Raw genomic sequence first — 144179 nt, forward strand, 5'->3', positions numbered from 1 at the left:
TGACTGAGAGAATGTTAACAGTTACAGACCTATATGCCTGCATATATAGTATGTGTGTATATAAATATATATATAATCACACATATGTGTGTATATAAACATTTTATGAGAATCACTTATACACAGACTGAGGACATATTCAATTACAATATGATAGGGAACAAGTAGACTTTTGTGGTTTTTAAAAAATAATTAATTATTTTTAGTTTTCAACATTCACTTCCATAAGATTTTGAGTTTTAAATTTTCTCCCCCTCCTCCTCTTCTCCCCTCCCCCCAAAGGCATGCCATCAGATATAGGCTTTATTTATACATTCATATTAAGCATATTTTCCCATTAGTTGTGATGTAAAGAAGAATTAGAACTAATGGGAGGAACTGTGAAAATGAAGCAAAAAACCAAAACAATAAAAGAAAAGGGGAGCAAATTGTATGCTTCCATCTGCATTTAAACTCCATAGTTCTTTCTCTGGATGTGGATATCATTTGTCCACCCTGAGTCTTCTGGAGTTGTCTTAGATCTTTGCATTGCTGAGAAGAGCCAAGTAGACTTTTGAAAAGAATATTTCACAACAGACTATATCTTTGCCATCTCACAATCGGCTGAGAGATATAGAGAATATATGATACTATTGTATTTATTGTTGATTTTAAAAAAATCATTCCATTTGGAAAAACCAAATGCCACCTTATAGACTCATTTATAACAAGGTATCTTTCATCCACGTATTAAGATTATTCAGAAGATATAACTACCAAACAAACCCTGTTCCATGACCCTTAGATAGTAGACTTTAGGTGATGAATAAAGCAGGGAGATGATGGGAATAGTGTGGCAGGCCTGTCTGAGAGGCTAAAGCTGGCCCTTGGCAGTTCTGAGCTGTAAGAAGTTAAGCTGGTCAAGTGCCTGCTCTAAGCTCAGCATTAGTACGGACTAGGAGGACCACCATATTGACTAAGGAAAGGGGAACTTTTCCAGTTTGGAAAACAGAGCAGGTCAATGGTCCCATGCTGACTAGAGCAGGCCATGGCCCGTGAGCAGCTGCTGAACTTCCAGCCTATACCCAACAGAGAGAGCCAGCTTTTTGCTTTTGTTTTTAGAAAGGGGGTGGAACTGATGGAGTCTGAATGCAGATTGGAGTGTATTTTTTTTTTACTTTATTTTTCTTGTTGGGATTTTTTTTTTTTTGGTCCGTGTTTTCTTTCACAACATGGCTAATATGGAAAAAAAGCTTTGCATGACTGCACATCATGTCTGATCTATATCAAATTGCTTGCCTTCTCAGAGAGGGTGGAGGGATGGGAAGATAATTTTCTCTAGTTTTAAACTCTTTGTTAAGGTAAGAGTCTGCTTCCAATGTGGAGAATGTACTGTCCCAAGCTTCAGGGGTTTGTACAGCTGTTTTCAGAGATCCTTGTAGGGACCTGTAAATTTTCAGTTCTTCCAAGATGGTATGATAAGGGGTGAGGAGTTTACTCCTTTCCTGGCCTGTGCACTGGTCTATTAGTGACCACAAGCATGCCTTTCTGTCCTGGAACTGTGAGGAGGGTTTCCTCTCTTCTGCCACTACAAGCTCCACCACACCAGTGCTTCTCCTTGTCCCAGGACTGCCACCCAGAACTGTGACCCAGATCCAAGCATGAACAAAGCAAGAGATTCCTGCATCAGAACTGGCAAAGAGATCCCTGCAATCCCCCTCTGATCAGTCACTGGATTCCCCCTCAGTCTGTGGGCTGGAAGCTCAGGAGGCAGCCCCAGTCCCAGCCACGCTTAGGGAATGGAGCTGAGACCCTGTGCCTTTCTCTCAGCACCGCAGAGACAGACTTTTCCCCACTAACCTTCAAAGTTGTCTTTGGTGTTCCTGGGTTGAGAGGTGTGGAATCTGCCACAGCTGCCCGAGATTCAGTCCTCTGAGGCCTGCTCCAGGTTTGCTGCAGTCTGGGCGCCCATGACAAACTGCACTCCTCTACCAACCTAGCACGATATACCTTTCCAATCAATCATCCAGGTTGTCTTAGTCTGGAAATTTGCTTCACTCTGTCTTTTTGTGGGTTCTGCTGCTTTAGAATTTGTTTAGAGCCATTTTTTACAGGTATTTGGAGGGGTTTGGGGGAGAGCTCAAGCAAGTCACTGCTTTCACTTCGCCATCTTTGGAGATAATTTTCTTTAAAAATTTTTATTCATTTTGAACTTAAATACAACAGGACAAAAAGACAAACATTTCCATGCATATATAATATAAAAGATGGTTCAATATAAAACCATGAATTTCCATTTCACTCTTTACTTTTGAAAAACTATGTAATAAATGCCACACATCATTTTCAAAGCTACCCTGCTTTTCTGTGCTTCCTTCTAAGTTTTCTTTTATTCAAAGTAATTACCCCATAACAGGAAAGATTTTTTAGGCAGGCTTTTAAAAGTCTGAGAGGTGGAAGATTTTGTGTCAAATTTAGGAAACAATCTAGTATGCCAGTTTGACTAGAATATGGTATTCTATACTCATCTAGCAGAGTAATGTGAAATATTTGGAAAGGTAGATGTGAGCCTTCTTAGTAAGTTCAGCCTTCTGATTTACAGAGTGCCAGCAGCAGCTACTTCAGTAACAGTAGCAATGTGGTGCTAATGCCAGGAACTCCTTTCATCTCTCTTGGTGAAGATTCCAAAGAGGAACTCCATCCTCTCCCAAATGAGTGGCTAGCTTCTATCCCCCTGCTCCCACCAGAAATATATCTCCACTCTACTTCTAGGATAAATAGAGTGAGCTTGTGTTTTCAAGCTCCCGGGAGCTTGTTGGAAACTTTATATACACCAACAGACACAGATCTGGAATGTAATGCCTAGCTACATTCACTCCTGGCGTCAGGAATTTTTCAGTTCCTTGCAAAATCAGAGGGGACACATGTGACATCTGGAATTATAAATTGGAGCATCAGAATAAATATCAGTACCTAACAGAATAAAGATGATTAATCCAGTGTTCCAGGCAATTGCCTCTCAAGGTCCTATTGACAGCTAATATACACCAGAAACACATGCACTAGACATCGGACAATGTATGAAAACCGCTTCAAGGAAAACAGATCTAAATTACAGGCAAGACATATCAAATGCATGTGTCATTGCTGTAGTGTAATCTGTGCATATCCCAAGAACATGAGCAAATATGCATGAGTAGAACAAAAGTAAAGCCCTAATAATATCAGTAGGCCTAATACATAATATAACATGCTAAATAGCAGCATATTTGGAAATAAACAAGTAACAAAATCTGCATAGTTAGCAGACTAATGTTACTACAACATATGCATGATATTGACATAAAGGGAAATATCACAAACAAGAAAATAAAACAAAAACATACTTAATCATACAATAATTACATGCCTTAGTGAACGTATGCAATTATATGCAAAGCACACCTCATATGGGCAAACAGTAGGGTTGACTGGTTACATCTGTGATAATTTTTCCAGTTTCTCCCACAATTTCCCAAGTTGGCCTGACCATTGATCAAGAAGATTTGGCTCTGATGACCTATCTATAGCTGAGCTGGCTGATTGAATGTGCTCCCCCTTCCTCACTATGCTATTGACAAATTGTTCTTTTTTCTGTCCCTCACACATGATCCTCTCTCTCCAGCCTTTGCAGAGGAATGCACTTCTTCCTTATTCTGCCTCAGAGGATCCCTTTCTTTCTTTAAGATGCAGCTCAATCATGGTAGGAAGATGGCAGAGAAATAACAAGCTGGGTCCAGATAAATATGGCGAATGCTTACCAATCAGAAGCCCAGAGGTCTAGGTTAATGAGAACTGAGAAAAGGACATTTTTATTTATCATTTAAGAAACTGTTGATGAACCTTGAGGACAGTAGTTATAGTGGAAACCCTGGGTTTGGGAGCCAGATTACAACGGATTAAGGAGTGAGAGCTAAGGAAATGGAGGCAGTGAATGTAGATGACCTTTTCTAATAGTTTCACTTGTAGAAGGGTGATCAATCAAACAAGCATTTATTAAGCACCTTTTATGACCCAGGCACTACCACGTGCCAATCACTGGGAATACAAAGACAAAAATAAAACAGTCCTTGCTCTCAAGAAGCTTACATTCGTTTTGAATATACATACACACACACACACACACACACACACATATACATATACATATTTAACAAATATTTATTTTCTCTCTTTCCCACCTCCCCTCTTTACCTTCATTAAAAAAGAACGACCAACAAAACTCTGTAAAAAATATGCACAGTCAAGCAAAAACAAATTCCCAAATTGTTCACGTCCAAAAACGTATGTCTTTTCCTACATCTTCCCATCATTTCTCTGTGAGGAAGAGGGGTATCGTCCTTGACCATTGATCATCTGGAGTCATCACTACATTGATCAGAGCTCTTAAGTTGTTAGGTTGTTGTCTTTACAATGTTGTTATTACATAAATTGTTTTCCTGGCTTTGCTCACTTCACTCTGTGTAAGTTCACACAAGTCTTCTCAGGTTTCTCTGAAACGATTCTTTTCATCATTCCTTATGGCCACAATAATATTCCATTATATTAATATACCATAATTTGTTCAGCCAGTTCCCGATTGATGGATATCCCTTTAGTTTCCAATTCTTTGCTATTACAAAAAGAGCAACTTATAAATACTTTTAAACATGTGAGAAAGAGCTTACATTTTATCAATTGATCAACACACATCTATTACCTCTTACTATGTGCCAGGCACTGTACTAAGCACTGGAGATACAAAGAAAGGCAAAAACACCATCCCTGACCTCAAGGAGCTTACTGTCTAATGAGGAAGACAACATGAAAACAACTGCGTCTATATAAGCTATACACAGTGTAAATGGCATGTAATCTTAGAGGGGAAGAACTAGAAAATGGGGTGGGGAGGAGAGAGAGAGAGAGAGAGAGAGAGAGAGAGAGAGAGAGAGAGAGAGAGAGAGAGAGAGAGAGAGAGAGAGAGAGAGAGAGAGAGAGAGAATAGGACCAAGAAAGGCCTCTTACAAAAGGTAAGATTTGAGCTAAGGCTTGAAGGAAGCCAGGTGACAGGTGAAGAAAGAGGGTTTCATTCATGGGGGATAGCCACTGAAGAGGAACACTTGGATGGGGACACAACATGTATCTACACATATATTTATAGACACATATATACACACATGTACACACACATATATAGGTATATATACATATATATATATATATATATATATATATATATATATAGTCAATTCTGCTTATAACACTTGCTTTGAAAATGTGAATTTGCTCTATTAGAGAACGATTTCCCTATTCTATTTTGACTGCAAGAAACCTCAAAAATGCAAAGAATGGCATCATTTCATAATAACTCGAAAGCTGCAACCCTTCTACCACCTACTTCCACAAGGAGACTTCAGGTCTTTGTCAAGGTAAAATGCCATATTTACTGCATATGTTTCAGCGTGGTAGGAGCTGAGGGTCTGCTCTTACTGTCCAACCACCTTCTATCCCTGATTCTGGCTCCCTTTCCTGGAGATTCCACCTGTCCAACTTTCAAGAGTTTGACTAGCCTTCCTGTGGGAACTGGGATACAGGTCCAGCAGTAGCCAGAGGTTGTGGACACCAATGTTGCTGCTATTTATTGTAGTATTTGTGTATTTCTTAGGCATTAACATGAATAAAACATGTGAAAACATGTAAACAAACATTTTGACTACATTCCAGTCCTTTTTTTTTTTTGGCGCTGCTTAAGTTTTTAAGCATTGCGCCCGTTACACTATTTTCTCCATAAGCCTTGTGGTTTTTATTGCTTGATTTTGCATAGCCTAGTGATGTTTAAGAATTAATAAGTAAAATTTACAGCAAAACTGGTTGTAGGAGACACATTAAAAACAAAATGCAAGGTAACCCCGGGGGGATGGGGGTGGGATTTTTAGGATGATTACTCTAGGGGAGGGCAGGGTTGAGGAAAGGTTTTTTTTTTTTTTTAGGAGAGTGGGACATGTTTGTAGGCAGCAGGAAAGGAGTAAATGGATAAGGAAAGACTGAAGAAGAAAGAAAGAGAATGACTGAGAAGGCAAGTCCTGGGCGATAGAGGAGGGTTATCAAAGGCATAAACGGGCGAGGCGGCGTTAGCGTTGGTAAGGGAGGAGGGTCAACTCTTCCTTAGAGGTCGAATAAAAATATAGATCGATAGGTTTTTACATGTGGAAGAAGGGAAAAGGAAATATTTAATCCTCATAAACCAGTGGTGTAGGTTCTATCATTAGCCCGTTTCACAGCTGAAGAAACTAAGGCAGGCAGAGGTTGTGTGACTTGTCACACTGCTAGTACGCTATATTAGGAGGCTATTAAGTGTCTGAGGCTGGCTCTGAACACAGGTCTTTCTAACTCTAGGTCTAGCGCTCTATCCACTACACCTGGCTGTATTCTACTACATCACGTAGTTGTCTCTGTTTTCTTAGTAAAGTAGGGCTTGAAGTACTTTTTGGATAGAGAGGGGAAGGAGGGTGATTGTAGGGGACTTGAGAATAGAAGAGGTTTGGAACATCTACTATGGGGAGCATAACAGAGGCTCAGTCAGAACCAAGCATTGCTGTGGGGCATCGTTGAGTACAACTGAGATTAGCTAACATCCCTTTGTACCCCAGTTAGCTTAGTTGTATTACTTTCTCCAGCGCAGTTCAGCAGCCTGAAGAGCTGAGAAGCAGGCTAATCATACTTGCTTGCACCACCTACCTTGGAATATTATTCTTGAAAACCCCATAGCAATATGTAACTGAGTTATTATTAATTTGTTTGGCCCCCAATTTCTTCATTTATAAAATGGGGGGGTAATAATATCCGGCTTTCCTTAGACGATTGCGTGATGATGAAATAAAATCACGTACTGGCAATTACTTTGTTAAACTGTCAAGCATTTGACATTAGAGAGGAGATATTGTAAAAAATGATCTTTTTTAGGGGCAAAGAGTAATTATAAGCCTCTCCTACCTAGCGCAATTTATTCAAAATGTTACTAAAGGGCCTTCCCCCCACCCAAGTAAGTTATCATCTAAGAGGAACCCACGCACTCCTAGTGATCAAAGAGCCTGCCTACTCCCTTTCAGTGATCCCGGAGATGCCAATCACAGGCCCATAAGCAATGAGTAGAGTAGAGCAGTTCTATACAGGAGGGAAGCTAGGGATTAGTATAACTAGCACCTCGACAACACTCTAGCATTCATGATCTTTCCTTTCATACCTAAAGTGTGGGGTGGGCTAGAGGACTCAATTCCAATTCCAGAGGGATGGTCCAAGTAAATTCCTATGCTCTCTCCTTCTCCCTCTCCTCAGTCTCTTTCCTCTCTGTCTCTTTATCTCTCTCTCCCCTTTCCCTCTGCCTATCTCTCCCTCTCCCCCTACTTCCCTGAAAAGTTCTGCAAAGGATTTAGAATTCAAGGAGCAATGACATGAGTGCAAATGAATGATTCTAGGTGGATTGGGGATGTGAGATGTGAGATGGTGTGGAAGCTCTAATGAAGAAGTTAGAAAGAAGTGTGTAGACAGGCCAATGAAAAAAAAAAAGCAGTCTCTCGTCTAAGGACTTGGATGCCTACACTGGCCTCCATGCTCTCCCTCACACAAAACACTCCATCTCCAAACTAGGCATTTTCACCGACTGCTCCGCACGCCTGGAATACTCTTCTTTCTCATCTCTACTCCCCAATTCTCTGGTTTCCCTAAGTTCCAGCCAGATTCCCCCCAACTGCTAGAAGCCTTTTCTGATGTTCCTTAATGCTAGTGCCTTCCCTCTACTGATTATCTCCGACTTACCCTGTACCTGGTTTGTTTCGATATAGCTGTTTGCATGCTATCTCTCCCGTTAGGCAGGGATCTCCTTAAGATCTAGGACTTTTTTTTTTTCCCGTTGTTTGCATTCCCTAGCACTAAGCAGAGTGCTTGGCACACAGCAGGTGCTTAATACGGAATGACTATGACTGAGTGGTGGTCCCCATTAGCCTCTGATATCCTTCTATAGTGGACCCTTGGTTCCTCCTCTTCCCCAGTTGTTTTTTATACCTAAGAATTACCTATCTTCTAGTGAAATTCAGTCCCATCGAAAAAGATGTGGGGAAAATTCTGTAAAAATGTCATTTAACCTCAGTTTCCTCAACAGAAAAAATGGTGATAATAACAGCACCTACTTCCTAGAGTTGTGGCCATCAAATGAGGTAATATTTGTAAAGCATTGGGCACACAGCAGACTTTTAACAAATGCTTATTCGCCCTTCCTCTTTATTCCCCTATATAAGGTATTCTTTGGGTCTCAGTTTAAGATTTTTTGCTTTGCTTTGATAAATTCTAAATTTCTTAAAGCTTTGTAATAGTTGAGAACTATGTAAATGAAGAGAAAAGGAGTCCCCTACCCCAAAGAAGGGAAGTTGCTCCAGGCCCGTCTTTGCCTTGGAAAATTAGAGGCTAATTCTGTATCATTAGAGAATCCGGGCTTAACACTCCCCCACCCCTTGGGTTTTCGTTTCAGCCAACCCCCTGCCCAGAGGGGAGTCGTTAGAGCTCCCCAAAAGGCGCAGACAGGTCGGCGCTTCTAACGCAGGTGAATTACCAGCAGCTCCCCTCAAACTCTGCAGCGTGCAGGTGCAAAAATGTGAAGGCGAGTGCGCCCTCCACCCCGAGTATGGGGGGGCGTGAACTTCTGCAGGCCCCAGCTCCTTTTTTGAAAGAGCAAAGCGCAGGTCAGTCATTTCAGGGTTTCTGGAACGCTCTGCGGAGAGAGCACGAGCTCGGCCGCCCATCCAGACGCCTTCCTCTCTCCTCCCCCACCCCCGCGCTCCGGAGCTTCAGGCTGTTGACCTTCTGCACCCACCTGCTGGCCCCTCCGTAACCTCTACCCCACGCTCGGGGGCAGGGCGGCGTATCCTTTAAGGGTATCCTGCAGCGGGTGGGGTAGGAGGTGCCAGCCTTTGGGTGGGGTCTTCCCAGTCTCCCTGGGGGAGGGGACGCGAGGCTGCGGAGGGCGTCGGGGGCGCGGGGCGCGCGCAGTGCCGCGTCGAGGGTGGACGGCACTTGCGGGCTGGTGCCCGAGCCTGGGGAAACAGGTGTCCCGCGTTGGTTCTGCGGACGGGGGAGGACGCAGGGGGCGGGGGCACGGCCGCTACTTCGGGCTTCATAAGCCGTCCGGTGGGCGGTGCCACGGCTGGTTGCAAAAATAGTGCCTCGGAGGTGGCCCGTGGCAGTGCGGCTGAGCGCGCCCATCCAGGCCGGGCACCGTGGGCCCGGGCCGTCCCATGGCGTTCTCACTGGTAAGAGGCCGGGCTGGGGAGGGTGGGCTGGAGGGAGCGCTAGCCCGGCGCGTGCCGCGCCTCGCTCTCGCCGCCGCGGGCGGTCTCTGCTGGGCCGGGAGCCACGCGCCTCGGGCGGGCGGGCGCGTGGGCGGGCAGGTGGCACTTCGCCCAGGGCGCTGCAGGCGCATTCCCTGCGAGTTCCGCGCCCCCGGTCTTGAGCGCTGCTCTCCTCCGTGGGGCGGCGGCCGTGCCCTGAGGGGTAGTGAGGCCCGTTTCCCGGGGACCGGGTGCGGGGGGTGGGTGTGTGTGTGGGTGTGTGTGGGTGTGTGTGTGTGTGTGTGTGTGTGTGTGTGTGTGTGTGTGTGGAGGATGGCACGGGGGAAGGGGAAGAGGCGGGGCGCGAGTCACATGTCCGCGAGCGTGGAACCTCGTGTGTTTGTTTGAGGGAAGGGACACGCGCTTCTCGTGATTCTGTTGCCTTTTCATTTTAAAGGAGCCGGGGTCCTCCGGGGTATCCCGCGGGGGTCGGTCACGGAGCTCTCCCCGGGCCTCCCACCTTGTAAAGCGCATTTTACTGGGGTGAAGGCCGCCGCGGGTGCAGGTGTGGGTGGCCTGGAGTTCAAGGGGGGGGCACAAGGGCCTCGAGGAGGAGACCCGACCAGGCGGGATGGGAGGTGAGACGGGTGGCAGGCTCGGCCGGCTGCCCCCTCCCCACTAGGGTGGGTGTCCCAGTTGCGGTTCCGGGTGACCGGCGCTCCTGCTGGTAGTAGTAGTTGCGGATGTTGGTGCTGAGTTACGCAAAAGGCCCGGAGGCAGAGGCATCACGAGCAGCCACGGGAGTTCGCGGGAGGGAAAGGGTCCCTGGAGAAGTCTGGAAGCGCCACGTGGGGCGGCCCCCTGCAGGCTCTGACGCCCCCGTGTTGTGTCTGTTCGGAAGCGCCCTGCTTCTCACCCCAACCCAGCATAGCCCCGGGGGCTGTGAGAAAGCGAGAGCTGCCGACTGCCCCTGGGCGGTGCGTCCCCTTTAAGGGCGGTTCGGCTTCGCCGCTGCCTCTCCCTCGGGCCGCCGCGCGCTCCCCCCTCAGGCCCCGGCGGGGGGGAGGGGTGAGGAGGAGGGAGGGTCACGTGGTTCACACGTTCGGCGCCGGGAGCGCGGAGTCAGGGGCCGCCCGGAGTCGCCGCCGCCGCCGCCGCCGCGCCTCCTCGGTTCGGAGGGGCCCGACCTTCCTGGGGCAGGCACCATCCCAGAGTAACGGGCTGAGACCGGCCCAGAGTGACTGTCTCTGCCGCCGCCGCCGCCGCCCAGGTAGGGTGGGGCCGGGGCGCAGCCACGTCAACCCGGGCCAGCCGGGCTGGGCTAGTTGGGCCGGGTCGGGCGGGATAGGGCCCGGCGCCGCGGAGACCTGGGGGGCGGGGGGAGAGAGGTGTGGGGGAGCTGGCGGGCGCGAGGCGTCCACGTGCGAGTGTAGACTCTCGGGGTTCTCCCCGGGCCGCGGAGCTCGGGGGACGGAAGAAGGAGGGAGGGGCCCGGCTGGGCAGGGCCGATCCCGAGGCCCGGTGCGGGCTCGGAGCCGCAGCTGGGGGCCCTCCCCCGAGGTAAGCCGGGGTGGGGCAGCTAGACTCGAGCTCCTCGGGGAGAGGAGGAGGAGGATGCTCGGAGGTCGAGGGCTCGATGCCGGGTGTTCCGGCGTTCGGGGCCGGGCAGGGTGGGCGCCCCCGGGCCGGGGCAGCGAGCGTGCGTAACGGGAGTGGGGTGGGCTGCTGTCTAGAGGTGCATTTCACCCGAGGTCTGTGACCCTTTCCCCTGGTGTTTTTGCCCTGGGTGAATTCACCTCGAGTGTAGGCTGCGGTACAACCAGCCTTATCCAGCTTCTCATAATAGCTCTTCTATTTTCAGACAAACCCACCCCTGTAGAGTTTTTACAAAGTAAGGTCAAAATCCAACTTCTGGCCATGCTCTCTCTACAGATCTCTTAACTTTTTAGTGTCTGATGGTGAGATCTTAATACCGGCTATTTTGTTTCTGGCCACCCCAGAGTGTTGGGGGGGGAGACCCCAAATTCCCCTAACTGCACTTTGGCATCTACTTCTTGTTTGTTGGTGAGCTAGCCAAGAGAAGGGGAATATTTAATCTGTTAACTTGTTTTAATCCTCAAAGGTAGCTCAGCTTTTCCCTGGTTACTGGTAATCTACTTTGCTAGTGAAGTTTCGATGTTGGAGTAACCATTTTTTCCCCCCAGTGGGAACATGCCAAATACTGTTAATGGAGGGTTGAAGAATTCCAAAATGGGGGTTGGGGGGGAAAGAAGGTTAACATCACTTAAAATCTCAATGAGGGGTCCACCAAAAGTTAGGTACCTTTCTTCTTTGCTTTAAAGACTTAAGTTAACTCAGTTTCTAGGATATGAATTTCTTTGAAAGGATGTCTTTCTTTTCATATTTTATTTTGTGGCAGGAGAGTTATTCTCCATTGGAGGACAACAAATTGACACAGGGCTACCAAATGTGATTGTGTGTGTGTGTGTGTGTGTGTGTGTGTGTGTATGTATGTATGTAAAAACAAACCAAAACACTATTGTGGAATAATAGTCCCCCAAACAGGAGGATGGGTAGTTACAAAGTGTTAGGTGTGCTCTCTGCATGCTTACAGAGGATGTGATGGAAGATCCCAGTTAAATGGAGTCTCCTTAATGTAGCTTTCTTTGGCAAGGAATTCCTTTCTAGCCACAGGCCGCCTTAAATTTACATGCTTTTATGAAGTTCCAGCTATTTCGTAGCACCTTCATTTTAAAAGGACATGACTTTTATAGTTATAATAAGGAGAAGTTTCTTCACAATATTAACAAGTAGGTTGATAACTGCTGGAAAAATAGTGGCTGTGAAGACCATCTGCCTTTAAGTTCCCTGCAGTGTCTGGGGAAAGAGGCATTAAAAAAAAAAGACCGTACAATGCGCTTAAAACAATTAAATTGTTTATATCCTTGATTATGTGTCAGGTAGAAGTTGCCCAGAGGAGGAAGCACTAAAGTGCACAGAACTTGTACCATTTCTGGAGCTCAGATAAAAGGGCACTTAGTTGTAACTGTCCCCTAAGAAAAACAATGTTAAAGCAGAACATTGAGGTTTTTATCAGGCCTTTTAGCTTTTTCAGCCAGCTGAACTTGGAATACATTGTACGGAGCACGTTTTCTGGATATGAAGTATAATTTAGACCAGTTGATCTAATGTATGGATGAAGACCTGTAAATTAAGGAAACTTTTGATTGTCTAGTGTGGTTCATATCAAGTTTAAACATAATTTTTTTTCTTTTTAGGAATTTAAACATAGAATATTTTTTTTTTTTAGCAATCTCTCAAATCCAGGAACCTAGACCAAATCTATCTCGGGAGAATTTATACCAGCTAAGGTTCACTGAAGAGGGAAGCAAATTTAACAGCTAAAGAAGAATGGTCAAGTTGTGGTGGGGAGGCTTCCTACAAAATCTTGTTCTGGAACTCTGAAGAACTTTTGGTTTGCAGGGGGAGGGAGTGAAAATGATACAAAAAGGGTTTGTCTACTGCTTAATAGATAGCAATGAATAACAAGGCAAACCTGCTCCATTTTCCCTGAATCTTTGATCCTTCTGATGACAAAAATCATATGCTGTGCTTTAAAACCAAATTTTATGTGATTGCAGACTGTATATGCAGTAGGAGAGTGAGCTTTACAAGTGTGATTACCACCAAAACAGGGTTTAAGTATGAAAATTCTTGGTTTACTGTTTTCTCAGTGAGTTATACCAATAAGACATTTGGTGAGTGGAGTTGTAACTGTATAAAAAGGGAGTGACATTTTTAGACTCCAGACTTCAAGATATGGAAAGAAAAGGATGAACACAGCAGAGAACACAGCATAGAATTAAACTTTATATACATCTGTACTTTGTGGTGAGAGAATTGGGCTAGGCTGATTATTTAATGTAAATAACTTAATAGGACAATTTTTAGTTGCCTGTGTCCTACTGGTTGCAGTTCTGATAAGCCTCTTTTTTTGAGGAAAAACTTTTTAGGAGCTGCTGAAGCCAGCATGGTTGTTCTGAACCACTGGCACAGCAATACTGCTATTAGCAGGAATGTGCTTGCATTTACCATTCCTTTTGTGTGGAGGCAGAGTTAGCTATCTAATAGTGTCTGGAGTTTCAGGAAAGGTAGGTAAAGTTTAGTGTTGAAAGGGAGACCTGCCTCCTTTAGTGGGCAGGTTGGATATTAATTAAAATTACCAGAATGTTTTCCTACTGGAACTGGATTAATCTTAAATTTTAAAACAACTTTAAGGGACAAGAAAGGTAGATTGGATCTTAATAAATGTAGAATTTACCTTTGACTATAATTCCCATACCAACTTGAATTTCCAGAGAGGATTAATAAAAATTTCAGCACTACAGAGTAGGCTCTTTTGGGAACAACTCATAGTTCAGGGTTCCTCCAGGAATAGTCTGGGACTTTTTTTAAAGTCTGCATTAGCAGAACAAACTCAAGTTTGCTAGTAGAGTGTATGATGAGCTTTGCTGATCTGATTTTGCTAGTGAAATACACAGAGCTTTCTCGATCAAAAGCTGTAAAATCAGTAATTGGTACAGCATTGGAACTGATCCCTATATCTCCAGCTGCCTTTTCTCATCCAAGTTGTCAATCACTAACTTGAAACTAGGTTAAGAATTCAATCTTGATTTATTTAGTAAACTAAAATAGTTACGCAAAAGTCTGTTAAGTTATAATATTAATGTCAATGCCAATAAAATATTTCAGTTATCTCTTTTCATTTCCCTTCTGTTAAATGACCATTTGCCACAGTACTTTGTACTTGTTTAAAGAGGAGGAATTTACCTCAACAAACATTAAGCTCTATCAGGTGAAATGAATTAATTACTGTAGTACTTTTCCATTGAAATCAGCAGACCTGCTATTAATGTTTGGGTTATTGTCTTTAGTAGTTTAGATTTGAAGAAGAAAGAATTATGATGGAAAGTGGCAAATAATCTAACACGGAGGTTCTTGAAGTACATTGATGAAGTGCAATCAGATAGATTGCTGGGGGAAGGGGGGGTGTCTGTAAACTTGGATGGGAAAAAATTTGCATTTTTATTTTCACTTCTAACTGAAATTGAGCATTTCCTTCAATTATGAATAAAAAATACCCATTCTAATAAAGTCCACAAGCTTGGCCAGGCTGCCAGAGGGGTCCATGACACAAAAAGGATCAAAAACCACATTTTCATATCAATCCTGTTCTGCCCTATACCTGGACACATCAGTCAAAAAGGTTTTATTGAGCACCTACTATATGCTACTAGGCACTGTCTGTACACTGGGGATACAAAGAAAGGTAAAAGCAGTCCTTGCTCTCAAGGAGTGACCAGTTTAATGGAGGAGACTACATGCAGACAATTATGTACATGCAAGGCACATAAATGGCAAATAATTTCAGAAGGTACTAGCAGTGGGGAGAATGGGAAAAGGCTTGGTTTTTAGATCATAGATCTGCTTTTCTATGCAGTGTCTGATCCTCCTTTGTCTTAAGGATGAGCCAGGATTTTTTGTCTAGTAAAGGGGCAGGCTTCTGCTGAGAGGATTTTACTTTTTTCCTTGGTTTGGCACAAAACAGTAGTAATTAGCATCCTTTTTGGACTTAAAAATTAACTTAGTTCAGGGATCACCTGTATCCTGATTGGAGTGGCAGTTTTAGTGTAATAGATTTGTTTAATTTTAATCCAGAGGAAGTTAATTTTTATGATACCTGGATTTAATTGAGACATGGTACCATACACGTTTGACTTATAATTCTAGCTTCAAAGTTAATACCTTCGATGACTTTCTGGGTCAGCTATATGTATTAGTTGTTTCTGGGGAGTGACACAGCTAATGTTAACTTTTCTTCAGTCTTGGCAAAAGGCCAGAAACTATGGTGTTGGTAAGATGTGTGACGGGGTTTTATAAGGGAGTCTAGAGGTACAGGTGTTAAAGACAAGTTAATTGAAGACTTGATAAGGTTTTAATCTAATGTCTCAACTAAATCTCCCTTTACCACCTACAGACAAATCAGCCTCCTTCAGTCTTGCTTTTTCCTCATTACTATATCAAAATCTCCTTTAAGGTCACCACTGACATCCTGATGACTATATCAATAGATTTTCTCATTCATAGAATTAGACAGGATCTGTTTCAACCCCAGCATTCAGTAGTTGAGGTGAGGAAACAAAGAGTTTGTGACTCGCTTCAGATCATGTATCAGTTAAACTAAGACTAGTGTTATTTTTATTTGATTACATTGATCACCCTCTTCCATTTGCAACCGTGAAGATGATCCACCTTTTTTAAACCTCCACTCCAATTTTGTTTTCATTGCAGTTTCTCCCCATTCCTGATCCTCACATATAGGTCTGCTTGAAGCTGTCTTTAGCCTTCTGCTTTTCTCAGCTTAAAAGTATTCACCTACTGCAGATGACTCCGCAATCTATTTCCAGCCCTGACTTTTTTTCTGGACTTAAGTCTCGCGACTCTATCTACTTGCTAGACATATCCACATGGAACTTAAAACATCCATCCCTTTTTCCTCCCCCTCATAAAGAAAGAAATCTTGAGCAATGACTTCAATTTTCTGCATTTTTTGTCTGGTTCACCCCCAGTAGGTCTTTTTCTAATTAGACTTAAATGGTAAGCTCCCCACCCCCAAGACTGATCTCTGCATTACCTGTACCTCTAGTTTCCAATAAAAATTTGATAGAGTACCCTTCTTCCTGTCTCCTGTGGTTCAGCATCCCAGTCATCTTTGTGTACTTTTCTGTCTTCCCCTCAGCCAGTAAGTAGCTGGTATTATTACAGTATCTGAGGTGGAACAGTTCAAACGTCCTATCTCTAAATAACTCTGAGAGGTGGTCATCCACCCTTTCTTTGAAGACCACTAATGAGGTGGAGTGGGGGAACAGAAGCTAATTAGCCTTTTAAAGCCTTCCACATTTTCTTTAATGTAAATAATTTGCAAAGTGAGAACATTCAGTGACTGGTAGATGTTGGCTCATGGTTGTGAATGAAGAGACGCTGATAGACACTCTTGTAGGAGAAATTATCCTATACAAATTCTTAAGAGAATTAGAGTTTTTGCTTCAAATAAATGTGTATTGCACAAATTCGATTCCTGTAGACAGCAGGACCTGTGCTGGTCCCTGGCTTCTGCTCCCTGCAGGCCTCCGGGGCAGCACTCATTCAGACTTGAGGGGCCATGGCCTTGTGGAGCCTCACTAGGAGAGAGGGGGAGGTCTGTGGAACATGTCATTTACTTTAAGTGGGAACTCTGTATGGTACCACTTACTTGAATTCAGGATCCATGTTTCTACCTTACTTGCTTTTGCTCATGGAATTTCTTCTACTTTGATATTCCTTCCCTTGCCAATTCTACTCAACTAAATCCTGAATGTCCCTACTGCTATTACTATGCCCCTACCACCTTTTTGCACTGTCATATTGGTTTGACGACTTTATAACGCTGTGCAGTATGTTTTTGCATTGATTAATAAACCATGTTTTTTGAGGGCACAAACCATATTTTCTAACAATTTTATATCCTCTTTAGTACCTTAACACTGTCTTCTGTACATACAAAAGTGTTCCAGTGAATAATTGCTTATATGTATATATTATTAGTTGGAGAGGCAATGTGGTAGATAATTGGTCTTGGAGACAGGAAACCTGGGTTCAAATGATGTTTGACACACGTTGGCTTTATGACCTTGGATGAGTCAATTTAACCTTACAGTGGACCAGGCAACTCCCTGAGGCTATAAATTATAGACTGTGCTGACATGAATTGATAAAGGTTTCATCAGATTCCCTGTTTCAATGAAATCCTAGGTCTTCTCCCTATCCCATCCCACTTGATATTTCCAAAGCATTTTCGCAGATCTTTATTTGATTCTTTCAAAAAGACCTGTGAGTTGAAAGCTGCTCCAGTGGATGAGAAAATAACAGGCCACTGAGTAAGGACCATTATTGATTTTAACTTGATAATGTAGGGTTTGAACAAATGAATTTGGGCTAAAAGAATCTTTTTTTTTTGGTCATACTAGAAAGAAGACGCAGGGAGGATCAAAGACTGCTGGGATAGCCTTGAAGCCCCTGCACTTTCAACTTGTAGCAATGCTGATATTTTTCGTAGAATAAACGCCATGTTGGACAACTCTCTGGATTTCAGTCGAGTCTGCACAACACCTATTACAAAAGGAAGGCATGATCACTTGTCAGGTGACTTTGGTGTTCAGCTGAAAGCAGGGATGGACTGGGTTGTTACAGGTGCAGCTAACTAAGAAATTTGTAGTTATAAGGTGTAGGGTGGATCACTATACTATATGTTGGCTACTTAGTTAATTTTAATTTTTTTAAAGATTTAACATGAGTATCTAGAAGTACCATACCTGTTGATTGTTAATGATACTATTAATTAGGGTTTGTATTTCTATTTATAATACTCAAGAATTTCTGTTTTGGGATGCAAATGGGGAGAGTGGAGACATTTATCAATTGATATTATGCTGAAGCTTAAATGTTCTAGAAGACTCTAAAGTAGAGTATTTTTAAAAGCACTGAAAAAATTTTAGGTAATATCTACTGTATCTGGATACTTCAGGGTTTGCAGAAGCTTTTCTCCTAATGTATTAAGTAGGAAAACCCCCTTTTTTTGGAAGTTTTAATTGCCTTTTTCATACTAATGAATTGAGGACTGGAGTAATATATTCACTAGGTATCGAAGTTGGGTAGAAGCTTCCTATAAAATTTCCTGTTTATGTTGAGGCAACTACTTGCTGAAGGCTAATGGTACTTGGTATAGCAGTAATGTATAATACCTACTCTTTATAGAGTTGTAACATGTAAAGAATGCTTTTATAGATACGGATATATTGGTATGTGGGGGTTTTAGATGAAAGTGGTTTTTTGGTGGAGAATTTTATAATGGGCCTCGATTATTGAAGACTCTGGGGTGTGTACAGCTGGATTTGGAAATCACTGATGTATAAGATGTCTGTGGAGATTTTGGGTTTCAAAATCACACCATGAAGGTTTACTATCTTTATTTTAATTTTTAAAATTATTCTTATTTTGTTAAATATTTCCCAGTTACATGTAAAATTATTTTTAACAATCTCTTTAAAAATTTTTGAGTTCCAGATTATCTTCCTCCCAACCCTGCTTTCTCCTTAAGAAGTTAAACAATTGGATATTGATTATACATATAACCACTATCTTTAAAACAAAAGATTACTATTTTTGGCTTTATCTAATAAAAAGTTTTTTACCTATTGTGAAGTGGAACAAACCATAAAACTTGTATTTCTCTGCCTGCCCCCAAGTCTTGATGTCTCAGTAGTATTATTAAAACCTAAGTAAGCCTAAAATCTAGAGTCGGAAATGGGTGATGTTAACCTGTTAAGAGTTGGTTACTTTTTCATATCGCTGATCTCTTAATTTAGAATGTTAAGAATTGTGTTTTTGTGTTCAGTGATCTCTGAACAGAGGTATTTAAAAACACATTTGGTCCTAAAGATCTCAGAGTGTGTCCCTGTATTTTCAGATGTTAGAAACAAAAAGGAGGGCTTTTTGAAAGGTGGTTATAGGTGCTTTTCTATCACTAGCTGCATTTTTCAGTCTATAAATAAATAACTAAAAACTACCTCGGGCAGAATAGTTTGATTTGTTAATACATGTTTTTTGGATATCCTAGGAAACATTTCCTTAGACCACATCCACATTGGAAAATACTCTGCTCGTACTGCCTAGAAAAACGAACTTCCTAAAGATATTTTGGATACCTTTGGTTATTGTTGGCAGCTTCAAAATTCACTTTTGTTTATTTTATCGTACAGGTGTTATGGGCCAAAGATAAGTAAGAAGAGATTGAAAGTATGGAACCACTTCAGACAGGCAACTGTGATGATCCTTTGGAGTACTAATAACTAAATTTTGCTATCTAGCCATTGAATTTTGTAATCTGTGCAGAGCTCCCACCTATGAATGAAAAATTAAGTCAAATTTCATCAAGTTGTGAAAAAGCTTAAAACTATGTGCCAGACATTGTTAAGCACTGGAGATACAAAGGCAAACAGTCCCTCCTTTCAAGGAGAGCGCTCTTGAATGGGGCAGATAACATGCACATAACTACATAGAAATTGGAGAGGCACACAGTCAATTGAGCATAGTCACTGAGCAAAGATCAGTGGAACCTGGAGAAAAGGGTTCATGCAGGAGGTGGGACTTTGGGTGAGGCTTGAAGGAAGACAGGAGGCACAGGCATGGGGAGAGTGGTCAGAGGCAGGAGATGGAACAGCCAGGAGGTCAGTGGCCCTGGTGGGGTGTGTGTGTGAGGTGGATGTGGAGGGAAGGGTCCATGCTTTAAAAGTCAAACGAGATTGGGGTAGCTAAGTGGTGCAGTGGATAGAGCATGGGCCCTGATGTCAGGAGGACCCGAGTTCAAATCTGGACTCAGACCAAACATTTGACACTTACTAGCTGTGTGACCCTGGGCAAGTCACTTAACCTCAATTGCCGAAAAGAGAAAAAAAGAAAAACAAAATTTTATGTTTGATACTCTTGGTAATGGGAGAGCCACTGGAATTTATTGAATTAGGGGCATGGTCAGAGCTGAACTCATGAAGTTTTATCACTTTGACAGCTGAGTACAGAGTGACTGGAATGGGGAGAGTCTTGAGAAAGGGAGACCGACCAGCAGACTCTTGAACCAAGGATAGTGGTTGAGTCAGAAGAGAAATATTAACACAGGTAGAATGGATAGGATTAACTTGAGTGATTGGACATGGTGCATGAGAAATAGTGAGGTGTCGAAGATGACACCTAGGTTTCAGGCTTGTGTGATTGAGAGGGTGGTGGCCCAGTAATAGGGAAGTTAGGGAACAGAGAGGAGGGGGGGATAAAGAGCTTCTTCAAAACAATTTTTAAAAAGTCAAATGAATACATGGTGAGAAAACATAAGTCATAGCTGCTGTAAATGTTGAAATGCAACTTTCTTCTCTTGCTAAATATCAAAGAAGCAGAAATCTAAATTTTTTTTAAAAATTCTCAAATTTTTACATCAAGCAGTAGGAATTTTTAAAATGCCTCAACCTTTTTCCTTAAAAAATTTGGATTAGTTATTTTTTTGGGGGATATTCTTATAGATTGGTTTGCTGAAAAAGACCTTACAGGTCCAGTACCTTTATTTTTTAAGATAATGAAACTGAAGCCCAGAGAGTAATTTACTGAGAGTCATAGAAATCAAATATTGACCCCCCCCCCCCACTGTCTTGATAGCCATTTTGGAGTCTGGTCAGTTCTGCTGTAACTTGTACATTTGCCAAAAGCAGTGAGCTGTGCAATTTGGTGTAGTGAAAACCACAGGGCTTGTGGGGAGAGTGGGGTCAGTGACATCTTAAAAAAAAAGGTAGGAGTCTAATAAAAAGGGTAGCACAGTTTGATATGTGTTAAATGTTAAGAAATATTTAAATGCTCAAATAAATAGTGGCAGCATCTGAAGCCTTGGGCTGTTCATGGCCCTGCTTCTTGAGCTGCAACAAGTTTGGCTGTAATGGTTGGGGGTGTGGTGGGGAGTCCTTAGCAGTGACTGAAGGGGACAGGGGAGATTCAAATCACCCCTTCTCAGCTCACAACTACTACAGTATGGGAAGATAAACAATAAATTAGCCACTTGACAAAGACCTGAAGTATTTTTGGAGAAGTGCTTGTTGGAAGGTGCAGTTTTCCGCATTCTTGACGTTTCTCAAGGAAGAAATCGAACAGAAGCAAACTTGAAATTGTCTTTATGCTCAAAATGTATCCTAATATATCAATTGCAGTGGAACAAATTTGAGTTTTTGAAAAGTGAATTATAGCAGAACTGATTATACTGAGATATTTCCCACTTAGTTGATGGTGCTATGTTTACGGTTGAGGTTACAAGAAATATGCCATATTTAGATAAATGATATATTATAATTAGAAGTTATAATCCCAGTTTTGTGTTGCTGAGATAGTGGTTTAAATTAGAGTTACTTTGGGCTAAACTTTTTAAAAAATGATTTATCTTAAACTCATTTCTTTTTCCCCACTCTCCCAGAAAAAGGCTAGTAAAAAATGTCTTTTTTTTTTTTTTAAGGCAATTGGGGTTAAGTGACTTACCCAGGGTCACACAGCAAGTGTCAAGTATTTGGTCTGAGGCCGGATTTGAACTCAGGTCCTCCTGACTTCAGAGTTGGTGCTCTATCCACTGTGCCACCTAGCTGTCCCCAAAATTGTCTCATTTATATTTTCATCTATACACTTTCATCTATACTCTGAGTCCATCACTTCTCTTTCTGGAGGTGTAGATAGTGTGTTTCATCTTGAGTCCTTTGGAATCATGATACCCTGTATATTCTAATTGTCTCACTGAATAAGTCTCCCCAGTTTCTTTATATTAATACTTTTTATGGCACAATAATCATTCATGTTGGTATACTATATTTCTGGCATTTCCTAATCTTTGGATGCTTGGGTTGTTTCTCATTTTTGGCTGTCTGTTCAGTTTTTGCATGTTATTACCACAATTAGGTTGTGAGCTCCTTGAAGATACTTTGTGGGCTTTTTTTTTTTGTATCTCTGGTGCTTAGCTCGGTGCCTGGCACATAATGGGCATTTAATAAATTATCATTAACTTGATATGGGTATTATTGTCCATATAAGTCATAGGAATTTTTGCTCAGAGCAGGGATTTGGGGTCAGGAGTGATATTCCTAAATTCATAGTTTACTCTTGTATATCCTTATGGTATATAGTCCAGAGGTGTCTGAACACATGATTTGTAGACTGTGGCCCAGAACGTGCCTGAATGTGGCCTGAATCAGATTAAAATGTAATTGGGGAATATTGAACAAAATAAATAAGGACAATAAAACATAGATAATGTTAACATGTGGTTTTTTAATGCAGCATTTAGAGAAAGCCTTATATATGATTTAATGGCACTGTTTTTGTTGGAGTTTGATGTCACTGGTGTAGTCCAAGTAGGGAGATTAGTGAATGAAAGGGAATGACTACTTTGTAGCTCATACTACATATCACTGAACTGCTTTTCAGAGAGATTATACTTTCAATTTTGCCAACAGTTGCTTTCTCCATAGTCTTGCTAGCCTTGATTTAGACAAGTTAAACTTGAAATACCTATGTATAAAGCACGTTGTATTCTGAGGATACAAAGACAAATGGTACTGTCTAGCATTTATATAGCACTTTAAGTCTTGCAAAGCCTCACAAACAGTCCTGTGAGGTAAGTAGTGTTATCCCAATCTTACAAATGAGGAAAATGAGGCTGAGAGAAGTGAAGTGGTTTGCCCCTTGGTCACATAGCAAGTGTCTGAGGTGGGATTTGAACTTTGATTTTCTTGAATTCCTTTGGTTAAGGAGCTTACATTTCTCGGGGTAGAGACCAACAAGTATACGAATAAGTAGCTATGAGATAATTTAAGGAGGGAGAAAACGTTAATAACAAGGAATTGGGGAAGGCTCTAAGCTGAGCCTTGAAAGAAAATAAAAATTTTGAGAGGCAGAGGTTAATAATGGAATGCAATCTAGGTATTGGGAAGCTGCTTGGGCAAATGCATGGAAATGGGACACGGAATGTTGAGTACAAAACGTAGCCAGGATCCTTATTGCGAACATTGTGTAAAAAGAATAGAAAGATGAAATAAGGCTGGAAAGAGGGGTTAGAGCCAAATTATGATGGTCTTTAAATGCCAGGCTGGGATGGTAGTATATAACCAACCAAGAGGCAGTGTTATTGTTCAGTTGCTTTTTAGTCATGTTCAACTCTTTGTGATCCATTTAGAGTTTTTTGGCAAAAAATACTGGAGTGGCTTGCAATTTCCTTCTCCAGCTCATTTTACAGATGAGGAAACTGAGGGGGTAAAGTATTTTGCTCAGCATCACACAGCTAGTAAATGTCTGAGGCCTATTAGGACTCTAGAAGATGAATTTTCCTGACTCCAGGCCCAGTGCTCTATCCATTGTGCTACCTAGCTGCCCAAGAGGCAGTAGGGTGTCGTTGCAAGCTTTTGAATGGCATTTTCAGACTTTGTCTGAATATTTGGCAGCTGGATGGAAGTTGGAAAAGGGAAACTGGAAGCAGGGAAATTATTCTAAACAGTTTAGGCAAGAGGTAAGGAGTGTCTCAACTAAGGTGGTTAAACATATTAGTGGAGAGAAGGGTGTAGCTCTCTAGCTTGCTTTAAAGCCCAGCTCAGATAACATCTTTCATATAGTTTCTTCTCCCTTGTGAATTTGTGTTTGTTTTATATGTATTTTACTGTGTACATGTTTTCCCCTGGTAGACTTTGAACTCCAAGAAGGCAGAGACTGTTTTCATTTGCTTGTGTACCCCTAGTACTTGTTACATAGGAAATACTTAAAAGATATTTATTTATAGGCATATGCAAAAGATGTTGTGGAGGTAGAACTAACAAGATTTGATCATTGATTGGGTGTGTGGAGGGTGAGATGTTAAAAGAATGACTGAGGTCACAAATCTAGGTGAATGGGAAAGATAGCCTTCAATAGAAATGGAGGTAGAGGAGGACAGGTTTAAGTTCATTTGGAGAGATGAGTTTGTGGTTCTGAGGGCATATCCAGGTAAAGATGTTTAGCAGGCAAATTGGAGATGTAGGAATGGAAGTTAAGACAAATGAATAGATACATGTATTTGAAAATTGATTGCACTGAAATAATTCGAACCATGGTTGCTGGTGAGAACCCCAAAGGAGAGTAGTTGAGAGGTGGCCCTAGGATAGCCTTGGGACACCCATGAGCATAAGATGGATAATTCAACAGACAAAACTGAGGAATGACCAGATAGGTAGGAAGAGAATTGAGCGAGAGCAGTGCCATAGAAACCAGTGGAGAAATAAAATTATCTTACAGCAGAGGGTGGTCATCAATAATGTAAACAGCTACAAGAGAGGTCAGAGGCCATTGGATTCAACAGATCTTGGGTAACTTTAGATGGCATTTTCCACAGTAGAATCAGAAGCCAGATTGTAAGAAGTTAATGGGTGTTAAACGGCTACTAGAGTTTTTAATTTATAGTTTTCACCAGAATTGAAGCAGTTTTTCAGGTGAGGCTATTGGTAATTTTCCTTTGACCAATTCATTAGAGAATGGAACTAATTCCTCAAAATCTATAAGGAATTGGCTATATTTATCTTATTTTTGTTAATGCTTATGGCAACAATCCCCAGCTTTCTTTTTTATTCTGCATTCATTTCTTTTTGTTGTGCAAAATCATCCTTTTGTTACTTAGAAATTGTTTTTGTTGAATAGATGAGAAAGTTGAGATCATTCCATTTTCTTATTTTTAAAAAGATGTTTTCTATGTTTGTCATTAATTTTTCTTGAAATTATTGTATATAGTGTGAAATGGGACCTCAATAGTTTTTATTGAGTGATACCCTACTTTGATGTTTTGTAATCTGACTTTATCAAAACTATAACAGCTGACAATTTCTATATCTAGGGCTTTAAAATTTGACAAGTGCTGAGGTATGGTATCTCATTTGAAGGCTCACAGCCACCCTGTGAAGTAAATAATTAAGGATACTTATTTCTGCATTTTCCAAATAAGGAAACCAAGATACAGAAGTCATAATTTGCTTATTTTCCCATCAATAAATGTTAGAGGATTTGAACCCATCTTTTGCCTTACAAGTCTTTGTTTTATATATTCGTGTTGGGGGGGGGCTTTGCTTTTGGTTTGGGGTTCTTTAGCCTTATTTGTTCTTCATTCACTCTATCCTTCCTTGATTTTACAAGTTACTTCTTTTTTTTGGCCTCACTTTTCCGTCTTAGTCCAGGGTGAGCCAAGTTAGTTTTCTGCTGTCCTGTGTACTCTTAGATATAATAGGACTTTATTTCCTCATCTATAAAAGAGGGAGTTGGACTAAATGACCTTTGACACCCTTTGCCAAATAGCCTTGAAGTAGCCTCTCCCTCCTGCCCTCCCCATGTCCCCTTCTTTGCATTGGCTCCTCTGCTGTTGAATTTCTTGGATGAAGTCACATTTTGCCTGATCCCAGCTGGGCTTTTGTGGCTGCCCTACTGTTCTTTGACTCCTATGACAGATATTCTCTCAAATCTCCACAATCTATTCCAAACCTTCATCGGAGGATCTTTCCTCTTATTTTAACAAGAAAATTGAGGCCACCATGAACCCCTTCAGCCTCTCCTTATTCTCTGTTCCCTTTCTCTCCTGTTTGGTGCCAGTCTAAGAAGAGGTGAATCTTCTGGTGAGGCTGACAGCTTTCCTTGTTCCCAGGATCCCTTCTTTTCCTGAACTTGCCCCTTTGCACAACTTCTTCTTATGATCTCCAGTCTTTATTCACTGGTTCACCTGCCTTAAAAATATACCCAAATCTGTTTTTAAAACCTTCCTTTGACCTTGCCCCTTAAGCTATCGTCTTGTACCTCTCTCTCTTTTCACAGCCAAACTCCTAGAAAAAGCAGCCTGCACTCATTGTTTGTACTTCCTTAGCTGCCACTCATTTTTCAATGCCTTACAGTCTGGTTTCCAACCCCACCACTCCACTGAAATGGCTTTTTCCAAGGTTACCGAAGATCTGTTTATTGATCCATGCAGTGGCCTTCCTCTTCCTCCTTGGCAGGCAGGCTGAGCTCTATTAAGGATGAATGTTGCATACGTTGTCTGATGTGTTGTCACCATATTGGTGGTTTTTGCCTGTTTTTTTGGATCGTGATTGTAAAGGTGGGCTCCATTCTGAGGAGTATGTGTGGCTGATATCCAGGAATGACTGCAGGAAAAGCAGAAGGCATCAGTGGGAATACCTTGTAAGTACACCTTCCCCCTCTGCCTGGGCTAGTACAATTGCAGATTTTCTGTTTTCAGCTGCTAAGCTGGGTTCAAGTGCTGGATTCAGACTGTGCAAGACCTGAGTTCAGAGTGCCCTTCAGTTGCTTCTAGCGCAGTGACCTTGGGCAAGTCACGTCAGCTCTGTTTGCCTCAGTTTCCTCAGCTGTAAAATGGTGTAATAACAGCACCTACCTCTTATGGGTGTTGTGAGGATCAAATGAGATATTTGTAAAGTCCTTAGCACAGTGCCTGCCTGGCACGTAGTAGGTGGTATATTGACTGTTTTCACATTCTTCCTTTTTGTGCCCTGTATTTTCAGTCCATATCGACCTTGTTGACTCTTCCCTATCTTACCTCAGTGTAGTCTGTACATCATGTTTGGTACGCTTTTCTCCTTTCCTGAAGTCCCTATTCCCTCCTGGGTTGTATTTTATCTCCTCTACCTCAAATTACTTTCTGAACTCTTCAAGGGCCCAGGGCTCCTTCATTTTTTTGTGTTGGTATCCATCCCTAGTGTCTAGCATGGCACACAACTTGCCAATGCTTTTGATATTAAAACTATTTTGTTGGGTCCAATTTTTTGTTTTTTAGTCTAATACTAGATATTTTAATAATTACCACCATCAAAACATTGTTGCTGGTTCCCAGTTAACATCCTCAGCACCTTCACTTCACCTCTGACTCATGCAAGGGTGTTCATACCCTTGATTTCTCATCACCAGGTTTTTCATCTCCACAATTGGATATCCCTCTTAAACTTCCTGTTCTGACCTTGCCACAACTTGTAGTTCCTCTATATCCTTCTCCTTTTTTCGCTGGCCTCATTTTTCTTTTTATCAACATGTTAGCCCTTAGTTTAGCAGTTCAAGTTTACGCACGCGTTGACTCTTGAGTTCCTTCTCCCTTTGTCACGTTGTGGCTTACCCCCTTTTTAATTCCTAGCCCTATCTTTGCAGAAATACTCAGTCTGTGCCGCCAAGTGCCTGTGCTGCTGCTCCTTGTGAGCTACTGAACATTGCAGGAGAGTCACACAACTGAATTCAGTGATCCATGACAAATGTGTTATTCAACCTCAGGCATCTACTGCTACACATCAGTCATTTTACTCTTCTCTGATTGTCCTGTCACATTCTTTGTAGTAGTTGTTCAAAGCATTCTCTTTTCAAGCCACTTAATACCATGGCCTTTTCCTTCCTCTGAGCAGAGTACCTTGTGCCCTATTTTGCTGGAAAAAGAGGCTGTCTCTTGTGAGCTCCCTCTTCTTTCCAGTTCCATGCCTTGAATCACCTCCCCTTTGTCGTAGTCTCAGGATAATGGTCACCAACCTATTTGTGTCATTGGTTCTAACCCCTCTTCTCTTTTGAGCTTTTTCTTTCTCCCTAACTTATACTACCATGTTTTGTGCTAGGCTCTCTCCTTTACTTTCTACATACTTTCCAAGTAATCTCATTGACTCTCATGGGTTCAACTACTATTTCTCTACGTCCCTCAAATCCTTCCTAAGCTCTGAGTTCTAGTCTTGTGTTCAGCTCTTGTCTAGAAATTCCCACCTGGGTATCCAGTAGGCATCTCCATTTCTACATATTCAAAATAAACTCATTATCCTTGCACCCCCCCCCACCCTTGCCTCTATTGAGGTAACTACCATTTTTCCACTTCTCCACATTCACCGTATGTAGGAATCTTGTTCAGTTTTTTACTCTCACCAGCCCCTTATCCAGTCATTTTAATAAATCATGTTTATGTTACCTCACCATTTCTCACATCATCCCCTTTTCTTCACTCATGGCTATCACCTTATTTCAGCCCTTCGTACGTCTTGCCTGGGATGTTGCCATAATCTTATTGGTATCCTTGCTTCCAGTCTCCTTTTTCTACTCCCATCTTGCTCACAGAAATAAAATTAATAATCCTAGAGGTCAGGTCGGATCATATCACTCCACTCTCAAGAAGCTTCTGTGGCTCCCTTTTGCTTTGGGCAAGTTGTTGTTTTTGTTGGTTTCTATATGTTTTGTGCCTAATATCTCCCTCTGATCCACGCTCTATTTATAAAATAGTATTAAATCAGTTTTGATGATAGAGAGTTTACATTCTAATGGTAAAGAGATCAAAATAATGTATACAGGATTTAGGAAATGGAAGATAACCTGCATTCTTGGTATGAATCCAACCTAGTCATACTGTAGAATTTTTTAATATGTTGTAGCTTCTTGGCTAATATTTTATACAGTATTTTTTCATGTATGCTTGGAGATATCAGTCTGTAGTTTTTCTCTGCTTTTTCTTTTGTTATCAGGACCATATTTATCTCACAGAATTTGTTACAATTTTTGTTTTTATGTGTAATTTATGTTATGTTGGAATTAATTGTTCTTTGATAGAATTCACAGGTAAATATCTGGTGTTATAATTTTTTTGGCGGGAGGGATTCTTTATGACTTGTTCAATTTCTTTTTCTGAGATTGAGTTATTTAAATTCTCTACTTCTAATTTGGGTACTTTACATTTATGTAAATATTCATCCATTTCATTTGTTATCGATTTTGTTGGCAATAACTGGGCAAAGTGAGTTGCTAATTTTTTTTATTTCTTCATTTTGAGTGCTCCCTTTTCATTTTTGGTATTGACATTTTGGTTTTTCTTTTTAAAAATTGATTAGCTAATGCTTCATTTTAGTTTTTTCCCCTAAATTTCTGAATTTTACTTACTAATTCAGCTTTTATTTTAAAATCTTATTTTCTTTTTGGTTTTGTTGCTTTTTAAAGACCTGCATGCCCAAATAATTTATTCTTTTTCTACCTTTTTTTTTCTTTTTTGGCTGGGCAGTGGGGTTAAGTGACTTGCCCAGGGTCACATAGCTAGTAAGTAGTATGTGTCAGAGGCCGGATTTGAACTCGGGACCTCCTGACTTCAGGGCCAGTGCTCTATCCATTGTGCCACCTAGCTGCCCCCCCCCCTTTTTAATTTTAATGAAAATATTTAGCAATATAAACTTTCTCCTAAGGACTACTTTGGTTGAATCCCAAAAGTTTTGGTATGGTGTAATAAAATTATATAGTCTTATATGATTTATTCTTTGACCCACCAATTATTTAGACTCCAAGTTTAAAGCCTTTCTACAAAGGCCCTCTCAGAATAGGAATTAACCTATGATTTTTCTGGTGAAAAATTTTCTCTACTAGCTTAGGCAGAACACTTAGGCAACTTTTATATGATCTTAGAAAAACTGTCTATAGTTTGACAGGCTGTGACTTGCCTGGGTTACCTAGCCAGCATGTCAAATGTGAGAGACCCAAACCTGCAGGTTTAGGCTTCAAGGCTAGCTCTCTAGCCATTAAATAGAATCCTTCCTACCATGGCTCTTTATTATAATTTTGATTATGTATTGATAGATATTATGTATAATAAATGTTATGGTTATGTTTTTGTTAGTAAAGGATGTTTTTCATAGTTATTTCTGCATTTGCTTACAGTCTTTATGCTATAACATGGTCATTTTTTGTAAAGTCATATTTAGCTAAAAAATGTTTATTCTTTTCTACTCTCATTAATCACTAGAGCTGTATCCTTTCTAAATTTTCTTTCTATATTTTTTTTGTCAAATATTATTTTTTATAAGATTTTGAGTTCTACTTTTTTTTCCTCCCTCCATCCCATCCTCATTCTCAAGATGGCAAACAATCTGATACAGGTTATACATGTGTAATCATGTAAGGATATTTCCATATTAGTCATGTTGTGAAAGAAGAAACAGAATAAAAAGGAAAAGCCATGGGAAAAAAAATGAAAATAGTGTGCTTTGATCTGCATTCAGACTCCATAGTTCTTCTCTGGACGTGGATAACATTTTCTGTCTTGAGTCTTTTGGAATTGTCTTCGATAATTGTATTGCTGAGAAGAGCTAAGTCTGTCATAATTGATTGTCCCACAGTGTTGCTGTTACTGTATACAATATTCTCCTGGTTCTGCTCATTTCACTTAGCATCAGTTCACGTAAGTCTTTTCCAGGTTTTTCTGAAATTTGCTCATTTCTTCTGGCATAATAGTATTCCATTACATTCATATACTACAACTTGTTCAGCCATTCCCCAGTTAAAAGGTCTTCCCTCAGTTTCCAATTCTTTGCCACCACCAAAGAGCTGCTGTAAATATTTGTACATCTTGCTCTTTTTCCCTTTTTTATAGTCTCTTTAAGATATAGACCTAATAGTGGTATTGCTGGGTCAGAGGGTATGTACAGTTTGATTGCCTTTTGGGCATAGTTCCAAATTGCTCTCCAGAATGGTTGGATCAGTTTACAACTTCACCAAAAATGCATTAGTGTCCCAGTTTTCCCACATTTTCTCCAACGTTTTATCATTTTCCTTTTCTGTCATATTAGCCAACCTGATAGGTGTGAGGTGTTGCCTCGGTTTTTTTAATTTGCATTTCTCTAATCAGTAGTGATTTAGAGCACTTCTTCATATGCCTATAGATAACTTTAATTTCTTCATCTGAAAACTGCCTGTTCATATTCTTTGGCCATTTATCATTGGAGAATGACTTGTGTTTTTAAAAATTTGAGTTGGTTCTCTCTATATACTTGATGGTTTTTAAAAAAAATTTTTAGGCAGTTGGGGTTAAGTGACTTGCCCAGAGTCACACAGCTAAATATATGTCAAGCGTTTGGTCTGAGGGCAGATTTGAACTCGGGTCTTCCTAACTTCAGGGCCAGTGCTCTATCAATTGCACCGCCTAGCTGCCCTCTTCTCTATATATTTGAGAGATGAGGCCTTTATCAGAAACACTGGCTGTAAAAATTTCCCATCTTTCTGCTTTCTTTTTAATCTTGGTTGCATTGGTTTTGTTTGTACAAAACCTTTTAAATTTAATGTAATCAAAATTATCCATTTTGCATTCCATAATGTTCTCTGTCTTATTTGGTCATGCATTCTTCCCTTCTCCATAGATCTGACAGGTAAACTATTCCTTGCTCTCCTACTTATGGTATCACCCTTATGTATAAATCATGTACCCACATTGACCTTATCTTTGTATATGATGTGACATGTTGGTATGTGCCTAGTTTCTGCCATACTAGTTTCCAGTTTTTGTCAAATAGTGAGTTCTTATCCCAGAAGCTGGAGTCTTTGGGTTTATCAAATAGTAGATTACTATAGTAGTTTACTTGGGTACCTAATCTGTTCCACTGATCCACCACTGTATTTCCTAGCCTGTACCAAATAGTTTTGATGATTTATAATACAGTTTTAGATCAGGTATGGCTAGGCTACCTTCCTTTACATTTTTTTCCCACTAATTCCCTTGAATTTTTGTTCTTCCAGATGAATTTTATTACTATTTTTTTCTAGCTCTATAAAATAATTTTTGATAGTTTGATGGGTATGCCACTGAACAAATAAATTAGTTTAGGGAGAATTGTTATTTTTATTATATTAGCTTGGTCTACCCATGAGGAATTGATATTTTTCAGATTGTTTAGATGTGGCCTTATTTTTATGAAAAGTGTTTTGTAATTGTGTTCATGTAGTTACTGGGCTTGTCTTGGCAGGTGGACTCCAAAATACTTCATATTGTCTGCAGTTATTTTAAATCAAATTTCTCTATCTCTTGCTGCTGGGCTTTGTTGGTAATCTATAGAAAAGCTGGTGATTATGTGGGTTTATTTTATATCTCGCAACTTTGCCTAACGTTAATTATTTCAAGTAGTTGTTTAGTTGATTCTCTAGGTACACCATCATATCATCTGCAAAGAGCAATGCTTTTGTTTCCTCATTGCCTAGTCTAATGCCTTCAATTTCTTTTTCTTCTCTTATTGATAACACTAACATTTCTAACATAATATTGAAAATAATAGTGGTGATAATGGGCATCGTTGATTCACCACTGATCTCATTGGAAAGACTTCTAGCTTATCCCCATTATAGATAATAATACTTGTTGATAGTTTTAGTTAGATACTGCTTATCATTTATTCCTATGTTCTCTAGTGTTTTTAATAGTAATGGAAGCTGTATTTCGTCAGAAGCTTTTTTTCTGCATCTATTGAGATAATCGTATGATTTTATTGGCTTTGTTATTTATATGGTCAATTATGTTAATAGTTTTCCTAATATTGAACCAGCCTTGCATTCCTGATGTTAAGTCCTATCTGGTCATAGTGTATTATCCTGGCGGTAAATTGGTAATCCCTTTGCTCATATTCTATTTAAATGTTTTTCATTAATATTCATTAGGAAAATTATCGGTCTATAATTTCTTTCTCCGTTTTGGCTCTTCCTAGTTTAGGTATCAGCACCATGTTTGTGTAATAAACGGAATTTGGTAGGACTCCTTTGCTTGTTTTCCAAATAGTTTATATAGTACATCTGGCCCTGGAGATTTTTTCTTAGGGCATTCATTGATGGCTTGTTCAATTTCTTTCTCTAAACTGGGGTTAAATATTTTATTTTCTCTTCATCTGGGTGATTTACATTTTAGTAAATATTCATCTATTTCACTTTGACAGATTTGTTGGCATACAGTTGGGCAAAACAGTTCCTAATTATTGTTTTGATTTCCCCTTCATTGGTGGTGAATTCACCCCTTTAATTTTTGATATTGGTAATTTGATTTTCTTTTTTAAATCAAATTAACTGAAGGTTTATCTAGTTTGCTTTTTTCCCAGTAGTTTTTTTTCTGTTTTAATCTCTCCTTTGATTTTCAGAATTTCTAATTTGGTGTTGTTAATTAGGGATTTTTAATTTGTTCTTCTGGCTTTTTAAAATGCATGCCCAATTCAGTGATCTTTCTCTATTTTATTCATGTAAGCATTTAGAGATATATAAAAATTTCCCATAAATATGGCTTTGGCAGCATCCCATAAATTTTGGTAAATTGTCTCATTATTGTCATTCTTTTTGAAATTGATTGTTTCCGTGATTTGTTGTTTGACCCATTCATTCTTTAGGATTAGATCATTTAGTTTCCAATTAATTTTTAATCTATCTTTCCATGGCCCTTTATTTCATGTAATTTTTATTGCATCATGATCTGAAAAGGATGTATTTAATATTACTCCCTTTCTGCATTTGTTTGTGAGGTTTTTATGCCCTAATACATAGTCAATTTTTGTGTAGTTGCCAAGTACTTACGAGAAAAAAGTATGCTACATTCTATCTCCATTCAGTTTTCTCTGGAGGTCTGTCATATCTAGCTTTTCTAAAATTCTATTCCTCTCCTTAACTTCTTTTTTGTTTATTTTGTGGTTAGATTTATTGAGTTCTGAGAGGAGGAGGTTGAGGTCCTCCACTAGTATAGTTTTGCTGTCTATTTCTTCCTGTAACTCACTTAACTTCTCAGAGAATTTGGATTATATACCACTTGGTGTATGTATGTTTATTATTTATATTATTTTATTGTCCATGGTACTTTTTATCCAGATGTAGTTTCTTTCCTTGTCTCAATTAGATCTGTCTTTACTTTTGCTTTGTCTGAGATCAAGATCACTAGCCCTACTTTTTTTTTTTTAATTTAACTTTGGGTGAAGCACAATAGATTCTGCTCCAGCCTTTTTACCTTTGCTCTGTGTGTGTTTCTTGTAAATAACATATTGTAGGATTCTGTTTTTTAATCCACTCTGCTATCCATTCCAATTTGATGGGAGAATTCTTCCCATTCACATTCAGTTATGATTATTAACTGTGTATTTCCCTTCATCCTATTTTTCCTATTTATATTTTTCTCTCTCTCCCCTTTCACCCTGTCCCTCCTCACCAGTGTTTTGCTTCTGACTACCACCTCCCTCAATCTGTCTTGTCTTCTGTCATCTCCCCCCTCCCTTTTCTTTTCCCCTTCCTCTCCTACATCACTATAGGGTGAGATAGATTTCTTTACCCAACTGATTGTGTATGTTATTCCCTCTTTGAGCCGATTCTGATGATTCACTGCCCCTTTCACCTTTCCTATCTTCCCCTTTGCTGTAAAAAGCTTTTTCTTATCTCTTTTATGTGAGATAATTTACCCCATTCTACTTCTACATTTCCCTTTCTCCCAGTACATTCCTGCAACACTCCTTAATTTTCTTTTTTTAGATATCCCTTGGTATTCAACTCATACCTTTGCCCTCTGTCTGTATTCCTTCTAACAGCCCTAAGAATGAGGAAGTTCTTAGGAGTTACAAGTATCTTCTTCACGTGTAGGAATGTAAACAGTTTAACCTTAAGTTCTTTTTGACTTCCCTTTTCTGTTTACTTTTCATGCTGCTTTTCATTCTTGTATTTGAAAGTCAAATTTTCTATTTAGCACTGCTCTTTTCATCAAGAATGCTTGAAAATGCTCTCATTGAATCTATTGAATTTCCATTTTTCCCCTAAAGAGTTTTGCTGGGTTAGGTGATTCTTGGTTGTAATCCTAGTTCCTTTGCCCTCTGGAATATCATATTCTGAGCCCTCTGAATCTTTAATGTATAAGCTGCTAAATCTTGTGTTATCCTGATTATGGATCCACGATATTTGAATTTTTTTTTCTGACTGCTTGCAATATTTTCTCCTTGACCTAGGAGCTCTGGAATTTGTCTGTAATATTCCTAGAGTTTTCATTTTAGGATCTCTTTCAGGAAGTAATCAGTGGATTCTTTCCATTTCACCTTCTGATTCTAGAACATCAGGACAGTTTTCCTTGATAATTTCTTGAAAGATGCCTGGGCTTTTTCTTTTATTATGGCTTTCAGGTAGTCCAATAATTTTAAAATTATCTCTCCTGGATCTGTTTTCCAGGTCAGTTGTTTTTCAAGTGAGCTCTTTTACATTTCTTCTATTTTTTCATTCTTTTGGTTTTATTTTAATGTTTCTTGATTTCTCATAAAGTCATTAGCTTCCACTTGCTCTCAAATCTAATTTTTAAGGAATTATTTTCTTCAGTGGTCTTTTGTAGTTCTTTTTCCTTTTTTTTTTTTTTTAAAGGCAATTGGGGTTAAGTGACTTACCCAGGGTCACACAGCTAGTAAGTGTTAAGTGTTTGGTCTGAGGCCGGATTTGAACTCAGGTACTCCTGACTTCAGGGCTGGTGCTCTACCCGCTGTGCCACCTAGCTGCATCCAGTAGTTCTTTTTGCATTTGGCCAGTTCTGCTTTTTTAAGACATTCTCCTCCTCATTGGGTGGTTTTTTTTTTTTTACCTCTTTCAGCGTTTGGCCTAATCTGTTTTTAAGGTGTTATTTTCTTCAGGTTTTTTTTGTCTCTTTTACCAATCTGACTCTTTTCATGATTTTCTTATATCACATTTCTCTTCCCAATTTTTTCTCTACCCTCTCTTACTTGATTTTCAAAATCCTTTTTGAGCTCTTCCATGCCTTGAGACCAGTTCATATTTTTCTTGGAGGCTTTGGATGTAGGAATTTTCACTTTGCTATCTTCTTCTGAGTGTGTGTTTTGGTCTTCCTTGTCACCATAGTAACTTTCTTTGGTCAGAATTTTTTTCTGTATTTACTCATTTTCCGAGCCTATCACTTTGACTGAACTCTTTGTCAAAGTAGGGCTCTGCTTCTGGGGTGGAGAGCACACGGTCCCAAGCTTCAGGGATTTTGTGCAGCTCTTTTCAGAGATACTTCCTAGGGACCTGTAAGTTTTCAGTTCTTCCAGTGTAGTATGATCTAAGAAGAGATGTATACTACTCTCCTGGCCTATGCGTTGTTCTGTGAGTGACCACAAGCACTCTTCTGCCCTGGAACTATGAGGAGTCCCTGCTCACTGTGGCCACAAGCTCTGTTGTGCTAGTGCTTCTTTTTTCCCTGGGACTGCCACCTGGAACTGTGTCCCTGATCCAGGTGTGGACAAAGCAACAACATTCTGCCTCAGTGCTAGCAAAGAGACCACTGTTACCTCCTTCTGACCAGTTGTTGGACCTCTGTCTGGGCTGAGAGCTCTGAAAGTAGCCACTATTGCTGCTGATTCAATGGCTCCCAAGGATTTATCTATGATTGCTGGGGTTTGGTCTGTGCTGGCGTGTCCTGCATTGGACTGTTACTCCTCTCTCACCTTGGTGCAACAGGCCTTTCCTGCTAACCTTCCAGGTTGTCTTGGGCTGGAAAAAAATTTCACTCCATCTTTTTGTGGGTTCTGGTGCTCTAGAATTTGTTTAGATTCATTATTTAAAGGTATTTGGAGGGGTTTGGGGGAAAGCTTTTGACATTGTTCTCTTCTGATTTTGTTTTGATTTTTCCTGTCGCCATAGTAGCTTTCTGTGGTTAGGACTCTTTTTTGCTCATTTTTAAAAGTTGAGGTCTGCTCTTGGGGTACAGGGAGCATCATCCCAAGCTTCTTGCATTGGGGGCTAGTGGCCTGATCAGTGGCTTTTTGTGCTGGGGTGTCTGGGACTGACGGCTTGCCCACTGTGGTAGGGTGACCTGGCGTCGTTGAACCCGTGGTATCCTGGGTTCTGTGCTGGGGCTGGAGGCCTCACAGCTGCTCTGCTATGCCACTCGCCTGGTGGGCCAGGATGGACAGGCCTCAGTTGCCGATCTGTCCCGTAGCTAAGAGCCTCCCAATGGCTTGCCCAGACACTGGCAGCACTGGGCTCCTCTCTCCCTTTACCAAAGTGAGACTGATGTTTCCTGAAGTCTTAAGTCATCTTGGGCTGGAAAATTGTTTGACTCCATCTTTTTGTGGATTCTGTCAGTCCAGAATTCTTTTAGAGGCTTCATTCAACATTGTGAGAGAAACTGGGGGAAGCTCCTGGCTTCTCTCTGCCATCTTGGCTCTGCTCCCTAAATTTTCTAAAAGTGTCTTCAAGTATTTAACTTTTATGTTGTCTAGTTCTGAAAAGGCCACAATGAGGTCTTTCACTACAATTTTTCTATTTCTCTCTTTAATTTGGGTAACTTTTCCTTTAAGTATTTAGATGCTATTTTATATCGTGCATACATATTAGATTATTTCATTGCCTTTGGTGCCCTTAAATATAATAGTTTTTCAGCACTTTTGATCATGTCTTTTTTTTTTTAAACTGTTGCTTTGTTTGAGATTGATTGCTGCAATCCTTCTTTCCTTGATTTTTACCTGAGGTATAATAAATTCTGCTCTAACACTACATCTTAGCTTGGCAAATCTTTGTTTCACGTTTCCTTTAAACAAAATATCATTAGGTTCTGCTATCTAATTTATTTTGCTGCCTCATCCAGTTTCACAAATGAGCTTATCCCATTCACATACCTGGCTCTAGTCGTTAATTGTGTAATACCTTTCATCTTGTCATGTTTTCCTACTTTGTCCCTCCTTTCTACCTTTTCAAAGGAGGTGATAAAAGAAGGAATTTATTTGATCACCATTAGTAATCTATACTTGAAGTGGTCTGTTCCTACTCTTCTGCTGCTTCTCACTTCAGCTCAGACTTGATCTGTGGTTCTTTTACTTGATTATTTTATCCTCCTTTATGGTTTAACCTCCAAAGTCAGTAATAGTTTTTGTGTGACTGTTTTGTCCTGGATCTGCCCTTACTCTTAAATTCCACCTCTCTCCTTTTCTTATCCCTCCTTATTTCCTTTTTGGATTGCATGCATTTTTCTGCAAGGGGTGCATGTGTGTATTCACATGCAAGCGCATGCACTCAGGCGTTTGCATGTGTAGAGTGTTCATGTTCACACCTCCTTTCATGAAGAGTGAGGATCACAAAATTACTACTTTCCATGCTCCTTCCTCTTTGCATATTGGCTCTTATTTTCTTGAACTCCAGTAATGTTCTTTCCCATTTCTTGCCTCTCCAGAGGCAGCTGGGTGTCACAGTGGATAGAATGTTAGGCATAGAGTGAAGAAGATTTGAGTTAGGGCTCAGATATTAGTTTTGTAACCCTGGGCAAGCCCCTTTGCCTCTGCCTCAATTTCCTCAGCTGTAAGATGAGAATCATAATAGCACCTATCTCACAGAGTTGTTGTGAGGACCAAGTGAGATAAAATTTGTCAAGTGCTTAGCAAAATTCTCAGCACATAGTAGGTGCTTAATAATTGTTTATTCCCTTTCCTTCTCTTCACTGGTGTATTCCTTTACTCCTTTTCCCCATTTTTTCTTTCCTCCCTTAACTACAATCAGTAGAAAAGAACAAAACTCCTACCTCTTTCCTGTGTTTGTATGTTACTTTGCTTCTCTTGTGACTCTTCTAGAATGGGATTCTGAAGGGACTCTTACCTCTTCTTTTCCTATCAGATTGTAAAGCACTTCATTTTTTAGCCTTTACCAATTGCTTATATGCTATTTACCTGCTTATGTTGGTCTTGATTCCAGTGTTTGCATTTCAGAATTTCCATTCAGTACTGCTTTTTTCATCAGAAATGCTAGAAAATACTCTGTTCCTTTAAAGGCCCCATCCTCCTCCCCCATCCCCACAGGATGATCAGTTTTTCAAGGGAAGGTATTCTTGGTTGTAAGCCTTTATCTTTTACTTTTTGGAATATCATATACCATGATTTGCTGTCCTTGATGGTGTTTTCTGACACATCTTGTAGGACTGTGGTTCCTTGGTATTTGATCTCTTGGTTCTTAAAATAGCTGTATTTGTTTTCCAAGTTAGTTGGTTTTGGTTGTAGGTACCCTGTATTTTCTTACTTTTCTTGCCTAATGGAGTCTGTGATTACTGCATTTTATTTTCTGTGGAGCTCTTTATTTAAGTAAATTTTTCCACCTTCTGTTCTGAAGTATTTTTCCTTCAAGAGCTCTTATTTAAATTCTGATTTCATTTATCACTTGCTACTCTTCTATTTTAATAGTCTTTGTGGACAAGTTATTTTTGACTGAGGAACTGCTTATACTTGTGGAGGTTACTCTACTGGAATTATGTTTTAGATTTCTCTTAACTCATTGTATTGTTTTTTTTTTTAAATTATCCTTAGCCATTTTACATGTTTCATCTGTATGTTTGGAAAATTTGACACGAGCAGTAATTCTCCTTTTTTATGACAACAGTAGTAATATTTAACACAACTCTGATTTATCCTCATTATTGTAGCATATAATATCCTACAACTCCCAGGTACCCAGAACCCATCTTGGCTGAGTGCTCATATAGTGTGGGTGAAATAAGAATCAACTTTAAATATTTCCAGTGAGACAGAAAACTGTTAGGTCACCTATCTGCCCCGTGCCCTCAGAACCAAATATTCTTTTGCATTATTTCCTAATGTCATTTCTCCTGGAGAGCAGAGATTGTTTTGCTTTTTACATTTGTATCTCCAGGGTTTAACAGCTTTTGGCATATACTAAGTGCTTAATAAATACTTTCTCATTCATTCATTTTACAGTTGAGTACACTGAGGCTGAGAGAAATTAAGTGATATACCTAGAGTTCCCTAGCTAGGAAGGATTTGAGGCACTAAGACTAGAGTCTTTCTGACTCTAGATCCAGCACTTTTATGCCACCCATTTCTGTGACTTCTGTTATCTTTTTTAGTAACTTTGTGATAAATTTCTTCTTGGGTGAATCTCCTCTCCTCTTATTTGAGTATTCCCATGATGTGAAGTCTTCTGTTCTTTTCTATCTAAATTCCTTTTGAGATAGCACCTTTCTTTTATAATGGTTTTATGATTGTATTCTCTTCATCCCCAACCTCTGGTCTGAATTCAGTTCGGCTCTCTAACCAGTCTATAAGACAATATGTACCTTTAGGCTTGATACTTCTGGTGTTTTGACTCTTGCTTTTCTCACTCCACATATAGATCTTAATGATTTCCAAGTAGCAAGTTCACTGTTTAGATTATGTCAGCTCTCCATTATAGTAGAAAAAGTTCTAGCTCTGAATTACTGCAAATCTTCTCTTACTGGGGAGCCCCTTTCCCCATTCTGGCTAATTCCTCTTCCCATTCTGGTGCATATACTACTACCAAATTATATATTATTACCAAATTAATCTTAATAAAGCATCACTTTCACTTTAGCAATCCCTAGCTTGAGACTTCTTGCTTAATTCAACAAGCATATTTATGTGCCAAGGATTATGCTAAGTGCTGGAATTTCAAAGCTAAAAAACCCATTGCCCTCAGGTGGCTTAAATTCTCCTGGAAGACCCTACAGATTGGTTTCTCTCTGAGCAAGTCCAAACCCTCAAGTCTCTCGAGGCTCACTAATAGTCTGGTCTCACAAAATCTTCAGTTAAAAAACAACAACAAAAAAACCCCAAACCTATTTAATTGAGGGCAGATGAATTGAGATAAGTTGATGAAACAGAATTACTGAAGAATTTTAAAGATGCTGTAAAGAGAGAACAGTAGAAGCAAAATATTTTTATTTATTTTATTAACTTATTTTGATTTATCAACAATCACTTCCATAAGCTTTTGAGTTTTAAATTTTCTCCACTTCTCTCCCCTCTTCCCTTCCCAAGATGGCACTCACTCTGATATAGTCTATACATATACGTTCCTATTAGACATATTTTCACATTAGTGATATTGTAAGGAAGAATGAGAACCAATAGGAGGAACCACCAGAAAGAAGAAACAAAACAAAACAGAAGAAAAAAAGAGCAATTAATATGCTTCCATCTGCATTCAAGCTCCATAGTTCTTTCTTTGGATGTGGATAGCATTTTTCATCATGAGACCTTTGGAGATGTCTTAGATCCTTGCACTGCTGAGAGGGGCTAAGTCTGTCAATGTTAGTCGTCTCACAACATGGCTGTTACTATGTACAACATTCTCCTGGTGCTGCTCACTTCACTCAACACCAGTCCGTACAAGTCTTTCCAGGTTTTTCCGAAGTCTGCCTGCTCATCATTTCTTACAGCAAGATAGCATTCCATCACATTAATATACCACAACTTGTTCAGCCATTTCCCAGTTGATGGGCATTCCCTCAATTTCCATTTTTTTGCCACCGAAAAAAGAACTGCTATAAATATTTTTGTACATGTGAGTCCTTTTCCCATTTGTATGATCTCTTTGGGATACAGCCCTAGAAGTGAGAAGCAAAATATTTTAAGCCACAGAATGTTTCCTAAAGGTGAGGGGTACATTGGAATGAGGTCCCAAGAAATTTGTGATGGTGTAGCAGTAGAGAGAATCTTATCTAGCCTGTTAGAAAAAACATGCGAGAAAGGTTTATTTTAAAGATGCTCTATTTCTGAGTAAAGGTGTATTTGTGTACATAATGCATCACAGGATGAGGAGTGTTTTTCTGCAGTCATGGGGAGTTGCTTGCAGCAGCTAAGATGACATGGTTGCATCAGCCTTTAAATATCTTGGAAGGAACTCCTTTGGTACAGTGGAAGAAATCTGATTTTGAGTCAGGACCTGCATTTGCAGCTTGCCTCTGATGCTTCTAGCCTTGTCATCTTGTACAAGTCACTTGAACATCTCTGGGTCTTAGCTTCCACATCTGTAAAATGAGAAAGTTACACTAGATGAACTAAGATCCCTTCCAGCTTTAAACCCATGGGGATTTTAAATCCCAAATAAATCTACCTCAGTCAGCCACAAAGATTCTTCTTTCTCTCCATTCCATTAGCTTGGGCACCTATACAGGGAGTGCTGCAGGAGGCGTGGTGCCAGCTGCTTCTGCAGGAGATGAACTGTTCTTGCCTTTTTCATTTTCTCTCCCCTCTTTCCCTGCCAGCACAATAGAATTCATGATGCTGTTTATATGCTGGTTGCTTCTCCCCACTGTAGGTTACATAGGGAGATCTCCTGTGACATTTGTTCCATCTAGCTGCCTCAGAACCATCTGTCCTTGACCTACGCTTTATGTGGCTAGCGGTCTTGGGTGGGCTTGTATTCTATCAGTACATCTTTTCTATAGGAAAAACGGTGTTAAAAAAATAGTTAGTGGAGGATCAGTGTCATAGGCCAGTATCTTCAGAGAGAAGGGGAGATAGTTAGGCAGTTATTTTTCATGGAAGATAAATACCTGGTTCAGTATTTTATCTAATTGTATAGGGGACTGACCGTGCCTGTCAGCATATACATAATGGAGGACTATACCTCTTGACTGGCAACCTCACTAGATTAGAAGTAGACTGTGCACTACAAAGAGTGTTGGGAGCAGGGTGGGGCAGTGAAGGTTAAGTATAAAGAGATGAGTGGGGCATTGAGGAAGAACAAGGGCTTTCTTTGGTTCCATTTAAAAGTAGTGATAGCTCCCCTGTTGTGCTTCCTGACCCTCACAATAAGGAGTGATTGCTGCTGTACTAAGCTAGGAATAGCCATAGAGTACTCAAGGCTCACCTTTGGATTAAGAAGAGAAGACGTGATGAGAAGTTTTGATTTCTTCTGCTTTCTAGACAGCTTAGTTAGCAGGTATCTTTTTAGTGATTCAGACTTGTCTATGGAATGTTTGTTGTGGGATTTAACAACCTGCAGCGTCTGTCATTTCAGATCCTAAACACATAATATTTTCTTAGTCTTGATGCATGTGTATCCTTCCTAGGAGTCACAAAAGAGAGGAAACCTCCCTTGTGGATATGTGGCTATTCAGTGAGAGTGTATACCCTACTTGGGGCAAGAAGGAGATTGGTTGTATAAGGAGGGGCTCTTCTAGACAGGGTTTCTCTTGCCGCCTAAGTTATAGGGAAATGTCATATGAAATATGGCAGTGATCTACAGCTAGCATGCACCCTTCTTAAGAAGGGGTACCAGTTACCCTGACCACCTTTCTTGGCTTAAGATTAGCCCTACAGCATTAGGTGCTTAAGGTCTGGGGCTTGCATTTTGGTTTTCTGAAGGTTATCCACATTATTCAGTGGTAAGCAGTGCAGTCAGGGAGGTACTGGGGCCAAACTGAAGCAAATAGATTATGCTAGCAGAATTGTGAAGCTTTGCATTGGGCTGCTAAATCAGGGCTCAAGCCGGCAGCTGGAGAGTGTCCAGGACTAAAGTGTTTTTGGTTTTCAGGGAGGGGAGGGGACTAGAGTAGAGCAGCAGCAAACAAGCATTGGGTTCAGTCTTTGTCGGGGTGCTCTTGTTACCGTGGTCAAAGGATTTTAAGCCAGTGGCTGCCAGCAGCAGCTCTGCTATACCTCACGGGCCTGTTTGTGCTGCCTTTCTGGCTTGGCTGAGACAAACTGCACCTTTTTTCTTCCTGTCTGCTGTGCTGTCTTGTCTCTGGAAGGGAAGTCTCCTCCTTGCTGCTTTTCCTCCCCTCCCCATCCCTCTAGTTCTAGGAGATGATGCCGCTCTATTGCATGCCTTGCTGATGTCACTGGCAGCGGGGTACGCATCAGCAGCCTGATCACATGCTGGCCCAGTCAGTAATGCAGACGGGATAGGTGTATGTGGGGTGGGGGTGGGAGGTTGTATGGCAACGTCTCTAGACCTGACGCCCTAAAAGTGCTGGGACAGTGGCTGCAGTACCCTGACAGCCTGGATTGGAAGCCTGCACCTTGAGGAAACTCTTTTTAATATATATAATATAGACAGCTAAACACATATAATATATGTAAAATACACACACACACACACACACACACACACACACACACACACATTTTTTTTTTAAACAGCATCCTTAACTCTTGGGCTCTTGTCTGTTCTATCTAAAACAGACTTCCCAGACTCTGAAGGAACAGTTACAAGCAGGATGCTTTTCCCCACCTCTGCGCAAGAATCTTCCCGGGGCCTCCCGGATGCAAATGATCTGTGCCTTGGCCTGCAGTCCCTCAGCTTGACAGGGTGGGACAGACCATGGAGTACCCAGGACTCTGATGCTGCAGCACAGAGGAGCCCACAATCGGGTGAGTGAATTGGGGCCTGGAAGGTGGGGGGTGGGGGTGTGTGTGCAGCTGATATCTTCAGCAACAGTTGTCGGATTTTCTCTTTCCCTGTCTTCATCCTCTGTTATCATGGAGTTGTTTTGCAGAGATGAGAATGTGAGAAAAACAGCTTGTGTTTGTAGAGAGAGCCTTTTTTTCTTTCAATATTACTAATGCCCAAAGTTGTTATACTTCGGAGGGTCTATGGGCAAGTGATAGGAAGGCAACTAATGTTTGTCTTTTTTTTCTAGAAATTATTAAAGTAACCCACAAGTGCCTAGTTCCATCTTGGAGATGATGTAGCAAAACACTTTTAGGTGGGGGGAGGGGAAGGAGGGAGGGAGTTGAGCATTTGATGTCACTCTAATTTTTTATTTAAGTAATATGTAAAGTGTGGGGGGGGGGAGAGAGGGAGATGGGGGGGGGAAGAATGGTCTCAGAATATCAGCACGGGACGATTTTAACTTGCTGATCTTGCAGCTATGCTGCATTTAGCATTCATTTGTTAGTGGGAGATGGAGACTTGACCTTTAGAGTTGATGGTTTGGGGGCAGGTATAGAAGGAAATTCTAACTTGGGGCCCCACCCCTTATCCCAAAGGTCCCAGTTGTATACAATTGATGGGCAAGCACATCTTCTTTCCCCTTTTACTCTTTTCTCATGTTACTTTCAATGAAGGATCATTGACTAAACCCAGTTTAGACTAAGTAACAGGAACTTAAGAACTTTGAAAATGTCTTGGGGGGGGCGCACAGCTGGGGGTGGGATAGAAAACGACCTTTAAGCCTTTGTGGCTTTAGTGGAGGAGATGCTTCTTATTATACCCATTAGTGCGCAACCCCCCCCCCCCCCCCGCATGTGGCAGTGTTGTTTTGGCCTCTTTTTTTGGAGGGAGGGGAAGAGACAGGCCTACCTTTAGCTGCTAATTGCAAGTCTTTTCAAGTGCTTTACAAAGCTTTATGGATTTGTATGTCTTTGCATTTTAGTGTCCAATCAGTAGTTTCGATTAAAAAAGGCGGGTGGGGTAGAGTTTTGAAAAAGAGGCTTTAAAATTTGGGTGAAGAAGAGGATATACTCTGATTATTTGACCTCTTCCCTCTGTTCCTTCCTAGGTAGCGTTGGGTTTCATTGAGTAGTCAATCTGCAGTACCCAGCCTTTTTGGGAGGACTGGCAACTTTATCATACTTCTTTTGGGATCAAATCATTGATGATGGGTAGAATCTTTAGGCCTAAGGTTCTTATGGCCCTTCCTTAGTGTTTAGATATGAAAGATGATGTTGTAAACCCATGTCTTTCTTTTGTTCTAGCTTCACTTAAAAGTGTCACAGAAGGTGCTAGCTTTAAGCTTACTTGCTAGATGGTGAAGGCCTCTCTGCTCTAGAATTGGGCAGTGGAATGTGCTCTTCTGTCTTCTCCTTCTTACCTCAGTGGCATAGTTGCTTTGGTTTAAGCTATTTTAATAGTAGTAGAGTCCTAATTTATGCTTCCTACCCAGACAGTCTTATGATCAGTAGCACATAACTGTACTAGTAAGAGCTATAGCCTGTGGCTGTGAAACAGTGAGCAGCCCCACATGGACATTATGCCCTTATAATGGGACATTTTAATTTGTCATAGACAAGATAGCATTTATTGCTGAAACCACCATTCCTTGTTCTTAGAGCTTGGGAATTGGTGGCAGCTCCTTCTTTTCTGTCTCTGTACTATGTACCTTCTTTGTAGCCCTCCAATGAGTATACTGCCTCCTTGGATTAGGATGTAAAACTCCTACCACCCAGCTGTGTTACCAGATCTTTTTCTCACCAACAAAGTGAGAACATTCAGCCCACGTTTTTTGCCCACACTGCTTCCCTAGCCCTAGGACTAGATGGACTCCTTTAGAGAGAGAGAGTAGGAGTTCTGATAGGTCAGTAACCATCCTCCTTCAGAATGAGATGGTTGGAGAAAAAAGTGTATGGGACATGTGGTTGTTACTGGACGTGTGATGCTATCTGATATGAGAGTATACTTGGGTAGTACACTCTTCAAGCAAATTGAGTCTCAGTTGTGTGCCTAAATGGATTCCAAAATCTCACGATTGTTTAGTTAGTCTGTATTCAGTGATATGAAGCTTTGTCCTCCAAGAGAAACTTGCTGCTGTGGTAAGTTTAACCATCTTCTGTAACCCCCAAGTATTCAGACATTTTGGGGATAAAGGGGTTAGAATACAGCAGAATTTTTTAAAAAGTTCATTACAGTATTAGACTCTTAGCTCTAGAAGGGATTTTAGACATTTTGTCTAATCTCCTGTCTCCCCTCACATTCCCTCAAACCTTCCAAGGATTTTTTTTTGTATGACAATCCCTGATTTGTTTAAAACTCAGGAGAATCAAAAATTGCCCTTTGAAGCAATTCTACATCAAAGATAAGACTCTTCCAGCTGTGGGGTTTTGTTTTGAATACCTCAAATCTATGTTAAGAGATAACTTCCTGTTATTAGCTGCTATAGGATTTCTGGTCACCTTTACCAAGTCAGTACTGATTTGGGTTTGTCCATGTGAACTCCCCTTCACCTATGTCCATCTTGTTTCTTATGTACTAAGTACTTTGCCATCTAAATCCTGGGGTGGGGTGGATTGAGTACAATTTTCTTGTTCATTGCATCCCTGTGGAGATTGGCTTATTTTGGGTAGATCTTGAGGCTCTGAGCAACCCCAGTAAGAAGATTAAGTCTAGGAGCAATTTTTTGGGGGGGAGGAGTGGGGTTAATGGACAGCCTATTTGAATATACTAAGTTACCTTACATGTAAATGTAACAGATGTCATCTACAGCCTTGCTCAGGGCACTAATATTTAGGAAGCTGGTCACAATCATTGAATAAATGATAGTATACTTTTTCTGCCCACCTAAGTAAACTTGTCCAGTTTCACATAAAAGTAATTAATTTAAAGGCTCATATTATGAGCAAACCTCTGTAAAGAGGTTAGCCCTTTGGCAAGCACCTTCTTTTGGCTCATTATATTTCAGAGTTGGAATAAACACTCTGCTAAGGAAGTGAGGCTTCCTGGAGGCCTTGGGAGATTGCTTCTCCTGTTAGGGCTGTTCTGTTCATCCTTGCTCAAATCAGTAAGTACAGAAACTGAAGATTCAGCCTAGTCTTTTCTCTTTCAGTAGCATTAGCTTTATAAAGGAGCATTCACCAACAGAACTGTCATATCTGGGGAATTGACATTTGGACAGATTGCCTCACTTCCTGGTATAGAAATAGCTAGTAAACTTGATTCAAAATTCTCAGGTCAAGGAGCCTTTGATGTTAAAGGAGACCACATATCTCCTCAAAGAGTGTCTTGTAAGATCCTAAAAATGAATCTCATTAGTTCTGCTACCTGCCTCAACTTCTGATTAGTCAATCCCTTAGTGCTCCCATCACCAGGCTTGCCCAGTGTCTGCCATGTGGTACTGACTAGGGAAAGGGGTGAGTTGTCAGCACTCTTGGTTGGGGCTACAGCTCTGTTTTCCTCTAAGTATCCTTTCACGTGAAACCTGTTAAAATGAAGCCTATATCAGTATTTGCTTCAGTATCTTGGATTCCAGGCCTTTAGATAATGTCACTGTTGCTATAGGTGAGCTTTCCTGTAAATCTGAGGTGTGTGTGTGTTTTGATGTACTTACTCATTTCAAGGTCTGAGGAAGAAATAACCAACATGTAATGTGTATGTGTTGCTTATATCAACATAACTAACTTATCTGGACTATCATGGTCATCACTGCCTATTTGATTGCTATATTGCAAAGCCAGACTGATTAAAACCATGTCAGGTTAACTGGATGGAAAATTCCCTTTGTGTATCACTGGGTTAGCATAGCTTATGGTAGGGGGAAGCATTTTCTGTGTGTAGAAATGTTAAGTGTAGCCCAGGACGCTAATGTTGCTCTCGAATCAATTGGCAGGAGTATGTCCAGTCCCTGGGACTAGAATAGTGGCCATTATGGGAGGACCTAAAGCAGAGTTTGGCAAACTATGGCCTAAAGGTCAAATCTGCTTTGGTAGGGTCTAAGAATGATTTTTACATTTTTAAATACAATAAAACTTTGTTTAACAACTTAAAAACCATTCTTTGTCTAAAGGAATCGTGATAGAAAGATCACTGCCATGTAAGTGGGGAGATCTGAGTTCTAGTCCTGACTCCTCCATCATCTGTGACCTTAGGCAAAGTACAATGCCATAACCTTATGTTCCTAGTTTGTAAGAGTTTGAATTAGGTGACTCCATAATGTGGGGTCTGTGCTTTTTTTTTTTTAATTTTTGATAACTGTCTTTAAATATAATCAGTTTTTTTGTAACCCTATATATTTTATCTTAGGCATTTAAAAACATTATTCTGAGAAGGGGTTCATAGGCTTCCCCAGACTGCCAAAGTAGGTTGTGACTCTAAGGTTAAAAGCCCCTCATATAGAAGTATAACATTCTGCTTTAGCCATCAGAGGGCTGCAAGTAGGATGAATTGGTGGGATTTAGAGGCCTATTGTAGTAGTCAGCATTCAGGAGTGCAGTGTATGCTGCCTTGGTAGAGTTGGGAGTGAATTCCCCATCCCGGGATATCTTCAAGGAAAGGTGAGGGGAGTTATTGGAGATGGTATAGATGGGACAGAATTCACACTGTAGGTTCTCATCTGTGTTTCTGTGATAGCTAAGGTTGCTTATACTTCTATTATTTTAATAATACAACAATTCTTTAGAGTATTTGGGATTAGGGCAGTGTCTGTTCTTGAAAAGGGAAATTGCTATAATGACCATAAGGCTTCAAGCTTTGGTTATACTTAGAAGAAAAAATGAGCCATTGTTGTAAGAAGATAATTGGGGGCTCTGGGGGATGATTTTAGTAGGTGTGAGATGGGTTATTGTGGTAGAAGATAGGAAGTACAGATTTATAACATCTGGAATTTAGAAGCATTACTTTTGAAATTAGATGGGACCAGACATTAGCAGAAAGAAGAAATCAAGCTGGGCTGGGGAAGAGTGGGGCAGAAATGGAATTATATATTCAGGGAAATCTTGGAGGAAATTAGTTACTGCTGGAACAGTGGCAAAGCTCAGTATTGGAAATCAAGGCTTATATGAATTTTGTACTGGGGAAAGAAACCATATTGTTTATGTATTTAGGTTGGTTTTAATACTGTGTGACAGAGTTAGCCATGTGGCACTTACATTCATCTAATTTTTTAAAAAAAGCTGCTGTCTGACATGTATTGGGTATCACCTTTTTTAGATAATGGGATAAAATTGAGCCCACAGGTTATACTCTCATTACTTTATTAGACCTTTCTCTTAATAGTAAGGAAAACTGTATGTTCTTGTTCCTTTGCCTACATTACTACATAAATAACTTTCTGGTGATGTGCCCACTTGAGGCCTGGAATCACTGTTAATGATTTAAACCCCTCAGTTCTGTACCAGAATATTCCCCTTCTAGGACACTCACCTAGATTTAGAATAAGCATCCTGACCTGAGGAATTGACGTGATGAAGAATGTTGTTTAGCAGAGGTGTTGGGGGAAGGGAATGGACTAGATTAGTGGTAAGAGAGTCCTATTCAGTGGTGTTCATTTTAAATCAGATTCCCATCATCTATCTACATGAGCTTTGGGCTGGTGTGGTATTGGGGCATGTTGGATGACTGACGTGTAGATGTGGGCTTTTAAAAAGCTTGAGCATTTGTTGTTTCTCTGACCCTGATCCTGCCACTCCCTACACTAGTGGCTTTGTGCTGCTGGGGAATGCATTAGAAAGTTCCGGTGGTGACTCAGCTGTAAAATCCACAGGAGCTGGCAAAGGAGGATGAAAGTAGAGAAAGTTAACAATTAGTCTAAAAATATTATTGCTGATTTGGTCTCCCACAGCTTCTGTGCTATTGTATTAATGAGCTACAATCCAGTTCTAGGCACTTAGCTCACCACGACTTGCTTGAGATGTATCTGCAGCCCCTGCCAGGCACAGGCTGGATGTGAACAGGGACAGTAGTTCCTCGGCTACAGTGACAGTGTCTCCTTTTCATCAGTTGCATCAGGCAGACGTTGAGCTGTTTTAGTTGTTAAAACTAGATTTAAGTTGTGGTTTTAAAGCAAACTTTTCTAGCATGGTAAGTTTTCTTTCAGTTGAGATGGAATTATAGGACTTGAGAACCTGAAACATAAGAGAGTAGCTTTTGCAATTAATGTGGATTCTAAAATGTAGTGACTTTTCTATGGTGCTTTATAATTGTAATGGTAACAAGTGGCATTGAGACTTTTTGGGTACATTATCAGTTGTATTATTTACCAACTCCTCCAACTAACATTGATTCCTTAGGATCTTGGCAGGTTGCTTAAGGGAAGGATAAGAGTAGTAGCTGTGACATCTATCAGTGGTAGAATTTCCCTGCATCTCTTGCAGTGGCAAGAGAGCCCTTCTAATTTCACTGATTGTAATTTGTCTGGCATGGAATATTCCACATCCAGAAACTGGGTCAGGGAGACCTTGGAAATATGGCTCTTTTCCTCAGAAGTTGAGCATTCCCTGTGCCTTTCTGTAAGTGATGAGGAGGAAGGGTCAGAGAGTGAAGAAGTTTTGTTGTTGGTGTTAAGTGCAACATCCGAACCATCCAGCATGGCCCTGACTCTGTGCAATGATCTTTATAAGCCAGGATCATGAAGGGCTTCACCCACAGAGGGAAAAAATTCAAAAGGCCCTTTTCCTTTTACTCCTGTAGAAGTCTAAACCTAATATGAATCAGAATGTGCCTAATACCTAATCCTAACAAAAAATCTTAGGACAGGAGTAGAATCCTTGTTGCCACTTGTTTGAATATAAATGCTGGTTAAGTTTTTAAAAATAATTTCTTTTTAGTTTTCAGCATTCCCCTCCATAAGCTTTTGAGTTTTTAATTTTCTCTCCCTCCCCAAGATGGGTATATTGCTGGTTAACTTTGCAGGAGTTAACATTGATCATGTTATGAAGCCTTATACTTCATTAAGCTGGTGCCCAGAGGCTTGGCTTCCATGGGCATTTTGACCATGAATCAATGGGGTCAAAGTGGAATGACCTCTTTTAAAAAAAAATGCCAAGTTGCCTTTACTTTTGGCTAGAAAAATCTTGCTTCACTTATATTTTTCTGTCTTCATATTGTCAATTCTGTTCTATTAGAGGACATTTCCATTGTTTGTGGGAAACTGAGACACAGAGGTGAGGACTTGTCCTAGAGGCTTTGGTCTAATGCAGAACTAGAATTAGAACCTAGATATCCTGGTGAATGTTGCAGAGCTCACATGGATCTCTAATGTCATTAATGGTGTTTATACCCCACAGCAGTATGAATTGAAACACATTCACAATTCTTCGTTGCGTTTACTTTGATCCGTGTCTTTCCATAGATTTGCTGCTGGGGCCTTGCTCAGATTCTCTTGACATCCTACGGATACTAATGAAATGTCAGGGTACCTGTTGGCTATCCCTCTTATTACATGACCCACTTACTTTTTTTTCTTATCACACACTTCTTGGGCTTTCACTCTGTTTTTACTGAGTAGTTCTTTGTAATGTGTACAGCCTGCTTGCCACCACTGTATACTTTTCTTTGCTAATTGGTGATCCTCAGCTTCAGTTCTTTGAATACTAAGTATTTTGATATATATTATACAAGGTAACAAGATTTCCCAAAAGCAATATATCCTGTCCTGGGCCCAAGTCAGTTTACCTAGAAGCTCTACGGGTTGACCCTCCAGTGTCATATAGTATCTGAATAGCAGCCATCCTTCATCTCTCTGGTCTTTCTTACATGCTTAGTTAGGCTGAACCCCTGAGTAATTGGGAATTTCGAAAGCTAATTCAGTTAAATGTTGCTGGATTCCACTTGGTTCTACCTGGTTCTTTCCATTGCCTACCATAGTAACGTATGCCACATTGCTTTGTCATGTATCTTTGTACCACATCAAATAAGCCGTCATTTCCAGAGGGAGTAGTTCAGAGCCCTGTGTTGGGCGTCAGTTGTATCTAAACCATACAGTGATGTTGATCTACAATAACTAGATAATTTACAATAGAAAAGGGTATAGACTTTGGGCCTCTTCTGACTACCTGCTAGAAGCATTTTAATGCAGTCGTACAATCATTCCATTAATGTGTCAGTGTCTCCTATTCACTGGGCTCCGTGCTAAGCATCCTACAAAGATGACCAAAATCTGATCTGTGGTCTCAAGTCGCTTATTAATTAATACATAACAACATAAAGCAAAAAAGTGAGAAATACAAGTTAATAGTAACAACAGCTGATTTTTATATAGTGATTTTACATAATTCTCCTTTGATGCCCAATATAGCTTTATTCCTTCCCTCTCCAGTGTCTAAAAATGTGCTTAGACCTCCATATCCATTAATCTTGGAAAAGATTCTGGTAGTTTGACAGCATAGCCAGATTTTTAAGGTTGAGTTGATCTTGAAGTAGAAACATTGAGTTCAAGAACTTGGCCATGAAAGGAAGCCTATTGCTTGGGTACATAAGGTTAAGGGCAGGCTTTCTTTTTCTTTCTTTTTTATGTGGAAGTCTAAGTATGTTTTTAGACCTTGGAAATGGAAGGAATAAAGGTGTACTCAATCAGTAAGTATTTCAAGTGCATACTGTGTGCTCTGTGTTGTGCTAGACATTGGGGATACAAATTCAAAGAATAATCCCTGCTCTCAATGAGCTTATGTTCTATCTGGCAGCGACACGTAAGGTAGACTGGAATGGTGAGATGTCTGAGACAGGACACCAGTTTCTAGGTAAGAGGTGATGTGATGGCTGAAGGCTTGACCTAAAGTGGTAGCTATGTGAGTAGGGAGAATAGGGCAGGTGGGAGAAAGGGCAAGACTTTGCAACTCATTGAACATATGGGGTGAGGGAAAAGAAAGTTGAGAATAATGCTGAAATTGGAAATTTGGGACACTGGAAGGATTATGGTACCTTTGGAAATAATGAAGTTTGGAAAATGGAAGGGTTTGGGGAAAAATTCAGTCTCTTAACACATGTTGAGTTTAAGATATCTCTGCAGTATCTAGAATGAAATGTCCAGTAGGCAATTGGAAATCTGGGACTGGAGGTTGAGAGAGTGGCTGAACTTGGATATGTCATTTGGTAGTTATCTGCATAGAGATGATCATTAAACTCTTGGGAGCTGACTCATCAGTTCCAAATTACTTAGAGGGTATAAAAGCAGATAATTGTAGAGTGGAGCCCTGAAAGAGATTGAGGGGGGAGGTGCTTTGCACATATGTGCTAAGTTGTCTGATGAGACGAGAGAGGAATATGGAGAAAGATGCAGAGAAAATTGGAGAAGGGAAATTAAAGGGAGCTTATGTTAGATGATCTTTAGAGTTAGGGGAAAGGGATTCATGGAAAAGGGAGGGTTGTGGTTTGGCTGGTTTTAGGGCTTTGAGGTATTTGTGGCATATTGAACATATAAAAATGAACATGGAGGCAGGAAACCTGTGTTCAGTAGTTTGACATTTCTTGTATGATCATGGACATATTATCTTCTGAGAGCCTAAATGTATGTATCTGCAAAGTGGAGGTGATGCTTGTTCTACATACCTTCAAGATTGTGATTTGGAAGTACTTAAGACTGTGATTTGAAAGTATTTTTCAAACTTTACAGCATTGTACAAATGAGCTATATGTAAGAGGTTTTAAACAGTTGCTGTGGGAAGTAGGATATAGTCAAGTGAAGAATAAAAAGATGGTTGCCATAAAGGTCAAGGACTCATTCCATATTGTCATTTTGTGACTTTGGCAGCTTTAAGTATTCTGGGATTGGACCAAGTACAGAATGAGTTACTTGGCTCTGATTAGCAAGGTCATGCAGCAAGGGTTTCTGGGGTGTCAGCAAGAACATCATTGAAAAATTCTTGCTACATGTGAAGTGTTGATGGCACCTTACAACCTTCTGATAAAGGAGAGAATTGGTATTGTCAGGTAGGGTCCTAGAGCAACAACTTCCATGTCAGTGTCCTGATGGTGCAAATCTTAAAAACATTGTTTGGGGGTGGGCAGTGGGCAGCTGGGTGGAAGGCTTAAGTAATAACTACTAGGAAAGCTGTGTCATGGAGCAGAGAATCCTATGGTGAAATAAGAGTGCAGCTGAGATAGGATTAGCGTTTTACAACACTGGGATGGGCAGATGAGTCCTGGAGTGATAGAATGTAGGACTTGGGCCAGTGAAGTATAAGCCTCTTGGGGGCAGAGATACTGTCATTTCTGCCTTTGTATCCCTAGGACAGTGTCTGGCCACAGTTCTTAATAAATGCTTGGGGATTAAGTTGGGAAAAACTTCAGTCTGGTTCCCCCTGCCCCCACCCTTTACTTCTGAAACAGGAATAGTATTGTGGCCTCAGAAAAATTGGCAAAGCTAAGTGCTTGTGCAAGAAGCAGTCATTGTCTAGCAATGATCATTGCTGTTATTAACAATAGTTAATGTTTACATAGCATATAAAACCTTTCCAGCATTCTAGGCACTAGTTTAGGCCCTAAGGATACAAAAGTAAAGTGGGCCTCTGAGCTCAAAAAGCTTAGCTTGTATCATAGGAAGGAAGATGTACACATATAACAACATGCAAAGCATATACAAGATAGTACTAGCCTCCCTGCTGAACTATCAACCTCAGATCATATAGTTGGGTAGCATCCAAGCTGAGCTTTGCAGGAAATTAGGGATTGATTCTAAGAGGTAGAAGTAAAGAGGGTGTGCATTCTAGGCTTAGGGGACGTGTTGTGCAAAGAAATAGGATAGAGATTGGACCTGTGATTTTATTGACTAAAAAGAAAATCCCCAAATGAGAATTTTATTTTGCCATCTGTGCAACCTAGTCTTTGTGATTGCTTAGAGCTAAAAAGTTAAATGACCTAATTTTTAAAGGTTATAAAACCAAGATGTGTCAGATGTAGGACTTTTGGAGCTAGGTAGAACAGTGGATGGTGTATGGGACTTGGATCAGGAAGATCCAAGTTAAAATCCTGCCTCAGACACTAGCTGTGTGACTCAGGGATAAGTCACTGAACCTCTTTCAGCCTCAATTTCCCCCCTTTGTAAAATGCAGATAATAGCTCCTATCTGCTAGGAGTTTTGTGAGGACCAAAGGAGATATTTGTCAAGTGACGTGTAAACTTTGAGGTACTCTGTAAAGCTAGCTATAAAATATTTGCTAGCTATTTTTTGCCCAGGTCCTCCTGGCTGTGAGGCTGTTGCTCTTCTATCATGATACCTCTGCAAAGGCATAGAGATGGGAAATGGAATGTGGTTAATGAAGAATGGCAAGAAGGCCAATTTAGTTGAAATATAGAGTACGTGAAAGAAAGTAATACTTAAAGAAGATAGAATGCTTAGAACTAGGGTTCAGGGCTTTAAATGGCAGAAAGGGGTTGATATTGGAGTATATCATGCAATTAAGTAATGTGGTCAGTCCAGATTTTATCATTTTTGGAGAGATACTAGAGGCAGGAAGACCCATTAAGGTTATTGCTATAGTGTGGGTAAGTGGTGTTTGAGGGCCAGAGGTAAGGTGGTGGCTCTGAGTGAACAAAAGAGTACTGAGGCCCAAGCTGTGTGAGGGAGAAATCAAGAAGACCTGACAAACTGACTGCAGGTGTGGATTGGGGCAAAGGGAAGAGTTGGGGATGATTTCAAGGAGGGTGGTACTCTTGGTGGAAAGAGGAAGTTATCAGGAGGCATGGGTTCAGAGGGAAATAGGAACTTTCTGATGAGGGAAAAAAAGGCACAGCTATTCTTTTAGCTGAGAGCTCTTAACGTTTTTTTGTATCATGGATGCCTTTGGCAGTCTGAAGCCTATTGACCTCTTCTCAAAATAATGTTTTTTAAATGAATAAAATAGGATTATGAAAGAAACCAATTATATTAGAAATAGTTACCAAAATGTTAAAAACAAGCAGGCTTGCTGAGAACTCTTGCTTAAGATGAAGGTTCTACAAAGTACTAAGATACTGTAGAACATCATACTAATCTGTGTTACTGTGGTATAAGACACCAATGGTAAAGTCTTGGAAAGGACTATCTGCCCTCGCTATATAGCTCAGGATGGAGGGGAAGGATAAAGAGAAATAGAATCCTGATAGGGATCAACTAGAATTTCTTGTGGACCTGAAAAGATGATATGGGGAAAGGCTGCCATTGGCAAAAAGGTGAAATAGCTTTTTCCCCCCCATGTATTCTGTCTTCTTCTTAATGATCCTTTCACACTTACCTTAAAATTGCCCCTAAACCTCAGAAACAAGCTTCTTTTTTCTACTGGGCCCTTTTTTTAAACCAAAATTTCCTTATTGCATCTCCCAATATTCCGGGTTCTTGACCTTTTTCTGTGCATCATGGATCCCCTTTGGCATTTGAAGCCTACACTGCTTCTCAGAATGTTTTTAAATGCAAAAAAGTAAATATTTAGGATTACAAAGAAAACAAATTACATTGAAATAGTTGTAAGAAATATGTGTGTGTGTGTGTGTGTATGTATATATATATGTATATGTATGTATGTATACTTAATATAAGTTCATGAACCCTAGGTTGAGGACCTCTGCTGTATTATAGGAAGTTAGTGAACTCATTTACTTTTAGATTTGAATAGCTTTATGCTACCTAAATGTGTTACTTCTCCAGGTATTAGCTCAGGCAAGATGGTGTGTGGATTCAAAGACTTGAGGACTGGTAGTTGCTGTGCTGAGATTTTTATCTTTTTCCTTTTGTTTTGACAAATGAGAGCTGGGGTCTCATGGCTGTGGGACTTGGAACATCTGACATCTTTATTATAACCGAGTAGTGTGCTATTGAAAATAGATCTTGGAGAGATTTCTTTTGGATATAGTAATGTTGTGCCAGGTTCTCATTATCTTACTTTGCTTGCCACATTCTAACCTTTAAGAAATGGCTTCTTTTCTGATGTACCCAGCAGAGCTTTCTTCTTAGCCCTAGGTAGTATTTAACTTTGAGCAGTTGGGGTCTTTCACTGTTCTAGTATCTTTTGTATTGGAACTGCCCATCATTCCTTCTTTTCTGCTTCTGGTCCTGACAGGTTGGCTTCCTGGGGTGTTTTGGAGCTAAGGAATCAAGTGCTTTTTGCCAAGTCATTCTTGTCTTTTGCCTTAACTTGTCCTTGTTCTGATCCTTAGCAGTTGGCACTTTTATCCTGGAAGATCCTTAGGCATGCAGTAGTGCTGCTTAAGCTGTTGAATAGATTAGCTCTGCTATGGATGAATCTATTGGCTATGTGACACTTTGTGGTCAGTTGGTAAGTTATAGACTAGTGTTAGATTTTGGCTATGTATGTCACCTAAAAACTGAGAGACAGAGCATCAGCTTTTCTGGAGAAGAGGGAAGAGACCAAGGGAGGGCATTGACAGTTGTGTGGAAGCCTTACTCCTATGAGGGAGCCCAATTGTTTTTCTCATGTGGCCAAAAGCAGTCAGATACTGCAAAAAATGTTCTGGTGACAGTTAACTCCAGAATACATGAGCTTTACTTGTTCTTACCTGCCAACTTTGCCATCTGTTGCTTTGGGTTCTTGTAGGGGTTTATATTAGTGTAGGCACTGCTTTGGGGTTGTGGCATGGGAACTTTCTGGAAAAATTTGGGAGGGAACCTTATTTAAAAGCATTAAAAGCATGGAAACTGTAGCACTTAAAGTATTTCAAGCCCATTATCTCATTCATCTCCATAAATGTAGTGCTTAGCCCCATTTTACAGAGGAGGGAACAGGCTCAAAGAAATTGTGACTTGGTTAAGATCATTCAGCTTGTAAGTGTTTGAGGTTGGATTTAGTCAGTCAACAAGTACTTGCTGTGTGTTAGGTACCAAGTGAAGTACTGGAGATTTAAAAAAAGAAAGGCAAAAAAATATGATCCCTGCTTCAAGGAGTTCACATTGAAAAGGAGGTAGGGGAAGAGAAGGCAGTGAGCAAATAGCTGTGTCCCTCTGTGTGTTTGTAGTAAATAAGAAGTAATCTCAAGAAAGGTGGACCAGCCAGGGTGGACCAGCAAAAGCCTTGTGCAGAAGGTGGCATTTGAGTTAATGGAGGAATCCAAGAGGAAGGCTGTGATTGTAGGTGAGGAGAAATAGGGAGGGGGAACAGCTGAAGAAAAGGCACTGAATTAGGGAGATGGAGTTGTCAGCAAATAGGTCACTGTAGCTGGATCTTGGCAAAGGGAGCAAAGTGTAAGAAGATTGCAATGCTTCTGGCAGGTATTGGAAGTCCAGTCTAACACTCTTGCTATATGCTACTCTGCTTCTATAGCACATAAAATATTTAGCACCTGTTGTGTTAGGGTTGGGAGGAAATGAGAACTTCATATAAATTTTTTCTTCCCTCAAAGAGGTTAGTCTAGTAGGAATTAAAAAAAAATAAGATGTACAGTATTACATAGTTCCACTGGAAAATTACCCCCCCCCCAAATGCTGTGTGGGTTCTGAGGAGGGAAAGTTATTACTGATGGGCTGATCTTTCTGGAGAAGATGGTTTGTGAGTTGATGAGTAGGTTTTTGTTTTTGTTTTTTAGGCAATTGGGGTTAAGTGACTTGCCCAGGGTCACACAGCTAGTAAGTGTTAAGTGTTTGGTCTGAGGCCAAATTTGAACTCAGATACTGCTGATTTCAGGGCCGGTGCTCTATCCACTGCACCACCTAGCTCCCCCATGATGAGTAGGATTTTCTTCAACAGACTGAAAATGAAGTGAAGGCTGTGGTGTATTAGGGAACAGAGAGCCAAAGCATAAAAGCAGGAATGAGAGGTGTCTAGGTCTAGAGTAGAAGGGAATATTGTAAAAGGGTGGTACTGGTAGGCATCATGAAGGGCTCTCAGTGCCTGGCAGAGGCTCTACCTGGAATAAATAGGGAGCCAGAAAGATAGAGAGGAATCACAGGATCAGTACTAAGATTATCTTGGCAGTGAATTGGAGGGAGGAGAGTAGGTGGGGTGATCTATAAGGGAGGTCCAGGCAGGTGGTAAATTAGGGAATGTACTAGAGCAACCTTTCAAAAACTCCCTAAAGGGGGTCTCAAGACCCTTTTACATTCTTAAAAATTGAGGACTCCCCAAAGAGCTTTTGTTTGTGTTTTATGTACAAATGTGTGTATATGTACATTATGTATATTTATATATTTTTATGTAAACACATTTATAAATGCACATATATGGGTGCATATAGATAGATACTTAGTCTGTTAGAAATTAAAATGACTTTGTATTATGAAAATAATTTTGATCTTGTAGACACCATTAAAGGGTTTTCAGGGACTCCCAGAGGTCCCCATACCAGATACAGAGCCACTGTGCTGGAGTAATTAAAGTGGAAAGAGGAGAGGCGTTTGAGAGTTGTGGCTGAGGTAGGATCTATAGGACTTGGCAACTGGACTTTAGATAAGTAAGGAGGGGTAAGAATCAAATAGAACTTCAAGTGTATCGATAGGGTTCTAGGAAGATTAAGTTTGGGTGGGTGGGGAATGAGCTGGGATTGGACATGTTGAATTCCTCCAGCAAGGAGGCCTTCTTTTTTCCTTACGGGAAGAGAGTTTTTTTAGATATTAATATCATTCTTTCTTGGGACTATTTCTGACTAATTGTCAGTATTAATGTCAGCTTTGATAATTGGAGTTTCTTACTTAAAACGAATACTTTATGTTCTTGGTTATAGGGGGAAAATGTACATTCAGAATGGTTTCGGAATTTACATTTTTTTTTTTTCAGTAGAGGCACAAATGAAATCTCTTACCTCCCCCTCCCTCCTGATTTGGACTGACCTAGAATGTCAGCTAGATTTGTAGGCTGACTTTTTTGATAATAGGAGTCTATTGTTTGTCTTTCCCTTGTATTTTATTTATTTGACCAAGAAACGTTTTCAGCTCTTCACAAGCAGTGTGATGTAGCTGCTTATTTGTTTTCTTTTTAAATTGTTTAGTATTCATTTTGAGGTACTCTTAAAGGTCCACTCTTGTGGTCTGGGATTAAAGTAAGAATTTTCTCTAAACAGTACGATTCCAGGAAGGTTTTTGGTCTTAACTGAGTTCTAGTAGCGACTGGTTTCTTACAGTTTGACATAATGAAGAGTTACATGCTTATGCCTCCATTGTACCATTACCAATAGTGAGTAAAAGGGGAATATCTGTTAGTCTTTGCAAGGGGAGAGTGGTGATGAGAGGCATGGAATCGCTGTTGGGATTTTTTCTGCTCTAAGGTACTTACGTGAAGCTCAGAGTCGATTATTTCATCCTGGCCAAGAGCTCAGTAAGAGTTTGGATTAGACCAATGTCTGCATATACTGGTGTTCTCTGGGAAGGGTTGACTGCTGCAGGGAGTGGAGTGTTTAGGCCGGTGGGACTGCAGAATGAATTTATCAATGAGAATGAAGACTTAGTCCTGGTGGACTGAATATTTTAAGATCTAAAACTGTGCCAGACCCCAACAGTCCTCTTTACTTTACAAGCTCCAGATAGAAACAGGTGTCCTAAAAATGCATCTAATCTAAATGACACAAATGTGCTAATTGGTTTTTTTTAAAGAGGGAATTTATCTATCCAAGTGTAGCCATACCCTTCACAGTTCAGTGAAGGATCTGCTTGTTACAGTGTTGCTTTGGTCTCTGTCATGACAGAGATGGTAGGGAATGAGGAAATGAATGTCAGCTGAGGACAGTTGTGTCTTTGTTCGTTCATCTTTGAAAAGGTGGAAAGTGAGCAACCTAGCTGGATTTGCTAGGTACCTGAGGCTGTCCATGACAAATGAATGAGGTTGGAGCCAAATGGAACATCAGGTATTCATTCCTCATCTATCCTTAAGATACAACCAAAGGCTTAGAAATGTAGAGCTTCCTAAACTTTGGGTTGAGATCCTATATGGGAAAAAGTTTTAAAGCTCTGGTTTAGAGGGTACCTACTTCATGAGTCTAGCATCCTTTGGGGCAAGGAAAACCGAGTGAATCTAGGCCTTTTTATCCTAAGTCCATTTTATCCTAAGAGCTTATTATACAGGAAGTATAAACTGTGGATTTAATATCTTGCCAAGATTGTTGTGAGACTTGAGAGCTGGTGAGAAATTACTTACAAGCTGATCTAGGCCTGGGACTGTTCATCATTTCTATCCATTTGGTTTCTTCTTGGCACCACAGTGGGCTCCTTGCAGCTGCTGCAAAAAGAACTTGGATACAGTTCTAATGCAGTGCAGCTTCATGGTGACCCTGAGCAGTCTGTGTAGCATTACCCTTCTTTCCAAAGAGAAGCCAGCCATCCTAATTCCTTAAAAGGGACACAGGCAATAGGCTCCAATGTATACGCAGTTATTTCTTGAACTGCGGTTTGGGAGGTAATGGTATAGCACAGCAGACTTCACGGTACAAAGACTTTGTTTGGAGGGTCCACTCAGCTATTAGTGTCACTGTCCCAATTGCCAACTCTTGACAGTTGAGTAATAAGCATATAAGCAGGAGCCTTACCAAATCTTGCTTAGAAGTGGTAGCTTTGAAATTTCTCTGATTGTCACTGAAGGAAGGCAGTCATGGCTTCTTATCTCTGATAGACATGGGAACACATAGTCCACATTCATAAACACTTTACAAGATGGCCACATCCTAGTATAGTTGGCAGATTTCCCTAACAGTATTTCATTTATGTCTCTGAAGTAGGAAAGAACTTAAAAATTCTTGTTTGATAAATATTTACTGAGACCCTACTCGGGGAAAGAATTTTTGAGTCTTGTTTTGTGGGAAATACTGTAAAGTATGACCTGTTTGAAGAAATTTGGTAGAGGAGATAGGAGATATACACAGGTTAATGCTATATGAGTGGTGCTGATGGTTGTCCTGGCTGGGCAGATAGGTTTCTGCTATAGATAAACTAGTTAAAACTCTTAACTTCCTGCCTACGTTGTTCTCACAGCCTTCTAGCTGGCATTTTTAGTCTTTGTGCTCTAATCTATTCCACTTTTGGTCACCAGGCCAGTCATTCCCCTTAAGAATCGTTAATTGATCTCTTCTTCTATCAAGTCTAACTTCCTGTCATTCAGGGTCCTTTATGACTTGACTTCAATAAACCTCTGAATATTCTTAGAGGAGCTCAGCTAGGCCAATCTTCTCATCCCATGCCCTTAACACACTGTTATGGGTGTGCTCATAATGGGTATGTACTTTAAGTGAATCCTTGTGCTTGGTGGGGAGGATGAGATTTCTTCTGGACCTGGCAATCCTTACATGCCACTTTGAGCCCTCCTTTGTTTCTCCTCCATAACACTAAGCATGAAAAGCACCTGCCCTAACCTTTAGGTATACAGACTTCTTTTAGTCCCTAATGCTTTCATCAGTTCTGGTTAAATCTTAACAACTAGATTGTAAACTCTTTGAAAGCACGATTTAGCACATTTATTTTTTAAATAAATATCAAGTAGGGCCCACCTTACCGCCTAGCAATGAATACTCCATAAATAAATGAATAATACAATGTAGCATGACCTTGGCTTTCATATAGTAAAAACTTGGGAAGCTCAGTTCTTTCAGAAATATTCCAGTGAATCTTTGTGGCCAGGAATTGGAGCCTATGTGTCTTTGGGAGAAGGTAAAAGGCCTTCTATTTATGGGCATGCTTTTTTCCTTATTAGTTGCAACAAATAAGAATGGCTTTTTTTTTTTTACCAAAAGCAATAGAAAAGCTGAAACTTAATATGATTTTTGGATTAAAGAATACTATGACAATGTCTTTTGGGCCTAACTGTGGGTGCTCTGGCCTTTGATTGTTTGAAAGAGTGCCCTGAAATGTGACCACCTTTTATGCAGCTGAGATTCTCAACTCTAATTTAGAATACTTTGAAGATTGGTCTAGTTAATCCTGAAAATTTCAAAATGTTAATATATCCAAATCTTAATATATGCCAGATATATTTTTGAGCTATATAGAATTGCAGTTGGATGATAGGACAGTAATAATAATAATAGCTAGTATCTACATAGCACTTTAAGATTTGCAAAGCATTTTTACAAATATCCCATTTGATCCTCACAACAACCCTGGGAGCTAGTACCAGAATTATTTGGGTTTTATAGATGAGAAAACTGAAACACGGGTTAAGTGATTGGCCCAGGGTGGAGGCTGGATTTGAAATTGGGTCTTCCTGACTCTAGGTACAGTGCTTAATTTACTAGTTTCCCCAAAAGTTGGTAATCACTATTGTATTTATCAGTTAGCAGTCCAGCGAGATGAAAACCTTTAAAGTACTGTGTAACTGTTAGCTATTATTGGATTGGTAGAGATGAAGAGAGATTGTGGATTTAGGATCGAAATAATTCTCTTTTTTCTTCACAGAGTAATGCAAAAGAGGAAGAGAAGTTGATAAATTCACCCTCTGGTGTGCTTTTTAGCAGAGAAGGCAGTGATACACACTGGTTTAGAGTTGGAGGCCTTAGATTTTAATCCCATCTTTGCTGCTTAGTGGCATGGACCAGTCATTTAACCACTCCTGAGTTCAGTTTCCATAGCTATAAGAGTTGGACTTAAGTAAAATCAGAGTAGCCCAAGTCACAGTGGAAATTGTAACGTAAGTCAGCTAGGCTGTTTGCTGTGATTAGGGAATTTCTACCCGTGCTTCATTTGTAGAATTTTTTTTTTCTAATAGGCTGTTAGCTTCTTGATAAAGCCTTTGCTGAACTGAAAGATCATTGGGTTTTTGTTTTGTCTTATTTTTGTTTTGGATGCCTTTTTAAAAACTCCACAGGATATAGACAAAAGCTATTCTGTTTTGTCTTTTACTGATGACCCTGATTCTGGATCTCTTGAAGGGAGGAGATAGCCAGGACAGAAGAAAAACTTTATGATCTTAAATTGGGTTACCTTTTATTTCCTTCCTAGTACTGAGCATGCTCAATAACCCACTGGGAAATGTACTGGGAAAACCTCCTCTAGGCTTCTTGCCCCTGGACCCTACTAACTCTGACTTGATGGAAAAGTTTCCAACCCCATCTCTGAGAGGATCCCGCCTGGATGCCCGTCCTGTCTTGGATTCTCGTTCCAGCAGCCCCTCTGACTCGGATACAAGTGGGTTCAGCTCTGGATCAGACCATCTCTCGGATTTAATTGTACGTAATTTGCTTTCAGGGGAAGTGGTTGGGGCCCCTGAAGTGTTCTAAGTGAATATTCTAGTACAAGAGCTATGCCTCATCTTTGGAAAATTTGGAGAACTTGGCTTTATATATCAAGACGGTGTAGGGGATATATGCACAGAGAAGAGCAGTGGAGAAATGGTTTTGGTCTATATATATTCTGTTAAACTGAAGAGTCCAAATAAGTGATTACCACCCATGGTTCAGAAATAACCTCATCCTTCTTGAAGTAGAAAATTATCAAGAGAATGTACTGTAATTCATCCAGAATGTCCTAGAAAAATTTGAGGTGGGGGAGGTGGGGAGGCTAAGAACAGGAGTGGTTAATGGTGAATCCTTTCCTGTGGTTTGCCTTTACCTTATGAGCTTGTCCTGTCCATGATACTCTCCTTGGAGAAATGCTTGGTCAGAACTCACAGGGATGGAATACGGTAGGTTTGTAATTAGCAATCTTTCTTAAGATGGCCTGCTAATTTTCTTACTTTAAGGACTTAACTTCCAGAGCATGAGATACTTTGGAGGTTGGCTATTTTAAAAATCAACTTGGTTTGTGTAGACAGTTTTCACTGTCACTCTTCGTTGGATTATAGGTAGGGGCTCAGATTTGTCCTGCTGAGATGGAAAGCCAATTTGGCTTTTGTTCAGAGAGGTTACTTGAGTTTACCTAAACTTTGTCATGGCTCTTTACTTAAAGCTCAAGGTGACAGACTTACTTATGAGGTCTGTTACCTGTTATTTAAGAAAATATTAGTGAGAATTGGTTTTTAGGGCGGCTAGGTGGTGTAGTAGATATAATGCCATGCCTAGAGTCAGGAAGACTCATCTTCCTGATTTCAAAATCTGCCCTCAGACACTTAGTAATTATATGATATTGGGCAGTTCACTTAACCCTGATTGCCTCAGTTTCCTGCTCTGTAAAATAAGCTGGAGAAGGAAATGGCAAACCACTCCAGTATCTTTGCCAAGAAAACCCCAAGTGGAGTCACAAAGAGTTGGATATGACTGAAATGATTGAAAAACAGCAAAATCTGGTCTTTGGTCAAGTGGTGGTATGGACTAGGGAATTAGCTTTCCAGATACTTAATAAAAAAAATTTCTTTGCCTCCCTAAAACCCTCTTTCATATTCATTTTTTTCCCCTTTTGTAGTCCAGCCTTCGCATCTCCCCTCCTCTGCCCTTCCTGCCCCTTGGGGCTGGTCCCAGAGACCCTTTAAAGATGGGAGTTGGGTCCTGGCTGGACCAAGACCAGGCTGCTCTAGCTGCAGTAACTCCCTCTCCTACCAGTGCATCAAAGAGATGGCCTGGAGCATCTGTGTGGCCTTCTTGGGACTTGTTAGAAGCTCCAGAGGATCCTTTTAGTATTGAGAGGGAGGCCAGACTCCATAGACAAGCTGCAGGTAAGGGCTGGGCCTGTTTAATTCTCTTTTCCTTTCTCCCCAAGTCTGGTAGAGTGCATAATAAATGCTTATTTAATTGAATGGGACTATAGCTGAGCCCTGCTGGTAAGCAGGGGACTGTTATATATAGAAAGTACAAGCTATCTAATTCTAGGAGATAGAACTTTTGAATATGCTTGTGAATCATCTGGAAGCAGGACTACACAGTGAAATTACGAAGTTTACTGGATGACTCTTTCTTTTTCAGGATAGCAGAATACCAAGCAGATGTGGATGAACTACAGGATGATGTCTCAGGGTTGTGTGGGGAGAATAGTAATAGGTGAGACTCTGTGTAGTCTCAGACAAGGCAGGGATAAAGACTTCTGAGGCTTTTCTAGTGTTAATGTCCTATTAGTACATGTTTGAAGACTATATATGTGGATGAAGGAGTTTGAACTTTAGGTTATGGGTAAATAAGAGATACTATTCCCTGAAGACATTTGCCCATTGTGCTGCTATAGCTATCAAAGCTAACATTGCTATGCATCAAGGAGATTATTAGAAACAAAATAAAAAACATTCTACTCCCTTTAAACCAAATCATAATGAATAGAATATAAACTGATTGAGGGCAGGGACTGTTTTTGGCTTGGTGTTCCTCATGCTTAAAACAGAATTAGGCAATTAGTGGAGTCTGGTTCTGTACTTCAAAGATACAGCAGCCCAGTGGTCCCTATGGCCTAGGGTTCTGCCTCTAAGAGAAAATACCAAGGTATGTATTATGAGTGCCCTAGACTTAAACTTGGTGACAGATAGTCCTTTTGTTTCCTAATACTCCATTTTAATCTTCTGCATCTATTTATCGAAGTCATTCTTTAGTACTTTTGGCTTGTGTCATGTCTGAGGGATGAGTTGCTAAGCTAAATCTGCTGTATAAAGTCATGCTTACTTGAATTTTCCCTCAATTTGCTTCTCAGGCCCGAGGCAATGTGATGCCTCAGAAACAGCTGACTTTGGAGTTGGCCTGTATGAATTTACATCCCAACCCTGCCCCTTGGTGCCTGTGTCACCTTGGGTGACTTGACCTTTCTGGGACTCGGTTTCCTCACTAAGTTTCCTTCTAGCTCTAAATATGTGATCCTATGATATATTTTAATTCTTGTAATCCAGGCTTTAGCAAGTTGATATGTACTAATTCCATTCATTATCTTTTATGAAAGACTTAGAGCTGGAAGAGACTCTAGCATCTTACTAGTTCCTTCATTTTATAGTTCAAGAAACTGAGGTTCAAAGAAATAAGACAGTTTGCTCAGGAAGAAAGAGGCATTGAATTCAGCCCCACACCACTGTCCTCCTCTCCCCGAAGCCCTGGATTCCTGATCTAGGACTCTTCCCACTGCCCAGTGCTGCTGCCTCTTAGGTGTGGTCTCCTGTCCTTCCATCTTTCTGACTTGAAGAATTTTCATCTTTGAAAATCTGTTCTAAGATAGGAGCTGCCACATTCCTTTGATCATTTTAGCAACCTTTCTCTGGACCTTCTTTGTCTATCTACCACACTAATTTTTGCTTTTAAACACAGACAAAATGTTGTCTTTTGGTTTCTAAAATGTTTCTTGAATGTCAGACTTTCATGGCTGTAGCAGCACATTTGGTCCATGGTCTTTGGAGAAGAGTATTTAAACTAGGTTTAGACAGTGCAAATTATTCTGTTAAAGGTAAATGTGGTCCTACAAGATATGTAACTATGCAAGAAAAATTCCAAAGAAGGAAAGCTAAAAATTAACACCAGGAGTAGAGACTAAAAGATGATATGACTAATGTCTGTATAATCAATATGGGAATGAAGGAGTTGTGTCCTTAATATTTGGGCACTATACCTCAACATTTTACAATTAGGTGATTGTGTGGGGGTGGGGTGGGAGTTGAGGCTTTTGTTGAAAAAAATACAGGTTAAGAGAAATTTTTAAATGCATTAGCTTGAATGAGTGATAAAGATTGAACTTAATTTCTGTCAGAGTTTAATAAACTCTCTGGTTATGACTTGGAGAAAGTTGGACCTATTTGTCTCACTTTGACATTGACCTCAAGGAAGAGTGAATATCTCTTATTATGATATCAGGTTGCTAGGTTAGGTAGTTTTTATAGGTCTGAACTAGTTGAGTAATTTGTAGGTTGATGAAGTTATTCAATATATCTTGTTGGCAGCATCTCCATTCATAATCGTGTATTAGATTAGTAACTTTAGTTCAGGGGCAGGAAGGAACGTTTAAAAACTCACAAATTCTGGCTAATTGGGAAAGGGCCAATGTAGATGAGAGAAATAAGTTAAAGAAATGCTATAAATAGTTATTTTATTATTGTATGGGTTTGAGTCCAAGCTGCCTTCCTAAAATAAGATCGAAAGGGGAAAAATACAGGTAGATGTAGGGGGAAAGTTATACATTATATATAATATTTTCTTTGAGTTAAAACTCTTGATTCAGTTTTTCTTAGTACAGTGCTGTATTTTGCTACTCAAATTGACCTAAGAGCATTATGTAGGCCTACCTTCTTTGTCTCCTCTTCGGGTTTTTCTGTAAGATAGATTGAGAGTGGGGAAGGTATGCCTGTCTGTTCAAGCCAGTGAGGCCTTTTTCAGTAAGAATGAACTCAGACTAGCTAATTATATTAATTTGTTTTTTAATTTAATTTAAAAGTATTATTTCAATTTTCCTGTTACATAACATTTTAAATATTTTTTTAGTTTTGAGTTCCAAATTTTATCCTTCCCGGTACTTCCCCTCCCCCATCCTCTCCCTGAGACCGTTAGCAATCTGATATAGTTAATACGTGTGCAGTCATGTAAAATGTTTCCATATTAGTTGTTTTGTGCAAGAAAACTCAAAAAAGAAAGTGAAAATAGCATGTTTCAGTAGGTATTCAGATGCTGTCAATTCTTTCTCTGGAGGTGAACAGCATTTTTTATCATGAGTCCTTTGGGATTATTTTGGATCATTGTATTGCTAAGAATAGCTAAGTCATTTCGCAGTTGATCATCGTGCCATATATTGCTATTTACTATGTGCAGTGTTCTGGTTCTGCTCACTTCACTTTGTATCAGTTTGTCTCTAAGTCTTTTCAGTTTTTTTTCTGGTATCATCCTGCTTGTCATTTCTTATAGTCATATATCACAGCTTGTTCAGACATTCTCTAGTTGATGAGCATCCCTTCAATTTCCAATTTTTTTAGCTAATGCTATTATATAAAAAAAGGAACATTACAGTGACGTATTACATATGAGCATATCAGCCGTTTGAAGGTGATTGAAGAGAATTTTTGTCCCACATTTCTCTTCCTCCAATTTTATTTATGTTGCTAATTTGTATCTCTGTTTATCGAAAACAACTGTCAAATCAAATGCCATATAAATTAGATAGAATAAATAAATCCTTACTAGTTATAAAATCCAAATGGGGCAAAAAACTCTAAAGTCCTCCAGAGCAGACTGTGTTTGTGGCCATTTACTTAGCACTATTGGAGGATCCCAAGTTATTTGACTCTGTGACATCTCACTTTTCATCTTTTGAAGCTGTGAATGAAGCCACTTGCACCTGGAGTGGTCAGCTTCCTCCTCGAAACTACAAGAACCCTATCTATTCCTGTAAGGTGTTTCTAGGAGGAGTTCCTTGGGACATCACGGAAGGTGAGCTAGCCCCAACAGTTTGCCCCTTGTTTGAGATAATTTGATTATGGAATAAGTAGCTTCAACATTTGTACTGTATGGGGCTTGAAAATAAAGGGAAGGTTGAATTCCCAGCTCTGTGCTAGTCAGATCAGGAACAGGAACAGTCCCACAAGGGTCCAACTGTCCAGTCTGGGGTGTAGTTTCTAAGATAGTTTTTTGTGGGATAGAGGTAGCCAATCTCTCGGGCTCAGGAAGAGAGCATTTCTGTCCCTAAAGCATTTGTGTGTCTCTGCCTCCATGCAGTTCTTTCCTTTTTCTCTGCAGCTGGGTTGATTAACACCTTCCGTGTATTTGGTTCTTTGAGTGTGGAATGGCCTGGTAAGGATGGCAAACACCCCCGCTGCCCTCCCAAAGGTAATATGCCTAAAGGTAATAAAGACATGGTAGGACCACTTTTTTTTTCCTCCCTGATATGTGACCACACTGAGGGATGCTGGGATGTCACAGCTGCATGCTGGTAACTTGGTGAGAGCACTCCAGGGTGCCGACTACCTATCTGTCACCTCCTCTAGATCCAGTACATGCTTTTTACTCTCTCCGTTTTCATTTGGACTCTGAATTGCTATGCCATATGCTAGCTTTAAAACACAGCAATTGTAATGAGCACTTAACGTGTGAACTTAAAGTGAAACTCAGCCCATTGGAGTTTTTCCTACTTTGAAATGAGCTTTCACAGGTGTGCTTCTTTGGCCATTTTACTCCATTTCGAGTTAGCTCTCTTCAGAGGCTGGCCTGATTCTGAACTCCCACTGGAGTTGTCAGGATTAAGGAGCCCTGGGGTTCCATTCCCGAATTGTCTGAAGTCCCAACCCTGTAGAAATCAGGTGTCAATTCCACCTCATTCACCTTCACTAAAGAAAGCAAATGAAGGAGCATTTTAGTGTCTCTATTAGGATTTTAATGAGTATCTTTGGAACCCAGTTAAATCTACCTTAATCTTACCCCCATACTGCTGGCTTTGACTGCTTTGATTTAGACATGTCCATCTTTTCTGACTGGTTATAGCACTTCATTTTCTAATGGTCACTTTTCTAAGTTGCCAGTTCTTTCATTTGTAAATACATTGGTGGCACAATTACTATATCCTTTCCCTGACCCAAGCATTGTGGGTATTTGGCATAGAAGTAGCTTATATTCAAGAAAAGATGTTTTAGATGTAGCAGTAGTTGTGTCTGATAATTTCCTTCCAAGTGAGCCCATACAAAAAAATTGAGCCTGCTGTGTTTCAGGTCATGTGGTCACAGTCATATAAGGATATGCTAACTTGGTCTCCTCCTTGCCCCTCCCTTTATTAAATAGGGTATGTGTACCTGGTGTTTGAGCTGGAGAAATCTGTGCGGGCCCTGCTCCAAGCTTGTTCCCAAGATCCGCTAAGTCCAGATGGTCTGAGCGAGTATTACTTCAAGATGTCCAGCCGCAGGATGCGTTGTAAGGAGGTTAGTTGATCCTTTGTAGCTTAATTCCCTTCTGACTTCTGGGGTTGAAAGTTCTTCCTTAGTATAAAGCCACTATCTAAATGAGACTGATTCAGTTTAAGGAGCTTGCTGTGGGTGAGTGGGTTATTCCCTGTTACAAGGGGGAAAAAAATCTGCTAAGGACTTATCTTGGTGTTGTGGGGGGGGGGGACGACGACGACAACAACACCTTTTTGGTTACTGAATGTGAAAATTCCGAAGTCTTGTGCATTTGCTTCATTTTCCTGACATGTAGTGTAGAGAATATTGGACCTCACATCAGAAGGATTTTGCATTTGAGTACCAGCTCTTCCACTTAGCCATATTCTGGCAACTAGAACAAGGCACTTGGCATCAGTGACCATCTTCTTATAAAATGATGAAGTTGAAGTGTGGCCATTACAGTCCACTCTAGCTCTACTATTCTAAGATAACCATGAATAGGGATTCTGCTGTTTTGTTTACTTTATTTCACTGAACTCAGTGCTTCGTTTATCCATGTTATTCATTAGCTAGCATTTCTGGCCTAGACTTTTTATCCTTCAAATAGAACAGTTAATTCAGTGTCTCTTCACAAATTCATACTTAAGAAGTTCATACTTAGTCCTCCCTACTTTGGCTTTCTGATATATCCTTTGAACTCTTTCTGTTATGGAAGGCAGTTGTGTAATGGAAACAATGTTCATTTTAGGCTTGAATCTCATCTTGGCTTTGACTTAGGCCCTGCCTCTTTGAACCTCATTTTCCTAACCTATAAAATGAAGGATTTGGACTAGATGACTTGTAGGATACCTTTTAACTCAAAATCTGTTATCCTGTGATATTTTATTGTTAACCTCTTTTTAACTGCTTTTCCTTAGTAGCAGTCTGGCCCTTATCTTGTTGAATCAATTTTCAATGCCTGACTATTGGTGAGGATTCTTCTCCATTCTCTAGGTGGTAGCCGTGGTTGAATATTTAGCTTTCTTAATCTTCACAGAGGGTCCATGGTATAGAAGAGCCGCTGCTTGTTCCCTACTGCCCTTTTAATTGTTTCCCTTTAAGAGGTGCTTTCCCCTTGGATCTATATGGCCTTCACGGTTGGGGGTTTTTTCCTTATCAATTCTGGGACTTGCTTTTCTTATAATAAATTCCATCTTTAACATGGTATCTGACTTAACTTTGATGTACTGAAACTATGCATTCAAAAGTGAGTAGTGACCACGTAAGTATTTGATCTTGATAGCCTTTTCTCTTGCTTCATCTTTGACTTCTCTGTAGCATTTTGGCAGTGACCCACTCACTTTTTGAAACTTAATCCTCCCTTGACTTGTGTGCTGTTCCCTTCTGACCATTCCTTCTTAGTTACCTTCACCTGGCTCTTTTTTCTTTTCCCTAGGTACATTCCTTGACTCTAAAATTTTTCATAGTTTTAATCTCCTGTGTTTGATGGCATCTTCAGTTCTGTCATCACTTGAAAAATATTTTTAGTTACTTTTGAGAACACCATCATTTTGTGCTACTGGTCTCAAACTCACTTTGTACAAAACTATAAATTCATCTTTAGCTATTCACCCATACAACTCTCCTTCCTCTCCTAACAAAGCCATAGCTCAGTTTTTCATACTTTGCCATTTCTATCATTACCTGCTTCAAGGCTTAACATGTCTTAACCATTTATGGCTCCTCCTTCAACCCACTGGACTCGGTCACCAGAATCTTGATTCCTCCTTCCCAATGTCTTGTATCTGTTCCTTCAGTGCTAGTCTTATTCTGACACCTTAATTTGACCTCATCCCAAATAGAAAAACTGTGTTTTCGTCCTGGCTTGTTTCCCAGCCATGGGTTTCTTTCCCCAACTTTTCTGTGTGTGTGTGTGTGTGTGTGTGTGTGTGTGTGTAGTTGCCAAATTAATCTTGGTTTCTTATTTCCAAACATTCTCTCTGTTTTTCGATACCCTGTCCATCCCATTTATTTTTAAGTATTTTTGATCAGTACTCAATATTAAACTTTATGTACTACTCCTTTCTCCACATATTTGGATCCTATCAGTTTTTTGAGACCTGGTTTGACCACCTTGAAACTATGGCTGATAACTCTCAGACTAATTTTTACCTTCCCAAGGTTTATGTCAACCTATTGAGAAAAATACGCTGCCCGTTCCTCACAATTTACTATTTTATCTTGTCATCATATCATACTATCATTGCCAACAAATACTATTTTATTCCTTGTTAGACTAACTCTTGCTGAGGGCTTAGACTCATTAACCTTTTATACCCAGTGCTAAGTTTGCAGTAAGATGAAATTTACTTGTCATCTTGGTTGACTAGATGCTTCTTAAAGGCAGAGATCATTTTGTTTTTGTCTTTGTATCCCTAGCATTATTTATTGGTGGCATCGTGACATAACCAATGGTGCTAGATTCAGTCTACAGTAATGTTCATCTCTCAAGTATGAGTGAGTGAGTTAACTGTTATGTGCCTCTGGAACTTAGATTATCAAAGATGAGTTGCTATCTGCATTAATGGAAGGAATCCTCACCCTGGGAGTTACCTCACTGAAGAAATCAGAGACCTTCCTGGATTACTCTTCAAGTGTTCATATATTCCAGCACTGAACATAATGCCTGGCACGTGGCCTATATTTTAAAAAATTAAATGCTTCTTGTGTGCTTGGGGGCCATACTATTATCCTTCAGGCTTTAGAAAGGCTAAATAAAACTTATATCTAAATCTCAGTTCACAAAGGTGAATTTTACTCACATTCAGTTCTCCAGGACCATGGTGTGTCATGGTTCCTGAGCTAGCCTCCCAGTGAGGCTTTGTGGAAATACTGTGTAATGGGCAAAGGTGTAACGTGAGATGTCATTTGGCCGTGTTCAGGTTGTGGATTGAAAGATGATGGATGACCTGGGAAACAGGAAGGAAGGTCACCAAAGACTGCTCCCTTTTCCCACAGCTACCTATTGGCTTAATGAACTGCAGCCTAGGTTTGTTCAGGAAACCTGTCTGCCAAGTCATGAGAAGGTAATCTAATAGAGGCATTTGTGAATCATGCTTGGAAGCCTTCAGTGTCATTCTCATATTGCTTAAGTTTTTGTTGCTTTGTGGCTTGGTGCCCAAGATTCACCAGTTCTTCTTATGCTTGTCACATCATATGACACTCAGTTGATCAAACATATATTTAGTGTCTGGTGGGTCCCTGTGTTGGGGATACAAAGAAAGGTGCCAGCCATTCTCTGAGCTCTTAAGGAACTGCAGTCTCATAGAGAAGATAGCATGCAGACAAATAAGCATGCGTACAAATAAGCTACAAACAGGACAGATGGGAAGTAATCAACAATTCTGTCTCCTGGGCATCGGGAGAAGGCCTTATTTTCTTCACTGGGATACTGGTCCACATAATAACCAGCTGGTAAACCTTGCAAGGAAATAATCTCTAAAAGCTTCAGTCACCTGAATATATTTCTAGTTCTCTGAGGAACCTTCTCCTCCCCCTGCAAATGAACAGTCTCCCTCTGTGACCCCTCATCTTGCTCATGAGCTGATTTCTGGATGGTTTCAGGTGCAGGTTATCCCCTGGGTCTTAGCTGATAGCAACTTTGTCCGGAGCCCATCACAAAGGCTGGATCCCAGCAGAACTGTCTTTGTTGGGGCACTGCATGGGATGCTCAATGCAGAGGCCCTGGCTGCAATTGTAAATGATCTGTTTGGAGGAGTAGTGTATGCTGGTATTGACACGGATAAGCACAAGTATCCTATTGGTAAGTGCCATCTTTTCAACAGGAATATGTGGTAACTGAGGTTAGAAATGGGGCTGTGTGGCAACCCTCAGTGGTCCCTAAGTAGGGGAAACCTTTTGGTCAACAGACTCTAAACTGTGTATGGGATTCCAGGATTCCTCCTGTGGGGGTGGGTGGGAGGGAATGACTTCTGACCTTTTCCAACAAGGAAGGGGGGAGTCGTTTTTGTAAATACCAGTTTGGTGGCTCTTCTAAGAGAAGTCATTCTATTCCCTTCCTTTACTTCACTGGGTATGACCAGGCAGTTGATTAACTATACCACAGAGCTCTAGCCTGACCCTCCCCTCCACATATTTTGTGAGCCTAGAGAGACTGCCATTGGGTACCTAGTTGCCAGCTATAGTGGGTGAGCATGGAAACAACTGGAGGTCAGCTAAATGAGAAGTAGGAAAGAACAGGAGGGAAGATTTGGGGGCAAGCTGAGAATGCTATAAACTTTCTTGATGTCCTTCGCAGCCCAGAGTTCTTAATAGAAGTTCGTTGTTCCTCATTTCTCTAGCAGTCAGACTGAGCAGTGACTGTTGTTGATTTGGGGTACTGAGTGGGGAGCTGGAGGTTGGGTTGCTGCCCTTAGGATCTGTACTGCCCCCTTTCCCTGAAACAATATATGTACTCTAACAGGTTAATTAGAACATGCATTGTCTTCTCTTCATGTTCCTGGAGTCAGTATGAGACTAGAAACAAACACTGTGTGCTAACTGGTAATATACTGTTGATTCTGAATCTGAGATTTCAAAGACTTAAGTAGGAAGTGAAAAACATTGGGCATTGTGGATCTGTCTCAAGAACTGGATTTAAGGAAATTCCTCTTCCCTTTCTCCATCCTAGCATATCTTCCTTCTTGTCCTGGGCTAGCATTTGCATTCATGTAGAGTATATTATTCACCCCTGGTGTGAACCATGTTTGTATGATTCTCAGGGTCGGGCCGAGTGACTTTTAACAATCAGCGCAGTTATCTGAAGGCTGTCAGTGCTGCTTTTGTGGAGATCAAAACTACCAAGTTCACCAAGAAGGTGGGTAGTACTTGTTGGAGTTGGCTAAATGTCCCTCTTGTGGCATCTTGAAAATACTCAGTAATGAGTTACACCATGGTATAACAGGTCTGGCTAATTGAACTAAAGAGCCCTGAATCGGTCTGCCTCAGAGCTGTAGTTCGAGGTAGTGCCATGGGTGTGAGGTACCCCAATGGGTTATGTAGTCATGGCAGATAAAGACAAAGACAAGATTTCTGGAGGTATGTAGCTTCTGTTGAATACAGACACCATGACTTGATCTAGAGCCTAGAGAGGATTAACTTAAATAAAGTCCAACACAGTATAAAAGTGAGTAGAATACGCTTGGTGATCTCAACATCCAAATTTTGATCCTCTGTTTTTCTTTAGTTACCAAATAGGATTTGTGAATTATGAATCTTGTCCAAAGCACTCGGCTATTGCCATTTGGCAATATATGAAAAGCTCTAAAACATAGTGCTCATTGAGGGGTGTGAAGCTTTATCCAGGTACTCCCTGAAGGTAGTCCACTTAGCTTTCTTTTGGGACAATAGGAAACCATTTGTTGCTGTGATCATGTGCCACATTCCTCAAGGAGCCCTGTCACTCCTGAAGGACATACATCCTTTTCATCCTTCACTGCAGAATAATCTGCCCTCCCTCCTATTTTTGACCATGGATGCTCAGGACACAGCTCATCTCTAACTTGCTTTTGTACAGGTTCAGATTGATCCCTACCTAGAAGACTCTCTGTGTCACATTTGCAGTGCTCAGCCAGGTCCTTTCTTCTGTCGAGATCAGGTGAGTCTTCTTGTCCCACCCAGTTGTCTGACCTGGCCTGCATCCCCTAGAGCAGAGGTGTCAAACACTCAGATGGCCCACAAGACTCCTAGTGCGGCAGAAAAAGGTTAAAATAGAATTGGGAAATATTCAACAAATTAAATAAAAATACAATTGAACATAGATAACTCCAGTGATGCCATATTTTCTCTATTTTAATGGAAAACAGTGTGTAAATAATTGTTTTACATACAAGCTACATATAGAGTAGATGGAAGGTAAACTTACAGGGAAGACACTAGCAACTGGAGGGACCTGGGAAGGCCTCCCACAGATTGTGACTTTTGGCATAAATATTGAAGGAAGCCAGGGCATCCAAGAGGCAGAAGGTATGGTAACTAAGAGCTTTTCAGGCATAGAGTAGCCACTGCAAAGCACAGAGATTGGAGAGAAGGGAGTGTTATGTGCAAGGAAAAGTGGGCCACTCTAGCTGGACTGGACTATGGAGGGCAGTAATATGGAAGACTGAAAGATAGGAAGAGACCAGACTGAAGAGCTTTAAATGCCAAACAGGGGCGTCATTGATCCTAAAGGGTAAGAGGAAGCCACTGGACTAGGAGTAGAAGTTAAGATGGTCAGACTTAATATTTTAGGAAAGTCACTTTGGCAGTTACATGGACAGGTTGGAGTGAAAAGAGACTTGAGGAAGGGAGACCAATGAGGCTAGTGCAGAAATCTGAGGGAGAGGTAAGGGTTTGAACTGGGTTTTGTCTGTGTTGAGTGGAGATGCTGTGAAAGTTGAAATGACAAAATTTGGCCGTTTGAATAGGTAGAGTAAGAGTGAGCAGTCAGGGTCAAGTTATCAAGGTTGTGAATGTGGATGACTTCAAAGTTTCTCAACGATAATGGGAGTTCAAAAGAGCAGGGAAGGCTTTGGGAAAAAAGATGATGAGTTTAGTTTTAGACGTGTTCAGTTTGAGACACCTGCAGGAATTCGTTTTTGAAATGTCCAATAGGTAGTTAATGACTTCAGGATTGGAGGTCAGGAGGAGAGTGGTAAAGCTGAGTATAAAGATCTGGGAATCATTTGTATAGAAAATTGAACCCTTAGAAAGCTGATGAGATCATCAAGTGAGGAAATCATGAAAGAAGAGGAGAAAGGTCCTGGTGGGATGCCCAAGGCAGTGGGTGTGTCCTTGATGAACGACCAGCACAAAAGACTGAGACTAAGCATTTGTACATAGTAGTGTTATGAAAACCTAAAGAGTAGAGTAGATCCAGGAGGAGGAAGATCAGTGGTCAATGGTGTTGAACAATGCAGAAGTTGGGGAGGATGAGCACTGAGAAAAGGCCATTAGATTTTGATTGAAAAATCATTGGTAACTTTGGAGAGAGTTGTTTGAGTTGAGTGAGTTGGGGTGTCACATTACAGAGAGGAGGGCAGGCCCTAAGTATAGTCAGCTTTTTCTGGGAGTTTAGCTGAGAAACTGAGGAGAGATGCAAAAGAGTAGCATGAGGACAAATAATAAGGTCACAATGGAGAGTTTAAGGATGGGGGGGCGGGGAAGACCTAGTGAGGTGGTAGACCAAGGGAAGGAGCCTGAATGAGCCAGAAAATTGCTACTGGGTAACACCCTGGGGGCAGGGCTAGGCTGCAGTAAGGTGGGTGGTAATTGCTGAGAAATTGACCCTGACAAGAAGGGAAACCTCTTCATCTGAGATCAGAGTGAAAGAAAAGATGTCAAATTCCCAAGTCTTTGGTCAGGTTGTATTGTTATTATAGATTAAAGTGATATTTGAGGCAAATGGTTTATTTGGGAGGAGGGAGGAGAAGACTTAAGACTTGAATACTCCTAACCGTAGCTTTTGGCCTCTTCCCTCTTCTGTTCCCTCTTCCTTTTCTTGTTTTCTAACTTGGGTCACGCAGTCCTGTCATTCACCCTTTAGTTCTTTGCCAGGCTCTAGAACCCCTTGGAGCTGATCCATCTCCATTCAGCAGGGAAGGAATATCCAAACAGTGCTAAGATAGACTTCTAAATAAAATGGCAGCTAATTAACAGACTGAAGAAGGATGTTTCCTTTTTTAGACCTGAAGATGAAATGCTTAAAACATATTGAACACATTGAAAAAGCAAGCTGAAGACAGGTTACAGGTGTCATGACTGTCACATCTTCTTGTTCCAGGAAGACGCTCACTAGCCAGAAAGCCTCTACTACTGCTCTTGATTGTTGACACCTGGCTTTATGGTAGACTCTACAGTTCAAAGCCTTAAGTTTAGGGAAGTGTGGCTATAATACATCTTCCGTAGACATGCAGGGCAACATACTATAGAAGCTATGAGGAGATGAAGAAGAGACCTAGATCATAGTGGGGAAGAAAGGCACTAACTTGCATAGGATTCTGTCAGCCGCTGGGTAAAGCAGTGCCTAAGATACAAGGGCAATTAGCTGAGGAGGGAGGACTCTATTATCAGTGCTTCCCACGTATGTTTGAATAAAGAGTGTTGAAAATGCTGAAAAATGTTGTACATTGTCAGGCTATAAAGATGCCTTGGGCAAAGAGTTTAGGATGTTCTTTGTACAGAGCAAATGGATCCCCAGAGGTGACCTTCTGGGACAAGATTTTGACTGTAATGCATAGTTGATCCGTTCAGCCTGCCATTGTCCATGACTTATTTCTACTGTTTTCTCCCCCTTCCCCATTTAGAACTGCTAAAACCTGATTTTTATCTCAGAAATTGGCTGCTCCTGGCTGACGGATCGTACTAGAACTGATGTTCCCTTTCTTATTTTCGTCATCTTGCCCCACAGGTCTGCTTCAAGTACTTTTGCCGAAGCTGCTGGCACTGGCGACATAGCACGGAGGGCCTTCGTCACCATCGCCCTCTGATGCGTAACCAGAAGAGCCGAGAGTCCAGCTAGAGGGGTGGTGGGTGTCCATCTGCCCCTGGTGATGAGAGCTGGAATGTTGCTACCAGCCTCTGGCCCAGGCTGGGAGCACACTTCCAAAGGACATGGGGAAAATCTTACATTCACCTTTGCACTTGCTGATCTGTCTTTGTTTCTGCACTAATGCACAGTGAGTTTTGTCGGGTTTTGTTTTCAGGGGGTGTTATAAGGGGAAGGGCCCCCCCAGTCACCCCCCAAGTGACTCTGCAGTTTTCCCAGACTTTAGTTCCTCAGTTTGCTGATGACAAGCAAAAAAGGACCACGTGTTGAGAAGGTGTTTATGCAGATGCCTTCGTCTAGGTTTTTTATTTATTAAAAGCGCTTTTTTACATTCCTCGCAATACTGATGGTAATGATGCAGGTCTCAGTGGCTCCATGTTTGCAGTTGCCATACAGTGCCTTTCCATTTATTTAACCCCCACCTGAACGGCATAAACTGAGTGTTCAGCTGGTGTTTTTTACTGTAACAACAAGGAGACTTTGCTCTTCATTTAAACCAAAATCATATTTCATATTTTACGCTCGAGGGTTTTTACCGGTTCCTTTTTACACTCCTTAAAACAGTTTTTAAGTAGTTTGAAACAAGAGATTTTTTTCTTTCCTGGCAGCTTTTAACATTAATGCAAATTTGTGTCTGGGGACTGCGGCTTAGGGTTTCTCACAGTTGTGGAGAGAGGCGTTTGCAACCAGGAAAAATAGGAGATTCTCAAATTTAAAACTGGACCAGATAAACAATGGTGGAGCTGCTGTACATAGTTTTAAACTGTTTCTTGCACTTTCTTAAGTTGCACTTAAGTGGGGGGTTGATAGAGGTTTTTAATCACAAAGTCACAGGACTTAATTTTTTCTTTTTTGTAACTGAGCTAAAAAGGGCTGCTTTTTGACGGGGGCAGATGAAGGTTCACAGGAGCCCTTTCACTTAGAGGGGACAAGTACCTTTCCCTTTTTTCTTTTTTTTTTTTTCCGTTTAAAAAAAATGTATGAAGCAACATGGCAGTTGGCTGATGCTGCTGGGATTTGAAAACTTGACATTTTTTTTTCTTTTTTAAAAGAAGAAAATAGAACTTGCCCCTCTACGGGAAGCTGTGTGCCAAAGAACCAGTGTCATAACCTTCCCTCCTCTTCCTCCCCCTCCCGCTGAGCCGATGTTGCGTTGTTGCGTATCCCAGCTGCTCTGTGTGGGTTTTTGTGAATCTGTGTGTGAAGTCCCTACCTCATTGTAGTGTATGCAGGCAAGACTGCACTCTCCTGCAGATGTGTGGAGTAAGCTGTGGTGTAGTTTTTTTGGCACATAATAAACACGTTGCAGCAGTGTTGGGCTTGTCTCTGTCATTAATATTGATGATAGTGGGTGGGAGCACCTTGGTGGGTTGGTCCCTAGGTGATGAGAAGGTCAAGTCCAGATTTCTTGGCATTGGGCCCTGGCACTTTGTTCTAAGGCCTGGTGTCCCACTAGGTAGATTTACATGTGTACACCCCACCCGTGCAACTCCCGAGGCTTGAACTTTGCAGGCTTTGAAAATTTAAGTGTTCAAGGCTCTTCAGACTCTTTCTGCTGAAGGATGGTCTTCTCTCATCAGTAACATGAAACATTTAAGTAGCTTTTGAGAGTAGGACTGGTTTTCCTGAGTAGTGTGGTGCTAACAAACTCCACTCCAAGTCTAGACATAGATACTGCTCCTAGTGTGGTCTTTTCCCACTTTCAGACTGTGTCCATTCCTTTTCCACTTCCCCATTTTCTCTTCATTCCAGGACCCAAAGACTGCCATTACATGTCCATCATAGGGATACTTATTTCAGGAAAGTGTTTAGAGGTATCCAGGAGGCCCAAGTTACCTTGACTTTCCATATAGAAAAATATTAAAGGCAGAGGCTCTAATCTCTTTATTCCTACAGATCTTCCACTTAGGATAATCCCATAGTAGAAATGGAAAAATAAGTGTCCTGGAATCAGGTCATTGAATCTGGATGTCCAACTGTCCTAATCAAAGCCTCCTAATCAAAGCCTCAAGTCAGAAGAAATAGCTCTGGTGGTTTAAGATTTTCATGAAAGTTCCAGGCCTTAAACTCAACTGCCATTCCCTAGTCACCGTGGACCTTTCTCTAAGTGATAATGTTGAAATACTATTTATTATCGTGCTGGTAGCCAAGTTATAAGTTTGTCTGTAGTAGAGTTGGACGATCCCATTAAAGGACTGGAGAATGACCCTGTGAGATTCAGAAATGATGATATGGCCACATAAATTTGGCTACAGTGGTTGTGTCCCACCAGAGTCATGGTGGAGGAAGGAGGTTGGGTTAGGTATGTAAGAGAATGGGAAGAAAACTCTAATAATGAAGCAGGTAGGCCAAGTTGTCTCTGTCCTAATTCCATATCTCTAGGTTCCTTGGCATTCTTGCCTGACCCTGAAGAGGGAAGATAGTCAAGTGGTTGGGTACCTTTTAATTCACACCAAATTCCAAAAACCCTGCCATCTACTTATTAACCTTGTTCTTACCTTTGCAAGTCTTTATTATTTCTAGTATCCTTCTCTTCTACTGCCCAGTGAGCCCCTTGACCAAAGGTGGGGAACCTGTGGTCTCAAGGCCACATGTGGCCCTCTAGGTCCTCAAGTTAGGCCCTTTGACTGGATCCAAACTTCACAGAACAAATCCCTTTAATAAAAGGATTTGTTGTGTAAAACTTGGACTTAGTCAAAAGACCACACCCAACAACCTAGAGGGCCACATGTGGCCTCAAGACCACAGGTTCCCCACCCCTGGTCTAGATCTTGGGCTAAAGTTCCGTTTTATCTGTGATTTCAATACCTGAAGTAGCTCACTCACAGTCTCTTATTGGGAGCATTTGCATGAAATGTGGAGAACTTCAAGACTCTTGTTGAAGTGTTTCCTAGGAAGATCCAGCTCTGTGGCCTGACCTTTCCAACTCTGGATTGTGGGGAGAGGAAGGCGAGATGCCTTTCTTGGGGTAGAGACAGTTACTGTAATTCTTCCTCTTCCCTAGACATTTGTAGGCTGTTTTGCATAAAGGTAAGACACTCTAGGCCAGTACTTTTATTCCTAACTCCAACACTAAATGTGTTAGTCAGGTGGCTAAAGGAATCTTTTAGTTCAAAGGCCCTTTGGTGATACCCAAAAGGAGGTTAGGAGGACTGTCTTACGGAAGTGAGCCTGAGATAAAATGAGCCATCTGGTTACCATGAACATCAAATATGGTTTTGGTCAGTGGAACTAAACAAACAGTTTGGAAGTATGTATGCAGGTTAAAAAAAAATAGCCACAGGGAAAGAAATTATGTATGGCTTATATGCTTACATCATAACTTCCAACTGGTCCATTTCAAGTATTGCTACTAGATACAGATCAATATGCTAAATGTGTGTGGTGGGGGGAGGAGGAGCCTTGAAGGTCTTATCAGACATGGAACCTAAAAATGGAAGATTAAGACACCTATTTTGCATTAGTTGTGTGTTTAAATGATAGAAATACTGACATCTGGGAAGGAATAGAATTTATAAACAGGGGAAAGGGAATTGCCTGTTCTCCCACTGTTCCCTCTGCATGGACTGTCCCTTTTTCCTCCTATTCCTCCACAGCTATCTTTAGAATTTCTCCCTATCCTTTAAAACCCAACTCAAAGGGGCAGCTAGGTGGCGCAGTGGATAGAGCACTGGCCCTGGATTCAGGATGACCTGAGTTCAGATCCGGCTTCAGACACATAACACTTATTAACTGTGTGACTCTGGGCAAGTCACTTAACCCCATTGTCTAGCCAAATATTAAAAAAAAAAACAAACCCAACTCAAATGCCACCTCTTTTGGGAGGACCTTAGGTCTTATGTAACATTTTGCCCTTCCCTGACAAATTTTTTATACATACCTTTGTATGTCACACCCTTAACTGATGTGTGTACTTCATGAGGGCAGAAACAAAATATTACCAAAAATCTCTCTCCTATATCTACGTATATGATAGGTGTTCAATACATATTTTTACTGACTCGTTCACTGGGATCTTGGATTAGTCACTGGACATCTCAGAGCCTACCTTGGACACTCTGCTAGGCATTAGTGGTGCATAGACCAAAGGGAAACAGCTTCTGCACTCAAGGAACTTACATTCTAATGGGGGAGACAGATGTACCCTATCAGAGTATATACCAAATTCAGGTAATTTTGGGAAGGGATGAAACACTAATATCTGGGGGTGAGGGAGATCATAAAAAGTTTTCTTGTAGCCCTTGAGCTGAGTGTTGTAGGAAGGTAGGCATTACGGAGAGGAACAAGGGCCAGCCCTTTCAAAGATGGAGAAAGGACATGTAAATGAAGAACAGGAAGAAAGCAAATTTGGCTAGACAGTGCATGGAAGGGAGTAACGTGTAATACACATCTGCAAAGGTAGAGTTGTGAAAACTGAATGGCAAACAGTTTGATCCTAGAAGTAAGTAAAAGGGAACCACTGGAGTTCATAGGTGAGTGATACAGACCTGTACCTCATGACAATCGTTTTGGCAGATGTGTGGAGGACATGAAAAAGGGGAGAAACTTGGAGGGAAACATTAGGAGGCTATAGCAGTAGTCCTGGATAGGGGTTACGCTAAGAGCCTGAATTGGGGTGCTGGTTGTGTGAGTGGAGATAGAGGATGGTTGGTAGAGAGGTGATGGATGTAGGAGGGTATGACATTGAGGTTGTTAGACTGGTTGCCTGGAAGGATAGGTTTCCTTATTTGAAATGGGTAAGTTTAGAAGGGTATAGGAGATCTTTTAGACGTGAGGTTGAAATGCCTGTTGGATATCTGAGGGGCAGCTAGGTGGCACAGTGGGTAGAGCACTGGCCTTGAAGTCAGGAGGACCTGAGTTCAAATCTGGCCTCAGACCAAACACCTGACACTTAGTAGATGTGTGACCTGGGCAAGCCACTTAACCCCAATTGCCTTAAAAAAAAAACCCTGAAATGTCTGTTAGGTTGTTGGTGATGAACCAGAGCTCAGCAGAAAGGCGAAACAGTGAGCTCTGTGAGTTATTAGAGCTCATTTCATCCAGGGTGTAGAGACAGAAGAGGGACCAAGGTAGAGGCTTGCTTTTCATCTGTGCTTGGGAAGTAGCACATAGGTGATCCAGAATGAGTGATTAGAAGGAAAACAGAAGAGAGGTGGTCAGCTGTGATGAAAACTGAGCAAAGGCCATCCACTGAAAATAGAGATCCCTTAGTGAATTTGGGAAGCAGTCTCAAATGTTGGAATTGGATGCCAGAATGAAAGGGGTTAAGGAAGTTCTGGTAATTATTATAGGCAGTTTTTTCTAGGAGCAATCTTCTGGAGAAGATAGAGGGGAAGGGATAAAAGGGTACATCTTGTCACACTAGAGCTTGTTAGAATTGGTCCTAGGAAAAGATGACTTGTGCCATACTGTCCCCTTTCAGAGCTCATCTCAAGCCCTTGGAGGCATTGGTTTGCCCAGAGCTTTGAGGAGGATAGATCAAGGGATGGTGAGATGAGGAGTGGGGATAGACACTGAACTCCCTTAATAGTCCCCAATAGCGATGATGAGGTATTATCATCCTCTGGTGTCAGGAGGAGAGAGCTGTCAGCCCACATGTCTCCCATCCCTTTATTCAGGGTAGTGCCAGATCAAGTTGTGGCCTAGGAATTAACAATGGCCCTCAGTTCTTTATGTGGATCTAGGAGGAGCAAGTCCTGGGTGACATTGTGACATTCTTTGTTGATGTGGAGTAGGTCTTTTATACTTACTCCCTACTACCCTGGGGCCATAGATCCCCAAGTTTCTCCTCTTTTCCCTGGCCCTACTTGGCTGCTGTCCAGATAGTTCTAGGTAAGCATGGTGGATTATTTCAGGCGTAATTCATATCTGGCAGCAAAGTAGGGATGTGGCATTGCCTGAGGACTGAAGACTTGAGTCTAAGCTCAGGAAATGCTTCTGAAACAAAGCCAAACTTTTAAGGGGCCCTAAGCTCCAGAATGGCCAGCTGAGAGCTAGAAAGTTAGATGCTCACTAAATAGCCCAGAGAAGGCATGTGGAAGGGAAAGTGTTCATTTGGCTCTCTCCAACTGGACTACAGTATAATGTAGAACAGAAAAGCTGTCTAATTAGGGAGACATAAGGAAGGAGAAAAACTCTTTTAAACCTAATTAGTTGATTCAGAATTAGTAGCTGGGAGTCCCTGCCCTTTGACTATCCTACACAAGCCTTCACGTAGGTATGCTTACGTCAGTTAAATGGGGTCTGATGCTGAGAAGAGGCAAAGACCAAAGGAGGCGGCTCTTCAGTTTTGCCCAGAACGCCAAGAGAATCTCAGTTATCGGGGCTGCTGGGGTGGAGGGCTCCCGTGCTCAAAAGAAGTGGTTCTGGCATTGAAGAGGCAAGCGGTGAAAAACTGAAAACACCTGCTTCTTTTCCATAATCCTTGGGATAGAAATGAGGACTAAAATCAGGGGAGAAAACAAGCAACAGGGTTTCAAGATCCTCCAACCATGGCCTCAGGACAACCTAAAAATGACAGAACATACAGGCTTCCGTGCCTGCCCCACTCCTGTGCCCGTGGCAAATGCACTCCCTGGTTAACGCTTCAGTAACAGGGGCTTTTCCTAGGTACTGCCACCTGGGGAGAGGGGGCGGGGTCAGTAACCCATCCCCTGTGGTGCCCCTCCTGGGGAGGGAGGAAAGAAGGGTCTGTCTGGGAGAGCCGCTCTTCTTTTCTCGTGGCCCAACAAAAATAGTAACGATTGCACCAAGCCCCGCCCCAGGTAAGTCAAGAAGCATTTATTGAGTACCTTCCAGGTACGGTGCTGGGCGCCGGCGTTTCAAAGAAAAAAAGAATGTTAGAGTAAAGCCCCTCTCCCCCCCACCCAATTTCTGGGCCCTGGAAACAGACGGCGTGCGCATCTGTGTGCAAAACTAACCCTGCGCACGCGGGTAGGCACCTGTGTGCAGATTAACCTGCGCTCGACCCCTACGTCCTCGCGCCCCTTCCTCGGCTCTCTCAGGCTTGGTTGCCTCACCCCACTCATCCCTACCTCCACTGTCACCAATCTCCGCCCCTTCCTCTCCGCACCAACTGGAGAACGGGGATGGCTCCTGGGACTCGGTGCCGGAAACCAAAGCTCAGATCACAGGGCGCTGCACTTGCCCTCCCGCCCGCCGGAGGTCGCTCTGGCGCTCAGCTCCTCGCCCCGCGCTTCCAGGTCAGGCGGAAGTAACGCAGCTGCCGCCTCTTTATAGACCTTTTCCCAGCAGCCTCTGCTCCCTTCACCCTCCGGAGTCAACATGGTAGGTGCTCATCGGTGCTGGAGCCGCTCGACATCCGTCTCCATCCGCGGCGCCCCTGGGCCCCGCGCGGCCAGCTGCGAGCCCAGGAACCGCCGCTCCTATGGGGCTGCGTGGCTGGGGGGATCCCGTCTGCGGGACTTGCCGCTGGGGTTCGAGGGGGGCCGGGGATGCGGACGCGGCGGGCCTGAACTGACCCGGGGCCTGGCGGGCGGGGGCATGGGAGGAGGGCGCGTCTCCCTGCGGGCCGGGCCGGGCCGGGCCGGCCTCTCACTCTCCTCCGCCCGTAGGGTCGCGTTCGGACCAAGACCGTGAAGAAGGCGGCGCGAGTCATCATCGAGAAGTACTACACCCGCCTGGGCAATGACTTCCACACGAACAAGCGCGTGTGCGAGGAGATCGCCATCATCCCCAGCAAGAAGCTCCGCAACAAGATCGCGGGGTGAGCCGGCCTGGGGCGGCCCCGGGCGCGTCGTGGGGGGCTCCCTGGGCCCCGGCACCCCCACCCCTGCCTCGGCCGGGTCGCCCCGGATCTGCAGGCTGCCGGGGCCTAACGCAGGATTTTAATACATAATTCATTGAGTGGAGAGCACCTGAGCTTGCGGAGTTAGGAGAAGAAACCTCAGAGGTTAGCTAGGTCACCTCCCATACTTTACAGGAGAGGAAACTGGGGCTCTGAAGGGGGAAGGGGCTTGTTCTGAGTTAGTGGCACAGCCGGAATTCAGCCCAGGCCATCGGTTAGCAAGGATTTCCGAAGCGACTGCTGTGGGCTAAGTACTGGGGATACAAAGAAAGGCAGCAACGTGACCAGCTCTCCTCTCGGGGAGTTTACATGCTAATGGGGGAGACCTGGGTGCAAATAATTACCCGCACTGGATGCATCCAGTGTGAATGGAAGGTGTGAATTTGAGTTGAGTCCTGAAGGAAAACAGGAGTCAGGTGAGGAAGAAGAGCCTCCTAGGCGTGGGGGACAGCCACTGAAAATGCAAGGAGTTGGAAGGTGCAGTTTTATGTGTGAGGACCGAAAAGTAGGTGAGTGTAGCTGGAAGATGAGTAGGAAAGATAGGAAGGGCCTGGTTTGTGTTGTGCTTTAAATGCCAACCATGTTTGATCCTGTAGGTAATAGGGAGTCGTTGAGCTTTACTGAATAAGAGTGCCATGCTGTTCTTTTTCACTCCACATTCATAGGAACATTGCTGCCTACTATGGGCCACTTGGTCTCAGTCGTTATGAATAAACACTTCATGCAGCCTCTGGAAGGGTAGATATAGGGGTTTCTAATTATGATCCAACAAAAGAGTGCACAGGAGCTATTCAGGTAATAGAATAAAGAGATTCATGGGGATCTATTGCAGAAAGACTCCAAAAAAGAGTGGTATCTTGAAGGAAGAAATATTTTAACAGGCTGTTTTGGTGGGTTGGCGTTCCACGCATTAGGAGACATTGTTGCTTGGAGCATAGGTGCCCAGGAGCAGAATAAGGTCTGTCAGTGCAGTTGGTGGCTTGAGAGTGAACATATGACTGTGTCATCCCCTAAAACCCCCTTAAACAAGTCCTTGTAGCCTCCAGGATCAGCTATCAAATCCTGTCTTTAACTTGGCCTCTTCCTACCTTTTGGGGCTTCTTACATCTTATTCCCCTTCTCATACTTTAATCACCTGACACTGGCCTCCTGGCTTTTCCTTGAACACAGCACCTTTTGATTCCAAGCATTCTCACAGGCTGGTCCCCATGCCTGAAACTCCTCTCATCTCTCCCTCCTAACTCCTTCAAGTCTCAGCTAGAGTCCCACCCTCTGCCAAAACCCTTTCCCAGCTTTTTTACTCTCAGTGCCTGCCCTCAGAGGCGAGCTCCCATTCGCTGTGTCTGCCTTGTATGTTCCTAGTGTTTGTGTGGTATCTCCTTCTTTACACTGAGATCACTGAGAGCTGGGACTCTTTGTTTTTGCCTTTCTTTGCATTCCTGGCATGGAGGAGGTGATTCCTAAATAAATGATTGTTGACTTCGTGGGATTTTATTTGGATCTAAGTGATTGGAGTACGTACGATTCCTGCCTTTGATGGGCTAGGAAAATGGGGGCCAGGATCTGAAGTAACTGTCCCATGGTTATGCAACAAGAGGGACTGTGGAAAATTTAAGGTAAATGGTGAGAAACTATTGGATTTTTGAGGGAGAAACCTGTGAGTTGGGAACCTCACTCTGGTCAGGAAGTAATGTGAAGGTAGTTGCTCTAGTGGTATAAATTGATTTCCCAAGAGGATAATACTTTTGACCCTTGATATATTCTGTTGTTGGGTAGAAACTAGATTTCCTAGTGATCTCTGAAAGGGCTTTATAGTTGTCTGGCTTTTGAAGTTTTTAGAATTCCAGTAGGTTTTTCTAGAAAACCTTAATCATTAATCAGGAGTGCTAAGCATTGGGAATACAAAGAAAGTCAGAAAAAGTTAAGCTCCTCAAGAACTCGGCCTAATGAGGAGAAAACATGCAAATAACAATGTACAAACAAGCTGTAGACAGGATAAATTGAGGGTAATCTAAGAGGAGAGGCATTAAGAATCGATAGAGAACTGGGAAGGGCTTCTTGCAGAATGTGGAACTTCAGCTGAGACTTAAAGGAAGCTGAAAGGTGGAGATAAGAAAGAGGAGCTTCCAGGCATGGAGGGATAGCCAGTGACAATGCATGGAGTTTCATGTTTGAAGAATTGCTAGGACACCATTGTCACTGGATCATAGAGTATGTAGGGAGCTAGGCCCTGGACTGGCAGTAGAATGGAAGGATCCTGGCAAGGAACGAAATAGGATTCTGTGTTTGATCTTGTAGTTTAATAAGGAGCTATTGAAGTTTATTAAATTGAGGGTTGACATCAGATCTTCACTTTGGGGAGAGCAGTTTAATAGCTGGGTAAGAGCATGAATTAGAGTGAAGGAGAGACTGGAGATAGGGAGACAAACTGACAGGCTTATTGTAGCCAGGCATAAGAGGATGGGGACCTGAATCAGATTTGGCAGTGTAAGAGGAAAGAAGGGGGACATACAGGAGAGATGTTATGGCGGGTAGAAGCAAGACTTAACTGATTGGATGTGGGATTTTCAGAGAGTGAGGAGGTTGGAGACAAGTGTCATGTGCAAAGAACAGCATGGAAGCCAGGGTCACTGAACCATACAGTATGTGAAAGTAGATCGTAAGAAGGCCGGAAAGGTAGGAAGGTGCCAAGTTATGAAGGACTTTAAAAGCCTACCACAAAATTTTGTAGTTGATTCTGGAGGTAATAGGAAGCCACTGGAATTTTGTTGAATATGGTGATGATGATTACACCAGTGTTTCGGGATCGGTTTGACAGCTGAACTGAAGATGGTCTGAAGTGGGGAGTCTTGTGGCAAGGAGGCTAACCAGTGGGCACTTGCAGTAGCCCAGGTGTGAAGTTAAAGAGTGTCTGTACCAGGATGGTGAGAGCCCTGACAGAGAAGGGGGGACATGTGTCTATAGGATTTCCAGTTTGAGGTATCTAATAGGCAGTTGGAGATTAGGAGAGTGGTTAGGGCTGGACAAGTAGGATGATGATTGAATCCATGAGGGCTTATGAGATCAAAATGTAAAATAGTATGAGGGCCCAGGACAGAGCTGCGGAGTATCCCCATGGTTAGTGGTGGGGAGACAGTAAAGGGGTTATACATGTAGGACAACCAAGATGCAGAGAAGTGTCACAGAAATCTAAGAGAAGAAGATATCAAGGAGAAAAGAGGGTGATTGACAGTGGCAGAGACTTGCAGAGAAGGATGAGGATTGAGAAAAGGACATTGAATTTGACAATTACATGAATCATTGGTAATTTTGGAGACGCCAGTTATGGTTGGACGATAAGCCTGGAAGCCAAGCTGCAGAATTAGAGTGAGAGGAAAGGAATTGGAGGCACCCATTGTAGACAACCTTCTCAAGGAGGTTAGCTACAAGGAGAGATGGCAGAATCAGGTGAAGCTTTTTTGAGGATGGCAGTTTGTAGGCAGTGGGGAAGTGATTTTCCTCATTCAGTGAACATTTACTTGAGCAAGGTGGTAAATGCCGATTTATAGCTCTTTATAATTTCCAGTGATATTTTTGTGGATTTTTTTTTTACTTGATTTTTTTCAACAACTTTTGGAAGCAGATGAGGCAATTTTTATCCCCACTTTACAGATTTAAAAATTGAGGCTGGTTGTATCTGAGCCGTGCCTAGAATGTAGGCTTGGGGATCTCATTGATCTTCAGTATTAAGTTTTACTTTCTATCTAACTAAAATTAAGAGAGAATTAAATCAGCTATATGTACAAATTCAGTGCCAAGTAAAAAATTGAGATAGTGGGCAAGAAGATGGTTTTGTGTTAAAGAACATTTTATATGTCCTTGAACTCCTTAACTGATCCTTGACCAATTGTACCTGCTTATTGATTTAATTAGCAAGCATTTGTTAAGAGCTTCCCTTGCACTGTGCAAGTCACTAGGGATAACAGAGAAGTAAAAGTTACTTCTTTAGAGGAACTTGGAAGAAGTGCTGTGAACAGAGCAGTATTCTCTGTTCTGTTAATTTCCAGATCTGTTAAGTGCTTAATGAGAGATTATTGGCCTACAGTTGAGATTTATTTGAAGGCCGACGGGGTTGGTATTGCCCACTGCCAAATGCAGTGGATTTGCTGTTCATTACAACCACTCGTTTTAGTTCAGTCCTTCACTCTGCCATCAACAAAATGGAGAAATGTGCATGTGCTTCTGTCCCTTAGTTTGCCTGTGGTGGAATCCCTAGGGAGCTGTGCCCCAGTGCTAGTGGGCCCCTAGGACTATTGGAATCAGCAGTGGGCCTTTCCTGACACCCTTGAGCCTAGCGGATGCCTTTTTTTCTAGCTAGTTTGGAATGTGTCTGAAACAAATTCACACGTAACTGGTTTAGTGCTGATAGCTCTAAAGCAAAATGGAATGGTGCTTTTGGGCTGTTAGGTTTTCCTCCGCTACTTTAAAGTCTGTGCCTCCAGCTTTACTCATTTTTGTTCAGATGTGCCACAGCTGGTGACAGGTGTTGGAAATTGGGTTTGGGAGGGTTTTTCTCACGTGCTTTGGTGCTGTTGGTTTATAGCTACGTTACTCATCTGATGAAGAGGATCCAGAGAGGCCCTGTGAGAGGTATCTCCATCAAACTGCAGGAAGAGGAAAGAGAAAGGAGGGACAACTACGTCCCTGAGGTGAGCTCCCCAGTCACCCCCTGACCTGGTCCTTTTCTTCCTGATGGGTAGTAGGTGTGGGCTCCAAAGCATTGAGAATAAAAAGGCTTTTAAAATAGGTTCTGTGGGGCAGCTAGGTGGCGCAGTGGATAGAGCACCAGCCCTGGATTCAGGAGGACCCGAGTTCAAATCTGGCCTCAGAAACATAACACTTACTAGCTGTGTGACCCTGGGCAAGTCACTTAACCCCCATTGCCCAACCAAAAAAAAAAAATAGGTTCTGAAATTAAACAAACAGAAACTCATTCTGTGGCTTTTCTAAAGAGATTTTCTTTGGCCCTCTGACCTCTTCAGGCCCTGGTCTTACTTATAAGAAAGCCCTCAGCATTGAGGATGCTTGGCTCTTTGCTGTCTTTGCTGAGTACTTGTCTAGTTTTTCCTCCTAGAATTCTCTGCTGCATATTTGACCTACTTTGGATCACACTATTAAGTTCTAGAAAGGACCTGAGTAGTGACTTAACTTTGCAGTTAGTCAGGGGTTTTCTTCAGCAGGTGCTTAGGCGGCCTTTGCCTGGGGCACACTGACGCTTAGCATTGAATCCAATACAATCCCGCGGTACGTGAGGCACCATGCCGAGGGGTCTGGGAATGAAAAGTGCCTTTTTGGCTTTTTGGAAACCTGCGCCCAGTTGTCTGGATTCTTGTGGTTTTACTCATAGTCTTAGAGAGGGGAAGGACCTTGAGCCCCCAGCCCCCTAGATCACCTCCATCAACCACCTGTGAGGATGGAACGCCTCTTCCTTGGAAGCCCTTCATTCTGTGGTTAGTAACTGCACTGGACCCAAAACTTCTGTCCGTTGGTCTTGATTCTACCCTTTGGAACAAAAACACGTTTTCTGCCTGCAGCTCACGTGTCTGAACACAGACCAGCCCCCCTTTTCCTGACTCTTGTTCTTTGGGCCGCTGCAGATGTCCTCTTCTTTTTTTTATTCTCTCACTGCTTCTTGGGATTCCTCTTGTTGAGGACCCATCCTTGATTGTGAGCTCAGTGAATCAGATGATGGATAGTAGGGGAGAAGCCCTAGGTCACGTGGGCCACTTTCCTCTGTGAAAGGTGCCACCTAACCATTGCACAGGGTTGTGGGGAGGGTAGTCTATAGGCTGTGCAGTGCTTGCTTTTTTGATTCTGGGCCAGTAAGGGAGGACAAGGATGATTTTGGCTTACAGAAGTGGAAATAGTTCAGGGAGGTTCCATGGCTTGCCAATTGTGGCATAGTTAACAGCGAGTTAGAATTGAAACCAGGTTTTTGGATGCTGTGAACAGTCACAGGTGAGCTTTGTTTGTGCCTGGAGTGGATATAGAGTGAGTTCCCAAAGAAGCATTTTTGGTATTGGTGCTTTTTCCTTTCTCACTTTCCTGGAGTATTTCTTCTTTGTTTTATGGAAAGACATGGAAAAGAGTCATACAGCAACTGTTTTCCATTCTGAGTGACCCCATCTTTATGAGATTTTTGGAATTAGGGAAAACATGATTTGGGGTAGACAAAACTGCAGTGTAGACTTGATTGAGAAGCAAGGTGCCTGGCATATCTGGTGGAAACATCTCTCCCTATGCAGATAAGTGACTATCTGCAACTCATAGTATTTGTGAGCGGGTGGGGCCCAAATACTCAAATGACTTGCTAAGGTTCACACAGTCAGTACGTTAAAGAAGCAGGAATTGGGGGCAGCTAGGTGGCGCAGTGAATTAGAGCACTGGCCCTGAAGTAAGGAGGACCTGAGTTCAAATTCGGCCTCAGACCAAACACTTGGAACTTACTATCTGTATGACCTTGGGCAGGTCACTTAACCCCAATTGCCTAAAAAGCAAAAAAAAAAAAGCAGGAATTGAATCTAGGCCTTAATTTAATTGATGATTGGTGAGTTGAGGGATATTTTGATATGGAGAAAAAGAGAAGTGTGTGGGAAATGTGTTAGAAAATCTGGTTGTGTCTCCTTGTTGGTAGTGAGTGACCGATCTCATTCTTCGTTTCTAGGTGTCTGCTTTGGATCAAGAAATCATTGAAGTGGACCCTGATACCAAAGAAATGTTGAAACTCCTGGTGAGTGTAACCTTGAACTTTTGGTCTGGTAATCCCAGAGACTGGGAACCAGTAACCAGGTAGAGGTCCAAGGTTGAAGCTTTTATGGGATTTCCACAGGGGCCAATGGGTGAGAGAACCAACCTTTTTGGAACATGACCCATACATGGGCCATCTGGTCCTTAGGTTCTGTTAACCCTGGTAATGAGTGTGAGCAAGATTCAGTGAAACCCTGTCAGAACTCCACCCTCCCCTCAGGATCCCTCCTACTTAGCTCAGAGCAGTTCCTAACAGGTTTGTAGCAGACGGGGAGGACAGGGGAAAATGTAGCAGTCTGGACTAGGGTGTCAGAGGTCACTGCTTTGGTCCTGAGCCTCACTGAGATTTCCCTTAGTATGTATTAAGGATTGTGTCACATTTGGAATTCTTTTTTCTCATCCTTTCAGGACTTTGGCAGTTTGTCCAACCTGCAAGTTACCCAGCCCACAGTTGGGATGAACTTCAAAACACCAAGAGGAGCTGTTTAATATTTACTTCTGCTTTCTTTCCAATAAACTTGGGAACCCCCCTCCCCAGAGTGCTGTCTTGTTTTCAGATGCTGCATCATGCACTGGCAAGCCTACATGTGGAGAGTTTTGGGTTTGGGGACAGATTTCAGCATGCGGTTGATGGCCCACTGAATTAGTCATCTAAGCTGTGCATTGTGACCTTGCTCAGAATCTCTTATTGACATGTAACCCCAGGCTGGTGCATGTAGAAGGTAAGGTCTCCTGCTAGCCCAGTGGTGTCAAACTCAAATAGAAGTGGATCCCTAATCTGGGTCAGTCCTAGACAGTGTTGGGTTGACTGCATTCAGTCCAAGAGCAGTAAAGTTTGACACCTCTACTCTAGCCTCATACTCCAGATTTCTTTTTTCTTTCTCTATATACCCTCTACTCAACTCCCAGCAAAAGACCCCACCAAATATCTGCTAAATGTTAATTTAATCTGATTATGGTACTCTGTAGTGGTACTCTTGAATTTTTCAAAATTTTATTTAATTTTTTTTTGGTGAGGCAATTGGTATTAAGTGACTTGCCCAGAGTCACACAGCTAGTGAGTGCTATGTGTCTGAGGTCGCATTTGAACTCAGGTCCTCTGGACTCCAGGGCCGGTGCTCTATCCACTGCGCCACCTAGCTGCCCCTGTTGAATTTCTTAAAAAGGAAATTAAATTTAATCCAAATGAACCTAATTGGCAAAATTTCACATGTTGCTTATTTTCAGGGGAGTTGATGTAGAATATTGGATCTGATACATGTCAAAAGTGTAGCCTGTTCTGGACTCCTTTCCCAACTTTTCCTGAAAATAGTGCTCCCAAGTCATTTAGGTGTTGGACAGTATTTCACTCTTCCCCTGGCCAGTGTTGCTCAGTCCTTACCCTCAAGGAACCTGTAGTCTTTAGAGAAGAAGGAGTGAAGGACATTTACACAAATTAGTAAAAACAGTCTTATCTAAAGTAATGGGGAGGTCAGGAAAGATTGGATAAAAGAGGTGGAATGAGCCTAGGCCATAAGGAAAGGATTTTGAAAGACCAAAGTGAAGGGAGTGCCTGCCAGGGATTTAGTTTGCTTTATGAAGGAGAATAATTTGTAAGAAGCATGGTAGCCAGAGGGCTGTGAGTAAGAGAGGGAGTCGTCTGATCCTTTAGATGAAAACTTTTGTTCATTTTAAATAAGGCTCACCTATCAGTCTGGGCAACAATCACAAAAGGAAAATTATAATTGTTAAGAGGCTGCAGATAATTTGCCCACCAATCTGTTGACAGGTGAGAATTAGTACAGCCATTCTAGAAGGCCATTTGGAACTATACACTAAAACTCACTAAATAGACTACTTATTGACACAGCTTTGCCATTAGGTTTACTACCCTCAAAGAAATAAAAACCAGGAAAAGGACCCTTAGGCACAAAAATGTAGCTCTTTGTAGTGACAAAACTAGAAACCAAAGGAATGTCCATCAACTGGGCAATGTCTGAAAATTTTTGTTTTTCTGAATAATAAAATACTATGCTTTGAGAAGTTTTGAAAAGGGTAATTTTCAATAAGTCTGGTAAGACTTGTATGTACTATACTGGAGAGTGAAATGAGCATAATTTGTACCGTAACAACATTGTAAAGACAGTGTAAGACAACTTTGGTAAGTTTAAGGAGAAATTGAAGTTGTGAAAGAACAAGAAATGTGGGTAGAAAACAATTTTTAATAGTATGGTGTCAACTTTCACCATTGGATTTGGCCCGTTTTGTGGGCTCTAGCTGTTGATTTTAATTGCTTATAGATGTTTCAAAAAAGTTTTCTTTTTCTAAGGACTCGGGAAATCTCAGCACATTTTTATGCTATATAGTTAAAGAGCCAGTAGAGAGAATCGGAAGGAAGATGAAGTAGAGGGAAGTGGTAAAGAATCAGTGGAATCAGGACCTTCAATAACAGCATCTATCTGGAAGAGTTGGCCCGAAGATCAATCAAATGAAATAATTTGGGGAAAGTGCTTAGCACAAAGCCTGGCACTTGGTGCTATGAAAACATTCATTACCTTCTCTGTCTCTTCCTTTAAGTGGGGGTTTTGAAACTCCAGGTAGAGCATAGTGATGAGATATGAGTGAGTGCTATGGTTGACTCAGTCTTTGGAGATAATGAGGTGTCCCAGTGATGGATTTCTAAGAGCTGCCGATGCATGACGTAAGTTGGAAAGCTGGGCAGTTGGTGGGAAATGGGGAGGAGACTGTCCTGGGTTCCCTCCTTACATGGAGGTTTGGGAGCAGATGGTCCTGCCCTTCAGAGGAAACTAATGAAATCCAGCAGAAGTGGATTAAGTACCTACTGTGTGCTATAAGTAAAGAAAATATAGAAATATGTGTTCAAAAAAACTCCTCTGGGAGTTGATGTGACATGTATTCAGATAAGTACGTGTATGTATTTGTATGTAAATATACATACACACACATGTATATAAAGCTCTTAAAGCTGCCTAAGATTTCATTGGCTTTTGGCTGCCACTACCTGTTGTTGACTCATTGAACTTGCCCTTCTCTAAAGCCTTCAGATCTTTTTCAGAAGAATTGTTTTCTAGTTTTGTTTATCTTTTTAGTCACGTCCGATTCTTTGTGACCCCATTTGGGGTTTTCTTAGCAAAGACTAGAATAATTTGCCATTTCCTTCTTCAGCTCATTTTACAGATGAGGTTAAATGACTTGCCCGGATCACACAGCTAGTGTTTCTAGTTACACTTCTATTACAAAGTTTATTTTAAAACCCATTTATTTCTCATTTCAATCTTACCTTATTAAATTCAGTTCACGATTTGAACCTGTCATGATCTTTTTTCATCTTGTCATTCAGTGTTTTCCCTCCTATCTTTATTGTTTTGCGAATATGACAAGCATACTACGTAGGCTTTAATCTGTTATAAATAAAAGCGTTCCACATAGAGTGCGACGTAGGGGCACTCCTCTAGAGATCCCTATAAATTGATACTGAGATGCTCTTTGGGTCCAGCCATTAAACTAGCTTTTAATCTACATGAATGTCCCATTATCTAGCCTGTGTCTCTTCACCTTGTTCACAAGGATAGCATGAGAGACTTTGTTCATGGTTTTGCTAAAATGTAGGTAAACTGCCACTACACTCCTTGATCTATCAGTCTAATACCCCTAACAAAGAAGAAAGTGGGTTTACAGTGTAGTATGACGGTAACAGTGTTTGTATTTGGGTTTCATATCCAATCCCTATCTTATTACCTATGTGACCTAGGGCAAGACACTAATACTCCACACCTTAGTCTGTTAATCTGTAAAATGAAGTGGGAGTCAGGGCAGCAGTTGACTGACATCATAAGTCCAACTCCAGATACATATATATACACACACTCCCACCCACCCACCACTATAATTTATTCCTACTGAATCCACGTTGGCTCTTTGTGATCACTATTTCCATTTCTAAATGTTCGTTTAGTGTCCCCTTAATAAACACATTTTAGAGTTTTGCCGGTAATCAAAAATAAATTTACTGACCTATAAATGTCAAACTCCACTCACACTCCATTTTTAAAAGATCAGGGCATTGTTCTCCAATCCCAGGTCACCTCTCCCATTCTTCAAGATCTTTACAAGACTCTTGACAGTGACTCATCACTCTCATCTGCCGTTTCTTTCATGTGACCTGGGATATAGTTCATCTGAGTGATGACCTGAACTCATCAGGGGCACCTGGGTGTTTTCCTACTACCTACTTACTCATCTTGAATTTCTGCTCCCTAAATGGCAGATAAGTGGCCCAGAGAGGGATAGTGATAGTCCAAGGTCACACAGTGAGTTATTTGTAGAATCAAGACTAGAATTCAGGTCCCTTGGGCTCTTGGTCCAGGGTTCTTTCTGTTTTGCTGGGCCATCTCTCCCTGAATTTAGAAAAAAAGAAAGATCAGTCAGACACATTGAATTTGAGGCAGTAGTGGGCCATATCCAGGTAGAAATGGTAGTGATTTAGCAGTTACTTAAAGATGTATCACTGGAGAAAGAACAGGAGCGGAGATCACAGATTGGGAAGTGACACACAGTAGGAATTGAAGACAGAAGGAAGTTGACTACAGAGAGAAAAGCAAAGGGTCAAGTCCTAAGGCTTTCGAAATGCCCATGTATAGGGAGGAGCAGCAGCAAAGAGGACAGAGAAGGCTCAGAGATAAGGAGAACCTTCAAACTGGAGTCAGGACCTTGACGACTTAGAAAAAGCTACTGCAAATAACATTGTTTCTTTAGAAAGGGTTTTAGAAGGACTCAAGCTGTCATAGAACTGACCATTTATTCATTATAAAAGTTTAGAAAAAGAAGCTCAAGTTCAGATCGTGACTCCTGGAAATATCTGCTTTAGTGTTGGTGAGATTTTTACTCATTTATATGTGTACTTTAAGTGGCAGGATGATGGATAGAAGACCTTACTAGCTATGTGACCTTGGACAAGTCGCTTAAGCTTTGTTGGCCTCAGTTTCCTTACCTGCAAAATGGAGATAACAGCACCTACCTTGCAGGGTTGTCGTGAGGATCCAGTTCGATAGTATTTGTAAAGCACCTGACACATGGTTGGTGATATATAAATGTTTATTGTCTTCCTCACCCTTTGAATGTTCTGCTTTTCCAGTGATCTCTTGAATAAGGTACATTTACTTACCGCTTATCATTGCTTACCACCTAGTGGCCTCTATCCCTTTCCAGCTCCAGCCAGCTTCTTTGTGAATACAGGAGTTGTAGCCTTCTTTCCTCACCGTATCCTAGACAGACACACACAGCCACCCTTCCTTTTCTGAAGTCCTGAATCAGTTATTGTGTGTGCACATCAGGACTGGTCTCTGTGTCACTACTGTATTTCACCACATAATCATTGCAGATTTTATGCCAATTTTTTGTTTTACAAAGAAGTGGGGTGTGACCATTATGTGAAACTATTTAAAATTGTGCCGGTATTACTTAAAAATAATTTATTACTAAACTGTCTTTGGTGCAAGATTAGGATGCATGGAATACTCATAAATAGACGTTAAAATTGGGAAGATGCAAGCCTTACCCTATCACATGACTTACTCATGGCAGCTTCCCCTGCCCGCCTACCTGCCTGCTCCCTTTGGGGCCTGTGGCTCTTCATTGGGTTGAGTGACAATACTGTTAGTACTGCAGCACTCTAAACAAATCGTGCAAGTGACAATGTGCCCGTGCTGAGAGTTCTAGGCTCATGGCTCGCACGAGCAGAATTAGACTGTGTGACAATTATGCAATGAAAGGTTATAAACCAATTTTTGGACTGAAAAAAAAATGATGGTGTGATGATTATATGGTGAGATACAGTGTGTGTTTTTCTCTTTAACTTCTTGTAGTCTGTTAAAAATCTGTCGGTTGTGGTTTCAGGAATCGTCTGTGATGAACTAGGTGTATTCCTTTGACGTTTCTGCTCCTCTTTCTGGATACTCCTTTACTTCATCCTAGGCGGTTTGGTACCTCTTTGCTTGGGACCTCAGGGGCTAGATACTAAGATGGAATAAGGAAAAAGGAATAAACAGTTATATAGCACGCACTATGTGCCAGGCACTGTGCCAAGCTTAACAAATATTAATCACAACGGCTGTTTGAGATAAGTGTTATTAATGTCCCTATTTTACAGTTGAGGAAACTGAGACAAATAGAGGTTAAGTGACTTGTCCAGGGTCGTATAGCTAGGAAGTGACTGAGGTTGGATTTGAACCCAATTCTTCATGGGTTCCTCCACCCTCCATCCACTGCAACACCTAACCTGAGCAGGGGCTCCTCTCTTCTCTACCTGAATAGCTCTGATCCAAGGACTGCCAAGACCCCCCTGAGTTGAGTGCTCTGTCTTGACACATAAGAATCAGGAAAGCTGGACCATTGTGGACCTCTTTGCCCTTATTTCCTCTTCTGTTGGACTGAAAGGACCATTCCATCTCAAATATATGATCCTGTGACTCCTGCCATAGCTTGAACACAAAATCACAAAATTTGGGAGTTGGAAGGGATCTCAGCACTCATCTAGTCCAACCTGTATGCCAAAGTGATCTCATTATCTACTGTATAATTAGATTTACAACTGATTGAGTGACTATAATTAAATAACATTTAGTAATATGTCATCATCAACCTAAAGATATCTTTAGGGGCAGTTAGGTGGCACAGTGAATAGAGCTCTGGCCTTGGAGTCAGAAGGACCTGAGTTCAAATCCAGCCTCAGACACTTAACACTTTCTAGCTGTGTGACCCTGGGCAAGTCACTCAACCCCTGTTGCCTCACCAAAAAGCAAAAAAAAAAAAAAAAGATAATTTTAGTGACATGTCATGAGTCCTTGGCCCTGTCCTGATCAACAATTTTATCCATAGCTTAAAATAAGACATTAAAGGCATGCTTTGGCAATCGTTTTAAGACAAAAATCTGAGAGGGATAGCTGATATGTTGAATGATTGGATGAATGAAAAAGCATTGTACTGAATGTTGAAAATGCATAGGAAAGTCACTCAATCCCTTTTCTAAAGGAGCTCACACATTCTAATAGGGGAAACAACACATTTGGAAGTTTCACTTGCAAATTGGATGGAAAGGTCCCCTGGTCCTTCAGGAGCAGCAAAGCAGATGTAAATGCATTTTCTTTCCTATTACTGCCACTGATAAAAACATACCCATTTCTAATGTTGAACCATTTGACAGGACCTTGGGGACAAAACCTCTTTTCCCAGTAGTAGCTGTAGCTGCAGAGTCATGGGCTGCAGAACCTGCAGGCTGCAAGGATTGACTCCCTGGATGCTGGCCACAGGGGGCTGTCTAGAAGCAGGGGTGGTGGTTTGGGGGGAGGACAGGGTTGCTGCTGTTATAGGACTAGTTTGTGAGAAAAAGCTACTGAGATTTTAGTGACCTGCAAGCTGACAAGATGCTCTTTAAGGCCCCTTCCTACTTTAAGATTCCATGATTCTAAATTAAATTCTTCCAAGCTTTTCTTCCCTTTTTCAATGCCCCCCAAAAGATCACATATACATTTTAAAATGTCCTATATATATTTCAAAATCTAAGTATTCCTAAATCAAAGATCTGTTTACACAGTTTAGTGGCAGTGTTTGTTAAAGAGCTAATTGAATACTATCCACCATGGCAACCCTTTGGTCCATTTGCCTCTCTGTCCTCTGTGCCCAAGGAATAATGGACACATTGGAAGTGAAGTGCAGTGAATGAAAAATGTACAAATGGCAGACCACCTTCAAGAGGTGTTTAATGGATTTAGGATGAGCAAAAATTAGCATAATTACCACTTCATTAAAATTTTAGAGCTAATATGGTAATATTATAGGTTCTGCTTTTTTATTATTTGTGATTTCATAGATCAATAATAAATTATATTTCCTTTTGAAGTACCTAGAAACTAGATGCCCCTGAGGAATTAATGATTTTACAGAGTAGGTTACATCAATTTGATCTAACCATAATTGGACAATTCCCTCTGCTTTGGGACCACTGAAGACCTGAAAATGTGAATTATGGTTCTATCAATGGGAAACATCCCAGTCATTTCTTGTTCAATAACATTCAGTGTGCCTACTATGTTAATAGCTTTCAGCAAAAGAGCACCATGCAGCTAAAGGCAAATCGAAATAACTCTGATGTCTTACCTCATAGCCAGCAAATTAGCAAAGAAGACAAAAGATGAAAATGGCCAATGTTGCAGGGGTTATGGAAAGATGAACATATTAATGTGTTATTGGTGGAGCTGTGAATCAATCCAACCATTCTGGAATGCAATTTGGAAATATTCAAAGAAAGTTACTAAAATTTCCATACCCTGTGACCCAGAGATTCCTCTGCTAGGCGTATACTTAAAGGAGGTCAATGATAAAAAAAAAAAAGGACCCACATAAAAATGTTTACAGCAGAACTTTTTGTGGTAGCAAAAAATGGGGACAAAGTAGATACCAATCAATTGGGCAATGCTTAAGTTGTGGTACCTCAATGTTATGGAATATTACCTGGCTGTATGAACAAAACAATGGCTATGATGAATACAGAGAAGGATGGGAAGCCCTAAGAACTGGTATAAAGTAAATCAAATAGAACCATAAAAACAATGTACACTATTCCAAAGAGATTTTTAAAAAGGAAAAGGACCTATTTGTACTCAAATATTTATAGCAGCTCTTTTTGTGATGATGAAAAATTGGAAATTGAGGAGATGCCCATCAATTGGAGAATGACTGAACAAGTCGTGGTATATGATTATGATGGAACACTATTGTGCTATAAGAAATAATGAGCAGGGAGATTTCAGAAAAACCTGGAAAGGCAACATGAACTGATGCTGAATGAAATGAGCAGAACCAGGAGAACACTATACACAGTAACAGCAATATTATATGATGATCAACTGTAAATGACTTAGCTATTTTCTGTAATACAATGATCCAAGACAGTTCCAAAGGACTTATGATGATAAATGTGGTCCCTCCCCAGAGAAAGAGCTGATGGATTCTGAATGTAGATTGAAACATACTTTTTAAAACTTTCTTTATTTTTCTTTTTTGTTTTTATCTGTGTTTTCTTTTACAACATGACTAATATGGAAATGTATTTTGCATGACTGCACGTGTATAACCTATATCAGATTGCTTGCTTTCTCATGAAGGGAGGGAGACAGAGAATTTGGAACTTAAAATTCTAAAAAATGAATGTTAAAAATTGCATTTACATGTAATTGGGAAAAATATTTTCAAAAATATAAAAAAAATTATACACAATGATTACAACAGTGAAAATGAAAAGAATCAAAACAACCGAAACTGAATACTATGAAATCATAATGATTAGTCTTGACCCCAAAGTAAGAGATAAGTGTTTATTAAGTGCCTACTATGTGCCAGGCACCATGCTAAGGACTTTATAATTATTACGTATTTGATCTTCACAACAACTCTGGGACATAAATGCTAATATTATCCCCATTTTACCGTTGAGGAAACTGAGGCAAACAGGTTAAATGACTTGCCTAGGGCCACACAGCTAGTAAGTGTTTGGTACTAGATTTGAACTGAGGTCTTCCCGACTCTGGGCCTACCACTATATCCATTGTGTCACCTAGCTTTGTGAGATGTTTGAAGGTACCTCCTCTCTTCTTTTGGAAGTTGTGGATTATGGATGTGGAAGATTACAGATAATACTAACTTTCCCAATATGTTGATTAATTTTGATGAACTTTTTTTCATTAATTTTGATGTTTTGAAGTTTCTTCCGCTTTTTTATTCTTTGTTAGGTAGCAGTTATCTGGACTCATTTTTATAGAGTGAGGCTTCCTACATTTCCTCTCTCAAGATTTACACCTTCCTGAGGCACTGGGGGTGTTTTCCTCTAATACTTACACCCAGAGCAATATTCTAGTCATGTCTCATTGCACCAAGAATCAGTGATACCCAGAAGGTAAAATTTGGCTTCTTAGGACTTCTAATCCATCCGGTGTCTTTAATCTTTGAGCATTTGGGATATGACTTAAGCCATACATGTTGGTATGTTTTCCCCACTGTAACCTATCAGTGATTAACATCCTCAGTTCCACTGAATCAATTAACATTAAGACCTTTTACAAAGAGATATAGACTGTGAAGATATAACAAGAATAGAAATGCAAACATTTCTCCCCCAGCACTTTTGAGGGTGGGAATAGAGAGGAGGACACTTGTCTCTACACCACCCCTTCCTTCCTGGGTACTGTGGGTTCAGACTTTAACACAATTCCACCAATTTCATGTCCAAACATAACATAGCTGAAGGATGATTCTGTGTCTCTGCTACCAATTGGTACCAACCAGTAGCCCTCAGAACCTCCAGGGACATCAGTATTCTGTGCCCAGAGCAGAGAGATAGAGTGTCTAAGGGTACATGTCAGGGAGTAAGGTGTAAGGAGATTGGAAAGGTGGGAGGGGGCCAGGTTATGAAGGGCTTTGAACACCAAATAGAAATTATAAAGGATGGCTTTCTAGGGAGGGGCTAGGAAGAGGGAGGGATACATTGGGAAATTACCAAAAGGTAATAAAAATTATTTTAAAAAGGAACCTCTATTACTTCAGTACAAGCTGGGACAGGTCTAATTCTTTCTTACCATTCGTTAGGAGATCCTGGAAGTTTTGTTGCTCACAGATATGCTTAATAAAGACAAGATCATGTGCCCATCAATTGGGGAATGGCTGAACAAGTTGTGGTATATGAATGTGATGGAATACTATTGTGCTACAAGAAATGATGAGCAGAGAGACTTCATAAAAACCTGGAAAGACTTGTATGGACTGATGCTGAGTGAAGTGAGCAGAACCAGAACATTGTACACAGTAACAGCCACACTGTGTGATGACTAATTTTGATAGACTTAACCCTTCTCAGCAACGCAAGGATCTAAGACATCTCCAGAGGTCTCGTAATGGAAAATGCTATCTACATCCAAAGAAAGAACTATGGAGTTTGAATGCAGATTGAAGCATATTATTTGCGATTTTTTTTCTTCTGTTGTGTTTTGTTTCTTTTTTCTGGTGGTTCCTCCTATTGGTTCTAATTCCTACTTACAACATGATTAATGTGAAAATATGTTTAATAGGAATGTATATGTATAGCCTATATCAGATTGAGCACCATCTTGGGGAGGGAGATGAGAAGGGAGGGAGAGAAAAATTTAAAACTCAAAAGCTTATGGAAGTGATTGATAAATTAAAATAAATTAATAAAATTTTAAAAAATCCAAAAAAAAGAAAAAGATCATAGACCAGAAGCCTGAGGAAGATGGCCTTGCCTTCTTCATCTAGTCCCTCCCTCCTCCTCCCCCCCCAGCCCCAGCTCCTAGTTTCATTTGAATGCCAAAGTGGGTTTTTATAATGAGAGAAAGGTCATTGCCCCAGCCACATACACAGTTCCCTATCACTAACAGAGGCATCCCTTCATTTTCTTAATTTCAATTTTATTAATCTCTCCTTTGGTTTTCAGAATTGGCATTTAATTGGGGATTTTCAATTTCTTTTTCTAGCTTTTTTAGTTGCATGCCCAATTCATTGATCTCTTCCTTCTCTATTTTATTCATATGAGCATTTAGAGATATAAAACTTCTCCTAAGGACTGCTTTCGCTGCATCTCATAAATTTTGGTTTATTGTCTCATTATCATCATTCTCTTGGATGAAGTTATTGATTGTTTCTATGATTTGTTGTCTGACCCACTCATTCTTTAGGATTAGATTATTTAGTTTCCAATTTATTTTTAGTCTATCTTCCTGTGGCCCTTTATTACATATAATTTTTATTGTATCATGATCTGAAAAGGATGCTGTTAATATTTCTGCCTTTCTGCATTAGATTGTGATGCCCTATCAATTTTTGTGTAGGTGGCATGTACCACTGAGAAAAGGGCATATTTCTTTCTGTCATTCAGTTTTCTCCAGAGGTCAACCATATTTAACTTTTCTAAGATTCTATTGATCTCTTTAACTTTTTTCTTGTTTATTTTGTGATTAGATTTATCTAGTTCTGAGAGGGGGAGGTTGAGGTCCCCTACTAGTATAGTTTTGCTGTCTATTTCTTCCCATATCTCCCTTAACTTCTCCTTTAAGAATCTGGCTGCTATACCACTTGGTGCATGTATGTTTAGTAATGATATTATTTCATTATCTATGGTACTTTTTACCAGGACATAGTTTCCTTCCTTATCTCTTTTAATTAGATCTGTTTTTGTTTTTTCTTTGTTTGAGATCAGTATTGCTATCCCTGCTTTTTTTTTTACTTCAGCTGAGGCATAATATATTCTGCTCTAGCCTTTTGCCTTTACTCTGTATGTATCCCTCTGCTTCAAATGTGTTTCTTGTAAAGGATATATTGTAGGATTATGGTTCTTAATCCATTCTACTATCCATTTCTGTTTTATGGGAAAGTTCATCCCATTTAGGTAGCCCCCTCCCTTTTCTTTTCCCTTTACCCTTTCTGCTTCCTATAGGGTAAGTTAGATTTCTATACCTAACTGATTATGTTGTTCCCTCTTTGAACCAAATGTGATAAGTAAGAATAAGGTTCAAATAATGCTCATCTCCCTCCTTTCTTTCCCTCTACTGTATTTGGTTTTTGTGCCTTTTAATGTGATGTAATTTATCCTTGTCTGCCTCCCCCTTTCTTCTTCTCCTCCCAGTATAATCTCTTTTCACCACTTAATCAGGTTTTTTACCATCACATCAAAGTCAACTTAAACACACGCCCTCTGTTTAAGTATACCTCCTTTTAAATGTCATAATGACATTACAGTTCTTAAGAGTTACAAGTGTCATCTTCCCTTGTAGGGATGTAAACAGTTTGCCCTTATTAATAATAATAATAATAAGTTGTTGTTGTTTTTCTTTCCTGTTTACCTTTTTATGCTCCTCTTGAGTCTTGTATTTGAAAGTCAAATTTTCTGTTGAGCTCTGGGCTTTTCATCAGGAAGGTTTGGAAGTCCCCTATTTCATTGAGTATCCATCTCCTCCCCTGAAAGATTATGCTCAGTTTCTCTGGGTAGTTGATCCTTGGTTGTAATCTAAGCTTCTTTGCCTTATGGAATATTGTATTCCACACCCTCTGATCTTTTAATATAGAAGCTGCAAGGTCCTGTGTAATTCTGACTGTGGTTCCATGATATTTAAATTGTTTGTCTTTTTTTTCTGGCTGCTTGCAGTATTTTCTCTTTGATCTGGTAATTTTGGAATTTGGCTACAATCTTCCTTGGTGTTTCCAATTTGGGATCTCTTTCAGGAGGTGATCAGTGGATTCCTTTGATGAGCTCAACATAATAATAATAATAATAATAATAATAATAATAATAATAATAATAATAATAATAATAATATCCTCTTCTGTTTGTGCCTTGATCTTCCCTTTCCCTAAAATGAGAATCTATGGTCATTTTCTGTTTCTGCTGTTTGTTCATGGTGTTTGCCTATTTCCTGACTTAAAAAAAAATGTTGAGTTTTCCTGTTAGGGTGAAGGAACCACTCACCCAAGCTTCTTTTCCTGCTCACTGGGACCTTGCACTGGAATGTTTGGCTCCTGGTTGCCTGGGCTTTGCACAGGGATGTTTTGATACTGGCGGATGTCTGTCAGCCTGGAGCTTTGCCTTCTGAAGTTGTGCTTCCCAGAGTTGTGTAGAGGCACCTGGTCATTTTGCTGCTGGAGAAAGCCATCACCTGTGGTAGACACAGCTGGTGTCTACCAGTTTCCCTTCCTGTATTGAGGCTATCGGAGGTCTTGATGTTGGCACTTGCCTGCTTCACCAACCTGGGTCTCAGGATCTCCCCCTGGTATGCTGAGGTGGGGCTTGCTGCTGGCTTGCTGAGACACCTCCAGTCCTGTACTGCTCCCCCTCCCCCAGAGTGAGAGGGGCCTTTCCCATTAATCCCCCAAGCTTCCTGGGTACAAGACTGCTGTGCCGTGTCTTTTTGCTGGCTCAGGGTTTTTCCTGGGTCGATGTTTTCTGGGCTTTCAGAGGTCAATGAGAGAGGGTAAGAGTGACCTACTTCTTGTTTCACCATCTTGGCTCCTGGAAGCCTTAAGTCTACACATTGAACAAAGGTAGTACTTGCTTAGAAATGGCGTAAATGTCTAAATATCATTCATGGAGCAAGTCACTGCCAAATTTCCCTGGCCCTCCATATTGATTAAAGGTTTCTGTCCTAATCTTTTAAATTGCTTCTCAGTATTTCCAGGAAGATTCATTAGAACCTCCTTAACATTCATCCCTTTAATTCCCTCTCCATGACATCAGAGCCATGCCCAACCTTCCTTCCCTTTTCTCTGAGACCTCTTATCTCGAGTTATAGATTTATTTTGCTCACTTTTTCTTCTTCACTTTATCAGCTACCTTCTTCCACCTTAAACATTTTCTTCCTACAGCTCAAATTGTTCTCCTTTGCTTCAAGTTCTCCAAAATTTCCCTCCCCCTCCCCCAATTCAATCTCTGGACTTTTTAGGGGTTCAAAGTTTTCAAATCACCATCACAATATCTTCTTTCTTATTCAAGTCCTCCTCCAATCCCTACTTACCTACTGTTCCATTGTATTAAATGTCTTTTGACCCAATGCTGTCTTGAGTTGTACTTTTGAGGGCTTGGGGCGTTGAGTGGGTACTGATCTATAGACTACCCTGAACTAGGGGTAGCTTTCTTTTTTTTTTTAAATTAATTTATTTTGATTTATCAACAATCACATATGCTTTTGAGTTGAAAATTTTTCTTCCCCTTTCTCCCCCCCACCCTCCCCAAGACTGCACACAATCTGCTATAGGCTTTACATTTACATACCCATTAAACATATTTTCACATTAGTGAAGTTGTAAGTAAAAACTAAAACCAATAGGAGGAACCATCAGAAAGATGAAACAAAACTCAACAGAAGGTAAAAATAAGTGAGAGCGATTCGACTTACATAGTTCTTTCTTTGGATGTGGACAACATTTTCCATCCCAAGGCCTCTGGAGGTGTCTTAGATCCTTGTGATGCTGAGAAGGGTTCAGTTTAACAATCTTAGTCATTGCATAACATGGCTGTTATTGTGTACAATGTCCTCTTGGTTCTGCTCACTTCACTCAGCATCAGACCATATAAGTCTTTCCAGGTTTTTCTGAAGTCAGCCTGTTCATCATTTCTTACAGCACAATAGTGTTCCATTACATTCATCTACCACAACTTGCTCAGCCATTCCCCAATTGATGGGCATCCTCTCAATTTCCAATTCTTTGCCACCACAAAAAGAGCTGCTATGAATATTTTTGTACATGTGGGTCCTTTTCCCATTTGTTTGATCTCTTTGGGATATAGCCCTCGAAGTGCTATTGCTGGATCAAAGGGTATGCACATTTTTGTAGCCCTTTGGGCATAGTTCCAAATTGTTCTCCAAAATGGTTGGATCATTTCACAACTCCACCAACAGTGTTAGGAGTAGCTTTCTTGAGAGCTCACGTCAGAGAAAGTATTCCAGGTGCCCTTCTGTGTCAGATACTGATGTCTCAGCAACTTTTAATACTGTTGATCACTCTCTTTTCTTTCTTTCTTTTTTTTAAAGAACAACAAATATTTTTTATTTCATTAAGTATTTCCCAATTACATATAAAAAAATTAACATTGTTTAAAAAAATTGAGTTTCAAATTCTCTCCTTCCCTCCTGTCCCTTCCTCCTGCTTGAGAAGGCAAGGAGTTTGATAAAGTTCATACGTGTGCAGTCGCACAAAGCATATTTCCGTATTAGTCATGTTGGATCAGCCTCCTTCTGTAAGAGACTTTCTTTCTTTGGCCTGTATGGCCCTGCTCTCTCCTGGCTCTCCTGCCTGTTCAATTGTTCTTTGCTGGGTCATTGTCAGTCTCATTTCCTCTAATCTTGGACGTGCCCCATAGGGCTAAACTGGCCTCTCTTCTCCTCTTTCTCTTTTCTCTATTGATCTCATAGGTTTTCATAGACTCCGTGAACTCTGCTGATGACTTCCTAATCTATGTATTAAGTCCTAATCTCTCTCCTACGTGCAGTCTCTAGTTGTACATCTCTACCTGAATGTCCTGTGACCACACAGATTTCCTCCAATGGCAGACACCAGCAAGATCTGACAGAGGTGGCAAGGCAAGGAGGTGAGTGCAGAGACTGGGGATGGTTGGAATGGAGATAACAAGATGCCTTCTTTTCCTGGGTTCCTGATCAACTGCTACCCAAGCCACTGGGAGCTTCAGAGAACTTGGGGAAGTTCCTTTCTCTCTTTTCCCCATAGACTTTTAAAAAATTTTTTTTTATTTTGTGAGGCAATGGGGTGAAGTGACTTGCTCAGGGTCACACAGCTAGTAAGTGTCAAATGTCTGACGCAGGATTTGAACTCAGGTCCTCCTGGCTCCAGGGCCGGTGCTCTATCCACTGCACCATCTAGCTGCCTCCTCCCCATAGACTTTGAAATGGAAGTTTAGGGAATGCTGTCCTAAAAGGTCACTAGGGTGCCCTGGTAATGCTTGGCTGAAGACAGATTAAGGAAGGTTCTCAGATCTTTACTAGGGTGGAAGTGGCAAGGAATTTAATTCTACACATGTATTTTAAAATTCAGATTCCAAACAGTAAATGTGTTCTGGGTGTGTTTTCCTTTTGGGTCACATGAAATAAAGAGATAAGAATCTTTGTAAAAATTAAATTTTATTTTTCTTAAAAATATATTCTTTCCTTCTCATCTCCCCCATTTGAAAAAAAAAAGAAAAAAAATCCTTGTGAGAAATATATGTGATAATAACAATGGTTGTCGTTTATATAGTGTATACTATGTGCCAGGCACTGTGCTAAGGGCTTTACAATGATTATCTCATTTGATCCTCACAACAGCCCTGGAGGTAGGTTTGATTATTATCCCCATTTTACAGACAAAGAAACTGAGACGAACAGAAGTTAAATGACTTGCCCAGAATCACGCAGTTAGTAAGTGTCTGAAGCTGGATTTGAACTGAGGACTTTCTGATTCCAGGACCCATGCTGCCATGTCTCTCTCTCTCTTTTACACACACACACACACACACACACACACACACGTATATGTCTATAAATTATACATGACATATATGCATGCATGTGGGTGTATATGTGTATATGCAAATAAATGCATGTATGCATGTATATATGCAAGTACACACACATGTGTATATATAAATATAGAGATTATATATATGTTCATACATATACATTTTACACATATACACACATATATATGCACAAACAAATTTATGTGTAATATGTAACTCATTTATACACACAAATTTTTATATAAATATATAAATCATACCTAATTTATATACATCTACATATTCTGCATCCTGAGTTCATCACTTTTCTGTCAGGAGGGGGGATAGCATGCTTCATCGTTATTCCTCTGGAATTGTGGCTGGTCGTTGCATTCATCAGAATTAAGTCTTTCAAAGTTGTGTATATTTGTAATGTTTTTATGGTATAAATTGTTCTCCCTGTCCTACTCACTTCAGCCAGATCTTGCCAGCTTTCTTTCGCCATTTCTTACAGCACAATAGCGTATATAATTCTTAAAGCCATTTCCAATTGTTGGACGCCATTTTAATTTCTAGTTCTTTGCTACCATAAGTAAGAGCTGCTGTGAATATTTTTGTACATTTGGGTTCTTATCCTCATTCTTTAATCTCCTTTCCATAAGGGCCCATGGGATTGGGTCATGGGATTTCTGGGCCAAATGGTGGTTTGGTAATTCTTTAGACATAGTTCCAAATTCCTTTCCAAAATGACTAGACCAGTTGATACCTCCAGAAGTTGAGTGTCATGGGAAATGGGGGCACTAACCAATTGTGATAAATTCATGCACTATCATATGGTAATTATTTTATATTTTAAGCCCTAAATTGGGACTGCTGGGACCCAAGGAGGACTTCCCAATGCATGTGCAGAGACACAGGCTAGCAGCATAGGTTTGAGCATATATGAAAGAGTCTTGGGGACTTTACTTGCTCATCCTGAGATTGCACTTTGAGTAGATGCTCCAGACCACACCCACCTGGGAGACATACGGGTACTGACGCTCTCTCCTCTCTAGCCCATGTAAGAGGCAAAAGTATCAATAAAGAGGAAAACTACCACTAGCGACAGTGACAAAATGTGTGTGGGGATGAGGTGGGGTAGGGTGGGGTACCTACCCTCTACAAATGTAAATCTATTTTGGTACATTTAATTGTTTTTTGACTTGTCTTATACTTCGGAGCCTCATTATACCATGTTACAACCATCACTATGTTGGATAACTATTCTTCCTCAAATGACCCTGTGCTTTGCAAAGCAGCTGCTGTGGGCACGTATCCTGCTGAGCCGATCAGACCTGAAGTGTCAGGAGAAGCGTTCCTACACGTGTACAGCATCCTCTCCCACTGACATTCCAGCCTCATCATCTGCCCTAGAGATGTCTGCCATCAGACCAGCAAATGAAAGGTCCAGGCAGCTCTGCGGGGCTCTGCAGACGCTGGAGCTCCGAGCAGAAGGCTTTGGATGCTTTTATTGTTTTGTTTGTTTGCTCCCCAAAGGAACCCCAAATGCTAGAGCCTTCCTCCAACAAGCTAAGCCTTCTTCATGTTCACATCTCCTTGGCACACAACACCTTTTCTGGTGCAATAGGGGTGTAGTGTTTTTATTAGAACAGTTAAAGAAAATAAAAAAAAGATTTAAGGCATGCAATTCAGTGTCTAACTCAAGGCAATCCTGTCTTTCTGTGGCTTCTAGGGGTATAATATATTCAGCTTCTAAGATGCACCTGTTTTCCTTTTTGCCCATGTGGTCTACTCCTTCCTAAGTTTCCAATAAATCTTGCTCTAGCTGTCAAATGTAAGGCAACAGCATTTTGTCTCGGTGGGGAAAGAGAATACTTTTTGGTTATCGTCATTTTGTTTTCTGATGCTATACCTAAAGAGACATTTCAGTGAAAAGTGGGGACATCTTACAGCTATTTTATTCCTTCATCACATTTTTGAGGGATAGCTACTGAGTGCTCTCTCCTGAGTCAGTGTGCACTGCTAAACCATGCATCCTAATTAATTATGTGTGGAATAGTGGATAGACCAACGGACCTGTAGTCAGGAAGACCTGAATTCAAAATCTCACTCAATTACCAGCTGGGTGACCCTAGGGACGTCACGACCTTTTTCAGACTCCATTTCTCTATCTGTAAAGTGGGGATAATAATACCCACCTTAATCAAATGAGATAATATATGTAATACCTTTTTTGAACTTAAAGTGTTACAGAAATATTAATTAGCTAAATGAAAATTAGATATGTAAATATAAATATTAGTTGTTATGATTGGCGCATGCCTGTTTTTATGTTTGTATCCAATGAGAAGTTGGACCTTGGTCTCTGTGGGTTTGGCATCAACCATTGTGATCATGGTTAGAGCAGCAAAGAATTATGATGAACAAGGACAGTTCATGTTTCTACAGTGTTAGGTTTACGCAACCTGTTGGATGCGGCAGTACAAGTATCATTCTCCCCATTTTATGGATGAGGAAACCGAAGCTCGGGGAAACTATGTGCTCATGGTCACACAGCCAGGGTCTCCTGACTCCAAGCCCAAGGCTAAATAAGGGGCAAAAAGTTCTGTGTTCAAAGCTATGGGGGTGAGGGCAACACTGTGGATATGGAGGCAGGAGAGCTATGTCTGATGTCACCAGAAAGTGGTGGGATGTTAGGGGCAGAGGATGATAATACTATCCAACTAATCCTAGTATTTAAAAATATCTGTGGGGAAATTTAATTAAATTAAACTCTACGGTTATTTATTGTATACCTCCTATAGCTAAAGTACTGTGCTGAATGCTGGGTATATAAAGACAGAAAAACATTCCCTGGGAGGGGGAGAAACAATACGTACACAGTTGCTGGTTTTTGCCCTTCGTTCTGGAAGAGGACCATGACATCAAGAAAGCTGATGATGTGACTTGTAAGTGAATTGGATTTAAGCGAGGGAGGGCTGTGCAAAGTCACCAGGCTCACTTTCTCCTCTGGAGCCATCCTGGTCCAATGGCAAGAAATGGAACAGGATGACTGGGGATGGCTCCCAATTCTGGGTGACTTCATGCTAGAATAGGCACAGACTACCAAACACAGCACAGAGTGTTGGAGTCAGAGGGAGAACGAATTGTGCCTCAGCCAAAATAAAAACAAAAACAAAAACACGTGGGTAAAACTGCAGCTTATTCACCAGCATCTATTTTCAGAGGTGAGGAGGTAAAGGCATTTTATGCAGAATTTCATGCAGAATCTGATCAGACTCTCCAAATAAAATCAACATATACTTTCTTACTCAATGTCTTCAATGCAAATACACACACACACACACACACACACACACTTTTTTTTTTCAGAAAAAAGATACTGAAAAATCACTTTTAAAATATGGTTTGGGATCAAGAAATGAGAAAGGACTTGTGTACTACCCAGAAACCTCATGCCTCCATCCATGAATACTTTTTTCCAGAAGAGAGACAGGAGGTATTAGGTGATAAACATCTAACATCACAAGAAATGAAACTGACACTATCTTAGCTCCCCTGATATGGCAGTTGTTTCTGAATTAGCTGCCTGTGCAGTCAGACTATTGAGCTAAGATCAAGATCAATATTATATTAGAAGAATAAGAATGAGAAGATCACGTATGCAACAAAAACAGCCGCATCCTGACTAATGTACTAAGCTGAGTCTGAAAAATAAAATAGACACCCTCATAGACTACTTATTTTTTTATGGAAGTTTTTCTTAAAATAAATTTTATAGATCACAGTCATTTCAGCCTTTCAAGGCTGAGTCCTCCCCAGGGACAAGGAAAAACTATTAAGCAAAAACATTCAAGACAATGACTGCTTCTGACATTGGATAAAATATTCTGTTCTAGTTGTGCTTCACCTCTCTGCCATAAAGGAGGAGATACATTTTCTCTAGAATTCTCAGTGGTTTTTCTTCCTTTTTAAAGCACCAAAAAAAAAAAAGGGTTTTTCCATATATATGATACAACGGAAGAGAATTGTTCATGAAACTGAGAATCTCTATTATGTACAGTTTGCTTTTCTTTTGAAGTATATAACAATGCATAATAATGTGTAATAAATTCAACATAGACTGTTCAAAGTTGTCCTACTTGTCTTGTGTTTTTTTCTGGCCTTCTTTCTGTACGTTAAAAAAATTTTTTTGTTCTTTTTCTTTTTTTTCTCTTTCTCCATCCCTATCTTCCCTCCCACCCAGCCCCATAGGAAAAAAGAAAAAAAACCCTTATAGTAAACACATATGGGCAAGACAAGCAAATTCCTTTATTGGCATTGTTTTCAAATGAATATCTCATTCTGTACTCTTGAGCCCATCATTTCTGTCAGTAGGTGAATAGCATGCTTCAGAGATAGTATGAATCAGAGTTCTCAAAGTTGACAAAGTCTTTGCAATGTGGTTGTTATTGTATAAATTGTACTCTTAATTGCACCTGCTTCAGTCTTCATAAAAATCATCCCAGATTTCTCTGAAATCATCCATTTTATTGGATCTTGTCAATATTCTATTTACATTCATATACATTCATATTGAATATATTCATATTCAATTACACATTCATACACATAATAGTTTAGCCATTCCTTGATGGATGGACACCTGCTTAGTTTCTAGTTCTTTGCTATAATAAAAAAAGAGTTGCTATAAATAGTTTTGTACATGTGGGTCATTATGATTGTACATTGCTTTTAGCTGCATGTTCAATTCATTGTTTTGTTCCTTGTTTTGTTGTTTATATTTAACAATATAAAAATTCCCCTAAGGGCTGCTTCGGCTGCAACCTAAAATTTTGCTATGTTATCTCATTGTCTTTGTCTGTGATGTGGGCACTGCATTTTAGGAAGGAGGCTGAGTTCCTGCAGAAGGAGCAGGGAACATGATCTCTGTCATTAAGTATCTGAAGGGCTGTTCTGAGGAAGAGGGATTAGCTTTATTCTGTTTGGCCTAGCAATGGGTAGGAGTTGTAAGGGGTCATTTCAAGCCTATATAAGGAAAAACTTCCAAATAATTAGTGCTGTCAGAAAGTGGAATGAGCCAAGTGATGCATAATGAGTGAGGAGTTATAGAATTATAAAATTTAGAGTGAGAAGAAATCTTGGAGATTATTTAACCCAATGCTTTCATTTCATAGGTAAATGGGATGGTGATTGTATCCCAATGGAAGCAGTTCTGGGGTCTGATGTCAGTCAAAGTCATAGTTGCCTCCCGTAGAAGTATATCTGAGAACATAGTTTCTGCGTTTTCTAACAATTCCCGAGGTGGCTGAGATGGGAAGCATGGAGAGGGGAATGATGGGCTAGATTAGAGTATGGAAGCTAATAATCTCAAAGAAAGGCATTTTTTTTTTTTTGGTTAGGCAATGGGGTTAAGTGACTTGCCCAGGATCACACAGCTAGTAAGTATTATGTGTCTGAGGCCGGATTTGAACTAAGGACCTCCTGAATCCAGGGCTAGTGCTCTATCCACTGCGCCTCCTAGCTGCCCCAAAGATAGGCATTCTTAATCATTTTGGAATTATGGACCCCTTTGGCAAGGTAGTAAAGCCTATGGACCCTTTTCCATAACAATGCTTATTGCCTGTAATCATAATTGAAGCAAATGCTAAATAATAGTTAGAGGTCAGTGAAAATAACCATGTAGTTTTTTTTCATCCAAATTCACAGATCTCCTGAAATCTATCCATGGACCCCAGCTAGGAACTCAGCTCTAGGAAAGTTCATAGAACTTATTGCTGGAAGGGGACAGAGATCATTTTGGTCAACTTTATTTTACAAGTAGGGAAACAGGTTCAGAGAAGTATCTTTTCTACAGTCACACAAATCGTAAAGAGCAGGCCAGTACTCAAAATGTTTCCCCTAGTATTAGCAGACAGTTTACACTGGCTATAGGGTATAAGGAAAGAGTCAAGGGAGAGAACTTTGTCTACAGCATAGCTTCCTAGACCTTGGTCTGAATATATGTCTCTACCAATATAATTCTACTGGACCAAGGTGACAGCTCCCTGGAAAACTCATAAATTGCTATCCCTACAGATCCCCCAACCCTACCTCTTTCTCACCAACTTCACTAGGATACACTGAGTCCTCAGTCTTAAGGCTTTTTTTTTTTACCTCAGGGTTTTCTTGCCAAGATATCAACACTAAAGGACTTTCTCTGAGCTCTCCCTGCAGGTCATAATTTCTGAACCCTGTGGAAGGGCAGGACAGAGGGACACTGAGTCTATGGAGATGAAAAAGTGGAAAATCAACCTTGTAAATGGGACCAAGAGAGGTCCAAGGAGAAAGAATGAACTGAAGGGAAGTCTAAGGCTCTGAAAGCAGGAAGTTGAGCCTGGGAAGTACCTATGGGGAAAGTAAGTCAGTGAGATCTGGTAGAAAGAGTCCTGGGTTTGGAACCAGAGAAATTGCACTCAATTCTATTACTAATTACAATCTTTCTCTCATCTTCAACACTTGCTCAAATACTAGCAGACAACAACATACATATTGATACTCCCTCAAACACTGTTCAATTCTTCAACCTACTCATTCCCATGACCTATTCCTCTACCACACCTCAGCCACCCACAAAGATGGTTATACCTTTAATCTTCCATCATCTGCAAATGCACCATTTCCTTGTTCATGAACTCAAAAATTCCCCTTATCCGGTCACAGTCTATTTTCATCCCACTTCTCCCCCTGCATTGTATTCCCAAATCCTGCTCTTCATCCTCAACATGACCCCCAATTCCTTGATGCTTTAGGTCTTCCCAGACACCCCCCTTATGTTAGCTGCATTCTCCTCTCTTCTCAGGCTTGGCCCCTCAATGAACCATTTTTGCCCTACACAATTCCACTCTCTTGAGAACTTTGCTCCCTTATCATATCAGCAGAGCTGATCTTGCCTTGCCAAGTCTTAGGACTGGATCACTCCCACCATTCTTTGCCTTTGTTCCTATATACCTACTTCTAAAATAAGCTGGTGAAAATAATGAAATCATACTGTTTCTACTGCAAATGTATGTTGCTAACTTCGACTAGGCCCTTGCTAGTCAAGACAATCCTTCTACTTACTCATGCCTAATTTACTCACTCTCCCACTCACCACAGTGGCTCTTCCAAAGCTTACCATCCCTCCCCAAACCTCTCATGGGTCCCCCTACCCTCTTCATTTAGCTGAGGACCTTGTTTCATATTTTACTACAAAAATTGAGGTCATTTGATGAGAGTTCCCTCTTCTCCCCTTCTTTTCAACTCACATCATTACTCAAATGCCTTCTACCACTCTTTCCTCCTTCACTCCTGTCTTCTTCCTAAGAAAAGCCTCTCTACCTGCTCAAGCAATCCCAGTCTATCTTGTTTCCTCCATCAAATTTTCCTCCTCCATCATCCCCATCCTCTCACTTATCTTCAATCTCTCCTTGTCTACTGGCTACTTCCCTATTGCTTGCCCATGTCTATATCCCATCCTCAAAAAACCCCCTCAGTTGATCTGTCCATCCCTGCTAGCTATTGTCCCAAATCTCTCCTCTTTGGCTAAGTTCCTTGAAGAGACTCTATATAATTGACTTCCTTTCCTTTCATTCTCTTAACTTTCTGCAGTCTGGCATCTAAACGCATCATTCAACTGAAAGTTCTCTCTCCAAAGTTACAAGTGATCTCATTATTGCCAGATCTAATGGTCTTTTCTCAATCCTCATTCTTTTTGACCTCACTGTATAGTCTTTGACATTGGCATTCACCTTCTTATCCTTGATACACTCTTTTCTCTAGGTTTCCTTGACACTACTCTGGTTCTCCTCTTACCTGTCTGATTGCTCCTTCTCAGTCTCTTTTGCTGGATCTTCATACAGATGGGTATCCCCCAGGGCCCTCTTGTCTTCTCCTTCTTGTGGTTTGTCCTTCATTCTCGAAGAAAACCATGACATCAGGAAGATGATGTCATCACTGGCAAGTGAATTGGATTTAAGTGAGAGAGGGCTGTGCAAAGTTACCAGACTTACTTTCTCCTCCAGAGCCATCTGGGCTCAGTGGCCAGATATAGATCAGGACCACTGGAAATGGCCTAGTTTCCTTCTGCAGTTTTTCATTTAGTGATCTCATCAGCTGCCATGGTCTTAGACATATTTATCCAGCCCTTACCTTTCTCCTGACTTCCAGACGTGTTTCCAACTTCTTATTAGACATCTCAAACTCGATGTCTCATAGACACTTTAAACTCAACATGTCCAAAACTGAACTTGTTACTTCTTCCTAAACTCTTCCTCCTTCCAAATTTCCCTAGTGGTGTCAAAGGTAACTGCCATCTTTCTAGTCACCCAGGCTTACAACCTAGGTGTTATCCTCAACTCCTCACTCTCTCTCACTGAACCCCCCCCCAGTTATTGCCCAGTCTTGCAACATTGACCTTTGAAACATCTCTTGTATGTATATACCTCCTTCTTTCCTCTGACACAGACCTTTATCACCTCAAGCTGGGACCTTTGCTATACCTTTGGTAACTCAGGCTATTAACAGGATCCTGTTGGAAACTGAAATCCCAGTCCCATTCAATTCAGAGTAATATTTATTAAATGTGTCTACTGTGTACAACCTAGGGCAGCTAGGTAGCTCAGTGGATAGAGCACTAGGCCTGGAGTCAGGAGGACCTAAGTTGAACCTGGCCTCAGACACTTATTAGCTGTGTCATCCTGGGCAAATCACTTAATTCTGTTTGACTCAGTTCCTTATCTGTAAAATGAGCTGGAGGAGGAAATGGCAAACCACTCCAATATTTCTGCCAAGAAAACCCCAAATGGGATCATGAAGAGTTCGACACGACTGAAACAACTCAACAGCACTGTATGCAAGACACTGTGCCAGACACTGGGATTACAAAAATAGACAACAGATTCCATCTACATAAACAATCCTATGTGAACTCAATCTTACATGACCCAATTTTACATGAACAAAAAATGTCTTTGGTTCTCCTAAAACATGTCCCCCGGAGCCACCAGAGACTTGTCAAAGCTGAAGACCAACACCCATTTCTGGAGATTTACATGTCACATGTAAACGTGACGCCCCTCTTAGCTATGCTCATGTTCATTGAGCTATTTGGGTGGTATTGCTCATATCTAAATATCTGTGCCACCATCAATAAATATGCTAGATAATCCCAGACCTTCCATTTAAAATTTGATCAGATTTGCAAGCCTCTAAGTAAATATATATATATATTTTTTTTATCAGCTGTCTTTAGATAGATTCCATCCCTGGCCAAGAGCCCAACTTCATTCCTGTATTTAAAGCCAGGGTTGAGAAATCCAAATCCTGTTCTCAGAAAACATCCTCTTAACCATTTGTTCACTTTTGAAGTTTGCTTTTCTATTTTTAAGCCTCTACCTTTAATTGGCAGCAGTAGTGAAAATACCAGCTGCTTTCCCCTAAGGTCTTAAGTTTCTTGCCCAGGACTCCATAATACCAGCAATGCCTCTGAGTTCCTTCTGGTGAGATCATTTGTCTCTTTATGTGGAGGGCATGTCCATGGGCTTCATATTCCCTCAACCTTTGTGGCGAAGAGAACCTTACATAAGTGGGGGGGGGGAGGATGAATTTTGTGGGTTGCGTTTCACAGAAGGCCTTTGGTGTGGCAACATTACCCAATGCATACTTTGGATGAGGAGTACTCCCAGGATGGGAAGGCTTAAAAAAAAAAGCACTATAAGAATCCCATAAAATGCTGTTTGAGCCAGGTGACTAGAAACGTGGTAGCAGCAAATATAGTAGAGATGGAAAGGAAGGGCAGCTTTATCTAAACCACACTGATGCCTGGCACAGACATGGTCAGCATAGACCTGGTTCTGAAGGTCCTGAAACTCAAATATCTAAAAAGTGAGCCCCCTCAGTGCCATGTAGAAAGAAACTTGCTAGATGGCTAGACTGAGATTGAATAAGCATTGTGGTTTCAGACTATTCTTCAACACCAAAACCATGAGTAATCTGATTGTCTTCTTTTGCTGTGTTGGAAAACAAGAGGACTAACTGGGGAGTTGCCTAATGCTCCTAGGAAATATTTGGGGATAGAAACTATTTGGAATGGGTGCCAAGGACAGTTATTACCTGATTCAGTTCCTTGTATTTATCTTTTTATTCTGTTTTAATTAAATCCCCTGTAATTTGACTTTATATATCATCTAGCATTAAGACATAACTGGGAATATTTTCTTCTGGAGGTAAATTAGTTGAGTGGAAGGGATGGGAGTAGACCTACCCAAGCAAGCTAGGAAGTGTTGCAACTGAATTTGAATCCAATACTTCTGACTTCAAACCTAACAATTTTTCTGTAAGATGTTCCACAGCCGGAGGCATAGTGAGGTGAAAAGACTTTCCTAGGATCCCATAGCTAGGAAATGGCCCAGCCAAAATTTTGGCTTTTTCAAATATTTGAAGAGTTATCATATGGACTTATTCTGCTAGGTCCCTGAAGACAGAGCTAAGAGCATTGGATATAAGTTGCATAGAGGTTGATTTGGGTTTTAGGCAAGGAAAAATTTCCTCTCAACTTGGACTATCCTAAGGAGAATACAGGCTGTATCGGGTTCAAGTCCTGCATCTTGGATATCTTCAACTGGATATTCGCTGAAAGGCTTTAAGCAAAGGCTGGATGGCCACTCGCTGAGTTCTGGATTATGGAGGAGATTCTTGTCCCAGGTATGCATTGACTAAGTGACTTCCACGCTTCCTTCCAACTCTGAAATTTTGTGGCAACCACCACACCACAATGAAGCATCACCTTAATGGAAAAATAAGACAAGGATATTTAAGGGGGATAAGAGAAATGAGCCTAGCAAGAAGAAGCCCAGCCTGGATGTGGATGAGGAAGAGGCAAAGATGAAGGTGAAAAGAAAGAGCCTGAGGAGCTCCTGGCCATTGTTTCTTCACATTTTTTCATGTTTTTTTTTTTAAATATATTTTTGAACTTTTGTTCCTGGTGATTGTTTCTTACAGAGTTCATTTATGGCTTGTTCAATTTTTTTTTTCTAAGATAGGGTTATCAAATATTCTGTTTCCTCTTCTGTTATTTTGGGCAATTTACATTTTCAAAAATATTAATCCATTTTAGTTTGATTATTAGACTTATTAACATATAATTGGGCAATATAACTCCTAATAATGGCTTTAATCTCCTCTTCATTGGTGGTGAATTCACCCCATTCATTTTTGATACTGGTTTTCTTTTTTCCTTTTTTAGATCAAATTAGCTAATGGTTTATCCATTTTATGTTTTTTTCCCCCATAAAATCAGCTTCTAGTTTTATTTATTAATTCATGGTTTTCTTACTTTCAATTTTATTAATCTCTCTTGATTTTCAGGATTTCCATTTTGGTGCTTAATTGGGGATTTTAAATTTTTTCCTTTTCTAGTTTTTTTTTTTAGTTGTATGTACAATTCACTGATTTGCTTTTTCTGTATTTTATTGATGTAAGTGATTAGAGATATAAAATTTCCCCTAAGTACTGCTTTGGTTGTATTTCAAAAATTTTAGTATGTTATCTCCTTGTTTCTTTGACCCACTCATTCTTTAGGATTAGATTATTTAGTTTCCAATTAATTTTTAATCTATATTTCCAAGGCTCTTAATTGAATATAATTTTTATTGCATTATGATCTGAAAAGGATGCATTTAATATTTCTGCTTTTCTGCATTTGATTGTGAGGTTTTTATGCCCTAATATGTGTTCAATTTTTGTTTAGGGGCTATATGCCACTGAGAAAAAGGTATATTTCTTTCTATTCTGATTAAATTTTCTCCAGAGATCTATCATATCTAACTTTTCTAAAATCCTATTCATCTACTTAACTTCTTTGTTGTTTATTTATTTCTTTTTGTTAGATTTATCTAGTTCTGAGAGGGGGAAGTTGAGATTCTCCACTAGTATATTTTACCGTCTATTTCCTCCTGTAACTCATTTCACTTTTCCTTTAAGAATTTGGATGCTAGGGGCAGCTAGGTGGTGCAGTGGGTAGAGCACCAGCCCTGGAGTCAGGACTGCCTGAGTTCAAATTCAGCCTCTGGCACTTACTAGTTGTATTACCCTGGGCAAGTCCCTTAACCTTGACCACTTTTTTTTTTTGGAAGCTATACCATTTGGTGCATATATGTTTAGTACTGATACTACTTTACTATCTATGGTACTTTTTAGCAAAATGTAGCTTCCCTGCTTATCTCTTTTAATTAGATCTACTTAGCTTTTTTTTTAAATCTACTTTAGCTTTGTCTGAGATTATGATTTCTACCCCTCCTTTTCTTACATCAGCTGAAACAATGGATTCTGCTCCAGCCTCTTACCTTTGTGCATATCTCTCTACTTCAAGTGTGCTTCTTGTAAACAACACATGGTAGGATTCTGGTTTTTAATCCACTCTGGTATCTGTTTCTGTTCTATGAGTGAGTTCATCCCATTCACATTCACAGTTATGATTACTAACTATGTATTTCCCTCCATCATATTTTCCCCCCGTTTATCCTTTTCTCTCTCTCCTTTCACCCTGTCCCTCCTCAAAGGTGTTTTGCTTCTGGATCCCACCTCCCTCAATATGCTTTCCTTTCTATCAGCTCCCCACTTCTTTATTCTTCTCCCTTCTTCTCTATAGGTCAAGATAGATTTCTATACCCAACTGAGTATGTATGTTATTCCCTCTTTGGGCCAATTCTGATGAGATATAGGTTCAAGCATTTCTTGCACACACCCCCATCTCCCCCTTCACTGTAGAAGTTCTTTCTTCCATGCCTCTTTTATGTGAGATAATGTACCCCATTATTTCTTTCTCTTTCCTCTTCCTCCAGTGAAAACCTTTTCCTCACCCCTTTTTTTACTTTATTTTTTAAAAAAGCATCCCATTATAGTCAACTCATATCTATGCCTTCTGTCTATATATTTTCCTTCTAACTGCCCTAATAATGAGAAAGTTCTTACGAGTTACAAGTATCATCTTCCCATGTAGGAATGTAAACATTTTGCCTTTTTTGAGTCCCTTGTGATTTCTCTTTCTTGTTTACCTTTTTATGATTCTCTTGAATCTTGTATTTAGAAGCAAAATTTTCTGCTCAGCTCCAGTCTTTTCATCAAGAATGCTTGAAAGTCCTCTGTTCATTAAATATTTTTTCCCCCTGAAGGATTATACTCAGGTTTCCTGGATAGGTGATTCATCGTTGTAATTTCAGCTCCTTTGTACTCTGGAATATCATATTCTAAGCCCTCCAATCCTTTAATTTAGACTCTGCTAAATCTTGTGTTATCCTGACTGTGGCTTCACGATATTTGAATTTTTTTCTGGCTGCTTGCAATATTTTCTCCTTGACTTGGGAACTCTGGAATTTGGCTATAATATTCCCAGGAGTTTTCATTTTGGGATCTCTTTCAGGAAGTTATCAGTGGATTCTTTCAATTTCTAGTTTACCCTCTGGTTCTAAGATATCAAGAAAGTTTTCCCTGATAATTTATTGAATTATCATGTCTAGGCTCTTTTTTTGATCATGATTTTCAGGTAGTTGAGTAATTCTTAAATTATCTCTCCTTGATCTGTTTTCCAGGAGAGTCATTTTTCCAATAAGATATTTCATATTTTCTTTTATTTTTTAATTCTTTTGATTTTGATTTATTGTTTCTTGATGTCTCATGTAGTCATTAGCTTCAACTTGCCCAATTCTAATTCTATTTTTACTAATTTATTTTGATTTATTAATAATCACTTCCACAAGCTTTGGAGTTTTAAATTTTTCTCTCTCTCCCTCTCCTCCCCTTTCCCCAAGATGGTGTGCAATCTGATATAGGCTCTATATATACATTCCTATTAAACATATTTTCACATTAATCATGTTGTAAGGAAGAATTAGAACCAATAGGAGGAACCACAAGAAAGAGGAAACAAAACAAAACAGAAGAAAAAAAACCAGAGCAAATAGCATGCTTTGATCTGCATTCAAACTCCATAGTTCTTTCTCTGGATGTGGATAGCATTTTCCATCATGAGACTTTTGGAGATCCTTGCATTGCTGAGAAGCGTTAAGTCTATCAAAGTTAGTCATCACACAATGTGGCTGTTACTGTGTACAACGTTCTCCTGGTTCTGCTCACTTCATTCAGCATCAGTCCATACAAGTCTTTCCAGGTTTTTCTGAATCTGCCTGCTCATCATTTCTTATAGCATAATAGTATTTCATTACATTCATATACCACAACTTGTTCAGCCATTCCCCAATTGATGGGCACTAATTCTAATTCTTAAGGAATTATTTTCTCCAGTGAGTTTTTGTACCTCCTTTTCCATTTGGCCAATTCTACTTTTTTAAGGAGTTCTTTTCTTTAGTAATTTTTTTGTACTTCTTTTTTTCCCCCCATTTGGACAATTTTGCTTATTAAGGAGTTCTTCTCTTCAGTGGATTTTTGTGCCTCTTTTGCCAAGCTGTTGACTCTCTTTTTATGATTTTCTTGCATCTTACTCATTTCTTTTTCCAATTTTTTCTCTACCTTAGTTATTTGATTTTGAAACTCCTTTTTGAGCTCTTCTGAGAATTCTTTTTGGGCCTGTGACTGATTCACATTTTTTCCCCCCGAGGCTTTGATTATAGCTGCTTTGATTTCATTGTCTTCTTCTGGGTTTGTGTCTTGATGTTTCCTATCATCCTAGTATCTTTGTAAGGTCAGGTTCTCTTTTTGTTGTTTGCTCATTTTTTCCAGCCTATTTCTTGACTTTTAACTTTATGTTAAAATTGGACTCTACTCCCGAGGTGAAGAAAGTAGTGTGTCAAGCTTCAGGTTGTCCCTACTTCTGTTTTCAGAGCTATCTTGGGGGGAGGTGGTGTCTGTAAGTTTTCAGTTCTTCCAGGTTGGTATGATCCAAGGAAAGGTGTGATCACTGTTCTCCTGGCTTGTTCTCTCCTCTACAAGCAACCACAAATACTCTTTTTCCGTCCTGGAACTGGGAGCAGGGTCTCTGACCCCCTGGGGCTGCAAGCACCAGCATGCTAGCACTCCTCCTCATCCTGGGAGTGGGACCCAGGACAGTCACCGGATTAATGTATGGGCAACACAAGAGAGTCCTGTGCCCAGTGGCAGCAAAGGGTTCCTTGTAATCTCCTGACCAGTTGTCTAGTCCCCTTACTGTCTGTGGGCTGAGGCTCCACAGATGGAGATGCCCCCAAGGCCTGCTGGGTTGTGGCCTGGGCTGGTGTGGAATGTACTAGACTGGGCTCCACTCTCACCACAGTGAAACCAACCTTTCTTGCCAACCTTTTAAGTTGTCTTGGCCTGGAAAATTGTGTCACCTCATCCTTTTGTAGGTTCTGCCACTCCAGAATTCATTTTGAGGCATTATTTTAAATTTGTTTGGAGGGGAATTTGGGAGAGCTCCGGTGAGTCTCTGCCTTTACTCCACCATGTTGGCTCTACCCTAGGGGATTTTCTATTATGCTAATCTAGCACATACTCTGGGTTTACTACCCCAACTCCCACTCATGCAGGCACATCAGGTCCCTAGAGGGTAAATGCTACTTCTCCCCTCAAGGATCCAGAGGACCTTGAGGAGGTGAGGGGATTGCTTTTCTAGTACCATAACTCATAAGCCTTCACAGGTGGGCTTCCCCTATTGATTACCCATTGATATTAATTAGTCAGCCAAACAATTGGCTTTTAGAAACAGATATTTGAAAAAGCATTATATTACAAAGGATTGGGTCAAAATCACCCAAACTAAGAACACACTCTCCTGCAAGTACATATAGAGTTCAGGGGAAGAAGGCTCCAGTTTAGAGCATGTGTGGCAAAGGGGGTAATTTATAGTTCCTGAATATTCTTTTGCTGGAAGACCTTTTCTCCCCTTCTTGGGGTCCTTGTGAAGTTCCCTCTTTCCTCAGCTGCCTCTCCTCAGCATGTCTAATTTGTCCTTGGGTCCTTATGCAGACACTGCCCCAGGGATACTGTCAGGACACCAAAGAGAAATACAAATCTTCCAATCCTCTGAAATTCACAAAGTCCTCCTCTGGTCAAGGGGGAAGGGGAGGAGACCATGGCTTTTCTCCTCCTCACCCAAGCTGGCTTACCACTTCCAAACGAAACTGATTTACTCTTTTATAGAAGACCATAGGGCATGATGGCCAGGCATCCATATATTTATTGTCTTTGATTCATATTCTTATCTGATAAAGGTATCAGTGCTAGATTATCTTGTTAGTTTTTTTAAGAGGGATGGGGTAATTCATTGACTCAGTTGAGCCCTATCCTTGTTCTGTGAAGGACTGAGGCTCCAGGGGCTCACTGTCTTCCAGTCCTGAGGTTTTCCTTTACAGGCCTTCCCGTCTTTAAGACAGCCTCTACAGAACCACCAAAATAATCTTTGCAAAGCAGGGTCTGAATCTTCAGTGACTGTTTTTTTGCCTTGAGGATAAAATTCAAAAGTCTCAGTTTGGTATCTAAAGCTCATTTAGAATCTGGCTCCAGACTGCCTTCCAAATATGCCCCCTTCACACAGTCTCCATTCCAGCCAAATTGGTCTGTTGACTATTCTGTGAATTTGGCACTCCCTCTCTTGCTTCCCTGACTTTGTACAGTTGGTACCTCGTGTCTGGAATGTATGTTCTCATTTCTGCCTCTTAGAAGCCTTAGCTGTCTTAAGAGCTCAACTCAGGTGCCATGTTTTTTGGGAAACCTTTCCGTTTCCCCAGCTGGTGGGGGTTTATCGCTTCTCAAATGATCTCATCTCTAATCATCTCTGTGTAAATATAAGATTGTCATTGTCACCAAGGACCTCTTAATTGCCAAATCTAACAGCCTTTCCTCAGTCCTTATCCTTCTTGACTGCTACTGCTTTTGACACTGTCATTCACCCTCTTGAGGGTACTCTCTCCCTCTAGGTAATTAGAAGGACATTGTTCTCTCCTGGTTCTGCTCAGTCTACCTGTCTGACAGTTTCTCCTCAGTCTCCTTTGCTGGGTTCCCCAAGGTTCTGTCCTGGTCCTCTTCTCTCTCTCTCTCTCTCTCTCTCTCTCTCCTTGTTCTCTCTCTCTCTCTTTCTCTCTCATTCTCTCTCTCATACTCTCTCTCTTCTCTCTGTCTCGTTCTCTCTCTCTCTCTCTTTTCTCTCTCTCATCTCTCTCTCTCTTTTCTCTCTCATTCTCTCTCTCTCATTTCTCTCACATTCTCTCTCTCTCTCTTCTCTCTCTCTCATTCTCTCTCTCTCTCTCTTCTCTCTCTCATTCTCTCTCTCTCTCTTTTCTCTCTCTCTCATCTCTCTCCTCTCTCTCTCTCTCTCTCTCTCTCTCTCTCTCTCTCTCTCTCTCTCTCTCTCTCTCTCTCTTCTCTCACTCTCTCCTCTCTCTCCAACTCTCTTTCCTCTCTCTCTTCTCTCCTTTCCTCTCTCTTTTCTCTTCTGTCTCTTCCTCCACCTCTGATCTTATCAGATTCCATTGGTTCAATGATCAGCTCTATGCAGATGGTTCCCAGATCTATATTTCTTGTCCTAATCTCTCTCCTGAGTTTCAGTGATGCATCTCAATTACCTCTTGGATATCTTAAACTAGATGTCCATAGGCATCTCAAACTCAACAAGTTTAAAACAGAACTCATTATCTTTTCTCCAACCTCTCTCCCTCTCTTCAATCTTTCCTATTATTCTTTAGGATACTCCTGTCCTCTTGGTCGTCCAGGCTCATGATCTCAGCACCATCCTCAGCTTCTCACTTGCACTTATCCCACATATCCAACTTGTCAAATCTTATTATTTTTACCTTCAGATCATCTCTCGCTTAAGTCCCCTTTTCTCCATTCACATACTCACCACTTTATCTAATCCCTTATCACCTCTCTCCTAGGCTACTGAAATAGTCTTCTCATTTGTCTCCTTACTTCAAATCTCTCTTCACTTCAACCCATCCTCCAATCAGCTGCCAAAGTGATTTTTGGGTCTGACCATGCTGCTCAATAAACTCTAATGCCTAATGCATTGTTGGTGGAATTGTGAACTGGTCCAACCATCCTGGAGAACAATTTGGAACTACATCCAAAGGGCTATAAAGCCTTGCATACACTTTGATCCAGCAAGAACACTACTAGGTCTATATCCCAAAGAGATCAAAGAAAAAGGAAAAGGACTTACACTTACAAAAATATGTGGTGACAAAGAATTGGAAATTGAGAGGATGCCCATCATTTGGGGAATGGCTGAATAAGTTGTGGTATATGATTGTGATGGAATGCTAATGTGCTGTAAGAAATGACAAGCAGGATGCTCTCAGAAAAACCTGGAAGGACTTGTATGAACTCATGCATAGTAAAGTGAGCAGAACCAGGAGAACATTGTACACAGTAATGCCAATATTGTGTGATGATAAACTATGAATGACTCAGCTCTTCTCAGCTATACAATGATACAAGACAAGTACAAGGGACTCATGAAGGAAAATGCTATCCATATCCACGTAAAGAATTTGGACTCTAAATGTAGATTAAAGCATATTTTTTTCACTTGCTTTATTCTTTCTCATGTTATTTTAAAAATCTGTTTCTCTTTCACAATTGTCACTAATATGGAAATAATTTTTACATGATAGTACATATATAGACTACATCAAGTTGCCTACCATTTTCAGAAGGGGGAGGGGAAGAAGGGAGGGAGAAAAATTTGGAACTCAAAATCTTGTAAAAATGAATACTAAAAATTTTCTTGTCATGTAATTGGGGAAAAATAAAATACTATTTAAAAAGAAAAAATAAATGATTGTTGATAAAAATAAATATTAAATTTTTTGCATGTAATTGGGTAATAGTTAATAAAATAAATAAAAAATTGGGAAAATATCATATTGTTTACCCTCTCAAGGGTTGAAGGAAGGAGGAAGAGAATTTGGAACTCAAAATTTACAAAAAGAATGTTTAAAAAATTTACATGTAACTGGGAAAAATTTTAATTATCTTCACAACAAAATTAAAACCCTTCCCTTTGATATTTAAAGCCCTTCATGACCTGGCTCCTTCCTACCTTTCAGGTCTTCTTTAAGCACCTTGCAATCCAGCTACTTCCTGTTCCTTGCACGTGAGGCTCCATTTCCCCACTCCAGGCATTTATACTGGTTGCCCTCCAGGCCTTCAATACTTTGCCCCCTCACTGATGCCTTTTGATTTCTCTGGTTTCCTTTAAGACACAGCTCAAATCCTACCTTTTTCTGGACACCTTTCCTGGTGTCTCTGCTGCTGGACCCTTTCCTCTAAGATTACTGTCCATTTATACTGTATGTATATTGTATATACATGGTTATTTGCATGTTGTCTCTCTTATTGGAATGTGAGCTCCTTGAGATCAAGGACTATGCCTTCGTCTTTTTCTATATTCCCAATGTTTAACACAGTTTCAGGCACATGGTAAGCTCTTAAAAAATCTTTGTTGACTGACTGATTGTATTGGCCCTGTGTCCAGCATGGTGCTTAGCATACAGTAAGTACATCATAAATGCTTCTTGAATGAGTGGGGTGATTATGTCAAAAAGGGCATGTGATTCTCTCCCTCGTCCTCCTCCCTAATGTGAGATTCCCCTTGTATTTCTAACATTACTCAGATCTCAGCTAGAGGGATGTACTTGTCAGACCCTGGTCTTAACCATAACTTGGCATATTTAATAATAGCTCTTTTCTCCATGCTTATATCTTACTCCCCTAAAACACACACCTAAAGGATGGCATTGCAGCTCAAATTCCATGCCAAGGATTCACTGGAGCCCTGGAAAGACATCCGACTGGCTCCCTGCTGCTGGGGTGACTCTCTCTGTGGATGGAGAGCTGAGGATGAACTTGGATGACAGATGGTACGCCCGCAACGTCATCTAAGCTGTCAGAAATAGAGCTGGGCAGGTGTGGCCCACCGGGTGATTCTTTTGCGCCAGATCCCCGAGGTGATGGTGCCCATCACTGCTAAAGTCGTGATGCAAAGGTCACCAGCCCTGTCTCACTATCATTGCGCTGCAGTTGTGGGGGTCAAGACAAGACATGGGCTTAGGAGTCAATGAACTTGGTTATGAATCCCATCTCTACTATTTATGGCCCGTGTGACCCATGGGTCAGCCATCTTGCCTCTTTATTTATTATCTTTATCTTGGCCTCATTTGTAAAATGAAGGGGTTGGGACTGAATGCCCCCCCCCCCCAGTCTCTTATAACTCTAAAATCTATGGTTTTAGCTCTGTTCACAGTTGTAGTCCCTCCCCAAAGGAGACTAACTAATCTCTGGGGAAAGGAATACACTGAGGGCCTCAGGGCCAAGAGGAAAAAGCAAGGGAAAGTGAGGCCGGATGTTAGGCTCAGAGCTGGGGAGGTGAGAATGTCCTGAGAACCTGTAGGCAGGTCTAAGAAAACACTGGGCACAGACTGCCTGTGCTTTTAGCTCTATTTCCATGGGCTGTCCCTTTCTCCTAGAGCAGGGGATCTTAACCTGGAGGTGTTTTTTTTTTTTTTTGATCTTATTAACTGTATTTGTTACTGGTTTTTTAAATAAAGGGTTCTGTGACATAGAAAAGGTTAAATATCCCCTAGTTTAGAGACAAATGTCATAGAGAATGAAATTTTCTTCTCCCAGAAGTTCCTTCTATAGGTTCAGCCCTGATGGAAAAGTCATTTCTAAAGCTTTTCCAGGAGCTCAGCTTTACCCCAGAATCTGACACTGTCCAGCTTTCGGCCCACTTGATTTCCCAGAATTCAATCTGTGCTCATACTGAGAGAACTGTAAGGTATTGCTCAAGTGGCAGGGCATGGGCCGGAGGGCTACCCTGAGGGGCCTGGTTACTGCTTCAGGGTGGATGTTGTCAGCATTCTCTACCCTCCCAAAGAGCTCAGTTATCTCTATGGCATTTTCCTTCTCTCTTCTCTTCACACAACACCCCCTTCTTAAATCCAAAGCTGAGCTGACGGGACAGGGTCCTAGGGACTGAGGAGAGGGATGTGTGTGCGCACGCGTGTGCGTGCATGCGTGTGTGTGTGCGTGTGTGTGTGTGCGTGTGTGTGTGTGTGTGTGTGTGTGTGTGTGTGTGTGTGCGTGTGTGTGTGTGGTGTTGCTGAAGGGCGTGCAGTTCACTTAGGACTGGATTCTATGTTCCACCTAGGGAAGGCTGTGGGAGCATGGCTAGGAAGAGGACTTGCAAGGAAAGCTTGTTTTAGGCTCCCGCCCGAGCCTGAGCGTCAGCACCAGCTTAAGGATATGTAGTTCCTAGGGATCACCAGCTCCCAGGTCCCCATGTGCTCCTGGTTCTTTAACCATCTTAGCTAGGGGAATACCAGAAGGATGGGGGATGGACTGTGTGGAGAAGGGCGTGGCTCAGGGCAGCTCTCCTCCTTCCGCTTCCTTCTTCCTTTCCCCCTCTCATCTATTCCTAATAATGGAGTTGACTTCATGACCTCAAGTACCAGTAAGTGGATTAAGGCAAACAGAGGTTAAGTGACTTGCCCAGGGTCACAAAGCTAGTGATTGCCTGAGGTCGGATTTGAACTCAGGTCTTCCTGACTCCAGACTGAACACTATATCCATTAAGCCACCTATTAAGCACTTAATAAATGTTTTTCATCCATCCATCCATCCATCCATCCATCCATCCATCCATCCATCCATCCATCCATCCATTCATGCATTCATTCATTTCCCCCTACTACCCTCCCTGGGCCTAGGCTCTAGTCCTGCCTCAGGCTGTAGATAAATGATCCTAGGAAATTTCTTTCTCTTGTTCTTTTTTTTTTTTTTGAAACTGAATGCTGTGAAATTATAATGATCAAGCTTGGCATCAAAGAATAAAGATAAAAGAATGTCTGTTCCTTCTTTGCAGAGGTAGGAGATGATGGGTACAGAACACTACATTAAAAAAATTAATTTATGGAATAAAACAAGCATAACATAGTATAATAACATAGTATTATAATAACATATTGCCATAACATAGTATAATAAAAAAGATGATTGCACATGAAACTGCAAATCTATTATGTACAACCTCTTATTCCTTTTAAATATATAATAAAATTATCATGTACATTTCTTTTTTTCTTCCCTCCTCCCCACCTTGCCTGACTCTAGAAATGGCTACCAATATATATATATATATAATATGTGAATATATAATTATTCTATACATACTTCTATTTATCAGTTCTTTGTCTGGATGCATATGGCTTCTTTCTTTATATGTCCTTTATTTTTAATTTGTGTGTTTCTAATAGTCAAAATGAATTAGTGTGAACTTTCACCAGGCCTTTCTTTCTTATCTAACTGAGCCATAGTGCTGCGTGGTAGAAAAAGGGCCCAGACCTGACTCTTTTCTTTCAGGGCCTGTGGCAGAGGCAGGGTGTGAGGTGCGGTAGAAGAGTGAAATACTGGCTAAGGCTGGCTTCTCTCTACCTTTCTGGGCAGGTTCTCCTTTCAGGTGTCTTATGATAGAAATCATCGTTGTCTACTTGCAGTGTTTTTGATATTGTAAGGAAACCTCATGTTTGTCCCTTCAAGGTGAACAAGTTTCACCAAAGTCAAACATTGGGTTCATCTTCACCTGCCCTGACCCATAGTGGCTAGTAACTGGGAAAGCAGAATGAAAACCTCTAGTTCATAGAAGGCAGGATTTTCTAGCATTAAAAAAATGTTCGTTGATAAAAAATAATATTAGAATGTGCCCCTTCTTACACTGTTCCTGTGACAGTGCAGAGGATCATTTGTGCACTCCAGGTGGCTTCCTATCTTCCCTTCCCTTTGTTTAACTTCTGGCCATAGACTCCTGCCCTGAAGGATGATCTATAGGGCTTAAAATAAATCTACATGGGGCAGCTAGGTGACACAGTGGATACAGCACTGGTGCTGAAGTCAGGATGATCTGAGTTCAAACCTGGCCTCAGACCTTGACTAGTTGTGTGACCCTGGGCAAGTCACTTAACCCCACCTGCCTTAAAAAAAACCAACTACATTCTGTCACCCAGGCACTATGTGCAGACTTGTGAGGCCTCTACTTGCCAATGACCCCATAGAGATGCCTGTGAGCATAGTACAGCTTTCTCCACCTCCTGGGGGCCGCAGGCCTGAGCCCCATCCAAGCTGCTGAGGAGACCTTCCCCTGCTCTGGCCCTGTCCTCACCACCCATTTGTTCTTCTGAGACAATTTCTGGCTCTGTTACCTACCTTATATCTAACTGAGGCACAGGTCTTTTTGCTTTTGGATTTGTATCCCTAGCATTTATTATAGTGCTTCGTAAGTAATAAGCACTTAATGTTTCCTCCTTCCCTTCCTCTCCTCCCCCCCCTTCCTCTCACCCTTTCTTCCTTCTTCCTTCCTTTTTTCCTTCCTCCCTTCCTTCTTTCCTCCCTCCCACCCTTTCTCCTCTCTCCCTCCCTTCCTTCCTTCCTTCCTTCCTTCCTTCCTTCCTTCCTTCCTTCCTTCCTTCCTTCCTTCCTTCCTTCCTTCCTTCCTTCTTTCCTCCCTCTCACCCTTTCTTCCTCCTCCCTTCCTCTCTTCCTTCCTTTCCTTCCTTCCTATCCTTGCTCCCTATAACCCTTTTTATCCAGCCTATTAGTTGAATTTCAGGTCAAGGTTCATGTTAACAAGTCTATAATTTTGTAAAATTGTAGAGAAATTACAGGTACTGAGCTGGGCTTGGCAATGGGAGTGACTAAGCCTCAGACAGCTCGGGGTGGGGGGTGAACACATAGGTAAGGCAGGACCTCTCTAGTGAGTGCCTCTCTCTTTCTGCCTGGGGTCTTCTGCTTATCCAGCTCCCTCTCCACCCCCACACTTATGGATTATGGCTCTCATGGAGTGCTGTGCCTGCCAGCTCTCAAATGGGGCCTATCCAGGCATTGGGCCAAAAGCTTCTCCTCCTAGACTGAGCATTTCTGTTCTGCAGACCCCTTCTGGGGTCAACCCAGGAGAGGCAGAGTGGATCGAAACTTGGACAGCTTCCATACCCTGGTCCTCCCAGACCCATTAAAATCATCCTCCCTAGGACACATATGAGTTCAGGGGTTCATACCCTTTCTAAGTGCCAAGGACCCCTTGGTCAGTCTGGTGAAGTCTATGTACCCCTTCTCAGAATCATGTTTTTTAAATGGCATAAAATTCAATGCATAGGATTACAAAGAAACCAATTATATTGAAACACACTTATCTTATCTATCTATCTATCTATCTATCTATCTATCTATCTATCTATCTATCTATCTATCTATCTATCTTTCCATCCATCTGCCAAGTTCACAAACTCGAGGTTAGGAGTCCCTGTGCTAGTAAAACTAAGTAGTGAGACTTGTTTGGACTGATTTCCTTGTAGTTGGTGCAAAAGGTCTGAACCCTAGCTGGGAATGCTGAGAATTGTAGTCCTTTTAGCCTTTTATCTTGAGATTTGAGTCAGGGTGAATAACAGGAACTTTTGAATGATTCTGTAGGAGTCAAAGGAGAGAGAGGCAGAAACAGAGGCAGAGAGAGAGAGAGAGAAAAAAAAAGAGAGAGAGAGAGAGAGAGAGAGACAGAGCAAGCTGAGAAGGGCGCCATGGCTGCAGTGCCATGGTGATTGGTCCCTGCAGGCATCTTGCAGTGTGAGTAAGCAGACTGGTATCTGGGCCACGTCCACTTTATGAAACAGAGAACTCAGACGAACCTATCACTTGTGATAGTCCCTTTGGGGGAAAGCCTTTAAAACCCTCCCCTCTTTGTCTGGTGCCTGAAGCTAGCAGCTGCTTCTAAAGGATCTCTTCTTATTATTTCTTTATGCTGTTTTTATTTCCTGATTTGTTTCAATAAAAATGTCTTTGCTCATTTATAAGTCTTTGTGCACATGTCCTGCCGGGGAAAGGCAAAACAGAGGGCACCATTGACTAGTTGGAAATATATAGAATTTTAACAGATCAGAGATCTAAAACTCTTTGCTGATGGACAGAATGTAACCTTGACTTGAGGCTTCTTGTGAACCAGAGGGAAGAAGAGCCTTATACTCATGATTTTATTAATATTTTTTGGTCACATAAGTTCCAGATAGCAGAGAGACAACCATGTGAACTGGGGCCAGTCTGCACCCTAGATTAAAGAGTGGGCCCCTTAGGGTGGTAGCCAGAGGCTGGCTGTTCAGACCATATCTATTCCCAAGAGGAAGAAGAGAGTGGAAGAATAGGACAGGGACCAATGTAAAACCATACTCTTGGTCTGCCCAGGGTAAGGAGAAAATTGTGCTCTGGGAAGACTCCAGCCCTTTCCTTTTCCAGTTAGAAGGGGGCAGTTAAAAAAAAAAAAGGCAAGTGACCAGCCAAAGCTTGCCTCCACAGTGACACCTGCTGGTCACACTCAGCTTAATGCTCTGGAGACAGTGTTTTGGTCAGGAGAGCCGAAAGGAGCCGCGTGAGACCTTAGGCACCTGGATGGTTTTCCCTCCGGGTGCGTTGGGACATTGCAGCTGAAGCCACACCAGATTGTTGCGACGTGGTGAGGCTCACGGGCGCGGCGACAGCTGCGTCCTCGTCAGTCCCATTTCTTCGGCTGTGCCCGCGTCCCAGATTGCGGGACCGGCAATCGGAGAGGGTGGGCTCCCGAACCAGCCACAGGAGCCGCAGAAGCTTGCTGCTGCTCCTTTGAGATTTCTAGCAGCTGTAATCTTTCCTCTTGTGTCCATCCTCGTTTTAAAAGCTTTTTCTTTTTGGAAGCAGCGGAGCCCAATTTGAGGAAGGTCAGCCTACAGAATAAAGTCCTGTAAGCGCCTTGACCAACCGTGTTGCAGAGACACCCATTCCCAGGAGTGTTAAAGATTCTCTTTGCCATCTGACTTGTAGAGAAAGGGCTTGCATTTTAATGAGGGGGTGGACTAGATGCCCTCCCCACCAAGGTCCTTCCCAGTGCCAACATTCTAAATCTCCAAGCACTTTATGGAAAATTGTTGGAGTGTTAAAAAGTAAAGCCAGAAACATCGAGTTTACTTTGAAGTTGGGAGGAAATGTCAAGGGAAGATTTGATATTATTTTCCAGCGTGAAGCTCTGGGACTTTGAGTTTGCCTGGAGTTTCCTCTGAGACTTAAATGAATGTTATGTAAGCCTTTGGGGATTCAACTGGATGCCAGTTGAAAACCTGCCTTTCTGAGACAAAAGGGGTGAGGACCCAGGAGGCAGGAAAATCTGGTTAGTGGACACTGAGGAATAAAACTAGAACAGAGGGTGTGAGATGATACTATTGGGGCTAATGGGAAAGAGGGAGCAGCTGTGTGCTCTAAGCTGTGGGGTAGCTGGGATGAAAGGAAGCAGGTATCTATTTTTCCCTAAATCTATTTAAGGTAAGTAACTTCAGGGCTGCTGCCTGGTCCCTGGAGGTTAAGAAACTAGCCTGGCAGTGGTGAAGTGGCTGAAGAGCTTGTTTGTGCCTAAAGAGCATGCACACAAACACATATTCACGTACGTGTTTCCTATATTCTGAATTCATATAATATGAATTATATTTCATATACACACATATATACATACACATACATTTACAGTATATATTTCTATCAATACTGTTATTAAAGGCAGCAAGGCAGTGACTATAGTACTTCTAGTCAAGAAGAGTTGAGTTTATTCTGCCTCAGACACTAGCTGTGTGACCTGGCAAGTCACTTCAACTCGGTTGCCTCAGTTTCCTCACCTGTAAAACAGGGATAATAATAGCACCTTCCTCCTGTGGCTGCTGTGAGAATCAAATGAGATAATGTTTGTAAAGTACTTAGCACAGTTCCTGGCACAGAGGTAGGTATTATATAAATGCTAGCTATTATTATATTCATAGGCAAGATTCAGACTAGCATTCAAGATTGGAGAAGGGAGAGATTACTATAATGACAGCATCTATGGCATAGAGTTATTGTCATGCTCAAATGAGATAACAAATGCATTGAGATTGGTAGAAGGTAGGTCTTGCTTGGCTGAAGACAAGTAACTGCTCACTCTTTGGCCCCCACTGTATGTGGATGGAATCATTCTTTCCCAGAGACTCCTTTTAAGTCTCTTGGGTGTGACTTATCTCTGCCTTTTTCGGGAGGTGTAAAATGAAGGTCTTTAACTTGCTGTGGCAGTGGGAAGACAATAGAGCAGTAATTCTTAACTTAGGGTCAGTGAACTTTGTTTTCAAAATAGTTCAAGGACTCTATTTCAATATAATTGGTTTCCTTTAATTCTATGTATTTTATACATTTAAAAACATTGGTCTGTAAAGGGGTCCAAAGGTTTCACCAGACTGTCAAAAGGGTCCATCAGAGAAAAAAAATAGGTTAGAGGGAAAATGTGCCTGAGGGCCACTGGCCTCTGGCTTCCTACCAGATTCTGTTCACCAAATCTCCCATCACTTAAAACTACTTTCTTTGAGGTAGTGTGGTGTAATGGCTAGAGAGCTGGGCCAGAAACCAGAAGGTCTTGTCTCTGACATCCCTCTGTGTTCTTGGCAACTCTCTTGACTCTAAATAATGGAATAAGGGCTGACCTGCATTAGCAAAGGGGATTTCCTCATCTGGGGAGTTTTCTATGTTAATGAAATCACAGCTCTTACCTCTATTCTTGGCTCAAGCTGGCTTAGGGTCCCTGTTCTGAACTCACTTATTCTTTTCTCCACTTCTGGGGAGCCATGATAATAGGTATCACAAAACCCTCTCTGGTTTGTCTAGAGTGCCCAGCCAGAGAAAAGTTCACGGATAAAAATGTATGCCATGGTAGCAAAAATCTACCTCCATTGGCCTTTCATTTTGCCACTTCTAATCATCACCAAGAGGCATCGAGGTGGCACTGTGTATAGACAGCCAGCCTTGGACTCAGAAGGACCTGAGCCACTTACTAGCTGTGTGACCCTGAGCAAGTCACTTAACCCTGTTTGCCTCAGTTCCTTCTCTGTAAAATGAATTGGAGAAGAAATTGGCTAACTACTCCAGTATCCTTGCAAGAAAACCTCAATTGGGGGCACAAAGAATGTGACACGATTGAAAAAAACTAAACAACAAGAAAAGTAAAGATTAAAAATACTTGCTTTGCCTTCCTCATAGGATTATTCTGAGGGTCACGTGAGATAATTAAATCAACAAGCATTTAAGTCCTACCCTACCCAGAGAGCCATCCCTTAAAACAAAGGAGAAAAAGAAAAACAAAAGAGTAGTTCAGCAAAATTATCCAACTAATCACTTGAGTCCCATAGTGCAGTCTGTGCTCCATTGCCAGAGTTCTCCACCTTTGTAAAGGAGACAGGGAGTTACAATCTCAGATCTCTTCCTCAGCACCAAACTGGGTCATAATTACACAGCATTCTGTTTTGATTTTTGTTATAATTATTGTTTGTATTGTTTTTATGTTTCTGTTTCATTTTTTATTTGTTCATATAAGTCTTCCCCTGCCTTCCTGTATTTTTCATGTTTATGGTTTCCTATGGTATCTTCTTATTCTCCATTACATTAATCTAACAGAATTTGCCCAGCCATGCCCCAGTTGATGGATAGATGCCCATTTCTTAAAGGTTGAAGAAAAAAAACCCTTAACATTAACAGGCTTGGAGGAATTCTTGAGTGAAAAAAGCAAATCAGCTCCCCAAGCAGAGAAACTGGGCTGCCTAGTGTAGGAAGGCAAGGCAAGTAAGTCAGCTGGGGAAAGAAACCACCAGTGAGCTACAATGAGGGGCTAGTAGTGAAGAAAGGATCAAAGTACCTTGGACGGCAGTCACAGGAAGGAGCTATGTGATAATGGCACCACCTGCTGGTATAATTTGATATTGGTCCATTGTCTACCCAGGAGAATCTGGTAAACTTGAAAGCCTTATTCAAGCTGAGATAGCTGGGTCTTTTGCATCACTACAGCCCTCTCAGAGTGAAGCTTCTCTCCCCTGCACTGATCACCTCACGGACTACAGGAACAGATTTAAGACTTTATAGTTCTCTGCTGGAAAAGTAATGGATGAAAAGGGGCAAGGAGGGAAGGAAATAAGCATTTATTAAAGGCCTGGCTTGTAGCAGGCAATGTGTTAAGCGTTTTACACATGTTATTACACATATTTAATCCTCAAAACAGTTCTGGGAGGTGGGTGCTATTATCTACAGTTGAAGAAACTGAGGCAGACAGAGGCTAAGAGACTTAGAGGTTAAATAGCTAGAAAATGTCTAAGGCTGGAATTGAACTGAGGTCTTCCTTACTCCAGGCCCAATGTTCCATCCACTGTACCACCTAGCTGAAAGAAAGATGAAAGAACTGGCAGATGTAATTACTGGGATAGTCGGTGATCTTTTGAAGATCTTGGTAAATGGGACAGATACTGCAGGGTTAGAAAAGGGCAAATGTCTCAATTTTCAATAAAGAAAAGCAAATGGAGTATACAGTGAAGTAAACTAAAGGAACTTGACTTTCATTGTTCAGAAAATTCTAGGATCTGTTACTAAAGGGTTGGTTAGTGAACATCTAGAAAAGGAAGCAGTGATCACTAAGAATCAGCATGGTTTCATGAAGAATCGGTAATGTCAGATGAACTTTATTTCCTTTTTTGACAAGATTACTAAACTGGTGTATCAGGAGAACCCTATATATAGAATTTAAGTAGTTAGACTTTAGCAAGGCATTTGATATACTTTCTCTTAAAATTCTTGTGGAAAAGAGAGAGAAGGCTAGACAACAGTATAATTTGGTAGATTTGGACTTGGTTGAATGGCTAACGGTTCCAAAGAATAGTTGTGAAGGGCTCAATGTCATCACAGAACTGACTCTTTTAGTGGCACTGGGCTATTTAACATTTATGTAAATGACTTGGATGTTGGCATATATGACACACTTATCTTTAGTGACTCACTATTAACTTTAGGATAAAATAGGAACTCCTTAGGCATTTAAAGGCCTTCAAATTTTGGCTCCAGCTAAACTTCCTGAGTTATTTCACATTATTTCTCTTGAAACAGTCTACTTTGTTTTTTAAAAATGGTTTAGTGATTCTCTTTAAAAAAAAAAAACATGATACTGCTATTGCTTGAACTAGATGACCTCTAAAATTGTTTCCAGCTCTGAGATTCTGTTTCTATGATGTTGGTGGGAAACTCTCCCACTTCCTGACAATGCAGTGTGTGTGTGTGTGTGTGTGTGTGTGTGTGTGTGTGTGTGGTGTGTTAGCCTTGCTGTATATTCCTTCACCTTCCATGACAATTACCATCTAAGGGTAAACTTCCCATTTCTAAGGGAATTGGACTTAGGTTTTAGTCTTGAAGTCAGAACATCTCTCAGTCTCATATCTCATCCTACAATCTGGAGTGGCAGCAGGGAATGAAGATAAGAAAAAGTCTTTTATAGCAATGATTTCCAGCTACTTTTCCTGTCCTTTTTTTCCTTCCTAGGATGGACATCTACCAGAGGTATGTTTGATGGTGGAGAGAAAAGACGTTTTACCTCAATGTGTCCCCTCTGCTTCATCTGTCTATTTCTGAGAACACTTATTGTCCCCAAACTAATTATATTAAGACTTAAAGAATTTTAATTTTCTGGGGATAGTCTGTATTTCAAATCCCTTTGTCCTTACTGGAACCATGTCCTTGGATCTGTCCCTAGGTTTGAAGAAAAGCTCAAGGAATCACGTAGAGATGGCTCTTGGCCTCAGCACCCACTGGGAATAGCTCCAGTGGCTTTTTTTCCTAGCCTTCTACTAATCCATGTTATACCTGTGCTTGGCAGCTGTCATTCTGACCACTGCCCATTAAGAAAGCTATTAAATTGGGACACCTAGGTGGATAGAACACTGGCCCTGGAGTCAGGAGGACCTGAGTTAAATCTGGTCTCAGATACATAACACTCACTAGCTGTGTGATCCTAGGGCAAGTCACTTAACCCCAATTGCCCTCACCAAAGGAAAAAAAGCAAGCAAGCAAGCAAGCAAGCAAGCTATTACAGAACTGGAGAAGGTCCAGATATCATCACATAAGATGATCAAGGGTATGGAGTGCCTAAGATCCTGGTTCTGTCACTAGCTGATAGATTGACTTTGGACAACTCATGGAACCTCCCTGGGCCTCAGTTTTCTTATCTGTAAAATTAGAGTCAGACTAGCTCTAATCTTCGAAGATTCTATGGCTGTAATTGTTATTTTTAAGTTTGGAAAGAGAAGAGATAAGATCAGAATTCACATAATCATGTACTAGGCTGAATGCAGACTTGTTCACCAGACTGTGGGACCCAGACATCCCTTCAAGCTTGAGGGAGACATTCTTCTCTTAAGGCAAATAAGAGGAGGCAGTGTGGTATAGTGAAAAGATTGCTTAACCTATAGTCAGAAGACCTGATTCCTGCCACTTGCTTTGGGACCTTGGACAAATCAAATAATATCCTTGAACTTGTTTCCAGGTGGTGCAGTGGATAGAGCACCAGGCCTGGAGTCAGGAAGACTCATCTTCCTGAGTTCAAATCTGGCCTTAGATACTTACTAGGTGATTGACCCTGGGCAAGTCACTCAACCCTCCTTGCCTCAGTTCCTCATCTCCAGCTCCAAAATGAGCTGGAGAAGGAAGTGGCAAATCACGCCAGTATCTTTGCCAAGAAAACCCCAAATAGGGTCACAAGGAGTCAGACGTGACCAAAATGACTGAACGCCAACCACAAAAATGTGGATAAAAATACTTGCTTCACCTTCCTCATAAGATTGCTGTGAGGGTCAAGTGAGATAATCAATCAATAAATCAACAAGCATTTATTAAGGTCCTCCTAAGTGCCAGGCAGTCTTCTAGGTGCTGATGTTTATATAGGGTACTCCACTAGGACTTTTAGGATGCCTGTATAACTCTTGTCTCAGAGCCTCTTGTGACCCAAAGGGCCTGGGTACATTTTAGGGGGATTTTCTTAGTTTTTTTGGTATGCAGTAACCAACTCAGGAGACCTGGGAAAATTTATCTATGGTACCTCTCAGTGTACTGAGGCTGACTCCCTTCATACAAGGCTATAGTGTTTATGATACTAACAAAGAAAGTTTTATTAAAAGGAGGGAACCAAAACAGAGAATCTTGAACACTTAAAATAATGATCAGTAGTCCCCAAGGACTTCAGTTTGTTTAGTGGACCTTCTTTCTCTCTCTGTCTCTCTCTCCCCTTTCTCTTCTCTGTCTTTTCACTTTTTCCCTCTTTCTCTCCTCTTTCTTTTCCTCTCCTTCCCTCCCTCCCTTCCTCCCTCCCTCCCTCTCTGTCTTCCTCTTTCTTTTTCTCTCTCTCCCTCTCCTCCTTGTCCTTGTCCTCCTCGTCCTCCTCCTCCTTCTTCTTTTTTCTCCTCCCCCCTCTCCCTTTCTCCCTGGTGCTTCCAGTAATGTAGGTCTTCCATACGAGGTCCTCAGGCAAGAGGAGTCTCTAATATTCTGTAGTCTTTTTGTACCATCTTTCTGTGCAAACTGAAGGTGAAACCTCTAGGATGACATTCCTTTCTCTCTCTTATTGCTACTACTCTTCTTCCTTCTCCAGTCTCTCCCAGGTACTAGTCTTACCTAACTCTCTGTGTATTTTCAGTGGCATACACTCTATTCTTCCCATTACTCAAATGGGAGAGGCAGGAGAAAAAGATCCCACCCAAAACTCATTGCCTATATCACATGCTTTATAACTATAAAATACTATATTGTGATAATGATATGGCTTTTTATATTTAGGTCATATATCCATTTACAGCTCTTGATATTCCTGAATTTGGGTGTCTTTCTTACACAAAGGATAGGCCAGAGGTGGGGAACCTGAGGTCTCCAGGCTGCATGTGGTCCTTTAGGTCCTCAAGTATGGCCCTTTGACTGAACCCAAACTTCACCAAACAAATCCTAATAATCCTTAATAAAAGGGCTAGGCTAAACTTCTCTGTAGTATGTGAGCTGCCTGAGTGAGCACTATATTATTACTATTGTATAGATAACCATTATTCACATAGCAAGCACTAAACTTTGGAATCATGTTAATATGTAAAAGGCAGAGTGGTATAGCAGAGAAAGTGATGGACTTGGGATAAGGAGACCATAGTTCAGATCCCACTCCACATGCATATTAGCTGTGTGCCTATGGGCAAGTCACTTAATCTCTCAGAGCCTCAGTAGTTTCATTTGTGAAATAGGAGTAATGACATTTGCACTGCCTACCCTATGGGTTGTTGTCAGGGCAACCCTTTGAAAACCTTGAAGCGCCATGCAAATGTAAAGGAATTTCTGGATTTAGATGATAAATGTTGGTTGAATTGGTTGAATTGAATTAGTATTAGCTCTGTAACAGCTGACTATGGGAAATAAGGAGTGTTTCAAGTAGATCCCTCAATTTATAAGGTGGAGGGCATGGACTACATGTTCTCTTATAAAGTGGTTATTGATGTCATCAGAAAGAGAATAATGGCAGATGTGGATCATAGGTCAAACCCAGGGTGGTAATTCTTATGTGATGATCTGA

General features: G+C 41.1%; 2 protein-coding genes across 5 annotated transcripts; both read left to right on the top strand.

Moving 5' to 3' along the window:
• Positions 1 to 9198: 9198 nt before the first annotated feature.
• CPEB1 (cytoplasmic polyadenylation element binding protein 1) lies at positions 9199 to 80408 on the top strand. 4 transcript variants are annotated; one of them, XM_020997046.1, is made up of 12 exons: positions 9199 to 9299; positions 17384 to 17558; positions 43694 to 43882; positions 63781 to 64007; positions 65179 to 65428; positions 68979 to 69092; positions 69399 to 69503; positions 70434 to 70570; positions 74135 to 74333; positions 75292 to 75386; positions 76086 to 76166; positions 78957 to 80408. In XM_020997046.1, exons 1-12 carry the CDS (start codon positions 9285 to 9287, stop codon positions 79065 to 79067), a joined length of 1698 nt encoding a protein of 565 aa, XP_020852705.1. In that variant the 5' UTR covers positions 9199 to 9284; the 3' UTR covers positions 79068 to 80408. The 4 variants fall into 4 exon arrangements, with proteins under 4 accessions (XP_020852705.1, XP_020852706.1, XP_020852707.1 ...); XM_020997047.1 differs by having other exon boundaries at positions 69399 to 69488; XM_020997048.1 differs by lacking the exon at positions 9199 to 9299 and adding an exon at positions 10390 to 10587.
• Positions 80409 to 86276: 5868 nt separating this feature from the next.
• RPS17 (ribosomal protein S17) lies at positions 86277 to 94226 on the top strand. The gene is made up of 5 exons (XM_020997045.1): positions 86277 to 86381; positions 86669 to 86820; positions 91484 to 91589; positions 93605 to 93670; positions 94096 to 94226. Exons 1-5 carry the CDS (start codon positions 86379 to 86381, stop codon positions 94174 to 94176), a joined length of 408 nt encoding a protein of 135 aa, XP_020852704.1. The 5' UTR covers positions 86277 to 86378; the 3' UTR covers positions 94177 to 94226.
• Positions 94227 to 144179: the final 49953 nt, after the last annotated feature.

The sequence above is a fragment of the Phascolarctos cinereus genome, unplaced genomic scaffold (genome assembly GCF_003287225.1).
Source record: "Phascolarctos cinereus isolate Bilbo 61053 unplaced genomic scaffold, phaCin_HiC Scaffold_3;HRSCAF=262, whole genome shotgun sequence".
Lineage (NCBI taxonomy): Eukaryota > Metazoa > Chordata > Mammalia > Diprotodontia > Phascolarctidae > Phascolarctos > Phascolarctos cinereus.

What these genes read in the sequence shown, in the direction of transcription:
- CPEB1 (XM_020997046.1), top strand. An exon ending in CTACCAAGTTCACCAAGAAG is followed by an intron (nt 75,387 to 76,085) that starts GTGGGTAGTACT and finishes GCTTTTGTACAG; the next exon opens with GTTCAGATTGATCCCTACCT. An exon ending in CTTTCTTCTGTCGAGATCAG is followed by an intron (nt 76,167 to 78,956) that starts GTGAGTCTTCTT and finishes CTTGCCCCACAG; the next exon opens with GTCTGCTTCAAGTACTTTTG.
- RPS17 (XM_020997045.1), top strand. An exon ending in CTCCGCAACAAGATCGCGGG is followed by an intron (nt 86,821 to 91,483) that starts GTGAGCCGGCCT and finishes GTTGGTTTATAG; the next exon opens with CTACGTTACTCATCTGATGA. An exon ending in AAGAAATGTTGAAACTCCTG is followed by an intron (nt 93,671 to 94,095) that starts GTGAGTGTAACC and finishes TCATCCTTTCAG; the next exon opens with GACTTTGGCAGTTTGTCCAA.